Source organism: Fistularia commersonii, chromosome 15 (assembly GCF_037954325.1).
Source record: "Fistularia commersonii isolate RoL2024-O1a breed Wild chromosome 15, RoL_Fcom_v1.0, whole genome shotgun sequence".
NCBI lineage: Eukaryota > Metazoa > Chordata > Actinopteri > Syngnathiformes > Fistulariidae > Fistularia > Fistularia commersonii.
Genome location: NC_141298.1, coordinates 11,585,978 through 11,730,156, shown reverse-complemented (window position 1 = coordinate 11,730,156; position 144,179 = coordinate 11,585,978). Strand labels below are relative to the sequence as shown.

Sequence of the window (144,179 nt, the reverse complement as noted above, 5' to 3'; positions counted from 1 at the left end):
GCACGTAACTATTATAGACAAACAACTACTTATATATATTCATATAGTGACAACCATTCGCTTTTGTGTGAATGTGTCATTTTACTCTAACGAACCTCCTGGGTGTGGAAGTAACCCAGCGTAGACTTGATGAGAACATTGAAAATCCACACAGAAAACCACCTGTAGGAATCCAACCAGGCTCCTTGGTGCTGGAAGGTGGAGGCGCTAACCGCTGCACCACCTTGCCATCCCTCCGCACGTTCCCTCTATGGCCTCAACAAACTCCACAAAAAACAAAATACATCCTCCAGTCCCACATCGTTCATAGCACAACTCCTCCGCCTCGCCAACGAAGCCCTCAATGGCGGTGAATCTTGGAGGGGGGCCAGGTCTACGCCGCCCTCTACCCTCTGGAATTCCACCGCCATACATCAGGAACTTGGACTTTTTTCCAACCTTTAAAGCAGTACCCAAGCCCCGAGTGTTCTCGCAAGCTTCTCCCCTGGCTCTAAAATGTTCTTCCATTTTATTTTATTCTTTTTATCTTTCGTTACACCTGAAAGGAGCAGCCGAAAGGACAAAAAAAATAAATAAGACATTGTAAATCGTCTGAGTGCCCTAAAAAGCGCCATAGAACTCTGACGTGTTATTACTATTATTATTATAAATATAAGGTCGTATCAATCGAAGCATGTAAAAAGCTGCACAAAAAAAAAATTACCCACACCTTCACAAACACCCACACTTTCACTCAAAACACAGGAGAGCAGCACAGTTTTGCACTGAATTTGAATTTTGGCATTGAAAACACCTGACCTGAGTTTAGTAATGATGGCACCAGATAAAAAGGAAAATTAAAATAGAAAATATGAATCTGATGTATTTGTAAAACGTGGATTAATGTAATTTAAATTCTCAAATTGTTGAATGAATGTAATTTCGTCACTTTGTGTTTTCAATGTCAGGATTCAGGACTTCCTGTCCTACCTTCGCATGAGCCGCAGCAGCCTTGGTTGTACTTCCGAGTGATTCTCCAAAGCGGAAACTTGGTCCTTAAACATCGGAGCTGCGCAAAAAAAACGTTAAATAATAAACATGAAAATAAAAATATAAAAATAAAATCAGCCGGTCCGCTGCCAACAGGTGATTGCAAGTTCCACTTTGGCTAACGCTAGCATGGCGGCTAACATAAACTCTTCCGCGACGTTTTCCGGGTCTCTACGCCGCAAGAAATATGACTGTTCCGGTCCGCGTGTCACCGGACACTGGCCGCTGTCCGAGAAAAAAAAGGAAAAATACCCGTGCCGGTACCGGCCAGTTTAACGGTTTTTGGGCTAGCTTCTAACTTGAGCCACCGCTGAAATTCTGACAGCAGCCGCACAGAACGCAGCAGTCTCTCCGCCAATCACAGCGTCGCATTTTTTTTCATCCCGCTAATCACTGTCTATCACTTGATTGGCTGACGAGCGACGGAGAGGCGTTCACGGACATTACGGAATTCTCAGTATCAATAGATAGGATTTGAACTGAGTGATAGATAAGATAAGATAAGATAAGATAAGATAAGATAAGATAAGAACAACTTTATTTATCCCGAAGGAAATTGTTGTGCCAGAGTTTCAAGTAACACATAACAATAATAAATAATAGTAGGAAATTGTATCAACAGTATAAAAAATACAAAAAAAAACTATAAAGTGTCTAAATAATAGATAGATAGATAGATAGATAGATAGATAGATAGATAGATAGATAGATAGATAGATAGATAGATAGATAGATAGAATTAGGTTTTGAACCTCCTGTTTGATAAGAAGTCTTTTAACCTTTGACCTTTGCTTTATAAAAATTAATTAAAAAAATCAAAATTATTATCACCCTCCCCCCAGAGACACACACACACACTCACACACACACACACACACACGCGCACACACACACACACACACACACACACACACACACACACACACACATCATGTATGGCTGTTTAGTGCGGCAGCTAGCCACCGCTGCTCAGTCGTCCCGCAGGTCGAGACACTCGGGGATGCTTTAATTCTTCACCGCTGTGAAATAAATCCATAATTTAATTTGGAGGCCCGGCGCCCGGCGTCGCTTCTATTTATCCCCCGTTCGCCCGCTGATTACCATCCTTCATAAATTCCATTAATCTGCAACGTCTCCAGCACTCCTCAAATCAGCCCCAATATAAATGTTATCATTTACAGGAGAGAAAAAAAGAAAAAGTTGTGTTTTTTTTAATTCTCATTGGTTTTATTCAGCTGTTCTGGGGGAAAAAAAAAACACAAAAATTACTATCTATCCAAGCGGGCGATGCAGAAGGCTCCCCCTACTGGTCTTGGGGGAACTCCAGCCTCGCATTCAAAACCAACTGGCTGTTGGCGTGTCTACACTCTGTTGCTACGGAAACAGCAAACCATTGCTGTGCGAGGTGGCATCAGACATGGTGAAGATCATGGCAGGGGTTGTTGTTGTTTGGGTTTTTTTTTGTTTGGGCCAAACGGCGTCTGTAAAGATCGCCGGCAAAGCTACTGATCTGGGAAGGCTGAATGCAAAATTCATTTCTGAAAACTTGCCTCCTCCTCCTCCTCCTTTTTCTCCTCCTCCTCCTCCCTCCACTGCCGGAATGTGACATTGAAATCAAATCATTTGGAGTTTCTTTTACAAACTTTCTGGCCAGAAAATTCACGGTGAAAAACACCCATTAGCCTGCAGAAATGTTATCTTCACCTGTCATGGCCCTCTGTGTGCGTGTGTGTGTATGTGTGTGAGTGTGTGTGTGTGTGTGTGTGGAGCCGCTGGAACCCAAATGACAGTAAAAAATAAAAAAATATATGAGTAAATCCCCAAACCGGAGGCGAGGAGCATAGACTTGCTAATATGCTAGCGACGCCCGCTGCGATGTAAACAAACGGCGACGTGGACAGGAAGCTGAAGAGTCGGGGTCGGCGAGGAGGAGGAGGGGGAGGAGCCAGAGGTCACGTGCATGCTATCTGTTAGGCATTGCAGCCTTGCATGGTTGAATATTCAAAGAGATTCTTCTTCTGCCTCTTCTCCTTGAAGTCATTCCTTTCAGGAGGCTCCACAGCCAATCATCTGCCCCAATCCAACCCACAACCAATCATCTGCCTCCAGCTGACCAACAGCCAATCATCTGACGCTATTTCACCAACAGTCAATCATCTGACTCTATTTCGCCGACAACCAATCATCTGCCTCCATCCAACCAACAGCCAATCATCTGCCTCCATCCAACCAACACCCAATCATCTGCCTCCAACCAAACAACAGCCAGTCATCTGACTCTATTTAACTAACAGCCAATCATCTGCCTCCATCAAACCAACAGCCAATCATCTGCTTCAATCAACTAACAACCAATCATCTGCCTTCATCTGACCCACAGCCAATCATCTAACTCCATTTAACTCACAGCCTATCACCTGCATCATTCCAATCATCTACCTCCATCCAACCAACGGCCAGTCATCTGACTCTATTTAACCAACAGCCAATCATCTGCCTCCATCCAACCAACAGCCAGTCATCTGACTCTATTTAACTAACAGTCAGTCATCTGCGTCCATCCAACCATCCGCCAATCGTCTGCATCATTCCAATCATCTACCGCCATCCGATCAACATCCAATCATCTGTCTCTATTTAACTATCAGCCAATCATTTGCCTCCATCCAACCAACCGCCAATCATCTGCTTCAATCCAACTAATAACCAATCATCCTTCTCCATCCAACCAACAGCCAATCATCTGCCTCCATTTGATTCACAGATAATCACCTGCATCATTCCAATCATCTACCTCCATCCAACCAACACCCAATCAAATGATTCAAGTTAACCATCAGCCAATCATTTGCCTCCATCCAACCCACTGCCAATCATCTTCCCCCATCCAACCCTCTCCTCTGACACAAACTACCTCCATGTCTTTCCCTCCATCCAAAAAGGTCCTGTCAGGTCTTCCTCCAGGAGTCCAGGTATCTTCAGGACTTGTGGAGCAGTGAGAAGCTCGAAGCTGGAGATGTTCTGGTGACTCAGTGTGGCTTCAGAAGAAGCATCTGCATCGTTCTGTGGTGCAGAAGAAGGATGCGGATCTACAGCTGCTTCTGGATGGGCTACAATATTTTTGGTTTCTCAGAGCCAATCTCTCCTTCAAAACATTTAATTTCCATCTGTGTGTGTGTTTGTGTGTGTGTGTTGTCCTTGACCATCTGATAACGTCTGCATCCAGCGTTTGCTGTGCATTTATTATCTTTTTTTTTCTTTTTTCAGAACCCGAAAGAAACCCATCTGGAGCCGGCGGTTGCTATGGAAACTTACATGAATCCGGATCCGATTGATCGAGTCTTTATCGCTGGCTCCGGATCAATGGCGGGTTTGGTTGCCGTTGACGACCACGTTCAAGAAAACAGCAGCTGTAGAAGCTGTTCGTGTTCTACCAAGGGAGTCGGTTGGACGTTGGTCATCTCCACCAGAGGGCTGCAGCCAATCACAGCTGAGATTAGGGGGAAATGGGCGGGGCTTAGCTTTGACAGGTCAATCATCCAACAGTTCAAACTCTTATTCACACCTTCTTGGTGTCTTCAGTGAACCAATGACAGGGCTTGGAGAACATGGGGAGAACCAACATAGAAGAACTTTGAGAGAACCTGGGGAGGAGAACATCGAGGGAAGCAATGAAGGAGAACGTGGAGATGCCTGGCAGGAAAACATGGAGAGAACCCAGGCAGAAGAACTTTGACACCTGGTACTTCCTGTTCCACAGAAGAAGAACACAAGAATGCGGCACAGCTGCCATATTTGTAGTTTTTGCCCACTGGGACTGTTTGCATCCAGATCCATTATCAGGATCCTGCAGGAACCTGACTGTATGTGTGCGTGTGTGCGTGAGTGTTCGTGTGTGTGTGTGTGTGTGTGTGTGTGTGTGTGTGTGTCTGTCTGTCTGTGTGTGTGGTTCAGTCGTGGGATGCAGTACGTTAAAAAAAATACGACGTGACAAAGGAGGGAAAAAATAAAATAAAAAATAAAACCCGGCAGAACGAGAGTGAAGGTTGCTTTTAACAAGGTACGAGAGAACAAACTGCTGCGTCTCACTCACACACACACACACTCACACACACAGACACGCACACACACACACACACACACACACACACACACACTCAGCCTCCGCTCACACACTCCTCTCCCCAGTGAATACATTTACATGAGGTTTCCGGAAACGGCCCAGACGTTTACAGCAGCTTGTTAGCGTCGGCGCGGCCGCCTGCCGCCATTAGGGGGCGCCGGAGCAAGGGGAGCACCTCAGACTTTCTGGTAGACGTCTAGTGGACCTCTGTTCGCTAGCGGATTAGCACTTAGGAGAAATGTGCGGCGGGAGGCAAGCAGAGGTGGTTCCTGGGCACAAGTTACATGGAGGTACAGCTGGGAGTGAAGAGAATGGGTAGAACGGAGAGAGAGAACCCATGTGGGAGAATCTTGGGGAGAACATTTGAAGAACAATGGGGAGAACATTATTGTTATTGTCATTAACAGTAATAATAATAATAATTCTTCTTCTCCTTCAGCTTTTCCCTTCAGGGTCCCCACAGCCAGTCAACCTACTCCATCTAAGCCTATTCTCTCTCACACCAACTACCTTCATATTGTCTCTCTACATCCAGAAATCTTCTTAGGTCTTCCTCGAGAGCTCCAATTCCAGCATCAGTCTACCAATAGATCACCATCCCTCCTCTGTACATGACCCAACCATCTCGCTCTATGTCCAAAACATCTAACATGTGCTGTTCCTCTGATAGATTCATTCCTGATCTTATCCATCCTGGTCACTCCCAAAGAGAACCTCAACATCTTCATCTCTGCAACCTCTAGTTCTGCCTGCTGTCTTTTGGTCATTGTAACAAGTTCTAGTCCATACAGCATCACTGGTGTCACCACTGTCTTGTACACCTTTCCTTTATTCTGGCTGATATTCTTCTATCACATAGTACCCCTGACACTTTTCTCCACCCATTCCAACCTGCTTGAACCCGTCTCTTCACACTCTCCGTCGCTCTGGACTGTTGACCCCAAGTATCTGAAATCCTCCAACTTCTTGATCTCCACTCTCTGTAGCCTCACTGTTCCACCCGGGCTCCCCTCATTCACAAACATATACTCCGTCTTGCTGTGTGTAACTTTGATTTCTCTCCTTTCCAGAGCATACCTCCACCTCTCTAGATTTTCCTCTACCTGCTCTCTGCTCTCACTGCAGATCACAATGTCATCTGCTAATGTCAAGATCCATGGAGAGTCCTGTCTTCCTGGCGACGTGGCTCAGGGGGTCAACGCTGTCTTCCTCAGACCCTTGGAACCTTCTAACATACTTCTCTGCCATTCCAGACTTCCTCATACAATTCCAGAGTTCCTTTCTTGGCACCTTGTCATATGCCTTGTCTAGGTCTACAAAAACAAAATGCAGCTCCCTCTGGCCTTCTCTGTAGTTCTCTATTAGCACTCTCAATGCAAATACTGCATCTGTAGTACTCTTTCTAGGCATGAAGCCATACTGCTGCTCACAAATGCTGACTTCTGCTCTCAGTCCAGTTTCCACTACTCTTTTCCATAACTTCATTGGATGGCCCATCAACTTTATCACTCTCTAGTTGCCGCAATTCTGCACACACATACACACACATACACACACACACACACACACACACACCATTTTGCCTTTGCTACCTCTATCATTACCTTTCGTTGTATCTCCCAGTACTCCTACACGAGCCACTAATAACATTGAGCATCACACCTTCAATTTCAAGTTTCAGTCTCATAAACTCAAACTCCTCCTTCAAGATAACTCCTACTCCATTTCTCTTCTTGTCAGTACCATGATAGTACAACTTAAAACCTGCTCCCAAGCATTTAGCCGTACTACCTTCCCACCTGGTCTCCTGGAAACACAGCATATCCACTTTCCTTCTCTGCATCACGTCATCTAACTCCACCTTTTCCTGTCGTAGTCCCGATATTCCAAGCCTCTACTCTCAATCCCAGACTCTTGCCCTTCCTCTTCTCCCTCTGCTTCCGAACACGCCTTCCTCCTCTCCTTCTTTTACCTACAGTAGCCCAGTTTCCATTGGTTCCCTGCAGGTCATTGCCACCAATGGCTGTCGTTGTTAACCCAGGCCTCGACTAATCAGGTATGAGATTATTAGGTTGGAATTGCACATTGTTGTTGTTGTGTACATACAAATGTACACAACAACAACAACAACAATAATAATAATAATAATAATAATCATGATTATTATTATTATTATTATTATTATTATTATTATTATTGTTATTATTACTATTGTTGTTATTGCTATGGCTATGGAAAGGATTGCTATTATTATTACTAACATCTTAATTGTATTTTATTGTATCGTTACTGAATATTACTATTATTATTATCATTTTAATGTATTATTATTACCATTGTCACTGTTGGTAGATGATTAATTAACTATTAAGTTCAAAGTTAAAGTTGTTGTTATTGCTACTGTTCAATTATTATTACAATTAATAATATTTATTATCATTGTTTATATTATCACTACTATTATTATCATTTTGATTTTCAAAATTATTATACTGCTATTGTTATAGCTGCTACTTTACTATCAATATTAATAGCACTATTGTTATGATGATAATAATAATAGTGAATATTATGATAAAAATGAAATTAATACTAATTTATAAGTAAAATAATAACTATCACTGTTGTTATTGCTATGGCTATGGAAAAGGTTATTATCATAATTATTACGAATGCTAAAATGATCGTATTCTCGCTGTGCTTCAGTGTTTGTCTTGTTGTTTTCCCAACTTCATCCTTCCTGTTAAATCCTTTCCCGAATGATTGTTCTGACTTCTTCTCGCCGCTAAGCCAGCCATGGTTGTGCTGGCCGCTGGCGGCACCCCGGCCCCGGCGCCGGCCTCTCGCTGCCACACAAGATATCAAATCTGACAAAAAGTGGCTGGAGGTGTAACAATTACCCGGCGTTGAGCAGATAAACCGGCGGTGCTCGGGGCCGGCCGGGGCGCCGCCGAACGGCTGACAGGAAGACGGGAGATAATAAGCGGCGTTTCACGAGGACGTCTGGGGGCGAGTCCATTCCGGCTTAACGAGCCCCTCAGTAATTGGAGGCCCCGGAACGATCCATATAAACAGCAAACAATCGGTTAGCTTGCCCGCCGCGGCCTTGGCCGTTGCCGCCACGCCGCCGGTCGATACCACCCCAGACAGACGGCCAATCTGCAGCGCCGCCGTTCGGATCTCGACTGCCGTGTCCACCAAGTACAACAAAATACTGCGGTATTTAACGACACCCTGCTCCTATTTTGGGCGCTAACGTAGTTTTCAAGGATTCCTCCAGAGAACGCGATTGTCAACATACATGTGCGTCACTTCTTGGAGAAAAACAAGTCAAATAAAATGGATATATTTACCAGTGATTTGAACTGTAAAGGAATTTTTCATTCAACTTCACCAGTTTTAGCTTGGTTTTTTTATTTAAAATGGCTGGATTTTCACATTGACTGTTCAAATACTGGGAAAAGCTGTGCGGTGAGGCTGCCGACTGTTGAGCCTCAATGACAGGTGACTGCTGGCCTGCTTTGCACTAAGACCATGTTGCTATCTCTATCAAAATGTTTAAACACCTTTGCTATATGAACTACATTTCTATTGCACAGTGTTTTTTTTTGTATGTGTGTTACTAGTTTCTTGTGCTGAGTGATCATAAAACACCTTTTCAGAGCCCCTAAGTGAGGCACGCAGTTCTCCTGCCTCATGGTAGTTATGTCTCACCAGCCATGAACCTCACCGCACGTCACTGGTGTACTGTATGCTTCCAGCGAAAATAAAAAGGACACGGATGCTGTTTTCGGGGGTTTGGGTTTGAGTATTTCCTGATATCGGCGGGATTTTTAGACTTGTGACTGCGTTTTAGCATGAACGAGTTAAGTGCTGCTGAAGCCTCGGAGTCCTAAGAGCTTGGTTTACATAACGCTGCCAAAACAACCCCCTCCCCCTGCCCTCTCCGTCAAGGGACGAAGCCATCTGTTGCTTCTGTCCCTGCGTCACCTCCGATGCTCCTCGACGCCCCCTGGTGACCACCGCCCCCCTCACCCCCACCGTCATCGGACGTCCTCGTTTGGTCTTTGCCCTCCATCTGGCGAGAGGCTGCGGGACTTGAGCGCTCTTTGCGAAGACCTCTGTCCCTGTAGTGAATGTAGCATATAGCATTTAGCATCTTGGGTGACCACGATAACGGTCATCTCTGTTTGTTTGTTCATTCATTCACGATCTAGAACCGCGTTCACCCACTCATTCACATCCGGACAATCATGAAGAACAGATAGAGCTGTTATAAAAATAATAATAAATTACAGCAAAATCAAGAAAATGGATGGAAATTTTTCAAAAGAGGTAACAAAAAAATGGAAATACATAAAAATCGCAAGAAATCAATAGGATGTAATGTATTTCTAGACAATTTTCTTCATCATTAACATGATAATTAAAGGATGGAATTTTTTATAATATATTTTATTTTTTTACATTTAATTTCCTGGCTGGTATATCAACCCATTTCTTTTTATTTATATATTCATTTACTCAAAATCTCCAATATTGTTTAATATATCCTAAATAATATATTAATAATATTTTCACTTTATTTTGAAGCCTATGTTTTTTTTTTTTCAGTTCATGACCCTCCGCCTCCTCCTCCTCTTCGTGGATCTGAGCCTCCTCGCCGACGTTCCAGGTCGCCGGATCCTTTTTTCCAAAGACGATGGAGGTGATGAGGGGCCCGGAGTCGCCACGGCGACCGAGCCTTTCAAGTCCCTCTGACGGCGATTTTGGCCCGCCGCTAAAAGAGCGCCGGCTCCTCGGTTCCTCGGCCAGAAGCCACTTTTAGACTCCAGGAGCTTTTCTTTTCTTCTCAGTTCATCTGAAGTGGGTCGGCGGATTCCTGTAGACCTGCAGCTTTGGACAACTGGGAGTTTGTGAGAGGCAACGACTCCACCAGGAGATGCAGCCTCTGACTTATATCGAAACATTGAACAGGCTTCAACGATTGATTATTACATTTTTTTAATCTAATAAAAAATATTTTAAATGTAATTTCCTAGCCACCTTATTTTTGGGGATTTTATAAAAAATATTTTTCAATTATTGTTGCAGAAAATCACTTGATTTTCTTTCACTTTTTTTTTTAAATTTTTTCTCTTTTTGTTTGTTTTTGAATGTCAGTTTTTTGGATAATTAAGATTTTTTTTCGATGATTTTTTTAATTAAAATTATGGCATGTTTACCCTTCCGTATTACGAAGATCATTTCAAAAAGGAGCAGGATCAGTCCTGCTTTAATTTTGTTTTTTGATGTCCTTCAGTTTGATTCTTAAACTCCATTCGATATTTTTTAACGTCTGAATTGATGTTTTTTTATTTTGAACATCAATAGTTGGCGATCCAGTTTGGCGCATTTTACATTTTATTTTCTTCTATTTATTTTTGATTTGTTCAGATGTTCAATTCAAAATTCAGTTGAGTTATTTATTTACTTACTCTTTTTACTTTTTCCACTCCTTCAGATTTTGTTTTAGAGCTTGAGGGTGAGTTGAAGTGGTGATTGATAAATTAATTAGTCGATCAATAAATTAATTAGTTGATCAATTAATCAGTTAAATATTTTAATTAATCATGTTTTAGGGATTTTTTCATAAACCTTGAGAGTGTCCTATTGATTGAATTTAATTTGATCTCATTTAAAATATCCATCCATTTATTCTCTATAATTGAATTTTTCATTTTTTTTTTTCTCTTTCTTTTTAAAGAGTTTAAAAATGTACAGGAAATTCAGGCAGGAAAACTTCTCCCTCAGATAGGTGCAACCTCCCCCCGGTGGATCATAATGCCGGTAGCCGGCAGTCCAAAGCGTGGATCCTCCTCAGATGTTATGAAGTTATGTATACTGGAGAGCCGTCGAACATCTGTTTCTGCGCAACAACAAAGATCCGAAAGGGTCTGAAAGGATGGGTCGGCTGTAAATCATCCAAACGTCCACCCTCCCGTTCACACATATGAAAAATTTGGGGTCTTCAATCCAGACGGAGAACCTGTAGGCTACTTTGGTGGTAGTTGGTTTGGTTACTTTGGTAGTAGTTCTTGTAGTCACCTTGGTGGTTGTTGTAACTACTTTGGTGGTAGTTGGTAAGGTTACTTTGGTAGTAGATGTTATAGTTAAGGTGTGATTATCACGACCTCTGTGGCAGTGGTTGAGGTTGGTGGTAGTTGTCACAACTTTGGCGGTTGTTGTTGAGGCTACTTTGATTGTAGTTGTGGTAACTTTTGTGGTAGTTACTGAATTTGATGTGACTATTTGGGAGGTAGTTGTCACTATCTGTGTTGGTTTTGTAATGGTACTTGGTGTTGCTGATGTGGTTACTTTAGTGGTAGTTGGTTTGCTTACCTTGGCAGTAGTCGTCAGTATTTGGTGGTCGTTGGTGTGATTACTTTGGTGGTAGTTATACTAGTTGTGGTTACATTGGTAGTAGTTGGAACGACTTTTGATGTAGTTGGTGTAGTTACTTGGGTGGTGGTTGTCACTACTGGTGTTATTTTGTGGTTGAGGTTACTTTAGTGATAGTTGTCGCTACTTTTGTTGCTGTAGTTGTGGGTACTTTAATGGTAGTGTTGGGTACTTTAATAGTGTTGTGGTTACCTTGGCAGTAGTAGCTTGAGCTGTTGTTGTGGTTACCTTGGTGATAGCTGGTGTAGTTGTGGCTGCTTCTTGAGTTGCAGTTGTTGTAGTTGTTGCAGTCACTTGTGGTAATTGTCATTGGTGCAGTCTTGTCAAGGACTAACAGGTGGTTGCCATAGTCACAGTAAGGAGACGTGGTCCCTGCACTGGTTGCTATGGTAGTGGCAGTTTTTGCAGTGTAGTTGCGCATGATTTTTGTTTTTGTTGCCGTTTCTGCGGTGCCTCTACAGGCTGCTGATGTCGTCTGTGTTTTGTTGGTTGCAGTTGTAGTTTTTTGGGAGTTGTACTTCTGGCATGCAAAGAGTAGTGCGCATTGTTGACGGAACCGCAAACGTCAACAAACTCATTCGTAGCTCTGACTTTTCTGACCATGTCGGCTAAAGACACAGCAAAAACACCCTTCCCCCCCGTCAGCGGGAAGCATCTGTCTCCAACCCTGGTACCCTCAGTCACTGTGGCGACCTCTGCTCCAAGGGGGTCATGTAGTCGCAGCGAAATCCTAGATTAATGCGGCATTTCATCTTTTTTTTTTTTGTTTGTTAAACAGCCGAGGGCTCGTTTGCCGGGATTATCGGAGGATCACACCACCATCGACCGGGTTGGCAGGGGGGGGGCTAGCAACTTGGCAGGAAGATGGAACTGCCAGGGAGGATTGTGGGTAAACGGCGGAGGCAAACATCTGTCTCCCTGACTGCAATTAGCCTGGGATTAACACTGGACTCGGAGGTTTCCTGAAAAATCTTGATGAGAAAGTCGTGCCCTTTTCTCCCCTCGACAAGGAAAACAGGAAGTGAGCTGGAAACATCCACAACTGGACAGAACACCTTCAAGGACCTGAGGAGAAGTACTCGAACTACTCACCCGGATTTATTACTTTTCATTTAACAACTACTTCCCTTTACATACTCGGATGAGCCCGGTTGGGATGGCGATATGGTGGAACTACATGTCTTGTTTTTGAGATTTCAAGCTGCTCCTTAACTAGTTTCCTGCCTCCTTGGTGTTCTTGGGCAGGTAATCTCTTACTTCTGAAGGATTTGCACCTACACTGGTACGGGCTGGTTCCGAAATGTGGCTCTTAAAACAATATTGTCTGTGAACCCAAACTATTTTTGCAGAAACAACGGAAAAATGGGTTCACCCATCCCTGAACCGCCAAAAATAATCTTTCTCCACTGTTTTTAAAAGTAATTTCTGGGAAACTGCTCTTCTATGCTGACGACTCTGCTTTGCTTTGCAGACAGTTATCGCCTCTTTGTTCCTCGGGAGTCAGGAGTGGACAGACGATCGCAAAATCCCGAACAGGCCTCGCTCTCACGGAGCTTTCTGATTGGCTGATCTAGGACTACCCCTCGCACTCCTGAGGTCCTCGGCCTTACATCTCTTCTTGCTACCGTATGGAAAATCCATTCAGGTCTACCGTCGCTTGGTTGTGGGTGGGGCTTAATTTCCCAAACAGCCATCATTATCGATTTTGCGCTTTATTTTTAGTCTTTGGTATCTTGTTTTTTTTCTTCCACTTCTGCCCTCAAAGCCCTTCCTGGATTTATAGTCTTGATCTGCTGCGCCATCCCTTCCCCACCCAACTTTTATCACGGCTTGCTGAATTACAAAAACAAATAAACAAACAAGGCGTTGTCCTGCAGAATGACCGACCTATCTCAGCTAGCGGTTAGCGCCTTTCTAGCAGCTAGCTCGTCCTTGCAATTCAATGGAGATGACTTTGCTTCGGAAACGCCGTGGCGCCTTTTCCAGGTGATCTTTAAGTAATTCTTTTTGAGAATCAGCAGCTGCTTTTGTACATTTTTTTTTTAAAAAGATGGTAGCTTCCTGCAGCCGGACCGTCCCAAACGGGGAGATGATCTCGGGCGTGTCTTGCAGAATTACGTACAAACACTGGACGCATGGCGACGGGAGTCGCGCTGGCGTTCATGTCCCGCAGAGGGAAGGTTTGTGGCAATCATGAAGCGCTGTGGGACAATGTGCTTATAAAGGCTGCACTGCAGTATGCAGGGGCGAGGGGGGGTGCAGGGGGAGCGATGGAGGTGGCGGGGGGAGTGGGGTTAAAGCTCAGCGTCTGCAGACATTCATCACGGCACAGTGCTCCGCCGCGCTGTCAGGGTCCGGCCAGCTCGCCGCAGTCAAGTGCAGGGACGGCTTATTTACATGGCCGACAAGTGGGGGGGGGGGCGGAGCTTTGTGATTGGCTGGTATCGGACTACCCCTCCCCTCGCACTCCCGACGTCCTCGGCCTCACATCTCTTCTTGCCACGGGGTTTTTTTTTTTTTTTTTTCTTGCACGAACTCCCAGACTGGACAGAAAATCCATTCGGGTCTACTGCTGGGCGATTGTGGGCGGGGCTTAATTTCCCGAACAGTCTGTCACCATTATTGATTTCTCGCTTTTTTATTTTTAGTCTTTTGTTTTTTTATTTTTCTTGTTCACCGTACGATTTTATAGCCGGTCGACCGAAAGGGGGTTCTATCGTTTGTTCATGGACGACATCCCGTAGTTTCCTCCGTTCTCCTTTTCAAATCCTGCTGATATTCATTCATTCATTACCTATATCGGGAGGGGGCGGAGCCTATCCCGGCTGTATCACAGGCCCACACATTCACAGACACGGACATTCACCCTCTCATTCACACCTCATACAGAAAAAACGCCACTCATTCCCTCATATAGAGACATGCAGCCATTCACTCATTCACAAGTCATATAGAGACATACATGAATCCACCCTCTCATTCACATCCCATATAGAGAAATACAATCATACATCATATAGACATACAGCACTTCACCTCATGTAGATATACATTCATTCTTTCATTCATATAGACACACAGCCATTCACAAATTTATAAGTCACAGAGACATACAAAGATTCACCCTCTCATAAAGTTATACATTCTCCCTCTCATTCACATCTCATATAGGGACATACAAAGATTCGCCCTGTCATTCAAACCTCATGTAGATATATATTAAATCTTTCATTCATTCATCATATGTAGACACACAACCATTCACCCTTTCATTCACACCTCATATAGAGAAATACAACCATTCACTCACTCGTACATCGTGAATAGATATACAACACTTCACTCTCTCATTCAAACCTCATGTAGATAAACATTCCCTCTTTCAGTCAAGACACAACCCTTCACACGTCTGGACAATGTAGGGTCTCCAGTGAAGTTCATGCTTGTGTTTGGACTGTGTGAGGAACCCGCAGAACCCTGACGACACCACGCAAACACTTGGAGAACATGGAGACTCCATACAGGAGGTAGGAATCCAACCAGGGACCTTCTGGCTGCAGGGAGGAGGCTCCAACCACCGTGACTTTCCACCTATATGCTCAATAAGTCCAGGCTGGAGCTCTGATGGTTTCCTCTTCATCTTGAAGTTCACGTCAGTCCTCCTTTTAGTGATTTAATGCATATTTCCTGAAACGTCCCTCCTCCTCCTCCTCCTCCTCCTTCCCTCGCCGCCGGCTCCATCTCCTCCTCATCCTCCGTCATCCACGTCCCGTCGCTACCGGACAGCTATTTTTCTTCCTTCTTCTTCTTCTTTTTCCCCCCTCTTTAAAAACATATGCACCAATTACAAAATCCATTAATATCCATCATGTCCTGTCGTAGAGCCTCCAGCTGAGCCGCCGCTCCGAACGCAATTATTGCTGAGCAAGAAGCAGAAATCTGTGATTAGGGCTCGCCGTTATTTCTCTGCGTGATTAATCTCAGCCTTTGAAATAATAAATATGGCGGGGAAGGGGTGGGGGAGGAAAAACAAACAAGATCCCAAAGAGGAACCCCCCCCCCCTTTTTTTTTTTCCTTTCGGTAAACGCTTTTTTCGCATCTCCATCTCCGAGACTGGAGGAGCTGGAGAGGGTCTGAGGCAGCAGCTGCTAGCTTTAGCACTAGCGAAGGGTAGCCAAGATGGTTCAATGCAAAAATAAAATTTAAAATCCCCTGAAAGTGCTCACTTAAGCGGCAAGTGAAGAGTTAGAAACAACGACGTTAGCATCTGACGCTATCTGAAGTACCTCCTAACATCTGGGCTCGCTTCTTTTGATCGACCGGACCCCGTTTGGTGATTTAAGTAGGGATGTAAAGGGGAAGTTGCTGTCTGGGAGGCTGCTCTACAACCTGATTAAGTGACTAGGGGAAAGATGCTCGACTAGCTTAAGCTAGCTGTTGAGCCGAAGCAGCATTTGGTTTGTCATCAGTACTTCACTGGAAACCTTACAGTGTCCAGAGGTGTCAAAGAGGGGTTGTGTGGGTGTACATGTCAGCCTGTAGGTGGTGCTGAAACCCTGCCACAGAAGTGCAATAAAAACATAGACAACAAAAACCATGGTTAGCGTCTTCAGGGCTAAGGGAAAGGCGCAGCTAGGGTGTCCTCAGTTGTAACCCAAAAAAACCCAAAAGCAGCGTTTTAGAATGGCCCCACTGTATGTACCGCGTTTTCAGCAAAAGTCGCGCAGGAGAGGTTTTTGGACTGTCCTGGAGTGTCGGCTACCCCGTCATGGCGTAGAAGGTAAAGTATGGGAGGACGGATTGGGGGTGTGTGGGGACGGGAGGGGTTGTTGACACCATGGTTATATTTCAGGCGTCGCCGACGTGCCTCTGATGAGGCGGGGGAGTCGATATGGCGGGTTCATGCCATAGTAATAACATCATCAAGTGCACGGTAATTATAGCCGCGGGCTCTTCATTGATTCCCCAGACAGAAAGGGTGATTCCCCTTTCAGCCGCTGAATAATGGACAAACCTTTAACCTGCACTTTAATCAATAAAGGACCCCCCCCCCCCCCCAACCACACTCCCACACACCACCTAGCATACCGGTGCTCCGCGAGGATTCATGATTGAAATTCTAGCAGATGAACGTGTAAAATACCGCGACTGTCACCTTGTTCCAGTTCCTGCTGATGGAGAATGGTAGCTTAGTTTCTAAAGTACATTCAAAGTACTTTGCATAGTTTTTCTTGCCCGTTTTACCATGTTGTGTTCTTTTAAGGGGTTAATTCTTAAGGGGATTTCAGGAAAACTTCCTATAAGTTTTGTCTGGATTTCTTGGGAGGTGATGTACCATTGTGGGAACCTCTGGATCCTGTGTCTGCTTTTATGCAGATGATGTGATCCTGCTTGCAACATCGCCAACCGAACTCCAAGGGGCACCAAAGAGTTTCTGCAGTCGAGTACAAGCTGAGGGATCACCTCAAAATCAGAGGAGGTACTACCCCAGGTGAAGGAGTTCAAGTACCTCGGAGTCTTGCAAGAGCCGGATAGGTGGTACATCACTGAAGAGGAGGAACATGAGCCGGAAGGTCAAGCTCTGAGCATACCGTCCATCGATGTCCATACTCTCGCCCACGGCTACAAATTCTAGGGTCGCATGACCCAAAAGAGTTATGTGCTCTTCCAGAATGGTAACCTCAGGATCCTCCCTCTGCTTTTATGCAGATGATGTGATCCAGTTAGGAGCATCACCGAAAGACCTCCGGAGGCATTGGGGACAAATACAGGTCGATGAAGCACCTCAAAGGCCAGGGAAACCTGGGACTGACACCCTTCAGGTTGCAGGAGGTACTACCCCAGGTGAAGGAGTTGAAGTACCTTGGAGTCTTGATGGAGCAAGAGCTGGACAGGTGGACTGGTATGCGTTTTCCGGGGTGGTGGTGCACCTGGGGGTCGTGATGTGAGCCAGAAGGCTCTGAGCATACCGTCCATTGATGTCCATACTCTCACCCACGGCTGTGAACTCCTGGGTCACATGACTTATATGTCTTGCCCAGGGACATTTTTGCAAGCAAGTGGGAGGAGCTGGGAATCAAACCACCTGCACTTCCTATGAAGCTTCAGCTGCTCAAGGAGAACCGACATCCAGAAGCCATGAAAAGACCTGCTTCTCCTTCATGTCCAAAGGAGTCTTCTAAGCTGAGGATAATTATGCCTTCTGGGTTTGATACCCCATTTAGCTTATGGTGGGGTCCCACAGGGCGGGGGGAGCTGGAGACCTCTGCTGAAACTCCTGGTTCCTCTGCCAGGGGTATGGATGGACTTTGGACAATCCTTGCTTACTGCCTCCAGAAGAATGTAGCTCCTCCATCATCTTGTGCCATCTCCTTGATTTTATCCCCATTCTTGGAGTAATTGAGCTGTGTGTCGGGGTGATTTCCTGCAGGCTGATGTGGTTTGAGGTAATTTCATTGTATTTTCTAATTGATTTTTAATTTCAAAAATGAATTCTTGGATTTCCCCGGGCCTGATCCCCCCCAACCAAGCCCTCCGTCGACTCCCGGGAATCCTTACGTTCTGCCGTTGGGATGCGTGAAATGAATCGGCCCCGAGCTGATTGTTCTCCGTGTTAATTATGTCGAGAAAAGACGAAGATTCTGGTTCTGGATGAATAATTCATCCTCTGTTTTTTTTTTTTTTTTTTTTTGAAGCCGCCTGGTGGAGCTGGTGGTAAATAAATAATGGATGCCTGTGTGTCTTTGATAATTGGGTTTGCATTGGAAGTGAACCCTCAAAACCCCCCCATCTCCACCTTCGCCCCCCTGCCCCCAACTCCAATTACGGCATGCTGGTTCTCGACTTGGCTGGTCTTTGTGCAAAAATTGATTTCTTTAAAAAAAAAAAAAAAGTTGGTATCGTGACTCCGGACAAGATCTTCGGACACGTTTCCGACTTCGGGGATTTCCGCTGATTTATCCTCTTTTTGTCAATAACGGCACAGAGTTATAGCTGTTGATCCGTAGTGATAAGGACCTCCGCGGTGCAGCCAGAAGGTCCTCGGTTGGATTACCACAGGGTTCCTTCCTGTGTGGAGTCTCCATGTTCTCCACGTGTCCATGAGGTTCCTCAGGGTTCTCCAGGATCCTCCTACAAGTCCAAACACATGCAGGAGCGTCACTGGAGACTCTAAATGATCTAGACGTGTGAATGAGAGGATGAATGGTTGCTTGTCTCTATATGATGTGTTAATGAATGAGTGAATATCTCTGTGATCTGTGAATGAGAGGATGAATTATATATCTCTGTATGATGTACCAATGAGAGGGTGAATAGTCTGTCTGTATCACATTCAAATGAAAGCATGAATGTTAAACATTTCTATATGAGGTGTGAATGAAAGGGTTAATGGTTGCGCGTCTATTTTACATATGAATGAAAGATTGCATGTTTCTATGTAAATTAATGAATGAATGTGTCTATGTGTTGATTAAATGACAGGATGAATTGTTGCTATAATGTGAATGAACGGGTGAATTGTACGTGTCTATATTACATGTGAATGAGTGAACGGTTGTATGTTGTACCAATGAAAGAGTGTATAATTGTCTGTGTGACCTGTGAATGAAAGGATGAATGTTGATCATCTCTATTTGAAATGTGAAAGAGTGAATGGTTGTGTGTCTCCATGACGTATGAATGACAGAGTGAATGACTGCATGCTTCTCTATATGGAAATGAATGAGTGACTGCATCTATATGATGAGTGAATGAGATCATGAATGGTTACATGTTTCTTAATGATGCACCAATGAGAGGGTGAATGTCTATTTGACATTCCAATGAAAGGATGAATGTTGAACATCTCTATATGATGGGTGAATGAAAAGGTGATTGCACGTTTCTACATGATATGTAAATGAATGTGTGAATGAGAGGATGATGATTGCATGCAACTATAGGATGTATGAATGAGTGAATGGTCGTACATCTCTTTATGATCTGTGAATGAATGATTGAGTAGTTGCATGTCTCTATATGTTGTGTAAATGAATAAATGAATGTCCCTGTATGACGTGTGAATGAGAGGGTGAATGGTTGTATGTCTCTCTAATAACGTGTAATAGAGCGCTCACCACTTCATTCACCCATCCATTCACAAGTCGGGTAAATATTTCTGCTGCAGCTTCAACAATTCCAGTGTTGGCGGTGAAATAAGCGGAGGTCCCTGAACGCACCAAACTCCCAAATCCATAAACTCCGGCGAATCCCTTGCCGACGACTCGGCGCCATCCCGGCGCTCGGCGGAATACGGCAACGTGATCCCGCACCCTCCCGCCGAGGCCGCCCGGCCCCTCATTTGCATTTTAATCAGCAAACGCGAGGCAAATAAATGAAGAAAGGAGCTACGGGACTATTATGGGCTGTCGGGGAGACATAAGACCCGACGCTGGGACTTTAAATAAGAATCAAATGACTTTCCGGAATCTCTGGAAAACAAGAAATCGACTGGATTCGGCCGTTAATTCCACAATTCAACCCCGAGGCGACGAGAACCAATCAGGGCGATGGAATTCATGCGCTCATTGACGGGGAATGAGTGGGATCTGAAGGTGCGAGAGGTAAAATCTTGATATCCTGGAGGTTCCACCGATCCATCAGCAACAAGAGGAGGGAAAAGGAGGGGCATGGCGGGGGCTGGGGAGGAAAATGTAGGTCAAGAAGGGGGGTGTTTGCTCCCGCCCGCCGCGCCCCCGGCCCCGTGTTAATTTTACATCTTAATTCACCGAAGCGCAGATTGAAGTCGGGCTCTTCCATGTGTTTCCGTCTCTAAATAGTTCTTCGTAAAGTGACTCCCACCGATGGCGCGGAGCGAACCATTTTAGAGCAGACGATGAGGCTAAAATAAGGGCAAAATCATTCGCTAACCCCTTTTTAGGCAAAAGCAGGAAATGAACAGTTTTCTAACCCATTCGAACAATAACAAAGAATGAACCATTATCAAGCACCGTCAACAAACGCATGGGCCAAACCATTTTCCAACCTCTTTTAGACAAAAGTAAATAGTGAACCATTTTATTAGAGCCAAAGAGAGGAAAACACGTGCCGAACCACTTTCTAACCCCGTCTTAGGCAATCGCACGGAATGAACCATTTTCAAACCTGTCATAGCAACAACAAGGACTGAACCATTATCAAACCAATGTGGAGAAAAACACAGAACCAACCAGTTTCAGATCCCATTTTAGACAAGACATGGAATGAACCATTTTCCCACCTCTTACAGGCAAACACGGAACGAACCATTTTCAAAGCAGTTAGAACAAAAACACAGACTGAGCCAGTTTCAGACCCCATTTTAGACAAAAAATTATCCGAACCATTTTCAAACCTCTTTTAGACAAACGCACGGATTGAACCATTTTTATAACAGCCGATGAAGAGAAAACACAGTCCATTTTTTAACTCCATTTTAGGCAAAAGCATGGAATGAACCATTCTCTAATCAATTTGAGCAATAAAAATGACTGTACCATTATCAAATCCATGTGGACAAGCACATGGACCGAACCATTTTCCGACCTCTTTGAGACAAAAGCACAGAGCAAACCATATTAAGAGGTGATGAGAAGAAGACACAGGCCGAAACGTTTTATAAACCCGTTTTAGACAAAAACACTGAACGAACCCTTTTAAAAACCATTTGAAGAATAGTAAGGGCACGGTCAGGAACACCGTCAGAGGAACCATTGTGAAAACCTGTGGAGACAAAATCATGGACCGAACCATTCTCTAACCCCACTTTGGACCAAAACACTGAGCAAAGCATTTTCAAAACAGCTGAGACAAAAATATGGACCAAACCATTTTTTGACAAAGCACAGAATGAACCATTTTCATACACATTCAAACAAAAACAAGGACTGTACCATTACCAATCCTGTATAGACAAAATTATGGACCCACCCAATTTCAGGCTCACGCATGTATGTATAGATGGATGGATGGATGGATGGATGGTGGAGAGATCAATGAATGATAAATATATGATGGATGGATGAGTAAGTGATGCATAGAGGGGAGATGGATGAACGACTGATGGATTGATAGTGGGCAGCTGAATGAATGAATGAATGAATTGCACATATATGCACACTATATGTACATACTCACTTGCAAACACACACATGTATATATACATATTTACAGGCAAACTAAATATAAAGTGAACAATGGGTACATATATATCATGTAAATGTATGAAATATGTATATATTTGTATATATTCAATAGATAAATGTGTATATGTATGTATATATTTACACACATTTATATATATATATATATTATACATACATACACAGACATATGAATACAAAAAACTATATATATGCATGAGTGGATAATGCTTTTATATATGTAACATATATATATATATATACACACACACACACACATATACACATTGACATATTGAATATAGTGTATATACACTCTACATATATATACATACGCTTACACACACACACGTTTACAAAAACATATATACACAGTGGATGATAGTATATATATATATATATAAAACTGTATGTATACACATACATGCAATTTTATATCAACATAAATTTGGACAACTGTTTTTTTCGCATCCAAATACACCAATCACAGATATTGATGTGCTTACCAATACATATAAGTGATCGCATACAAATATATCGCACACATGCATATTATACTACATGTACAAGTTTTATATATATATATATATATAAAACTTGAACACGTGTCCGTCCGACTGACGGACACGTGTTCCATTATATATATATATATACACATACATACATATATATATACACATATATATATATACACATACATACAGACATATGTGTCAATACAGTAGCTGTATATACGGGTGTTTTATATATATGCTGATTTTTAGTTGTGTGTGTGTCTTTATAGACATATATATACGTATATATTCGTGTGTTTGTGTGTGTGTTCTGATCAGCGTTCTGAACGAGAGCTCGTTCCTCCCATTCCGCCTCTCTGAGTCATTAACCCCGCTGCTCGACGGCAACCATGACGGCGGCCTCGGCGTGACACAGACGCTCACACACACACACACACACACACATGCACGCACAGACACACACGCATGCTGACTGACGGACACGTGTTCCACTTTCCGCCGTCAGACTAATGGAACATACCTTCTGCTATCCAAACAAACGGGCGCTCGCACCCCCTCGCCGCTTCCTGTCTCGCAGCCCTGTTTCCTTGGCAACCGCGGCGGATGAATCGAGAGGGGCGACGGACGCCCTCCAGAGAGCCAATCCTCTCTCATCCAAACTTTGTCTCACTTTGGGGAGGGGAGTGTGTGTATGATGTGTGTGGGTGTGTGTGTGTGAGGGGCGGGGGGGTCATGTGACACCTGTTCCCATGACAACCAGGTTGTAGGGCAGGCTAGATGGATCTTTGATGGGGGTGCGGGGGGGGGGGGGGGGGGTTGCCGGCGGCGCCCGCCAGCTACCTTGGAATCAAGGAGGAGAGGAATCAGACGTCTGAGTGCATCATGTGCTTAAGAGGGGAGAAATAAATCAACACACACACACACACACACACACTAACACACACACACATTTGTCAGAAAAACTGCATGCACATGCTATAGTATATTATATAGGATATAGTAGCTCGTCCTCATACATAGGGTATGAAAGGGATAAAAAAATATATATTTTCCAAGCATATTAACACACACACACACACACACACACACAGGTATAAATATACATGTAGCGTGTGTGATGTGTGTTTTCAGTGTGTATCAAATGGTACATCTCCAATCCGTGCATGCCTGATGCTGGCAACTGGTGCCACCAGGGATGTGTGCGGCATTATTACTATTGTTATTATTGCCGTTTGTTGTTGTGTTATTATTATTGTTATTATTATTATTGTTATTATCATGATTATTATTATCATTGTGATTATTATTACTGTTGTTATAATAATAATTATCATCATTTGTATTTGTATCACTATTATTATCATTATTAACGTTATTACTATTACCATTTTAGTTATTTTTGGTATCATTATTATTATTATTGTTGTTGTTGTTATCATTATAATGATATGATTTGGCTGTGGAGGGAGTAGCCCGGAGGCGAAGACGGCGGGAACGTATGTCGTCAGGATGCGCCGTCCTCGGCTCCCCGCCCAGCATTAATCAGCGGCGGGTGAGCCGCCGCGCTGGTTTCGCTTTGCCAGCCGGTGGCCTTAAAGCCTTAAAGGTCTCGGGCTCCTCGATAAGCGCTTGGCCTTTCCGAGCCTTTGAGCCGCCGCAAACAAAGAGGCGGCGCCGAACCTCCCGGCCGAGGTAAATGCCTGACTTTTCCGGGCCTTTTAGGCAGCACAAAGCCGCTGGATGGCGTCCATCAGATAAGCGCTTCCCCCTCGGGCGTCCTTTCAATAAAATATGTGACGGCCGACAAATTGGCTTTAGGCGCCTGTCGGGACGCCGAAAGGCCAGTCATTTTTTCTGCCACGTCTCCGGGCGCCGGTATTTTCGGCGTTGAATCACATGCCAGCAGAAACGAGGGGTTGGGGGAAGGGGATTGGTGGCCACTGGGTGGCAGCAGCGAACGGGCATCAGGAGGAATATTTACTGATCTGACCATGTGACTTTACAGGATCACGATACAGCGCTTGTCATGATCCTGAATCTTTTACAATACAGTGGTATTACAATATAAGACTTATCATGATACCGCATATATCATGGTAGTCGCAAAATACAAGGCTTATCGGCATACTTTAAGTGTCACAATAAAGTATTAGCAAAATACAAGACTTATCATGACCCTGTATGTGTCACGATAAGTGACAGCATAAGTACTGCATATATCACGATAGAGTAGTGGCATTTTTTACTTCTTATTATGTCACGATACTTATGAGACTGCGTTTGTCATGATAGAGCATGTACCACAATGCAGTACTTTCCATGATAGAGAATGTTCTATCATGGAGTACTTATCACGATTGGGCGTGTATTGTGATGTGGTACCTTGTACGATACGGTAGTACCAAAATACAGGGCTTATCATGATACTGTAAATATCACGATAGAGTCGTAGCAAAATATAAGACTCATTATTATACTGTACATATCACAAAGTGTACTAGCATATTATACTTCTTATTATGTCACAATACTTATGAGACTGCATTTATCATAATACAGCATGCATCACAATGCAGTACTTTGTTCTATCATGCAGTACTCATCACAATATGGTATGCATTGTGATGGTATATGCATTACAATAAGGTAGTGTCACAATACATACTTATCACGATACTGTATATATAACGATAGAGTAATATCAGAACACAAGACTTATTGCGATACCGTAAAAATCACAATAGAGTAGTAGCAAAATACAAGAGTAATCATGATTCCGTATATATCACAATAGAGTAGTAGCATATTACTAGCATATTAGCATATTATTTCTTATTATGACACAATACTGCGTTTGTCACGATACAGCATGTATGGGCATGCAGTATTTTCCACAATATAGCATATTCCGTAATGAAGTACCTATCACGATAGGGTGTGTATTGCTATACAGTACTTGTATACAGTACTTGTATAAATGTGACATGTCAATACAATATGCCATACAACATTGTATCTATCAAGACTCAGTGCACATCACGATACAGTATGTGCCACAACATAGTTCTTATCATGATAATAGCAGGTATGTATTAAAATACAGTACTTATCGTGAAACAGTATGTATCATGATACAGTATGTATCACAATAAAGTACTTCTCACCATGCGGGATGTGTAAATAGTACGCGCATTGTGTTTCGCGACAAAGTACCAATCGCAGCACAGTAGTGTCACAATATAATACTATTGTAATGACACAATGTTATGTGATAATGCATTGACATGTTAGGGTGGCGTCCATATTGGCAGGCGCGGGTACAAGTACACTTTGGTATTGCTAGTACTGCACGGTAGTACTTGGGATAAAAGTAAATAATGGCGAATCGTGATAATTCTAACCAATATCACGATGCTCTGGGAACATCGGAAAGACGTTCAGTGATGCGGCACAGCTGTGGGATTGGTCCTCGTGCTAACAAACGCCATGAAGAAGAAGAAGAAGAAGAGGAAGAAGATAGCGGACACCATGAAAACCAAGGACGACGAACTGAATCCTCGGGGTTGAATGTCCCGGCGGCGGTGCTCGACCCCCGGCGTGGAGCGGCGGCGCCTCTGGCCGGTTTATCAAGCGGCGCGTCGGAGCCGTCAGATGCCATGACCGCTAATTGCCCGCTGTCTGAATTAGTGATTGCGCGGGCGTTATTAATTCAGCCGCAGCGGAGAATTACATTAAATATTAAACGCTAATTTAATGGCCTTTTCATATCACCTCACATGACCCCGGACATTAATTATACAACGCCGCGGCTGACGGTGTTTGCTTTCCAGGCAGGAGGAAAAAAAAATACAAGTGATAATTTATAAAAATAGATGAGTCGACCAGCTTACTGTAAACATTTAGTCTGGTTATTTTTGGACATTCATGAATATTCCAATCTGTTGACTTTCTATGTTCTACCAAGGCGACAAAACACTGCCTTGTATCTGCATATACAGTATATGTACGCATTGCATTAACACATATATGGATGTATATATGTATATTTATGTGCGTTTGCATGTACCTATCTGTATCTACATATCAATACATATATTTACACATATATATATATGAATGTGTGTATATATTGTACATATATGTGCACGTGAGTATAGCGATATCTATATAGATAGATATAGATATATACACACACATTCATATGTATGTATATATTTGTATTGAAATGTATATGTTGATACATGTATAGATATATATCTATATAGATATATGCAAACGCACATAAATATAGTTCTATACAGATATATGTAAGCATATGTGTATATATATATATTAATGTGGAGAGAAATTATCTATATGTTATATGAATGAATGAGTGAGTGTTGTATGTTAATATGTTTATGAATGGATGAGTGACTGTTGTTTTTTATGTTTATGAATGAATGAGTGAATGTTGTATGTTTATATGTTTATGAATGAATGAGTGGATGTTGTTTTCTATGTTTATGAATGAATGAGTGAATGTTGTATGTTTATATGTTTATGAATGAATGAGTATCGTATGTTTATATGTCATACAAATGTTCGGTCTCAGGCTTATTATTTGGAAAAAAAAACCTCATGTCGTGTTGCAGGGGGCGGAGCCAATGACTGAGGCGAAAGGGGCGGGGCTTAACCTGGGGGGTCAGCTGTCAATCATCTCAACCACATGGACAATTTAGAGCAGGGGTGGGCAAACTACGGCCCGCGGGCCACATCCGGCCCGTTGGTCTTTTTAATCCGGCCCGCCGCAGATTGGTACAGAATTTATACTTGATGTGAATGATTGGATCAATGAATGGTGATTTTTTCCTTTTTGGAGCTCCTTGAGAATTTTCCTGAGCTGAATGACACAGATTGGCTTTGTGATTTAGCCTTGACTGTTTACATACTGACACAAAGAATGAGCTGGAGGTGAAGCTACAAGGGAAAATCGGTTTGTGCATGAAATGCAAGCAAATGTCAGAGCCTTCAAAACCACGCTGGTTTTATTTTCAAAGCAAATGTCAGACAATATTGAGACAAATGTCGGACAAGTCTGATATGTACTTTTAACAAATGCGTTTTTTTTTTAATTTTTTTATATGTATCATATCTTGTGCTGACCCGGCCCGTCTGCCCACCCCTGATTTGGAGCCTTCAATGAACCTGTGACTGTTTTGGACTGTAGGGAAGAAAATGGAGAACACGGAGACAACCAATAAGGAGAACCCAGGCAGGAGAACTTTAAGACAAACACTAAGGAGAACATGGAGCAACGTCGGAGAACATGAAGAGAACCCAAGCAGGTACAGGATCAGAACCTGGGACCATCTCACCGTCATCTCCAAACCCTGAACAGAAGAACTGCATGAATGACACATTCCACGCGGCAGAACAATAAAACCTTCAGAAGCTTCAGAACGTCTGTCAGAACAATCAGAGGAAGGTCTGGCGGTGGAACCCAGACGTGTTCCATCAAACAGGCGGAGAACCAGAAGGTCCCGCCACCTCTGGAGAACGGCATCCACCGCCTCGCCTGGATCTGCATCCCCACGCCGCCACGCTGCCTTTTGATGTCAGAACAAACACAAAGAATCTGTATATGTGTGTGTGTGTGTGTGTGTGTGTGTGTGTGTGTGTTTTCAGACGGGAACAAGGACGTTCCGGTTGTGACGGACGGCGGCGGCGTGCCGCCGTGTGACTAATACAACAAAAATAAATCAAAATAAAAAATAAGACATATGAGAAAGTGCCAGCGGAGGAGGAGGACAGGAAGTGGACGAGATGTTGGCAGGAAGTGGGACAGTCGGGGTCAGCGACAAGGGGCGCCGATATCCTTCTATATGCTTTGAGGAGAAAGGGGGCGGGGCTTAACCAGGGAAGGGGGCGGCTGTCAATCATCCAATCGTTCACCCGCTCATTCACACACACGGGACATTTGGGGTCGTCAATGGAGACAAGATGAGAACATGGAGAACCAGAACAGAATCTATTTTTTAATATAATTTATTCACGCGAATCATATTTCAAAGAGATGGAATGTGTGTGTGTGTGATTATGCATGAGCGTATGAGTGTGTGTTAGTGTATGTTAGTGTGTGAGTGAGTTGGTCAGGGAGTGTGGGTGTGTATGTGTGCACTGTGTTCACGTGTGTGTGTCTAACTATGCATGAACTTAATTATGTGTGTCCGGGATTGGACTCTGTGTGTTTGGTGTGTGTGAGTGTGTTTATGTGTGTATGAGTTGGTGAACATGTGTGTGTGTGTGCACTGTGCATATGCACAGGGTGTACAACTGTGCGACTGTGTGTGTATGTGTGTGTGTATTTATGTGAGTGCGTATACATGCACTGTGTGCATAGTACATGTGTATGTGTTTGTGTGTGTATGCATGTGTATGGCTGTGTGTGTGTGTGTGTGTGTGTGTGTGTGTGTGTGTGTGTGTGTGTGTGTGCTTCTATGTGCACTGTGTGTGTGAGAGAGCAGCATTGTTTCTAAAAACAACTCTCTCTCTCTCTCTCTCTCTCTCTCTCACACACACACACACACACACACACACACACACACACACACACACACACACGGCCACCTTATAAATCACCTGTAATAATCCTTCTGGACGCCCCAGTGATCAAACACACTCCTCTAAAGCTTCTCGTGGAATCGATGAAGCTGCAGGACCATCAGGACGCTCCTGCAGGACCAGAGTCCTGGACCAGCTTCTAGACCTGGTTCTCAGGTCGGGCTCCACAAGTCCACAAAACATCACTCTGGGTTCTTGATTTGGGAAATGTGACCTGTTTGACATTCTCAGAGATCAGGGAGCCAATCACAGCCACCCCCTGGCCTGGAGGCGGGGCTTAACCTGGACAGCTCAGCTGTCAATCATCCAATCGGTCACCGTCTCTCTACGGACAACTTAGAGCCTTCAGAGGACGGTACCATTATTCCATGGAGGACATTAATCCTCAAGTCAGCATGTTCTATTTGTGTGTGTGTGTGTGTGAGTGTGCGTGTGTGTAGCGACTGAAGCCAAAACGGTGAAGCAAAGCTGCTATTGATCCAGTCACAAATCCGATATCCAATTATTATTATAACTTCATTAAATATAAGCACATCCTCATGGGAGCCTCTTCTTCTATCAATAATATTCATTCATTCATTCATTCATTTATCCATTCAGGATAAATTTATTAATTAATTAATATTAATTTATATTTTTTTGCGTGTTTTCAAGGAGTTCTGTGTTGTTTCAGTCTGAATTGGTTAAAAGTTGATGGGTCAATAGTTAAAAGTTCTTGTATTTTACAGTTTTTTTATGGCACTGGAGAGTTAATATTTTTAATTTATTTTTAATTCTTTTATTTTGTTGTTTTGCATTTTTTTCAGGGATTCTGTGTTGTTGTTTGACTTTGAATTTGTTGAGTGTATAAAAAGCTAAAATTGTTTGGTATTTTATAATTTATTTTTTGTAGATCTGTAAATATTTTAATTTATATTTCTTGTGTTTTTCAGGGATCCTGTGTTTCACTTTAAATTTGTTACGTATAAAAAAGCTAAAAGTTTATTTTTGTATTTCATAGTTTATTTGTTGTTGCACTGAAAAGTAAATATTTTTAATTTACATTTTGTTGTGCCATGTGTTTTTCAGGGATTCTGTGTTGCTTGACTTTAAAGTTGCTTAGTACAAAAAAGTTAAAAGTGTAAATTAGTTAAAAGTTCAATGTAGAGTGAAAAAATAAAGGCTATTATAATATAGGAGTTTAATACATTTTTTTATCAATTATTACTTCATTTTGTGCATAATGTTACATTATTATTGCTAATATATCGATTAAAGCAACAAAAAAATCTGAAGAGCCGTTTGGGAGCCGAAAGAGGCGGCTCTTTTAAGAGCCGGAATTCCCATCACTAATATACAAGCATTCATCCTCTCATTCACATTCTATAAAGAAATACATCCATTCACGCTGTCATTCATCATCCGACGTGCAAACATTCACCCTTTCATTCAAAGTTTATCACAACATACAACCATTCACCCTTTCATTCACACGTCACAGAGACATGCAACTATTCACTCTTTCATTCACATCAGAAAAATACAGCCGTTCACTCTCTCATTCACACAATATATAGAGATAAACATTCACCCTCTCATTTGCAGGTTGTATATAGAAATACAAAAATTCACCCTTTCATTCACACGTCACAGGCGTGAAAGGGTGAACCCCGGACTGTGACGGGGATTTGAATTTTAAAGGAGGTTGACTCTGCGGTCCCATGCTCTCGTGGGGTAAGTGAAAACCTCAGCAAGTCTCTCTGAGTTGGCAAATCAGGAATGAATACTGATGAGTGTGCACGTACTCACGTACACACACACACACACACACACACACGGGCCGAGAACTCCCCCGGTTAAAGTAATCACGGCCACGAAGAGTCTGATTGGTCGATAATGGAAACGGTTCGGTTGATCGGCTTTTCCCACACGAGTGGACGTCGTGTTTTACGAAAACCTTGCAGACGACAAACTTCCGATGTTCTTTTCATTGACCTTTAGTCGCCAGAACGAGAAATAAAAATAAAAATGGCATACCGATCGCGATGTTTTTTAATCCGAAGTTTGCTGTTTGCTGCTAGCCTAGCGTTTCTGTGAAGCACGGCCATGTTGGAAAGAGTCTTTTGAAAATGGAACCTGTTCCCACGTCCATTATCCAAAACATAGCATACAGAGGAAGCTAGGTGGCTAACGGGGTGGCTAGAGGCAGCTAGCCACTGATCCCGATGTTTTGGTTTTTCCCGTTGACACATCAGATTAATTGATACCAGCTACTATCCGGGAATAACACGTGTAATACATTGTAACAAAACTGTAAGGCTGCTAGCCTAGCATTTCCGTGAAGCACGGCCATGTTGGACAGTTTCTTTCGAAAATGGAACCTGTTCCTGCTTCCGTTAGCCAAAACATAATGTGCAACAGAAGCCAGGCGGCTAATGGGGTGGCTAGAAGCAGCTAGGGTTAGCGTCACGGTACCGACCACTGATCCCGATGTTTTCCCCGGTTGTTCACGTTGACACGTCAGATTCATTTATTCCAGCTACTACCGTGTAATAATATGTGTAATTACAGTGTAACAACACTCCTAGCCTACGTTTCCATGACGCAGGGCCATGTTGGAAAGTTTCTCTCGAAAATGGAACCTGTTCCAGCAAGTTGCATGCATTCATTGTTTCCAGACTACCGTGTAATAACATGTGTAATTACAGTTATTAGCCCATAAGAGCAGATATCAGGTGCGGGAAGCCGGTAATAAACAGCAGTTCGGTCCAGAAGAAATTGTGAGGGTGTTCTGGGCCTGGAGGGGGGGGGGCAGGCGGCAAGAAACGCTCCGGCGGGGATTAAACGACCTCGGGATTTTGTCCGGCTGCCAATTTGGAGAAGATGGCGAGGCGGCGAGCCGAGACGAGCGCGGCCACAGAGGTGATTGGGCTCGGGGGGGTGGAGGGGGGGGGGGGCTGCGATGAATGGGTGAATTAGCGAAGGTGGACGGCCCGCTGAGGCTTGCAGGAGAAAGAAACAGAAAGAAGGAGGTGGAGGTGCAACCAACGTTCATATCCAGGTTATCTTCTTTGAGATTTGCATTGCGGAGCTAATTTAACGTGCTAATTTGTAACCGTGGCAACCAGGGGTGGAGCCAATCAGCGCGTTCATCGGGGCTTCTCGAGGTCTGAATGGGCTGATGGCTTCCTATCACCGTGGCAACACACACACACACACACACACACACACACACACACACAGACAGTCGCAAGGCTGACCCCCCCCGAACGTCATCATGGAAAGGAAATTAAACCTTTTATTAAACTATGAAAACAAACAAACTGTACTAATTAATTCCTAATTAATGCTTGATTTTCTGCTGGTTAGGAGCTTCCTGATTGGCTGATATTATGAGAGCTCCTCTGGCAGCGCATTTGCTGTAATTGTCGGTAATTGATGCTTAATTACGCCATGATATCTTGGAAATTCGATGAAGACTTGATTTTTCAGGCATTTCAGGGGGGCGAAGCATAACCCAATTGTCATTGGACAAGAGGCAGAGTTCACCCTGGACCAATCACAGGGCACGATATTGAGAGATGCTACCATTCACCCTCTTGCTCAGCTCATTTAAATTTAACCTGCCAGTAAGTGCACCAGGTAATTCAATTTAATTACCGATTATTTTTAAAGATTTCATGAATATATATATATATACATGTTCGCAAAAATGTTGATTATTGAATATATAAATCAATGAAAATAAATTTCAGTTATAAATAAAAATGGGCTGATAAAGAGTGTGTGGGTGAATACATATATAAAATAATATATGTACACATATATACAAATTAATTGAATATATAAATAATAATATTTTTCGTTTTTCATTTTCATAAAAATCATTTAAAATTTTATATGAAAACAGTTGAAGTGAGTGTATGAGGCTGGGATGCATGTGTTTGTGTGGAAATATATACATATTAAAATATATAAAAATATATATTTAATATATATACACATACATATACATATATATATATACAGGCATCCAAACAAAGTCATTAATATACTATTAATATAATTAACATGAATGTATAAATAATTAAAAATGAATATCAGTTTTACATAAAAATAAATCGAGCTTTATATGAAAACGGGCCAAGTGAGTGTCAGCCTGAGGCTGGGATGAATGTGTCTGCTTGTGTGTGTGTCTACATATGTATATATATGAAAGATAAACTAAAAAACAGAAAAAAAAAACTATAACTGTATGTATATATATATATATATATATATATATATATGTGTTTTCCTTGTTTTTCTCTCCTGTCTCTGCAGGGATTTGCAAATGAGCTCGCGATTGTAAAGTGTTTAGCTTTATGTTCTTGCCCTCTGGATGCAGCGGGGGGTGCAGATGGAGGTGGAGGAGCTTCAGAACATCACAACATCACATTCCTGTACCCGCTGGTGCACGCTTGTGTGTGTGTGTGTGTGTGTGTGTCTGCCCCTGAAGTAATGTTAAGTTTGTCTCTTTATCCACCGTCTGACATCTTTGTAAACGTGTCGCACTCACACACACTTTAAGAACACACACATATACACCCGTGTGTGTGCAGACACACACACACACACACACACTGACAAACACACACTTCAAGGTCCATGAGAAGAAGTGAAAAGGACTGTGTGTGTGTTTCTGTGTGCATGTTTGTGTGTGCGTGTGAGTGTGTGTGTGTGCATGTTTGTGTGTGTGTGTGTGTGTGTGCGTCTGTGTGTGTGCGTCTGTGTGTGTGTGTGTGTGTGAGAGACGTCCTGGAACCTTCTGGAAGGACGTTCCTCAGCGTTGGATAAGCTGCTAAGGAGCAGACGCCTTCGGCTACAGAAAACTCCAAGATGTTTGGTCGCCGGCGGCAACGGGATGTACCAACAGAGGGTATGGGAAGGAGGGGGGAGAAGGTCAGGACCATCCTGGACCAGGGTGACCTGTTGACCTCAAGGGTTCTCTCCATGTGCACGCTTTTTCCTGGCTTCTGCATGTTCTCCCCACGTTCTCCAGCCTTCTCCATCATGATTTCTGTTATGTTCTCCTGGCTTCTCTCCATGTTCTCCCTCCCAAGTTCTTCCCACGTTCTCCTGCCTTGGTTCTCTCTATGTTCTCCCGGGTTCTCCGTGTTCTACCTTGGTTCTCCTCAGGTTCCTCTCACAGTTATGGGTCCACTGAAGACCAAGTTGTCTGTAGGTTCTGCAGAAGTTCTGTAATTGACAGGTGACCCACCCAGGTTAAGCTCCGCCTCTTTTCCTTAGCTGTGATAGGCCCCGCCCCCTTCTTGTTTCCCCTAAGCATGCAGCCAATGAAACCGCTGACCCCTGAATGCCATCACCATGGTGACGACACACTTCCTCTTGATTTTCAAAATAAAAGCATGCATTCAGTCCCTCGGCCGGACAGCAAGAAACCACACACACACACACACACACACACACACACACACACACTGATCCTGACTTTCACTGCATTCTCTTCATTAATTTCTTCTTCCTGCACAAAGCTGCCACCGCCGCCCACAGAAATAATTATGAATAATGCTAATTATGAAAAAAAAGGCTCTTAACGCCTCACCGCTGCATTGACAGGCTGCCTGAACCCCACAAACAGCATGAAAGATAGAGAGGAAAGGATGAAAAGGGAATTAGATGCATGAATAACTTAAACAAATCAATAGAATAAAATAAAATAAAAAATAGGATAAAAGAAACAGGTAAAAAAATTAATTGGATAAGATGAAATGAAATAAAACGGTGGAATTAAGTAGAATAGAAAAAAGTAAAAAAAAAGGTTAAGTGGCATGAGGTAAAAGATGAATTCTGATTATGAAATATTAGGAGGTAAAATAAAATAAATCCATTGGATTAAATAAAATGCAAATGACAATAAGATAAAAGCAAGGAAATGAAAAAGTAAAATGAAATAAAATAGTATAAAAAAAATTAGGATAAATTAAAGAGGTAAAAACTTATGAAAAAATATTTAATTAAATAAAATAGAATAAAATTAGGAAAATATTAAGCTGCATGAGATAAAAGATAAATTGAAATAAATCACAAATAAAAAAGGAAAAAAAAAATTGATTGAATGAAATTAAAAATAGAAGAAATTAAAAGCAAGAAAATAAGTAAAATAAAAAAATAGAAAATGAGGATAAAATAAAGAGGTAAAAAATAAAATGGGATATAATGAAATGAAATAATATAGAATACAATTTAAAAAAAGGTTACACTGTGTAAAATAAAATATATATTGAAATAAATTATGATTGAAAAGGGTAAAAAGGTCAAAGAAAGTAAAGTTCATTTGATTGAATTATATGGGAAAAAAAGAATAAGGCCAATGAAATAAAAAGTAAAATAAATGAGAAAAAAAGGGTCCGTATTCCCTGTCCTTGTGGGCGCTGCTCTAACATGTGCAAGCGTTGAGTGTGTTGCCGTGGTTACGCAGCATCCCATCGAACTGGCGGGGGATCGATGCAGTCCACTCGGCCGCCGGTCGTTAAGACAACATGTGCATCAACCGTGGCAGCGGCGGCGGCGGCGGCAGGAATGTCAGCTGCCAGCTGAATGAACACGTGAGGACGACGAGAAAGACGAAGAGGAGAAAACATTTTTTCCGAGGCTGCATGGCATTGAAATTAAAAAAAAATAAAAAAAATGGCTGTATTAAAATGTCTATGATAAAAATTCATTTCAGAAAATAAACATTTGAAATATATTAAAACATTATTTTATGTTAAATTTTAGTACATTACCTTATATTCTATTTCATCATTTTATATTAAATATTATCTTAAAATGCAGCTTATTGTGTGTTATTATATTATGTTATGATGTTGTTATGATGCTGGTGTCATTGTAGCGTAGCAGCAGTGGTTCGTGCAACTCCGCGTTGTTTACATTGTTCATGCTTATGCTCTCCTGTTATAACACTTACTTCAGTAAGCTAGCCCTCATTTTGGCTCCCAAAAGGTTAAACATGTGAGCGATAATGGGGTTGAGAAGAAGTTACAAGTTACAGTCAATCTGAAGATGTTAGCATGGCGTTGGTGTTACGGACGCTACGACGCGACTAAGTCAACCATCTGTACCATCCTGGGGAACAAAGATGTGCTAAAGTCGTCTGATTCGGCTAAATGGGCGGCTACGCTAACGAAGCAAAGTGATTGTTAGTGTGCATGAATAAAAGCGAGCTAGCTAGAGATAGCGTTAGCAGTAGCTCAGACTGATTGCTTTACTTTAGCTGATTTTGCAAAGGAAACGCCGAGTACAAGTGCTGGCAAGAAGAGAAAGAACCCCAGAAATTCTGTTTATTTGCCACAAATAAACCTATGAAAGATTTCTGGAGCATGTTTGCTGGAGAACGGATCGATGGGCTTCACATCGATTACACAATTTCAACGGGAAACACTGATTGGGTTCGCGGACGGAGTCACAGAGAGAATTGAATCGGTGAGCCGAGGTTCTGCTTTCCGCCGTTATTCCCAAATGTTGGAAAGCTCACCGCTGGGAGAAGTTGGAGGCGGATAATCTGTGATGGACCTCCTGGTCTGGACGAGTCTGGAGAGCTTCCTGGTCGTCCTTCGTTCACCGCCGAGTCTAATCCCCATGTTAGCGCGGATTCAAGGCGACGCGGAGGATAAACTTTAGCAGCGGATTAAGACTTTCTTCCTTTTTCAAAATATACGTAATCCTCTGGACACACACACACACACACACACACACACACACACACATTTGTGTGTGCAAGGACCCTGAACGCACCGCAACCGCCGCCCCCGCCCTTGCCCCTGCCGCCGGGCCGACAGAAAGTGATTGATTATTGATCGGCCCTGAAGCCCCCGACACCTCGTCGATCGATGTTTCTTTAATGTAAACATCGCAGAGGAAACATCAGATTGTGGACAGATCGATCGATATGGCGTTCGATCTGTCGCTCCCCGTGTGTCTCCCTTCCTTCTCCTTTTATCTATATCTATATCCATATATACACACACAGATATATGAAAGTCTATAGCAATTATCAGTCCTTTTATATATATATATATATATATATATATATGTCACTGCTTTCACTATCACTTACAATCAGTATATATATCTATATATCTATATATAATTATTGATGTATACCTATCAATTAAATCATTCTTTCAGTCTATATATATATATATATATATATATACACACACACACACACATATGTATATACACAAACATACATATCCATTTGCTTGCGTGCACACAAATACATATAATCAGTTTTAGTATTAGTAAACATACACGCATACTCATACATGTGCATTCGCGAACACACACACATACATGCATATATGTGCACACACACATATGTATACACACGTATAAGAATATGCAAGCACGCTTGCATATACACACACACATATATATCTACACATATGTATATTTGCATGCACATGCACACACACTCATATGTACACACACACATACATACGCATGCAAACACATACATATATACACATACATATATACATATATATACATATGCATTCACACATACAAAAAAACACAAACACACACGTGTACACACATACATATATACATATGCATGCACACACACACACACACACACACACACACACACACACACACACACACACACACACACATATATGTTTTTCCTGATCTTGAGTCTTTCCTTTCATCTGCTTCCAGCAAAGGTGCTGTGGACGTCTCTCCTCCTCCCTGAGAACCTGACAGCCTCCCACGTTCTCGTTCTCCCTCCCACGTTCCCCAGGCCTATCTTTAGATGATTACACTTATTGTTATTATTAATAACCTTCCGCGGGGGCGAGGGAGGTCTCCTGGCAGGAGGTGGGACCCTGAAGATGAAGAAGCTTTTAATGCTTGGGCCTCTGAGGGCTGCCGAGGTAGAATAGAAGACAGTTAAAGAGTTAGCAGGGGGCGGGGCTTAGCAGAGGGGCGGGGCTTGATAGCTGTCAATCAAACGGGGGGGGGGCAATCATCACCCTCTCATTCACACCTATGGACAGTCGACAGTGTGCGATTCTTCTGACTGTTTGGACAGAAGATGGAGAACCTTGGGAGAACCCAGGCAGAAGAACACAAACTCCCAAACTCCACAAAGGTGTCACAATGTTATTCATATGTATGCGTATATAGTATAAATATATATAAATATAGTATAAATATATACACTTATGTAGCCTATATATATGTATATATATATAGGCTACATATGCACGTACGCACACCTATACCTATACCTATATATGCATGCTCACAAACACACACACACACACAAATACATATGTAAGCGCATATTGATATATGTCATATCAGTATACACACATAGATTTACCCACATTCATATGCATGCACAAACAAACACACATATACACACATACATATGCATGTACACATATATACACATACATATGCATGCACACACAAACAAACATACTGTATGCACACATACATATACGTGCACACACACACATATACCAAAACACCTACATATGCAAATGCGCATCCACATTCACACACACACAGATATGTATGTATAAATATATATATAAGTGATTTAATTGATTTGATTGATTATCTAAATAATGAATGGATCACAACTGAGTTTGCTTTGTTCTGAGTGTGTGACCTGTGTGTGTGTGTGTGTGTGTGTGTGTGTGTGTCCGCTTGTGGGAGGGCGCCCACGCTCGCCGCCACGACTCGGCGGAAAACGGCATTGTGACTTAACGAGACGAGGAGAATAAATGAGCTAATTAAATAAAAGTCTGGCGTTATTGACGTCGCTCAGCCGCCTAATCTCCACCTCGGCGCCATGGCGTGAATGCGTACGTGTATGTGTGTGTGTGTGTGTGTGTGTGTGCATCGCGTGTATCAACGGGGATGCTTCATTTATTTGACGATCACGAGCGTTCATGAAAAAATATATAAAAACACGTCAGCTGATGTGAGGCAGTGTGTTTTCAGATGTGTGTGTGTGTGTGTGTGTGTGTGTCACTGGCGTCGGCTGGAAGTGTTTCGACCTCCCAGGGGGTCGCCGTGGGAGGAGAAGCACAGCGTCCTATTAATTTTCAGCCGCACACACCACTTTGCCATACCACTACACGTTAGTAAACGTGTAATAGCGCTGTAATAACTGTTATTACAACCTGTTATCGTTCCTATACCACTTCAACAGGCGCTATTGCCGTAATCTCCTTCTTTTTGCAGATTCTTTTTTTTTAAATCTTTCCGGCGGCGGGGTTGAGCAGACAATAAGAGGTGAGGTATTTTCTGTACCGAATGCTCGCTAAGAATTTTTATTTATTGTTTTTTTTTAGTTTTGACCTCCAAGGCTGATGACTGCAGGGGAGGAAGCACAGCGTGTCCTCGCCGGAGTCCCCTCGGGCGAGCCTTGCACCAAGGCGCAGTTAATAACCATTAGCTAACGTGTAATAAGGTTGTAATAAGCCAGGTCGGATGGGTCAGAGTGTTTTTTTTCTAAATCTTTTCCATGTGAAGAACCTTGTAAGCCGTTAGCCAACTTCATACTTATTTTGGTCAAAATGGAAATGTTCCTCTGCGAGCCCCTCTAGAAACCCCTCTGAGGTGTTGCAGGCCAGAAGAGCTCGGACCTCTCGGTCGCTCCATTTCTCACTGCTTATGTCCATTACGTTAAATAAAACATCTGATCTGTGACCATTGTAGCTCCGCTGTCTACAAGCAGTATCTGCTCATGGGCGTGGCTTAGGAGTCCCACCAATCACCAAGCACCTAGGAGTTCCTGTGGAACCGTAAGACCCTGCCTCGGAGCGGGAGCTAAGATGGTTCTAGGACCTGCAGGTTCTCGGCTGTCCCAGTTCACCCAGAAACGACCTGATTCCTGAAAAGGTTCTTGGAAGGTTCCTACTGTACAGTGCCAAAGCAGCAGGGTCATAAGAGACTCTGAAAAAAGGCCTAACAAGTAGCCTGTTACCTTTCAGCTAGCACGTGGTAACCAGTGAATGTCCCAGTCAACCATCACCCAATCCTTTTTAGTTCCTTTCTAGGACAAGTCTGCTATGATCCGCCATCCACCAGCGAGTAATCCTGGGAGCTGCTTCCTCCACGAGCTCCTTGAGCCTCATCAGAGGAGAACCCCTACGCCGATGGACGGATCCTGCTCTTTTATACCTCCACCCAACCCCGCCTTTTTCCCCCCACGGCTGGTGGGGGCTCCACAGCAGTTGCCCCTTTGAGCGCAGCACTTCTAAAAGCCACTGTGATTTCTTTGCTCGGGTTCCTCGTGCTCCCGCGAGCAGGGCCTCTGACGGTACCCGGCGCTGTTTGTGCTTTAGCCTTGATCCAGTTACAGGCACCGGTTCCCAGATCAGACAGCCGGTTGTCAGCGGTGGGGCCGACCGGCCGTGCTGCCAGCAGGTGGTGCTGCAGCTGCTGATCATTCCGCATCCTTTCATTTCAAGATCTTTCAAGAACAGATGAGAACCTTCCTTTGGCTTATTCTGGTATCTCCTGTTTTCTTGCGCCGAGTTGTTGGGCAAAGTTCGTAGCCTTCAGTCACCGAACCCCTGAGAGCATCATGGGTTCTATGGGTTGATACTGAACTGTCTGACTTCCCGTTCTGCGCAGACCTTGTTGAGAAGAGGCACGGCTGCCAGGTTCAAACAAGGCGGCACTGCGATAGAATCCCACGAGACATACCGGCAGAAAAGGTCAAGTGACCACCTTGTTCCAGAAATCCCCCTCCGGCCAGGGTAGAACCAGCGGGATTGCTTCAGCCGGACCGTCCCGAGACAGAATTTCAGAGTACACCTCCGGACAGCCGTTAGCTCTTCCTGTCGACTGTAGTCTTTTCCACACAAAGAAGAAGAGGCTTGTCTCACTTGACCAGTAGGGGGTTCTTGCAAGCACTGAAGGGCCACGGCTCATGGTGGCCTGTCCGAGAGAGCCTCTCCACAGAGGACACCTTGTTTCTCAGTGAAGGGAAACCTCCTCCTTGACTCCACCAGTCACGGACAAGATCAACCATGAGGGATGTGGGTGACCCAGAGTGCAGGGAATGATGTGCCCCCCCCCCGCCCGTTTTCATTTTTTTTCCCGTCTGAGTTTGACAAAGAGTCATCAGGCTGAGTAATGGACACATCAGCACGGCGCAGCAAGGAAACAGGCGGGAAACTTTCCCCGGCCCTCAGGGGGGGGGGGGGGTCGGCACCGCAGTTTAAATTTAAAATTTAAAGTCCCGGTCGCGGTTCTGATGACATTCCGGATGTTTAATGTCCCCCCTTCCCACATCAAAAACCCTGATCTCATTATAAATTCACATTGGGATGGTTGTCCGGCGAGCGAGTTTCCACGACATTCCCGGTAAACAGAGACTTACCTCACGACGGGGTCTCAAAAGTACCCCCGGAAGGCGTGCGTATCCAAGCAACACCACATCAGGTGGATGAAGGGGAGCAGCCATGTGATGAAGGTTAGGGGTCGGGCGGCGGTCCTGGGTGGGGGGTGACTCCTTTCACTTCCAGCTTCCTTGACAGCTCACATCTGATCTGGGGAGGAAGATGGACAAGCATTGAGCACATTCCGCAGTCGTATGCCAGCAGAAGCTTCCCTCCCAGGGAACTTTTAAAGCACTTCAGGGCAGGGATATACGAATCAACAAACTCAAGTGTTCATATTTACAATAGATTTACACGACTCAACTGCTAGGATAGAGCAAGTGACCCCCCCCCCCCCACACACACACACAAATACTGCAGAACAAACGGTGTGACGGCTCCCTGTATCCAATTACATCCTCGACCGATTCTTCATATTACTCCTGAAGCATCTTGTGCACCTTTTTTCGGTGGAAAATAAACTCAGCATCGACTACTCCCACCCCTGTGAGAATCTTTGCTAATAGCCCTGGTGCTGGGGTGTATTGGTGGGGAAGGAAACAAGGCTGCAATGATGCGGGGTAATCTGTTCTGGGGGGAGACTTGTGAGGTATTTTTGTGATGGACACTGGACAAATTTTGGGAAGATCCAGTGTGCCTCTGGAAGTCTTCTGTTTCTTCAGGCGGTTCCCATCAGGGGTTGCCACAGCTGATCACCTGCCTCCATCTGACCTTCTCCTCTCTTCCCCTCCATCCATTAGCCTCCTCTCCGGTGTTCCTCTAGACCACCTCCCATGGCAGCTCAAACCTCAACATCCCTCTTTCCACATCTCAACCATCTCAAACCATTTCAGTCCAACTTTATCTCCAGAGGTTCATTGGAGACCCTTAATTGTCCAGACATGTGAATGCGAATGGGGGCCAGAGTTGTATGCCTAGATATGTAGCCTTGTGATCGACTGATCCAGGATGAGCCCCACCTCAGCAGGGATAGAATCCAGCCCTCCCATAGGCTGAATGAACGAGAATGAAAAAATGAATGAACGAATGAACGCTACTTCTCCCAATTGGACGAAGTTCAGCTTTCACGAGTCAGACTTCGACATCACTTCACTCGTATCACGACAAAACCGCATCTGATCAACACGAAATCTTGTTTTTGGAGACTTAGCCGGTAGCTTAGCATTACTAGCGACAATTAGCATAATTTGGGACTAGGCGGCCAACGACTCCACAAGGGTAGAGTGCAACTTCACCCTAATCGGGGGGCGCCACGGAGCGGCAAGGCGGGGGCGGAGCTTCACCCGCGGGCCCTTCGCCTGAAATACCACCATCACGGGTGGTTTAATCCATGCCGCCGCTCCGGCGCTTCAGATCTTCTGTCTTATCAAAAATCCAGGTTTTTTTTTTCCTTTTTTTTTAAAGGCGAGCTCCCGGCGGCGGGATAACGCAGTACAACACACACACACAAAAAAAGTCTGGTGCTGCAGAGGAACACACACACACACACACATATATATCTATATCTATATATATAGAGATATATATATATATATTGGGGAGCCCCGGGTCTCCCATCATTAACTCCATGTCTCCCCACAGAGACAAGAGGCGCTGGGCGAGAGGCCCAAATGGCCCGCCGCCGCCGCCACCACAGTCATCAGGGAAAGGAAGAGGAGGGAAAGAGCCTTTCTTTCAAGTCGTCCAAAAAGTGAATATAATCAAAGTTCGACCCCCTGATGAGGCGCCCCCGACCCCCGCAGGGGGGGACCGGCAAAGAGTGGATATTGTTGAAGGGCTTGGGAAGCAGAGAAAAAGCAAAAATAACAAAAAAAATAAAATAAACAAGCCGGCGACGGCGAATGCGAAACCGTCCTGAACTGCAAGGTTGTGTAATTACACATGTGTAATAATAACCTATTCATGTGTTATAACATGCTTATTACATTGTGTTGAAAGGGATTCAGCCCATTAGCTGCAAATTAGCACACGTGAATGAAAAATAAACCTTTTTTGCTTAGAAACACGAAACAATCATTAATAAGGCTCTATTGTCGGGTAATGAACGGGTTATTAGCGAGCGGCTTGCCGTGAAGGGCGGCAGCGGTAGCCATTAGCCCCGCCCACCAGCACCGCCACCTGATGTCATCATCGTCCTTGATGGGATTTTTGTTTTATGGACACAATCAGGTTGATGGGCCATTACCCCGACAAAGTAAAAAAAAAAAAGAAGAAGATGAAGAGGATTGTGCGTTTTTGACGAGCAGCAACGTCCGTCCGTGGGCTGGGAGCGGCGAGGACGGGGGCAGCGGAGGGGGAAAACAAAAGATGGAGGTGGAAGGGGGGGGGCGGCGGTCCCGCCGGGGAACCTGTCAAACAGCTGACCCGGAACGTCTCTGACAAGAAGCACTTCTGTTCCGGAGGAGAACCAGCGTTCCTCCTGCTCCGCCAACACTCCCAGAGGACTTCTACTGAGCAGGAGAGACGCTTCACCATGAATGTTCACATTCATCCGTTCATTAGCTGCAGCCGGGGTTATAGGAGGGGTAAAGTCCACCCTGGTAATTTGCTGCCCCTGGTGGAAAGCGTTCCACAGGGCAACAACGGAGAACATCGTAGAGTTCTACACCCACGCCTGGAGAACCCCCTCGCCGGACAGGCGGTGTCTAAAAGCTTCCGGCATCTTCTCAGATGCTCCTGAAATCCATTGATCCGTCAAAGTTACGCCAGGATGTTTCTGCCTACTGAGTCGTTGCAAACGGCGGCGACATTAAACGGCGCGGCAACAAAGTGCACAACATCTCAGATCTTCCGGAAGGAGCGGGAATAAACGGCGAGCTTTCAGACGGGCCAACGCGTCCTCTGAACTTAATCGGCTTTCACATCTCGAGGCCTGCATCATCCCAGAGCTTTCAGGTGGACCATGTCTGAAAAGGGATAATGGGCAGTGGAGGTGGCTAGTTAGGGTCAGAGGGTGCAGCTAGTTGGGGACACTTGCCATTACTTGCTGGGGACAGTGGAGGTGGCTAGTTGAGGATACTGAGAGTGGCTAGATGAGGGCAGTGGATGTGGCTAGTCGGGGACAATGGGAGTGGCAATTACTGTGGCTGGTCAGGAACAGTGGGAGTGGCTAGTTGGGCATAGTGGTGGCTAGTTGAGGACAATGGGAGTGGCAAGTTTGGGACAGTGGAAATGGCTATTTGAGATAGAGGGCATGGCTAACTGGGAACAGTTGGCGTGGTAATTAGGGGGCAGTGGTCAAATAGCTATGTTGGTGATGTATTTTGGGATGTGACCGTAGCTAGTTGGGGACAGTTTTTGTGGCTAGTTTGGCACAGTGGGTGTGGCTAAGTGAAGACATTAGATCTGGCTAGTTTTGGAGAGTGGGCAAATTGGTGTTGCCAGTTGGGGTCAGTGGACATGGCTAGCTATGGATAGTGGACATGGTTAATTAGACAGTGCGCAAAGGGGGTCTGGCCAGTAGGGGGCATTCGGTGGGTAAGCATGGCTCGTTGTGGCAATTAATTGGCAAGTTGGGGACAGCGGACAAGTGGACATGGCTAGTTTATAAGAGTGGGCGTGGCTAGTTGGTCACATTAGGCATGGTTAGATGAGCACAGACGGTGAGGTGTAGCTTGTTGGGGACAGTGGCTGGGTGGGCATGGCTGACTGTGGACAGTTGACAAATACATGTAGCTGGATGGGGACATCGGACAGTCGGCTAGTTGGCAAGTTGGTAACAGTTGGCGGCGGCGTGCACATCCTTCACGCAAATTTAACCCTTTGCTGTCTGGAGGGCTGTTTTATCTCTCTCTGTGTAATGCCTGCCACGCTGCTAATTAGCGGGTCTCCCAACAGCCTCAACGCTCACTACGAAACCCCCATAGTTTTTTTATATATTTTATTTTTATTTTTATTTCCAGTCCTTCCCATCTGCCGCCTCCGCCTGTCTTTCAGGTGAGTCTTAGACGCTTCAAAGGGAAAGAAACAGTTTGTCGCTCCGGCACTTTTCCGCCTGTCCTCCCAGCGCTGGGCGGCACAGGACACAAATCTAATTGTTGTTTATGAGCAGAAGCGCACACGCACACACACACACACACACACACACACACACACACACAAACACACACACACACACACATTCAGGGGAAAGGATTTCCTGGCAGAGCATAAACATCTAGACTGTTCTTCCTCAGACTGTCATCAGTAACCAACCGCCATTTTCTCGCCAAGAGGGTGAACGGTTATGCGTCTATAGGATGTATCAATGAGCAGGGGAATGGTTGTATGTCTATAAAAACATGTGAATCTTTGTATGTCTCTATATGACTTGTGAAAGAGTGAATGGTTCTATGTCTATATGATGGGCCAATGAAAGGGTGAATAAGTCTATATATAACATGTGAATGAGAGGGTGAATCTTTATATGTCTCTATATGGAAGGTGAATGTATGTCCATATGAGGTGTGATTGAGTTAATGGTTGCATGTTTCTCAATGATGTGTCAATGGTATATCTGGAGTGTGTTCACCCCCCCTCCCTTGGACTGACCCAAACACTCCATTGGGGGTGTCGCTGCCCCCCCCCCCGACTCGCAGCGTCATCATCCCCTTAGCAACCGCAGGAACTCATTTAGGGACCGGGCGTCCGGAAAATAGGCTATTCTGTGTCCAATTGGCCAATACACACACACACACACACACACACACACACACACACACACACACATATATATAATTTCTTTTTTTATCATTATTATTTATACTTTATTTACTTCATTCATACTTTATTTCCAACTCTTCTGGGAGGACCCCAAGGTGTTCCCCGTAGTCTCGTCCCAGGTGGACATACCCGTACTACATCCTCCAAGAAGCGTCCAGGAGACATCCTGACTAGATGCCCGATCCACCTTATCTGACTCCTCTATATGCGGAGGAGCAGCGACTCTACTCTGAGCTCCAACTGGATGGCCAAACTTCTTACACTGGCACTTGTGGACTGGTTGGACGAACTACCGTGCCTCCTCGAGGACCCTGCCAAGGTTATAGAGCTGGTCTACTGTTCCACAGCCAGGACAATCCTCCTGGATTCGAGGTTCAACAACCTGGCGGAGACCTCTTCTCCAGCACCACTGAATAGACCTACCAGGGAGGCTGAGGACCATGATCCCCCTATTGTTGGAGCACACCTTCTGACCCCCCCTTTTTAAAAAGGGGTATCACCACCCCGGTGTGTCAGTCCACCAGTCTGGTGAAGTGGTGTGAGGACAACAACCTCACCTTCAACTCGGACAAGACCAAGGCGATGATAGTGGACGTGAGGAATGAGAGGAGACCTCATCAGCCACTGTTCCTCCAATGTCTTGAGGTTGAGAGGGTGAGCGGCTTCAAATACCTGGGTGTCCACATAAGCAAGGACCTCACCTGGTCCCTCAACACCACGCAGATGGTCAGGAGGGCTCAGCAGCGGCTGTACTTCCTGAGGAGGCTGAGAAGGTTCGGCATGTCGCCTTAGATCCTCAGCAACATCTACAGCTGCGTTGGTGAGAGCATTCTGACCAGCGGCATCATCGTTTGGTATGACAGCACTACCGCTCTGGACGCCTTCAGCGAGTGGCAAAGACTGCAGAGAGGATCACCAGAACCCCTTCTCTGCAGAGCATCTAACACCGCAGAGCTGTCCCCATCGCCAAGGACCACACCCACCCCCAACACACACCGTTCACACTCCTACCCTCCGGCCGGAGGTACAGGAGTGTGAAATGTAGAACAACACGATTAAACAACTGGTTCTACCCGACGGCCATCAGACACTTTAACAGCTGACACTCATTCTTCTCCCTGCACATGTAAAGTCTATTGCCAATTAAATTGCACTCAAATTGCACTCATCCTTGCACCTGCAGTTTGTGAGTTGCACATCAAGCGGCACTCAAACGTCTTATTGCAACACCACTGTTCTATTGCACTGTTCATATTCATACCTATAATCATTTTGATAATAATGTTTACACTCTTCTATCAGCACATATCCAATGAATGCACTCCAGGCACCAAGAATTTCACTCTACATGTTTCTACACTGTACATTTGTCAATAAACACTTTGAATCTTGAATGGTCTCTGCAACCACTGAAGCCGCATGCCGCTTGGCCTGCAGGTACCTGTCAGCCTCCTCCGGAAGCCCTGACGTTACATTTGGGTCTGCCAGGTCGGACCGGCGTCCTCCCCCACCGTCGGAACCAGCTCATGTGGTGATCCGTTGACAGCTCCGACCCTCTTTTCATTTGAGTGTCCAGAACATGCAGCCTCAAGACGATACAACCACAAGGTCATATCCTCCAAAGAATTGTTGCCGAAGGTGTGCTGGTGCCAAGTGCACATTTAGACACCTTTATGCTTGAACAAGGTGTTTGTTATGCGCAATCCGTGATGAGCATGGAAGTCCAAGTCCTCGGGTTCAGATCCGGGGGTGCCGTTCCTCCAAATCGCGCCCTTTCAAGTCGCACTGTCGTTCCCCACGTGATCGTTGAAGTCTCCCAGTAGAACAAGGGAGTCCCCAATAGGAGCGGGATCCCAACTCTAGGGATCCCAGGAGGGGTGGGTCAACTAAACTGTTGTTGGGTGCATAGCAACAAACAAGAGTCAGAACCCGTACCCCCACCTGAAGGCGGAGGTAGGCTACCCTCTGCAGGCGCCTCACAGAAAAAAAAAGAACCCAGTCCCTCTCGTTCCAGACGCCACACCGTGCATCGAGGTGAGTCTGAGCATATCTAGTCGCACACCAGCTCGGGCTCCTTCCCCGCCAGAGAGGTGACTTTCCATGTTCCAAGAGCCAGCTTCTGCAGCCGAGGGACGGGCCGCCCAGATCCCCCTGCTCCGGCTACCGCCCGGCTCGCACTGCACCCAACCCCCTTGGCCCTTCCTGTGAACCCAGGGGTGAACCCAGGGGAAATGGGACCCATGTCGGAATTAGTATTATTATTATTTTTTACAATTGCATTTTAGATAATTCATAATTAATAACCATGCAATGCATTGTAGATAATAGTTATTAATGTGTGTTATTAATGTCTAATAGATAATTATTATTAATTTTTAATGGAAAATTGTTATGAATTCATGAGAGATTATTGTTAATGAGGTATAATTATTCATTATCAATGCATTTTAGAGCATCAATAATTATCTACAAAAATATACAATTATGGATAATGCATTATAGATAATTGTTTTAAGGTATGTTATTAATGCTCAATATATCGCTGGTATTCATTTTTAATGGGAAATTGTTAGGAATACATTATTGATAATTGTTATTGAGGTACGATATGCAATTGCGATTAATATTTTATATTTAATAACATACATCCAGACACGCAGATGAAAAAAAAAAACATTTCAGGGGCGCGAGGGATGGGGACTGTCTGGGAGCCCAGGAAAGTCCCATACCACCATCTCCACCTCCAGACGAGTCAATTACAACCTCCAGAGGTGCAGCACCTCAACAACAACAGGTTTTGAAGAGGAGGCGGGAAGGTTGCGGAGGGATCAGGGAGGGCAACAACATGGCTGTCAGTCAGAACTTTAATAAAACCTGTAGATCATCAGGCCTCGGGGAGTACCAGCAGAGGAAGAGGAGGAGGAGGAGCACTAAAGGCTGGGGATGTCTAAGAGTCCTGGTCTGGTTTTTAGCATGGTAATGAATGCTAGCACCTGAGATGCCTGACTGAGGTATCTTGGCTAGCGGTTAGCATCCTGCTAGCGGTCAACCTGAAGCAGGTCTTCAGAAATGGTGAACTGATTTGTTTGTATAGTTGGCCGCTCCAAAGTTCAGTTTGGGGGCAGTTGGGGGTAATCTGGGATATTCTCAGGGCTGTTTGGGGGCAGTCTGCAAGAAATTTGAAGTAGTACAGGGGTTGTTTGAAGGTGTTTGGAGCAGTTTGATAGTTTTTGGGCATTTATAGAGCAGATTTGGGAGAATTTGGGGGTAGTATGGGGCAGTTTGGCAGTAGTTTGTAGCAGTTCTGGGGTACTGAGGGGAAGTTTGGGGATAAAGTGGGGGTACTCTGGGGGCAGTTTTGGAGTGGTTTGGGGACCGTTTGGGGCAGTTTGTGGGCAGATTGGGGTAGATTCGGGTGTAGTGTAGGGAGGTTATGGGTGCTGGTTTGGGGCAGTTGGGGGGATATTTGGTTTGGGAAAGTGCTTTGAAGAGGCTGGTCTGGTGGTGGTTTTAGGAAGTTGGGGGTAGTTTGCTGACACTTGGAGGTAGTTACAGGGCAGCTTGGGGTAGATTTGGATGTAGTATAGGGAAGGTCTGGGTGTGGTTTGGTGTAGTTCTGGGGCGTTAGATTTGAGACTAGTTTTAGGGAAGTCTGGGGTTGGTTTGGGATGGTTCGGGGACATTTGGGGACAGTTTCAGGGCCACTTGGAGGTGGTTTGGGGACTAGTTTGATGGCAGTTTGGGGGTCAATTGGGAGCAGTTTTGGGGGCAGTTTGGAGTTAGTTTTAGAGGTAGTTATGGGACAGTTTGGGGTAGATTTGGGAGTAGTTTGGGGGAGGTCTGAGGGCTGGTTTGGGATGGTTTGCGGAAGTTAGGGGCCAGTTTGAGAGCCATCTGGAGGTAGTTTGGGATTAGTTTGATGGCAGTTTGGAGGTCATTTACAAGTGGTTTTGGGGGCAGTTTGGAGGTAGTTTTGGAACAAATTAGTGGTCTTTTGTGGACGGTTGTTGGTAGTCTGGGGGCAGTTTAGGGTATTCGGGGCTGGTTTGGTGGTAGTCCAGGGGTTCTTTGGTGGTAGTTATGGGGCAGGTTTGGGGTAATTTGGGAGCAGTTTGGGGCAGTCTCAGTGCAATTGTGGTTCAGTGATTCTTGACAGGACACGAAAATGACTGAGCGGCTTCCAAAGGCGAGATGAAAACACTCCAAGGAGACGCTCCCCAAAGGGACAAACCATTTCTCCTTTAAGAGCCGGTTGGCGTCGGGGAGCAGGGGACAGGAATGGTTTGTTCCGGGTGCAGGATAATACCTGGGTGCCGTTTGATAACCGATCGGAACCCGCACACCGATAATTATGTTTTCCAGCCGGCAGTCGGAGATCAAGGTGTCACATTTCCCGCCGTGTAATCTCAGAGGAACAGACGGCTGTGGATCGCCCGCGGCGACAGAGTCTGCGAACAGGCGAGGCGGCGGCGCTGCCATGGCAACGGCGGTGGCTCGGACCCGTCCATATTCCCGCCGCCGCGGGGCGTCTCCGCCACCCGGCAAGAGCTCCTTATCTTATCGGACGCCCTGAAACTTCATTGTCACGCAGCCACGGGTAGGGGGGTGCTGAGGGCGCTTCCCCCTCCTGGTTTGCTTCCCCTTCTTCCTCCCACCGCCACCTGGCTCCCTCATTTACTTCCACTTAGCATGGCCATTTATGCGCGTTTTTCTTTTTCTTATTTTCAACTTGGCCCACCGCCGTTCGCAAAGCCGGCTCCAGAAAATGTTAATCCAAAGGCGGAGAATTAACCTTGTGCGTGCCAAGGCCGATGCTACACGCCGCCGCCATCAGCGAAGGTCACGCAAACACGGCGGTGGAGCTCTGAGGCGTCTGGGGAACTCGGCAGGAATCTGTGAAGAACGAAAACAAACATTACAACCTTTTCCTTCTGGGGGGGGCGGAGCATCAGACATGGGTTCTAAAGGGCTCTCCAGGTGGGTTCTCTACATGTTCTCCTACCTGGAGTCTCCATATGTGTTCTCTCCAGGTTCTCCATCTTCTTCCCACAGTCCATAAACTGTCTGCAGGTTCATTGAAGACCCTGTGAATGACAGCGTGAACACCTGGATGATTGACAGCTGACCCTTTGATTGACAGTTGGCCAAAAAAAAAAGTGCAGGCCAATCAATTTCTGCCTATTTTTTTCTTTTTTTGTGTAACATACAGCTACATCTTCCAAACCTGCGGGAATGGTATAAAAAGTGTCTCTTTAAAAAAAAAAAAAGCCAATTTGTTTAAATTTCAAGAACTTCCAGCATTTTTATTCATTTAGGGAAAAATGGTGGGAGCCTCATTCTTAGAAAACACCTTTTCAGAATCAAAATAAACTTTATTTGTACCTGAGGGGTAATTGGTATTTTTATTTTACTTTATTTTATTTATTTTATTTATTTATTTTTCAGTACCAGAATACCCATTTTTTGCAATTTTCAACTCTTTTTCTTTCATTAATTCATCTAAATTTTCATATTTTATCAAATTTGTCAATTCTAAGGAATTCCTCAGCCCACAAAGAATTGAAAGCACATTCACAAATGATTTCTGGATCGTCTCGTCCCAACGGACACAAGCAAAGGTGTTTGCTCAGCTCCTCTTTATTTTCTGAAATTTTCTAATTTCTGGCTCAATTATTATTTTTTTGTGTGTGGAATACAGCTAAATTTTCCAAACCTTTGGGAATTGTTTAAAAAAATGTCTTATCAGGACAAATAGGCAATTTCATTTACGTAATTTCAAGGACGTGTTGTATTTTTATCCATTTGGGAAAAAAAGGCGGAAGCCTCATTCTTCGAAAGCATATTTTCAAAATCAGAATCAGAATAAACTTTATTTGCCCCCAAGGTGCAATTGCTTTTTTAATTGAATTCAATTTAATTTTAATTCATTTATTTGTTTAATAATCAAAACAAACTTTATTTGTCCCCAATTGATTTTATTTCATTTGATTTTATTCAGAATCCGAATTACCATTTTTTTGCAATTTTAACTTGTTTTCGGAAAATTCTTGTAAATTCATTTATTCATTTCAATTTACATATTTTATCAAAAATTGTAGATTCAAGGGAATTTCTCTTCAACCCGTCAGGAATTGAAAGCACAATAACGGATGATTCCGGGATTTACTCGTCCCAGCGGACACAAACGGCGGCGTTTGCTCGACTCCTCTTCACAGGAGGGACCTGGTGTTAAATTATGGGATGTAATTTGATTTTCATAACTGTGTAAAAACATGTTTGAAGTCTTCTTCCTCCCAAAGCCCCTCGAAGGCCCGGATAATTCACAGTTAAGATTTTAATCCCAATGTCGGATGTAAAGACTCGGTAATGAGGAATCTGTTGTCGTATCTTATCCTTGGCTCCTTTGGGGGGGCGGAGCCTAATGCGGCTGTCAATCCGGCGGGAGGGGCGGGGCTTAACCCAGGCACCAGATTCCACCGCGGGTGCCACGGTTCTAGCATAGCATTGCGATTAAGTGCTAAAAAATAAAAATAAAAAACAGCCCGCAGACTCAATGGGGATTAGGAGCCTCACCTCCTCGTGCAACACCCCACCCCCGTCTCCATAGCAACCAGCGTTCACCTCGCCAGTTCTCCCTCCAAAATGAGGTCTGATATTAAGTCTGATTAGGTTCTCACCCGGGGGGGGGGGTTGTTCTGTCCGTCGTTTTAATTTTTTTTTTTATGGTTTCCATGGTTACAGCACCGCAGGATTACTTTGACAACGAGGGGAAGCAACCGAAAATAAAATACGACCACGATATCATGCGAAAAAGTCTTCAAGAAACAAATAAATGATCTTAAACATGGACGGGGGGGCAGCAAAAAGTCAAAGGGATGAGCTAAGACGGACTGGAACGTACCAAGAAATACTGGGATATACCATAAATGGACTGGCTTGACAAAATATGAATTGGAACGTACCAAAACTGGTCAAAAATATACCAACAGCGGAATGAATCGAAACATACGAACTGGAATGTTCCAAACCGGAGTAGAATGTGCCACAAATGGACTGGAATGTACCAAAGATGAGCTGAAATGTACAAAAAAAACCGACTTGAACCAAAAATGGACCAGACTGACGACATACGAAGTCATAAAATGGACTGGAACATGGTGAAAAGGGACTGAAAGCATACGAATCAGGACGTACCAAAAACATGCCACAAATTAACTGAAACAAACAGAACTGGATTGATATACCAAAAATGAACTGAAATGTACAATAAAATGGATTGGAACTCACCAAAAACGGACTAATATGTAAAAGGCATGTAGCAAGAATATACCATAAATGGACTGGATTTAAAAGATATGAAGCGGAATGTACCAAAAGTGGAAAAGAATGTGCCAAAAATGGACTTCAACATGCCGCACGCGAACGGAAAACGGACTGGATCGTACCAAAAACGGGCTGAGTTGAATGAACCAAAAATGGACCACATTGACCAAAAATGGGGCGTACCAAAAAAAACAAGATTTTTTTTGTATTGGAAAAATCATTTGATTGTAATCGTAGACGAATAAAGTCCTTTTTTTTATATATTTGAATTAGCAGACGGTTTGCAACTCACCTTCTCACCGATTGGTCGTCCCTCCTCCTCCTTGGTGTTTAAGCTCCGCCTCCATCCGTCCTACTCCTCGTCTTCACCCCCCGCCCCCCCCGGTCTGCAGGGATCGGGAGGTATCAGGGATTATTAGGAGACCTGAGAACAAGGTCAAAGACTCGGAGAAGAACACGGAGCGAGTTAAACTTCACTTCCACTTCATCCCCGCAGGCTGTGGAAGTGCTTAGGAGGTGCGGGAGGCAGGCCGGGTTGAAAGCTCCCCCGCCGGCGTGCAAAGCTTTACTTTTTGATGTTAATTCCTGGAAAGCTGTTTCTTTAGCCGGGGATTAGCGCGCGGAGAGCCGGGCTTACCGCACTCCGGCTAATAAAGATGAAACGCCGGGAACGCAGGTAGCGGAGCGGGCGCCTTCCTGGGAACGCCGCCCGGGACGCTGCCGATATCGGGGCGGGCGTAAGGGCGGCGAAGCCCGACGTCTGGCGCCACGGTCAGGGGATGTCCATCGAGCTCGGCCCCAACAGACGCTAGCGAAAAAAAATATTCAGCTAATTGCTAGTTAGCTTCTTTCTTCTGCTTCAGTCTAATAGGCTAATGGCTAGTTAGCAGCTTTCTTCTGTTTAAGTCTATTTGGCTAATGGCAAGTAGGCTACTGTTGGTCAAGTCACCCTGGCTCATGGCAAGTTAGCGTCTTTCTTCTACTTAAGTCCTCTTGGCTAATGGTGAGTTAGCTTCTTTCTTCTGCTTAAGGCCAATGGTGAGTAGGCTTCTATTAGTTGAAGGCTAGCTAAAGGCTAGTTAGCTTCTATCGTTTTCTTTTTATGAAGTCGACCCGCTTCATTAGCTTTTTATGAAATCCAACTGGCAAATGGCAAGTTAGTTTCTATCTTGTGCTTAAGTCTACTTGTACAATGGTGAGTAGACATCTGTTGATTTAGCCCACCCAGCTCATGGCTAATTAGCTTTTTTCTTCTACTTAAGTCTTCTTTGCCAATGGCTAGTTAGCTTCTTGCTTCTGCTTAGCTCCACTTGGCTAATGGCGAGTAGTCCTCTCTTGGTTTAGTCTTCTTGGCTAATGGCTAGTTCCTTTCCAAAGTCTAACAGCCTCATGGCTTGTTATCTTCTTTCTTTTTAAGTCAGCCTGGCTAGCGGCTATCTAGCGACTAAGCCAATGGCTGCACGTCTACGTGACGACCGACCGGCTCTCGTCCAATCGCAGCTGGGCTTGCCCGGTCCAGTCCAAGCAGTCGAGATAATGAATGAGTGAATGAATGAAAATGAGAGCAGAGTGACGGTAATGAAGTGCGTCCATTACGGCGCCTGATTAGCCTCCATGTCGACTCCGGCGCCAGCGACCGCTGTAGCTAATGATTCGGCGGTGGCGTCTGCGGGAGACCGACACGCCATTCATCTGCCGAGTGCCGAAAGCTCGCTGATTAATAGGCGGCGACGGCAGCGGAGGAGCTCCCCCACCCCCCCAACACACACACACGCACACACACACACACCTAACACACACTTCTTTTAAGAAGCAAATCAATCAGTTCAATCGCATCTCCGTCCAAGCACTGATTATAAGGGCTTCATCCATTCCCTTTTTTTAGTTTTAGCTTCGTTAGCAGCGGACAATGCCTGCTAATTAGCCGCATGATGCGGGGCGCTGCAAGCGCCGACCAGCTAATGAAATTAAAATAAATAAAGAAATAAATAATTCTAATCATTAATGAGAAGAAAATACATTGGAAAACAAAAATATCAATGACATTAAATTAAATAAATTAAGTAAAATTTTGACATATACGTTAATTGGAATAAAATAAAACTAAAATGAAACATGAATAAAATAAAATGATGCAAAATAATATACATGAAATTACAAAAAGAGCAAAATTGAATAAAAACAAGAATAGAATAAAACAAACAAAACGGTGTGAAATAAAATAAGAAATAGAATAAAACTAAATAAAAACAAGAATGGAATGAAATAAAACAAAATGGTGAGAAAAAAAAATGAAATTGAATTAAATTTAATAAAATAAAACAAAATAGAATCAAATAAAAACTATAATAGGATAAAATAAAACATAACATAAAAAAAGCAAACATAATAAAATTGAATAAAATAGAATGAACTTAAAGCTAGAAAGAAATAAAACAAAAACAAGGTTAGAATTGAATAAAATAAAATTAAACTAAGTAAAAAAAAATTAAAATAAAAATTTTTAGAAAAAAAATAAAAATAAAACAAAAACCCAATCACCCAATCAAACAAAAAGGTTAAACTGGTGAGGGTGGCGGGCGGAGCCTCTGGGGATTCCCATGTACTAATCATTTTTTAATATCTAAATTTAGAAGCAGAAAACTGCAAAAATCCCCTGATATAAAAACTACCTCACATATATATTTCAATAGTCTCACCATATTAAGGATTTTCTGTGACATTTTTAATATATTCTGATATATTTGCATATATTCTAACTTTATTTCTTTTGCATTACATTTGAACTCTGCAACAGGTTTTATTATCACATTATCACACCTTTGTTAATATAATACTGCATTATTAGCGTGTTATTACAACTTTCCATCCACCGCCATTTAATTTCCCTGATTTTAATTAATAACGATAAAACAGTAAACTCATTTAAAAAAAAAAAAAATTCAATAAACCAATTTCACCCTGACGTGCTCTCATGTCGTGTTAAATTATCTCTTTTTTTTGGGGGTTGGTGAGTGATGACCATCACTAAACAATGAAAAAAAAACCTACTAAGATTTACCAGTAAAAAATTAAAAAGAGATTCTGCCCCAAAGCCGTCCATTTCCACGCCAACCTTCGCTGGACGTTCCCTACCTGTGGAGGTTTCGGGGCCGGAAACGGCGCTGACGACACGTCCCAGTAAGAGGCGCCGCCGAACTTATCTGTCCTAATGGCGCCTCGCCATGGCAACCCATCTGATGACATCACAGGGTAATGCGATTCGGCGGCGGCGCGGCGTGATGCAACCCTGCAGCAACGGCTTCTTTTTCTTCCGTTTAGAGAAGAAAAAGGGGGAGGAAGGAGTGGAAATCCGGTTGCGGCTTCTCCTTCTTCTTCTTCTTCTTCTTCTTCTCTCGGACATTCATCCGCCGGGTTCTGCACGGATGCTCTCTCAACCACACCTGAGGACCGATCAGAGCCTTCAGTGAACCTGCCGACTCTCTGACTTGGACGATGGGAGGAGGTAGGAGAACCTGGAGAGAACCCAAACAGACCACGGGAGTAGAACCCTCTTCTGGATCTAGATCTGCGTCTGGTTCCTCAAGGAGACCAGGAGAAGGTTCCCGGGTCGCAACGTTCGGATTGGCGAGTTTGGATGTTCTGGTTCCAGCTGCTGACCATCTGCAGCCCAGGGAGTCTCTGGGCTCATACCAGACAGTCAGGTCTGACTGTTCTAGGACCTAAAAATTCAGCAAGACCTGAGCGAAAAATAATTAGCATGATTAGCCAGAGAATTAGCGGGAAGATCATATCAATTAGCAAAGAATTTGCTAAGAAAATGAGAAAGAAACGGCATCAAGATTTTGTGAGTAATTATGCAAACATTAGCAAGACAGAGTAAAAGAATTAGTGAGAAATTACACAAAATTGTGCATGATTTTCACCAAAGACGTGCAAATAGTTCTCAAATTATGAGCAAGCGATGACATCAAAACTCACAAGTTATTATGTAAAAACTAGTAAGAAATTATATTAAAATGAGCGAGAAAATTCTCAAAAAAAATGAGCAAGAAATGACATCAAAATTAGCAAGAAAAAGGAAAAATAAAATAATGATTACAAAACTCCCAACATGATTTAGTTACTACCGAATAACTAGAGTGTATTTACTAAATAATTACCATGTAATTACCATACATGCCAGGCGAATAGTTCTGAAATAATTAGCATGAAATTACATCAAAATGTGCAAATAATTATGTAAAAACGAGCAAGAGATTACATGAAAATTTGTGAGAAATTCTGATACAAACTAGCAAGGAATCACATCAAAATTTGTATTTAACAATGAAAAAAAAATTGAAATATTTACCGAGAAAAAATGAAGGGATTCCAAAAAAGACGGGCAAGAAATTACATGAAAATTAGCAAGAAATTCTAAAAAAAAAAAAAACAAGAACTTACATTAAGATTATCACTAAAACAATGAAAAAAAAAAACTACCAAGATCTACCAGAAAACAATCAAAAAAAGATTCTAAAAAAATCTATGGGAAAAATGACAAGAATATAAGCAAAACATTCTAAAAAAAAAAAAGAAAAAGAATAGCAAGAAATTGCATGAAAATTAGCGACAAATTTCAAAAAAAACTAGCAAGAAAGTTCATCAAGATTACCACTAAACAATAAAAAAAATTAGAAAGAGTTACCAGAAAAAGTAAGAAGTTATTCTGAGAAAAGGAAGAAATTGCACAAAAATAAGCAAGAAATTCTTAAACAAAAAATCGCAAGAAATCACATCAAATTAGTAAGAATTCTAAAAAAAAAAAAAACCAAGAAATTACATCAAAATTAGTGAGAAATTTTAAAAAACAAAACCTTGTGAGAAATTTCATGAAAATTAGCGAGAAACTCTAAAATAAAATAGTAAGAAATTAAATCAAGATTATCACGATATCAAGATTATCACTAAACAATGGGAAAAAAAACTAGCTCGAATTACAAGATTAGCAAAAACTCTAAAAAAAAAAAAAACTGCCAAAAAATGACATGAAAACTTGTGAGAAATTCTAAAAAAAAACTAATCAGAAATTACATCAAAATTAGGCAGAAACAATGAAAAAATACAAGAATAATTAAACACCTCCCTACATTATTCTGTTATTACTGAATAACTACAGTGTAATTACTAAATAATCACCATGTAATTACCAAATAATTTCCAGCCAATGCCCCGATGCCGAGCGGCGAAAAAGCGTCAAACCGGGCAGGAGGAGGAGGAGGAGGCGTGGGATCCCGACGTCCTTCACCTCCCGATCGCTCGCCTCCCTTCCCTTTTTTAATTGGGTTCTCCGGAGGGTTGCCGGTTCTCCGCCTGCTGCTGTTTAGCTAATGAGGAGTTTGGATCGCTAGCGTTGCCGCTTTTTAAAAGGACTAATGTGACTGAAGGAGGAGTGAAATGTAGTTTAATTAATTAGTAATCAATTGATAATAAGATGAAGTTACACTTTAATAAGAATCAACAGTGTACTAACAGTGTATTGTTGCTGTTGTTGCAATTATTGTTGCTGTTAATTTTGAAATTAACAACAAGTAATGATCAATGTGACATACTATTGAAACTGATATTGATAGAAATAAACAAACAAGTGTTCAATACTGTGTTTACTAATTATATTATATATGGATTGTAATTAAATGGTTTGTTGCGATTGGCAGGGGGAGAGGGCTAAAAGGCGCTAACCTTTTAGCATTATTAGCTACGCAGCTTCCAGCCAATCAGAATAAGTGCTCGCTATCGATCCTGTGGCTTTCGAAGCTCTCCGGATCTTCGATTCCGTCCGGCGCCCACACTCGTTCCTCCACTCGCCGCCTTTCTCCTCAAAGAAATCAAATAAATAAAAGCCGTGCGCGAGTGAAGGGCGGATTATAATCTCCTCCGGCGTGAAAAATCCCCCCCCGGCGTCAGTTGACGGCAGGATGACGGACGTGGATTCCAGCCGCCTGTCAAACCGCCGCCGAAGAAAATCGACGGAAAAAAACTTTGCATAAATAAGACTTGCACGTCGGGGCACGTGCGCTTTGATGACCCGTAAAGTGGCACGTTTTTTTTTTTTTTTTTTGGGGGGGTGGCGGGATTTTCACAGAAATAATCCCCCAATCCCCGGCAGCGAGCGCATACATACATGTCAAAGTTTAACGTGAGGAAAGTCAAAATTTTACAGACATGAAGGTCTTTTTTAAGTCCATTTCATGGGAACAATTTATTATAAATGACTGTGTAATAAATGTAGTATAACACACATATAACAACGTAATTAAGTTGTAGTTCATAATCTCCACTAATTTTTTTTTTTAAATCATAGATTTTGAGGGGAGACTATCGGCGATCGACTCCTCCTCCTCCTGACCTCTGACCTCTGACCTCAATAAAGTGTTTCCTTAACATGAGTCCGTCCAGCAGGAGGGGCCAGAACACCAGTCTTATAGAAAGGAGTTTGATTAAAAAACAAAAACTGTGATTTATATATTCATAGATGTATATGTGTTAGCTGTATATATACATTCTGTATATTTAGAATGTTGCTTTTACTTTTTTAATAGTTGAGTTCAGGCGTTTCTGTTTTTTTCAAGATAAAATGGGGATCAACTGTTTTTTTTAAGGTCAAGTAAATTTTCATGCAATTGAACGAATCTCAGTTTTTAAAATTCAGTGTCATCCAGTGTTTTTTTTATCCCATAATTTATTTTGATTTTTTTTGTTCATTTTTAAATATTTTTTTATTGTTTATATAATTTCATTTTGCATTATTTTCGAAAAACCAAAATCAAAAACAATGTAGCCCAGTTCTATAATTTCTATTCGATTACAGGATTTTTAACATCTAATTATTGATATTTTATAATTATTTCAATTCCATTACGTAAATCATCACGTCTTTCAAAAATTGTTTGAGTTCAATCGCTTTGATTTTGGATCATTTTAGTTTTCAAACTATTTATTACTATTTCTCTTTTTTTTTTTTTTTTTTTTTTTTTTACAAAAAAGATGACATCTAAAATGAACAATTAGTAAATAACTGGTCAATTACGAGTGAACGACAGTTTACACGAAGGTGAGCCGCATGTCCCAGTATATTCATGTTTTAATTTTTTTTTTCCCTGCCGCTAAAACAAAAATAAATATTAATCATTTGGGTTTTTTCCACCCGGTAATTTTGATTCTGGATCCTTTGAAGAAAAAAAAAGGCAACCTCCAACCTGGTTAAGCCTGTTTTTTACACTGTAGTAATGCTTTTTGTTGTTATTTTAATTTGCTGATTCAAGGCGCCGATACCCCACAGAGTGCAGGAAATAACAACCTGCCCTAGTTCCTTTTGGCCTGTCTTCAAAAGCTTTGAAATTAAAACAATGAAAATGTACATACATATTTTTTAATGAATGAAATATACACATAAATTTACATATTTAAAAATATTTTTAATATATATATATATATATATCATTTTTATGATATTAATTTTAATAAAATAGCTATAAAATATAAGAGTATATATAACATATATATCACATATTTTTTTTGTCTGCTATGAATACTTAACTTCATTACTTACATCAAAACTATTTTCAGTATTTACTGTAGCAGTACTCACAGATATTTAGTAGTTAGCAATGAAAAGTACCGTCATTTCTGGATTATAAGCCGCTACTTTTTTAAACAACGATGCGATTCAACAAAACAAGAATGTGATTATTTATTATTGTTATTATCATTATTTATTTATGGATTTTTGGGGGGGCTAACAAGCTTCACACCTCCAAAACATTTCGCCTGTCGCACCGGACCGATGAAATGACCGTGAAATTCTGAGGCCGTTCAATTACGACAACAAAGAAGACGATTTTAATGGTTTTAGTGTGCAGGAGGAAGACCAAGATAGCGATCAGCTGGGGTAGGACAAAGCGGGGATAGAAAATGGATGAATGGACTTATAATTATTTTTATTATGATATTATTACTCATCTTTTTCATCGCCTGTGTTACAGGCACTATTCCGCAAAAAAAAAAAACATTTCCAGTTCATATTTAAAATCAAAAAAAATAATTCCGTGTTATATCTCATGTTACAACGTGGACACCTGTGGCTTTCAGACAAATGCGGCCTATGTATGTACACATAGATTCATTTTGTTATTTTTAGCCAGTGCGGCTTATATTCAAGTGCACTCAATAGTCGAGAAATTACAGTAGTCGGTATTGTTGGTCGTATTACCGTGCAACAGTGATTGAAGAATTACAGGTACTGCAGAACTACCGTGCTGCAAGGATGTGTTTATGTCCAAGGGTTTAAAGTACTAAGTACTGCTGTGGTAGAGGATAGTATTAGTACTGTGGTAGTACCCTGTGGGGGTGGTAAACTACTGCAGTACTACCACGGGAGGAAGGTGTTTCTACTCAAGGGCTGTAAATACCGCGTACACGCCGCGGTACTACCCCGCAGCGATGATGTTTAAGTATTTCTACGTGGGTGGAAATACAGAGCGAGTACAAGGCGCCTTCGTCGTCCATTACTGCGTGCTAAGTCTTACCTCAGGCAGGTGCTGCCCCCTGCAGGCAGAGGTCGGAACTGCACCCAGAAGACAGCAGGCTCGGATTACTCATAAAAATATAAATGATTAATAATTGGAATAGTAAGACTGATTTAAATACACCCACATGATATTATTAATAATATAAATTATTAATAATAAGACCTGTATTACTACTATGACCGGTTGTCTATTTTTATCCTCGTTGTTACTCATTTTTTTTAATCTTTTTTATGTTTGTCACTCTTTTCTGTTCCTATCCTTGTTGTTTTATTCATCCTTTTAATTTTTGCTTCTATTTCTATTCATATTTAATTATATCAATATAAAATGATAATAATTTTAATTATTTTATTTTATTATTTAGAATTATTTATTTTAATTTGCTTATTATTATATTCATTTGTTTATTATTAATCATTAATAATAATTATAAATAATTAATATAAACATTTCAATTATATTAATGACTAGAAACGACAGTTTTTTATACAACTACTATAATTTCAACAACTACTATTACTAAAAAAAACAATGACAACAAATTTAATCATTCTTCCCATTATAACAATTGTTAATATTGTTATGATTGTTATTTTGATGACTGCTCTTGTTGTGGTTGTCATATTGGAATGACATAAAATAACATAATACAGAGCAATATGACTACTATGCCCACTCATATGATTATATATTATTATTTATCCATCCATCTTCTTCCACTTATCCTGCACAGGGTCGCGGGGGATCGCAGGGCGGCATATATAGACAAACAACCATTCAGTCACGCAATTTTCCCAAGTTTTTCTAATAAGCCTGCATGTTTTTGGACTGTAAACCCACGCAGACACGGAAAGAACACGCTAACTCCACACAGAATCCAACCAAGGTCCTTCGTACTGTGAGACCGAAGCGCCACTGTGCCGCCCACATATTATTATTTATAATTATAATCAATTATAACAATTATGTTTAAAAGTAATAAATAATAAATTCATCTCTGATGGATGCAAGTGCACACACACACACATACAAACACATGCACAATCGCTAATCACAAATACACCAATGCATGCAAGTTTAGTCGTACAAACGCACACAAAAGCGTGTGCACACACACACACAAGTACTCATACATGCATTCACACTCACATACACACACTAACACTCAATCACACCGACGCAAATACACTTAGGCACACAAACCCCAGCAAAGTTGTGCATAAACGCCTACAAGCATACACACGCACACACACAAGCATAAACACATAAACACATACAACCACTCAAATAAACATGATCACGTGCACACAAACACAATTGATCTCTCTCTCTCTCTTACACACACACACACACACACACACAATCACACGTACACTTACGCACAGAAACACCAGCAAGTTGTGCAAACACAACTACAAGCATATACACATACACAAAAACAGACACACAAAAAAACACTCATATGCACACGCGCACTGTCACACACAATCACATACACACACTCAAACGCAGATACACACATACAATCGCATGCACATAACAACATGATCATACACACAAACAGAAGATCAGACACACACATGATCTCACACACAAAAATTTACCTACGCAAGCTAAAACACACACACAAACACACACACGCACACACACACGCACACACACACACACACACACACACACGCAAGCACTCACGCAACTGGCGCTGATGCCCGCTGATGCCCGGCACCGGTTGCCATGGTGATTGGTTCATATTGAAAAAAAAAACAACTAAAAAAAATGAAACGGCCCGCTGCCTCTTACGCTGAACGTTGACGAACACACACACACACACACACATACACACACACACACACACACACACAAACACACACACACTCACCCACGTGCGCCCCGATCGACCCCCACCGCTGATTCTCCTTTTTTTTTCCTCCTCGGTGAATAATCACGAAAGCTGCCGAGTCGGGACGAACGCCGTTAATAATTGACGATTATTGATCGGCCTCGTTAAAAGGCGGGGCTTGATCTTCAAAGGGCGGCGAGGAGTGAAGGGGGGCGAGCAGATTTGCGTCGACGAACATCGCACAAAAACGAGGGAGGCGGGCCGTTACATCAGGACGGGAGTTTTTAAAAATCGGCAAAAAGTCAAAGGTCAAACCCGAGACCCGAGTCCAGGACATCTGGAGGAAGCTCTCAATCTAGAAAAGTCATTTCGATTGATCTGACAAAATCATTGGTTGACGTTGTCGTCTGGGCCTCCTGTCCACCAGGGGGAGCCCTCGCACTCAACACTATGTGCAATCAGCGGTGATGCTATGTGGCTAAAACCGCTAGCCTGCTTGGCAAAACTTGTAGTTTTTACAGAATCACATTCATAAAGAAACTACAAAACATTGTGTTTTTCTTCTATTGTTTTGTAAATAAATTAATAAATCAAAGTGGCAAATCGACGGCCAACACGTAAGCGCACCACGGGCACGGCCCTCGTACCCCGGACGCCACCGCCGTTTTCCACGGCTGCTTCTGGAGAAGAGAGGGAAAGAAAAAAACAAAAAACAAAGGAGGACGGACATCTGATGCCGCTTCGGAGCCGAGGGACCGACCAATCAGAGCGAGCGAAGAAGCCCTGGGGGGGGCTTCTGGAGACACCTCAATGGCACTGGAAATAAAGACGGAGAAAAGAAGCGCGCGTGTGTGTGTGTGTGTGTGTGTGTGTGTGTGAGTGTGTGTGTGTGTGTGTGGGTGGAAACAAAAAGATGAAAAAAGAAAACTTTGTCATCACAGCAACCTGAGAGTTCAGCTGCTGCCTCCTGCTGGACACTGGTGTGAAAACACACATACACACACACTCACATACACACACACTCACATACACACACACACACACACACACACACACACACTGATGCAAATGTAAGAACATGGAAACAAACACCAATCACATTGACAAGCAGCTCATATGAACACAAACAAACATATCAAATTGACACATATCACATAATAAACACACACACACCAATCACAATGACACGTCATATGACCGTGAACACACATGCACACACACATCTGACTGACATGCATGGCATATGAACACACATTTACATTAAATATTTCACACACACACACTAGCCATAATGCTATGCACAAATGCCTTAACCAACACACACACACACAAGCACACACTTTTCACATGAACACATTTCACATTCAAAGATGTCACACACACACACACACGCGTACACATACATATCAAAGTGGTACATAATTCACACAAATATACACACACGCACACACACACGCATGCACACACCCATTACAATGACACATATGTCATATGACCACAAACACACATGCACACACACACACACACACACACACACACACACACACACACACACACACACATACAGCGCTTCCCAGTGCTACATTACCTAATTGGTACAGCAGGTGGCAGACAAAAACTGGAAGGATGAGGAAAATAACAGAATAGTCAGCTAGAAAGATTTAAATGTTACTCTCATTATTATTATTACTACCACTAATAATAATAAATATAAAAATAATAATAATTTTGTTTAATGCTGTTATTTTCTCATCAAACCAGAGAATTTCAAACTAGAAAAAGGGGGAGAATGCAGATAGACACAGATAGATGACTGATTGTGACAAAGATGAGCAAACGAACATGCATATTGTGTGTGTTTGATACACACAAACACATAAATAAACATTCACACTCACAGAAATCTATGATTCACACACATATACATATAGACACACATGCACACACACACACACACACACACACACACACACACAAACACACATACACACACACACACACACAAACACTTTTGGTACACTTATATATGTTGAAACACATGCTTGATGCGTACGCACACACACACACATATGTGCATACGCACACACAGTTGATACACACATATAGACACATGCACGCACACATTTAATAGATATATACCAATAAAACACATGCACACACACACATATGTTTGATATACATGCACACATATCTCGACACATGCACGCAGAGACACACACATTTGATGCACACATATAGACATGTGCACGCACGCCAACACTCATTGATACACATATACCGAAAAAACACCGAATACCGAAAAAGCATGTGTGTGCACATGCACACACACGCATACATGTTTGATATCAACACAAACACACACATTTGATGCACAAATATAGACAAATGCACGAACACACACAGACCCACATACACGTTTGATATGCACGCATACATATCACACATGCACACACAGACACCTCTTAAGCACACATACAAACACATGCACACACTCTCATTTAATACACGCCAAGAAATCACATGCACACACATACATGTGTTTAACAAACACACACACACATATCTCGAAACATACACGCACAGACACACACATTTCATGCATACTTATTGACATGTGCATCCTCACACACACTCATTTGATACACATATACCAATAAAACACATGCACACATACACACATTTATGCTTGATATACATGCAGAGACACACATTTGATGCACACATACAGACATGTGCACGCAAACACACACACATACATATGTTAATAGGCACGCATGCAGACACGCTGACACACACACATACACACATATATGTTTGATATACAGGCAGAGACACACATTTGATGTACACATATGGATGTGCACGCACACACACACATACACATGTTTGATATGGACGCATACATATCACACATCCACACACAGACACACCTGATGCACACATATAAACGCATACACACACATTATTTGATATACACTTACCAATAAATCACATGCACACACACACACACATACACACATTAATGTTTGATATACATGCAGAGACACACACTTGATGCACACATACAGACATGTGCATGCAAACACACACACACATACATATGTCTGATAGGCACACATGCACACACGCACACAGACACACACATACACACATATATGTTTGATATACCCGCTGACACACATTTGATGCACACATATAAGCGCATGCACACACACACTCATTTGATACACACTTACCAATGAATCACGCGCATGCACAAACACACACATACGTGTTTGACTTCCATACATGTTCATCAAGACACACATGCAAGCAAAGACACACACATTTGATGCACACATATTGAAACGTGCACACACAGACACACACACACCCTTAATATAAATCTACCAATAACACACATGCAAGCACACACACATAGACATATGTGCCCATCAAGACACAAATGCGTGCAGTTGAGAGACGGGCTGATCAATAAATACACACATAAAACCAAAATATGGAGTTAAATAATGCATAAATTGATAAATAAATCATGAGAAAAGTGGATTAAACCGGGAGGCAAACAGTAATTAGCCGGCGTTCTTCTCCAGACAAACAAACAAACAAACAAACAAACAAACAAAGGCCAGCATTGTTTCCGTGGCAATAGAACAAAAGAAAAAAAAAGAAATAAAATTGAATAAAAGCCCGGATTAGAACCTGCAGGATGCGGACTAACCCTCCCGCTAATCCCGCACTTTGAGAGCCGGAGAGCAGTTAAAGACAAAAGCACTGATCTTCTACTGTTGCCCTTGACGGAGGGGAGGCGGGATTGTGTGTGTGTGTGTGTGTGTGTGTGTGTGTGTGTGTGTGTGTGTGAAAGGGAGAAGGAGATAATCTCTTTTGTATTTTGATCCCCTAAATGTGGTGGTGGCGTCCTCTCATCCGGGCCACTTAACTCATGGATGAGAGGAAATATAAATGTAAAAAAAAAAATGAAATAAAAAAATAAAAAAATAGTAAAAAAAAAAAATCCCGTCTGTGCATCACATGGACAGCGTCGGGATTATTTCACACAAAATGTCTTAATTCCTCTGTTGGCTAACGATCCGGGGAGAATGCCCTCTAATCCCCCCTCCATTAATTAAAGAGAACAGGAGCCCCCCGGAAAAAAAAAGGCCTCGCCATCTGTCTGCGGTTTTTGGTTCCCGCAGACAGATTGTGTTTTCACTTTGAAAGAAATAAATAAATTAATTTGCAGAAAAAAAAAAAACGGGGTAAGTGGGGTTTGGGTTGAGGTGGGAGTTGCTCCGGGGACGACGGCGGATGAGGAGATTATCGGTCTTCGGATATTCTGGGACGGCGGTGCCGCTCTAAGCCGTGTCCTCCGGACGGCTCCAGACGGCTCCAGAGGTTTTTCTTTTTTATTTTAATTTTATTTTTTTATTTTTCCAGTCTATTTTTAAGGAAGGCGACTAATTTGGCGTCTAATCGCTTCTTCTGAGGAGGAGCAAGAGCAGCACGTCTGCAGGAGGAGCTCAGAAGAAGCCCTGCAACTGGAATGCCAGGGTCAAATTGGTGGAATTAAATTTGGTTAAATTACTTCAAAATATTCCTTTACTTTTAAATAAAAATGGCCAATGAACGTGGCTAAATTCCTTTCAATATATTTATTTTATTTCAATATACTTGCGCTGCTGTAAGGAAAGAATTTCCCATTATGGGGAACAATAAAGCATATCTTATCTTATCTTATCTTAAGCACATATGCCCAAAAATCAATTAAAATACGTTTTAAAATATGTTTATTACGATTAAGATTATAATGTAAGAATAAAATTGACTTGCTTCAAATTTTTAATGAAATTACCAAAAAAAAAAAAATTACTTTAATCTGACTATCAATTTAATGACTAAAATAGTCAATTAAATCACATTTAAATATCATTAAATTTGAAAAAAAAAAATATCTAAAAAGACAGGTTTTTTTTTTGGGCTGCCAGGGTCTGTGAGAAGGTTTAAAACAAACACAAAGAAGGACGTCAAAAACGGTCCAATTACATTTGTTCAAAAATATGTTCAACTAGTTAAAAATATTCATTAAATTGGTTTGAAGTAGAACTGATCAACAATTACCACTAAATTAGTTTCGATATATCTATATGTCTTCCGAAAATCTATTCAATTATTTTCCAAAACATGTCATGTTTAAAATTAAATTTAGAATTCAAAAATAAAATTGCCAAAAATTGAAAATTGAAAATTTTTGAATGAATTCATGAAAAATGTACATCAAAATGACCTAAAATATAGTCATTTATAATCAAATTAAAAATGAATATCAATTTAATGATGAAAACCTTCAATTTAATTAATTTACAAAATCATTAAATTCGAAAAAAAAAATTATATTTGTTGGTGGCAGGAGTTAGTGGAAAGGTTAAAAAACAAAGAAGACCTCAAAATTGATGGAATTGGTGAAAAATATCTTTTAAATTTGTTTAAACAATGTTGAATTAATTAAAAATATTCATTACATTAGTTGAAAAGTCAGAGTATGTTAGTGGATAAAATTACGAATAAATAGCACTTTATTAGTTTAAATATATCTACATATCCCCACAAAATTGATTAGATTGTTTTCCAAAACAAAGTTTTAAAAATAAAACGGACTTGCTTCCAATGACCAAAAAATTCCAATAAATGACCTAACAATATTTCAATAAATGACCTGCAAAATCCATTTTTAGTTAAAAAGATTCATGAAAAAAAACAATAAATATCCTTTAAACTCGAGACATAAAACAAATTAACAATGAATATCAATTTAATGGCTAAAATATCCGATGAAACTACATTCAAAAACAAAAACTCATCAAATTGGAAAAAGAAATCAATCAAAAAAGTGTATTTATTTTGGCTGTGAGGGTCTACAAGGTTTTAAAAACACAACTAAATGCCCCAAAAGTGTCCACTGAATTTGTGAAAAATATATTTTTGAAAATACGTTCAAAGGGTCTAAAAATCCTCAATAGGCTCATCTTTAAAAAAAAACATGAAATAACCAATAAATATCATAAAATGACTTTCAAAATATCCAATTCCACCACCTGAAGTAAATTATTTTCCAAAATATGATAAATTAGGAAGAAAAATGTTTGAGAGGCAGCATATATTGAATATCCAAGTAATGTAAGATTTACATGCCTGAATTGACCAAAATATGAGGTGTTTCCAATAAAAGTATCCCAAATTAATTCAGTGAGTTAAAAAGCAATATCCCTTTAAAAAGATTTGAGAACTGGCATCCCAAAAACCATCAGAATAGAAAAGAAATAAACTTAAAATGTCCATGAAAGGAGCTGGAATGATCATTTAGAAGAGCTAAAAGAGGAGCCTCTCACGGCAGGATGGTGGACTTGGATGTTGGACCGGAAGGAGTGACCCGCGGCTTCCGGGCGCCAATCCGCGGGATTACCGGGCAGATGTCGTGCGTGAGGCCAATGATGGACGCACGCTAATCTGAGAAGCCCCCCCTTCTCTTTCTCTCCCTCTCTCTCTCTTTCTCTCTCTCTGCTTTGTGAGTCGCACCCGCGGACGCGTCCTTCACTTCCTCTGTAGGAGCGCGAAGGGAAAAGAACTACAAATATGGAGGCGGGCCGGCGCGCGTCTCGCCTGCTCGCCTTGCTCACCTGCGCGGTGGCGCGCGCCCAGCTCCGCTACGCCGTGCCGGAGGAGCTCGAGCGCGGCTCGGTGGTGGCCGACCTGGCCGCGGACCTCGGGCTGGACGCGGCCGCGCTCGCGGCGCGCCGCTTCCGGGTGGCGGGCGGCCCGGGCGCGCGTCTCGGCGCCGACCCGGCCAGCGGCGCGCTGGTGGTGCGCGAGCGCATCGACCGTGAGGAGACGTGCGAGGGGAGCTCCGCGTGCGTGGTGCACGCGCAGGTGGTGCTCGAGAACCCGCTGGAGCTGTACCGCGTGGACGTGGAGGTGCTGGACGTGAACGACCACGCGCCGGGTTTCGCGCGGCCGCGCCTCGACGTGGAGATCTCCGAGGCGGCGGCGCCCGGCGCGCGCTTCCCGCTGGAGTGCGCGCACGACGCGGACGCGGGCGCCAACGGGCTGCGCACGTACCTGCTCGGCGTGAACGAGCACTTCGCGCTGGACGTGCAGACGCGCGGCGACGGCGGCAAGTTCGCGGAGCTCGTGCTGCGGCGGCCGCTGGACCGCGAGCGCCGGCGCGCGCACGAGCTGCTGCTGACGGCGGTGGACGGCGGCACGCCCGCGCGCACCGGCACGGCGCAGGTGCGCGTGACGGTGCTGGACGCCAACGACAACGCGCCGGCCTTCGAGCGCCCCTTTTACCGCGTGCGCGTCGCCGAGGACGCGCCGCGCGGCGCCGTGCTCGTCCGGCTCAACGCCAGCGACGCGGACGAGGGCGCCAACGCCGACGTCACCTACTCGTTCAGCGGCCACGCGCCGGCCGGGGCGCGCCGCTTGTTCGTCGTGGACGCGCGCAGCGGAGAGGTGCGCCTGGCGGGCGCGCTGGACTACGAGCGCGCACGGCTACACGAGATCTACGTGCAGGCGCGCGACAGCGGCCCCGCCGCCGTCGCCGTGCACTGCAAGGTGCTGGTGCACGTGCTGGACGTGAACGACAACGAGCCGGAGGTCACGCTGACGTCCGTGTCCGCGCCCGTGCCCGAGGACGCGCCGCCCGGCACCGTGGTCGCCGTGGTGAGCGTGACGGACCTGGACTCGGGCGACAACGGCGCCGTGCACTGCGAGATCCCGCGCCACGTCCCGTTCCGCCTCCACTCGTCCTTCGCCAACTACTACACGCTGGTCACGTCCGCGCGACTCGACCGCGAGCACGCGGACGCCTACAACGTGACGCTGACGGCGCGCGACTCCGGCTCGCCGCCGCTGCTCACGCGCCGCTCCGTGGCCGTGCGCGTGGCGGACGTCAACGACAACGCGCCGCGCTTCCGCCGCCCGTCGTACGCCGCCTACGTGGCGGAGAACAACGCGCCGGGCGCATCCGTGTGCGCGGTGGTCGCGCTCGACGCGGACGCCGGCGACAACGCGCGCGTCACCTACGCGCTGCTGGACGGCGACGTCGGCGGTGACGCGCCGGCCTCCGCGTACGTGTCGGTGAACGCGGACAGCGGCGATGTGTACGCGCGGCGCTCCTTCGACCGCGAGCGCCTCGCGAGCTTCCGCGTGACCGTGGAGGCGCGCGACGCCGGCACGCCGCCGCTGCGCACCAACACGACGGTCACCATCCACGTGCTGGACGTCAACGACAACGCGCCGCTGGTGGCGGCGGCGGAGGCGCGCGACGGCGACGTGGCGGTGCCGCGCACGGCCGACGCCGGACACCTGGCGACCACGATCCGCGCCACGGACGCGGACGCGGCACGGAACGCGCGCCTCTCGTTCGAGCTCCTGCGCGCCTCCGCGCCGGACCTGTTCGCCGTGGGGCTCTATACCGGAGAAGTGCGCACGGCGCGCGCAGTGGCGCGCGGGGATGCCGCGCGCCACCGGCTGCTCGTGCTCGTGAAGGACGGCGGCCAGCCGCCGCTGTCCTCCACCGCGTCCGTGGCGATCGCGCTGGTGGAACCGGACATCCGGCGGGAACCGGAAGTCCCGCTCCCGCGCGGGCCGGACCTCACCGTCTGCCTCGCCGCGGCTCTCGGCGCCGTCTCGCTCGCGTGCCTCGTGGTCATCGTCGTCCTGGTGAGCGTGCGGCGCGCGGCGGAAGGTCGCCGCTGCTGGGCGGACGCGCCCGGCAGCCCGGAAGTGGTCAAAAAGTCCCGCCCGGACGTCCGGCGGTCCTCGGACCCGGACGCCGCCGGGCTCTGCTACCGGATATGTCTGACGCCGGAAGTGTCCAAAAGTGACTTCACCTTCCTCAAGCCGCGCAGCCCAACGCTTCCGGTGCCGCGCAACAACGCCAGGGACGCCGACTACCGGACTTCCGGCTGGAACACGGCGGCCCAGAAGGAGCTGGCCGCCAACAGAGGCGCCGCCCCGCAGGAGGTAAACGCAACTTGGGCTGGAGCAGGACACCGAACCGCCTTACTACACTCTTATTACACCGTTATTACACTCTTATTACATTATTATAACCGTGTTATTATGCTTTTACTATGGTGTCAGTGTGTGTGTGGATCAGACTTGAAAAAGCCAACTGATATCAACTTGAGGAATACAAAGTGTAAATTAAAACAAAAAAATAAGCTTAAACGAACGAATAAAGTATAATTAAAGTATAATTATAACGTTTGTCGGAAATGAAACAGAAAAACAGCCAGAAAAGAGAAGGGATCCTTTTTTTTTTTAATGTGTCCATGTTTTCCTGTCAAGGTGTTTTTACAAATAAAAAAAATCTGATTAGGTATGGTTTGTTATTGTTTAATGAATCAATCGCAAATATTCTGTCCTTTCTTGCGTGCGTTCTAACACAGCAGTTCCAACAAAGGCAGCAGTTTTTCTGTGTAATAACAGCATGAAGGAATTAGCTGGATTTACATCCACCGCTCTAAAAAAAACAAAAACAAAAAAAAACACCGCTGGTTTTAACGTCCTCTCTGGTAGCCAGCGCCGTCTGCTGATCACTTTACTGCCCCTTTTAAATCTTTTTAAACCTTCGCCGGCGCCAGCAGCTCGTTTATAACCGTGTAATAGAGCGTGTCTTTCTAGGGAGGGGTCTATTAAAGCTGTAACACATCGGCGTTTCTTTTCCTAGCCGTTGAAGGACCTCATGTCGCCGTGGACACTGAAAAATAGTCAAAATAGTTGGAAAACTAAAGGCGTATGTGTCAAACTCAAGGCCCGCGGGCCAAATGTGGCCCGTCATGTCATTTTCTGCGGCCCACAAAATGTCTTAAAATAAAAATCAAAGGTCGCACTGGGCCTAAACTACATTTCCAACAACTCACGCCGATCACGTGACCCGCAAAGTGACGCCATCCCGCCATTTTCAACAAGTGGAATTGAGAAATACAAACGATCCCCAAATGTCCAGGAAGAGAAAAGCTAATGCAGATGGAAGGCTGATTCGGTTGTCAAAAAGTACAATCTATGTTGACATTTTGACACCAAACGCGGAGCCAAATTTGCCAAAGTTAGCCTTCCAGAAAAACAAATTGTCCAAGAATTAAAAGCCAAACTGCTATGTCTGCAGAAAGCGGCATTCAAAATCACTGCAGCGGTGAAAGCTAGCTTTCTATCAGAGCACCTAGTAAACATATTATTTTTCACATCTGTGCAAATTCATATGTAACATTTTGGATTTGAATGAGTAATAAATTCAGATTTATTCATCATGAAGGAGTAGTTACATTTATTTTACATTACATTTGGTTGCATTTATAATGCTACTGTTTCAAGTGGCCCTTTGAGGGCAAGCATTATGCTGATGTCCCTGACATACGGGAACACTCTGGGAAGCACAGCTACACCAAGCTAGCGATGCATTGAGTTGAAGTGGTTCTGTGACACTTATTCAAATCGAATTTCCCCGTTAAAATGAAGTCAAATCTTGTTGTTGTGGCAACAGAACTTGAATTACTTTCCAGGATGTTTCCGGCCTGCGGGCGGGTCTGGGGTATTCAAACGCTCTCCAGACCTCCGGTTTTGTTCTGCGTTTTTCAATAAGAGAAATGGATTTCATGAATAAATAGTATAAAAAAAATACGAATATATCATAACAGAAATGCTGTTTTATTTGCACTTAAAATCTTAAAAATTTTCTCAAAAATCGTCCGTGCGCCTTGTAATCCAGTGCTTCATGTATGAATTTTTGTTGTGCTTACTGACCTCCAACCAATTTAATGTGGTATACTGTGCTCAAAAAAAATCTGCCAAAAGGTTTTTGTGCGACTTTGGTCGAATTATTGGACCGTTCCCTCCTGACACAGGGACGTTGTACTAAAGTCCGTCCTTGGTTGAATATGGGTTGCAACGTAAGATAACTTATATTTGTATTGTCCAGTAATACAGATGGAAATTAGCTATGAGCTACAATCTGGTACAAACATCTCTGCCTCTGTGCTTAATGTAATTGTACACTGTCCTAATAAACTTCTAAACAAACAAACAAACAAACAATTATGTAGTGCTGTAATACAACGTTGTTCTAACCTCATACCCCTTGTGTTGTCATGCGGGTCAAAACTGAACCACTACCATGTTCAGCTGTAGAAAAAAACCCTTAATCTATTTTTTTCCAACTTGAAATTTTATGACTTTTCCAAAAGAGACCCCATAATTAGAAAAAGTTATACTTCTTTTTTGTTTATGTTTCCATGTGGGCTGTACACCACGAGGGTACAAAGATTGCCTTATGGGTCATTTTTGTCCCGTAGGACAAGGGGAGTAAACACAATGTAAAGATCGCACGAGGGATACTAACATCAGGTGTCTGCGATCGCTGGTAACAATAAACCAATCAGAGAACAGTACGTAGTACGCTCAGCTCCGCCACTTTTTGTAATACTGGTGTGCACTGTGTTTCAACATAATATTACTGTACATTTGTGTGTATAAGGACCCCCAAAAATGGCCCCTGTTAAGAGACATGCTTACGAAGAGGAATTCAAACTCAAGGCTGTCGGTCACGCCGTCGATGAATTCAATATTATCAATGGAATCAATGGAATGGAAGCAGATGAACTGTGCCAAGTAAGGAAGACCAAACTGAGTTTCTGACGGAACAAAGCAAGATGGCCAGTTTCTTCTTTCCCTTTGGGCTTTTCCCTTCAGGGGTCGCCACAGCGAATCAACCTTCATCTAACCCTATTCTCTGTATCCAACTTCATATCCTCTCTCACTACATCCATAAATCTTATCTTTGGTCTTCCTCTAGACTTCCAATTGCAGCATCTGTGTGCCAAAATATTCACCATCCCTCCTCTTGATCTCCAAAACATGTGCCGTCCCTCTGATGGACTCATTCCTGATCCTTTCCATCCTGGTCACTCCCAAAGAGAACCTCAGCATCTTCATCTCTGCGACTTCCAGCTCCACCTCCTGTTTTTTTGGTCACTGTCACTGTCTAGACCATACAGCATCACTGGTCTCACCACTGTCTTGTCCACCTTTCATTTCATTGGTCCGATGTGACGAGGCTAAATGTTTTGGCGGAATGAAGCTCGTTCGCCCAAAAAATATCCATAAATTAGCTGCATGGTTGTTTAAGCCCCAGTGTTCAAAGCGTGGGAAAAAAGTATTGGCTTACAGTCTGAAAATTACAGTAATCCTAATTCCCAACAAGCTCAAAGCTCTCAGGCCACTCCCTCCTTACAATATCAACTCCGATTACTGCTCCTGATCGATTATCGGCTGATCGATTGATGAGATCAGGACTGGAGCAAGAGACCGACGTCTTGTCTGATGTGTCTTACAGCTCAAGTGTCTGAACAACGACTGGAATTGGACCAAGAACCAGCAAAACGCAAGCTACAAGAGGTGAGCTTCGGCCCCAACACACACACACCACACACACACACACCTTACCTGATGCCCTGTGCCTGTCGTTGTTGCAGGTACAGCTCGGGGAATATGGACGGGTCGTTGACGCGTTCGCTAAAGTGCGACGCCGATGGACTGCTGAGCTCGGTGGCGCCCCAGTACTGGACCTTGGGGAGCCGCATGAACGGTGAGCTGAAGAAAGAGGAAATAATTCAGAAGAAATGGAAATAAATACTCAGGTCAACCAACAAAATCAATTGCAGAAAACCATTAAAATACATAAGTGTAAGTTGCCTTGAGGCAACAAAAGCTTGGCTAGAAGGTCCCCCCGGAAGAGTAAGACCCAAAGAGAAGGTCACGAACGATCAGCCAAAGTGTAACGCAAGATACTGGCTTGCGGTTACCATGGAAACCACCAAATCCGCATATGATTGGACAAATCACAACCAGGTTGGAGTCTGGAATGAACAATGACATGTTCTTGGTGGAGAAGGGTCGGGAAGGGTGGAGCAGGGGTTAGCGCCTCTGCTTCACAGCATGACGGTTCCTGGTTGGATTCCCACCAGGTGGTCTTTCTGTATGGAGTCTCAATGTTCTGCGTGGGGTTCTCCAGCGTTCTCCAGGTTCCTCACACAGTCCAGGAGGTTCACTGGAGACCCTGAGTGGTCCAGACATGTGAGGTCTAAGGGAACTGCTGCCTCTACGGTAGACAACCAATCCAAGAACAGAGGTCTCCTCAGGAGGCCTTGTGATGTTCCAGGAAGGTGGGAGCAATGTCATGTAGAACCTTGGGTGCTCGAGGAGAAGCATCAGAAGAGCCCGTGGGAGCAATGCTGAGCCTTCTCCTCAAAGAGTCTTCCTGGAGATAAGAAATTGCATTGCGACCCGTCAGTCGGGGCTACAAGTTTCGCTGATACTTCCTGGTTTCGCTTGACAGAACAACGTCCACTGGAGCTCTGGAGGTCCGATCCCCATGATCGTTGATTTGCACACGGGTAGTGGCATCACAAAAATCCAAGCGCCGGGACTACAATAATGGAGGACAGCGTGGAGAGCTGTGCTGTCGACAGCCATGTTTGTTTCCCATTAAAGAGATCCCCGGTCACAAGACATTACTGTCCACTTTAACCAATATCTGTAGCAGCTACATAAAATCCATAACAAAATCTCTCAACATGTCTTAGTTTCACTCAAAGGCCGCCATTGTTGTTTACGTTGTAACGCGGTCTGGGTGGTGACGTCACAAGGTCAGCCTTGGGCTCGATCCCATTCTTTTTACTGTACAAAGAAGGAGAGCGCTGGAGACAGAAGACAACTTGAGTTTCAGAATGAAGACCAACAGGAAGAGCTGGCAAAAGTCGTCAGTATGCGTGCGGCAACTGCATTGCTATGCTGAGGAGAGCGTCTGTTGAAAGGAACTCACTTTTTGTCATCGGCTGTTCGCTGTGGACTCGCAGCCCGCTGTGCTGACCAACCATTAGCTTCCTCTGTGATGGTCTTTGGTCACTACCAAAGTACTACTTCTGCAGTAGCGGCTTGTTGACGTCCACGCAGGAGAAAATCTAGCTTCTCCAGCATGTGGCGTCTCTTCCAGCGGGCTTCACTCATTTCCTGGGGACCCTTTAGTATGCTTGTCAAAGAAAACTGTAGGCACAGCGTTTGACTTTAGCGTCTGTTTAAAATTAGCGGAGCCTGTGAGCTCCTTCAACAGCTTAGCTCGGCTAAATGCATCCGGAGAGAAGTGGCAAGAACGCTACTCCTTTCTCCTCTTCTTGTCCCTTGGAGATCTGTGTAGCCTAATGTGAGTCCCTTTGCTTCCCTTTGACTGGAAATCGTACCCAAAAACAGCACAATGTGGCATTATTAGCGTATTTATGGTACCATATTGAGCCAAAGCTAACGCTAGCGGAAAGCCAAAGTTATCATGAGCAACCTCCATATCATCAACCTAGCATGCCCTGCGCTAGTAAAACAATAGCGGCAACCCTGTGTTCAAATCAGTGTTACTACAAATTGCCATTTTTAAAGAAGTTGGTCTTGGTGCTTTTCTTTCACATGACACAAGTCTTTCTGCCTCCGTAAGCGGCAACGGTTGCCAAGGTGACTGCTGTGTGTGTGTGTGGCGTACAACTAATCCAGATTATTGCCCCCACCCAGGCCGTAAACTGCCCCTCCAGGACGAGCCGCCGGCCGACTTCTCCTGGACTCCCCGGCTGGACCAGCCTCGCGCCGAAGCGTCCGACTACGACTACCAGCGCAACGTCTACATCCCCGGCGCCCGGCCGGCGCCGCGCAGCGACCTGGACGTCCACAACACCTTCTCCACCTTCGGCAAGAAGAAGAAGTTCGCGTCGGCCGTTGAGACGCCGTACGACGCGGCCGGCAGCAGCTTCAACTGACAGAACTCCTCCGATGTCCGCGCAACCGCCCCTCAGCGTGGAAGGGTCTACTGTCAATCGCAGAGACGTCCAACCCTTCAGTGAACCTGCTGACTGGTTTTGAGGACGGAGAACCCGGAGAACATGATGACTGAACCCTCTTGCTGCGCGGTCAGAGTTCTGACCCGACACGAAACGTAGTATTTATGAAACTAGTTTATCAAGTAGAGTCGATACCATCGACGCCGAAGATCAATAAACATGTTTTCAAGTTCTGAAAGTGTGAGTCTGTCTGCCCACGATTTACCAGGGATGGAGACCACGGAGGGGTTTCCACAGGAGGATCTACGCGGACTTAATACACTCCTCCATCCCTCTTTTCTCATCCTCCACCACTCCTTCATTCTCCTTCTCCTCCTCCATCGCTCCGTCATCCTCTCATGATCCTCCATCACTCCTCCATACTCCTTTTCCATCACGCCGTCTGTCTACTCCATCATCCTTTACCACTCAAGTCCTCATCCAACACAATCCTCGATCAAGGCTTCATTCTCCTTCTCCTCCTCCATCACTCCTTCATGCTCCTTCTCCTCCATCACTCCATTCATCATGGTCCTGCATCACTCCATCCTCCTCCAGCAGAGGGCACCCCTCCCTCATGCAGTTCTCTTTAAAACATGATTTTGTCCAGAACCACTGCATGACCCCCCCCCATCCCCCCCCCCCACACACACACACGCACACACACACACGCACACACACACACACACACACACACACACACACACACACACACACGCACACACACACAAGCGCCAGCTGTGCACGTTTCCTGCTCGGCAGATTGTTTGACTCTGTGCACAAAAATTTAACTAAATCAATTTCAGCCTGCAGGATTAAACAAGTTGGAATTCATTTGAATTAATTAGCAAGAGTAAGGAAAAAAAGGGAAACTTCAGGGACAAAGAAATATAAGATAATAATAATGAAACCAAACTTCAAAGGTAAACAGGATTATGTTTATTTACTTTCATTCCTGATTACAACATAATTAATAAACCGCCATTAGCATCCATTAGCATGTTACTGTAATGTAGTAGCAACAGGATCCGTTTCCCTGCTAAGAAACCTCACATTTAAATGGACGCAGCTTTAAAAACTTTACAAACTAATAATTATTATTTTCTTATTCAACAAATTCTGCTTTTCCACAGAAATATGCAAATTATTTTCCTACGTCTGACCTGGTGCCATTTGTTCAAGGTACGACTACTCACCCTGAAAATATATAAATACATATAAAATGTCATAACTATGATGATTATTACATAATTATTTTTTTCTATTGAATAATAATCACTAATAATGATAATTCTAATATAACATAATGATAATGGCAACTAATTATAATGATAGGGAGAAAATGAATGAATTAACACAATTTGTTCATGGAAAAGTACACTACTCTATGGCTATATTAAAATATAGTATGTGTTGTGTGTGTGTGTGTGTGTGTGTGTGTGTGTGTGTGTGTGTGTGTGTGTGTGTGTGTGTTCTCCCTGTAATGCTCAGAAAGGCCACAGCCTGCCGCTGCAGGAGCGGCCAGGAAACCTGCAGACCTTCTTTCTCCTCTGGCAGGAGCTTGAGGATTGGGATTGTTATGAATGAATGAATGAATGAATGAATGAATGAATGAATTTTCAAAGGTTTGACCGGTGAAGAATTTAATTTAAGAGAACGATTTGGACGGGAATTTATTATTTCAAATAGATTGGGGAGTTTTTGATTGATATGAAAAAAAATCATTATTCATTCATTCATTCATTCATTTATTCATTAACACTCGTTTCAGAATTGTTTTCCTTGTTTTTCCTCAACAGAAGAAGAGTATTTGTGTTAAGCGCTGTTTCTTAAGGCTAATGCAGCCTCAGGGCGGCACTGACCTGTGTCCCTCCAAGCCTGCCTTGGGAGGGCACGGAGCAGTGTCTCCCTGTGCCGGTCCCAAGCCCGGATAAATGCAGAGGGTTGCGTCAGGAAGGGCATCCGGCGTAAAACTTTTGCCAAAACCAAACATGCGAGTCAACCAAAACTATACCATACCGGATCGGTCGGGGACCGGGTTAACAACGACCGCCATTGGCACTGATGACCTACAGGGTACTAATGGAAATTGGGCTACTGTGGGTCGAAGAACAAGAAAGGTGGTTGGTGTGAGAGAGGAGGATACGGAGAATAGGGTTAGATGGAGAAAGTTGACTCGCTGTGGCGACCCCTGACGGGAAAAGCCGAAAGAAGAAGTTGTTTCTTAAGGCTGTGGGTCCAGTCTTAGGGAGTCTCGGAAAAGAGCCGAGTGGAATATCGTGATGAACATGAACACACCACAAACATCAAAATAAATACTTTCAACGTGCGTGCATGTGTGCCATATGCATCACACACATATGTGTGTCTATATGTACGTGTGTATCAAATATGTATGTGTGTGTATGTCATATGAATATGCATCCCTCACGTAGTGTGTGTGTGTTTGTGTACGTGTGTCTATATGTGTGTGTATCAAACATGTCTGCATGTGTCCACATATAAACGTGTGTGTACATCAAACAGTGTATGTGCGTGTGTGTCATATGCACATTTATCACATACCTAAGTGCGCGTGCATGTGTGTCTAAATGTATATGTGTGTATCAAACATGTATGTGCGTCTGTTTATATTTTTAAGTATGAGTATATGTGTATCAACTAATGTACATGCGTGCATGTCATTTGTGTTGCTCACTTCTTTGTGTGTGTGCATGTGGTACCATATGCATGCGCGTGTATTCAAAAAAATTTGCATTGTTGGTGCATTTACACTGTGAGAGACAGAAACTAAAAAAAAAACAAACAAAAAAAAAAAAAACGGAAATCAAATTGTATGATTTTTGAACAACTTCTTTGTAAATTACAGGGTCCAATAAGTATTTGATCCCTTTAGTCAAACCATTTTAATACTTGGCACAGAAGCCATTGCTAACAAGTACAGAGGTCAAGCAGTTCCCAGGTGTTCACCAGGTTTGCACACACACTGCAGCAGGGATTTTGTCCCACTCCTCCAAATAGATCTACTCTTGAGACCAAAAAGTTCTATTTTGGTCTCATCTGACCACAAAACGTTCTCCCACGGGCCTGGACATGGGCTGACGTAAGCGGGGGGACCCTCCGTCCGACGCATGATTTTAAACCAGTACGTCTCAGTGTATTTCTGATAGTAGCCTTGGAAACGGTGGTCCCGGCTGTCTTCGGATCGTCGACCAACTCCTCCCGTGTAGTTCTGGGCAGATTCTTCACCTTTCTTAGCGTGATTGATACCCCACCAGGAGAGATCTCATCCTCTCTCATCCAGGAGAGAGTCATCTTTAGCCTCTTCCATTTTCTGACAACGGCTCTAACTGTTGTTCTTATTTCACCAAGCTGCTTGGCAATTGCTCTGTAGCCCTTTCCAGCTTTGTGAAGGTCAACAATTTTTTCTCTTGTGTCTTTTGACAGCTCTTTGGTTTTTCTCATGTTGGCTGCCACACTTTTGACAGATTTTGGGGTTCAGAGGTGTCTTTACGAAAGCTAACAACCTCAAATAGGTGCGACTCAATGAGAATGATGAGAAGAGTGTCGAAAAGGTCTTTGAGGGTCAAAAATCTGGATAAGCATGGGATCAAATACTTATTTGCCCTGTATTTAACAAATAAATGGTTAAAAAAACATACAATGTGATTTCCTTTTTTTTTTTTTTTTAGATTCTGTCTCACACAGTGGAAATGCACCAACAACCCTCCACGATTTCTAAATGGGAGAACTTGCAAAATCAAATACTTATTGACCTGACGTGTGTGTGTGTGTGTGTGTGTGTGTGTGTGTGTGTGTGTGTGTGTGTGTGTGTGTCAAACATGTAGGTGCCTCATTTATATGTATGTGTGTGCATGCATGTGTCCACATGTGTCATATGTATCACATATGTATATATGTACATGTATCACTCACAAGTGTGTGTGTGTGTGTGTGTGTGTGTGTCAAACATGTAGGTGCCTCGTTTATAGGTATGTGTGTGCATGCATGTGTCCACATGTGTCATATGTATCACATATGTATATATGTACATGTATCACTCACAAGTGTGTCTGTGTGTGTGTGTGTGTGTGTGTTTCAAACATGTATGTGTCATATGTATATGTGTGTGTGTCTATATGTATGAGTGTGTATTCAGACGTGTCTGTGGGTCTAGGTATATATGTGTGTGTGTGTGTGTGTGTGTGTATGTGTGTCACCTACTGTACATGCGTGCATGGGTCATATGTATCACTCACCTATGTGTATGTGAGCATGTGAGTCTATATGCATGTGTGAGTATCCAACATGTATGTGCGTCACAGGTGTGTGTGTGCATGTGTGTCATATGTATCACATATGTGTATATGTACATGTATCACTCACATGTGTGTCTGTGTGTGTGTGTTTCAAACATGTATGTGTCATATGTATATGTGTGTGTGTGTCTATATGTATGAGTGTGTATTCACACGTGTCTGTGGTGTGCATGTGTGTCTATGGATATGTGTGTGTGTCTGTATCACCTAATGTACATGCGTGCATGGGTCATATGTATCACTCACCTATGTATATGTGTGCATGCGAGTCTATATGCATGTGTGTGTATCAAACATGTATGTGCGTCACATATATGTGTGTGTGTGCACGCGTCTATAAGTGCGTGTGTATCAACGTGCGTGCATGCGCGTTCCTACGTATCACTCAAATACGTGTGTGTGCATGTGTGTCATATGGATAGGTGCGTGTATCCAACATATACGTGCGCGTGCACGCGTCTGCAACGTGTGTGTATGTTGCACCAAAATGTAAAAAAAAAAAAAAAACGGAACTGCTCTTTGATCTTTCTAGTGACGTAAAGGGTTAAACCGCCTCTCTTGCCCCCCCCCCGCGCCCCTCCCCCCGCCCCAGATCTCCCCCCCACGCACGCTGCAGCCGCCCCTGCGCACCATTGTGTTTCCGCGCACGGCCGCCGCCGCCGCTTGTGCACCGCGCGGATGCTGGAATGACACCGTCGACCGCCGCCTGACCGCCACCCGCGTCTCCCCCCCCGCCTCCGCCCCCACCCGCGTCCCCCTCCGCCCGCCGCAGCGATGGCGCGCTCCGCCGAGCGCCCCCGGCCGTCCGCCGCGGCTCTCCTGCTCGCCGCGGCGCTGGCCGCGCTGGCCGTCCCCGCCGGCTCCGTGAGCCGCTACTCGGTGCCGGAGGAGATGGAGGCGGGCTCCTTCGTAGCCAACCTGGCCGCCGATCTGGGCCTGGACGTGCGCGGGCTGGTGGAGCGCCGCGCCAAGCTCGACGCCGTGCACGGCCGCGGCTACCTGGACATCAACACCGACACCGGCGAGCTGGTGATCCGCGAGAGGATCGACCGGGAGACGGTGTGCGCCGCCAAGGCGGCGTCGTGCTTCCTGAAGACGGACGTGATCCTGGAGGACCCGGTGCGCATCTTCAACGTGGAGCTGGAGGTGATGGACATCAACGACAACGCGCCCGTCTTCCGGCGGAAGACCATGAGGCTGGACGTCACCGAGGCGACGGCGCCGGGCGAGCGCTTCTCCCTGACCAACGCCGTGGACGCCGACGTGGGCGCCAACTCCATCGAGACGTACCGCCTGAGCGAGAGCGCCTTCTTCAGCATCGACATCCAGACCGGGAGCGACGGCTCCAAGTACGTGGACCTGGTCCTGGAGGGCGAGCTGGACCGCGAGGAGCGTCCCGTCCACAACCTGATCCTGACGGCGGTGGACGGCGGTGTCCCCCCGCGCTCCGGCACCGCCAGCATCGTCATCAGCGTGCTGGACATCAACGACAACGCGCCGCGCTTCGCCCGGCCGGTGTACGAGGTCACCGTGCAGGAGAACGCCGCCGTCGGGACCGTGGTGGCGACCCTGAACGCCACGGATCTGGACGAGGGTTCCAACTCGCGCCTGACGTACTCCTACACGCTGTACACGTCGGAGAAAACCCAGGAGGTCTTCTCGCTGGACGCCGACACGGGCGAGATCCGGGTCAAGGGCGTCATCGACTACGAGGAAAGCCCCGCCTTCGAGATGCACGTGCAGGCGCAGGACGGCGGCGCCGCTCCGCTGTCGGGCCACTGCCGCATCGCGGTGAACGTCGCCGACCTCAACGACAACCACCCCGAGGTGACCATCAAGAGCCTGAAGAGCTCGGTGGCCGAGGACGCGGCGGTGGGGACGCTGATCGCCGTGATCAGCGTCGGCGACCGAGACTCGGGCGCCAACGGCGAGGTGGACCTCGCTCTGAGCCGGCAAAGATGGCTGCCGTTCACCCTCAACCGCTCGTCCGAGGGCTACTTCGAGCTGCTGGTGTCGCAGCCGCTGGACCGCGAGGTTCGCGGCAGGTACGACATCACGCTGCGCGCCACCGACGGGGGCTCGCCCGCCCTGTCCGAGAACGAGACGGTCGCCGTGGAGATCCTGGACGTCAACGACAACGCGCCGGCGTTCCCGCGGTCCTTCTACACTATCCACGTGGTGGAGAACAACCCCCCTGGGGCGCTGCTCACCTCCCTGAGCGCCCACGACCCCGACCTCAACGAGAACCAGTACCTGGTCTACTTCATCATGGAGAAGGAGGTGGCCAACACCTCCATGTCCATGCTGTTCTCCATCAACCCGGAGAACGGCGACCTCTACGCCATGAAGACCTTCGACTACGAGCGGGAGAGGGACTTCCTGTTCCACATCGAGGCCCGGGACTCGGGCGTCCCGCCGCTGAGCAGCAACGTCACCGTCCGCATCGTGATCCTGGACCAGAACGACAACGCGCCGATGATCGTGGCGCCGTGGCGCGCGCAGGGCTCCGTCGTGGAGGAGGTCATCCCCCGCTCCACCGAGAAGGGACACCTGGTCGCCAAGGTGATCGCCATCGACGCCGACTCGGAGCAGAACGCCAGGGTCACCTACCAGCTCCTGCAGATCAGCGACGCCAGCCTCTTCAGCCTGGACCAGTACAATGGCGAGATCCGCACCGCGCGCATGTTCAGCTACCGGGACCCACGGCAGCAGCGGCTGGTGGTCATTGCCAAGGACAACGGCAGCCCCGCACGCTCCGCCACCGTCACCATCAAGATCTCCACGGTGGAGCACGTCCTGTCCGTCTCGGAGACCACGGAGATGCCCCTGGACTACGACGTGTTCACCGATCTGAACCTCTACCTGGTGATCGGTCTCGGCGCCGTGTCCTTCCTGCTGCTCATCACCATCCTGGTCATCATCGTGCTGCGGTGCCAGAAGCCCAAGCCCAAGGCGCTGAAGATGCCGCCGGCCAGTAGGAACAGCGTCGTCAGCAGAAACAGCGTCATCAGCCAACGGAGCTCCACCATCGCCGACTCCACGCTGATCTCCAGCGACGCCTACTGGTACAGCCTCTTCCTGGCCGAGACCAGGAAGGGCAAGGTGGTGGTGCGACAGCCCATAATACCCAAGGGTGCCGGGTACTTCGTGTCAAGCATACCGCGGAGCATCGGCCCGAGCGAGACCACGGGCTCCAGGGCGTCCACGCTGGAGGTATGTAAACGCTATGCTAACGCTAAATCCCCCTCCAAGCTGCAAATGGGCACAAGCTAGCAGGCAACAGGCGATTGAGACTCCGGACCGGCTTGTCGGGGCTTGCTCGAACGCAGTGCAATGGCGCCTTTATTTTCGAGGAACCCCCGGAATCCTCGAAAAACAAACGTGCGAAGCGCTCCAAATTTCACAATTTAGTCACAAAATGATAGAACGTAACAAGAATGGACAATGAGTGCCACAGGAGGGTACGCTCCCCTGGAGTCCGGCAGAAAGAGATCTCGACCATCTTCTCGAGGCGGTTGAACTTGTTAGATTTCGCGGCACAGTCGTTGTATAATTAGGTCAAAGCGGTCGCGCGCATGCTGGTAGCATTCCACTGCTCGATGCCTAATGTAGGTCGTTTATTACAGATGCGTAACACGTTAGCAGAGCAGCGCAAGCGGGAGGGTGATGAGCAATGGTGGTGTCGGGGGGCTTCAAAGGGGCCGGTCAACGGGGGGGCAAGATGGCGCGGCAAGTCAGGATGTTCACCAAGGAAAGGGTGGCCAGAGGTTCGACCCAACCCCTGGGGTCCACTCGGTCAGCAGTATCGGTTCTGACGACAAAGTTGCAGCGAAAGGGTGGGAGGAGATACAACTGGACTCTGTACGTCCGCTCGGTCAGCAGCATCGGTTCCGACAAGGCTGCTGTGAAAGGGTGGACAGAGGTACAACCCGGGTCCAGGCGGTCAGCAGCATCGGAGGCATCCGATGGCTAGGCTGCGCTATGACGGCGGCAAATTTTAAGATCAACATCAAGGTCGGCGTGACCTTCAGCGTCCGTGGATGGATTTTTTTACTTACGGAAATAAAATTGGATGAAATGACATAATTCTTTGACCGTCTATGTATTCTAAGTATGTCTGAACTGGACTCTTGTCTTCTGCTCCAAAGTATTCAAAGTGAGAGGACGTCCGTCCGTCCCCCGCCTGGAGGTGAGCTACTCCGTCACAAGTCTCAGGCATCAATAATTCATGCGTCCTTGGGAGATGTTCATTACTCGTTCATTACCTCGGAGTCGTGGCGCTGCCGGGGCCTATCTAGGGTTCTTTGGGTGGTACGTCGGGTTCGACCGATCACCGATCACCCTCTCATTCTCAGGTCACATAGAGACATGCAGCCATTCATCCTCTCATTTCCATGAAGCTTACAGGAATCCAACAGGCAATTTAGTGAGAAAATAAAACTAGAAAAGTTGGAATAAACCAAGTAAAATTAACTCAGGGGATAGGCAAAAATGTGTTGTTTTATTTTTACTTACTTTATTTTATTTATGTTTTTATATTTTATATGACATTATGTCATATAATGTTAATATATTCATTTATAATCATAATATTGGCAGAAATTTTCAAAATAAATAAAAATATCTTTTTTTTTTGTTTTTAATTTTCCAGGCACTTTTTTCATGGTGACTTTCAATGTTGTGTCCGCTTCCTCTGACCTTCTGCTCTCTCTGTTATCAGGGAGGAGAGTCGCCATGACAACCATCGCCAGGGAAACAATACTCCAACCCTCACCCACCCACCCCAACACCCTGAAGAACAACCCCCCCCCCCAGACTTGTACCTCCATATCCCCTCCTTCTCCAGGGAAAGGGTTCGGATGCAGGACGCCGTTCTATGGGAGCCATGGCCTAGCCTAGCCTAGCCTAGCTTAACCTAGCCTAGCCTAGCCTAGGGACCGGCCGTTGCTCCCTCCGTCCACATGGTACGAAAAACACCCCTGTATTTAAGAAAAAAAAAGGGAAAAAGGAGAAAAGAATCAGGGTGAGAAGTACCCCAGACCCTACTGGGAAGTACTTGCACTGTGTTGACCTTCTGCTGTAAGACTTTGTAAAAAAAAAAAAAAAAGAAAAAGGAAGGAAGGAAAAGTGCTCTTTCCCCTCCTTCCACTTCAAAATGAGGGAACCAACGAACCAGGGAAGAGAAAATCAAAAGTGCATAAGTGGCGGCGGATTTGGATCCAAATCTGACTGTTAGAGAAAATAAAAGCATCGATTTCTTGTTATTATTATATTATTATTATTATTATTATTATTAGACGTAGTTTCCAAACAGAATCTCAGTGTGAGATTAAAGAAAAAGCGTTTATATGTTAATATTCTGGAAAATCAGCTGACTTTTAATTGAAAGTATATTTATTTCTTTTTTCTTATTATTTCAGAAATTTGAAATCCAACCTCAAGGCAGCTTTCTGTGCGCAAAAAAAAGGCATTGGTTTGATAATTTAAAAATAATATTTCTCAATAGAGCAATATCTTCCAGAATAAGAGATTATTATCATTATTATTATTATTGTTATTATCAACTGATGCATTTAATAGACATTAAAACAAGAATATGATAATCATATAACATAAAAAATGACATTAGAAATATAACAGTCATAATAATAATAATGATAATAAAAATCAGAAAGTTTAAGTGAAAAGCTAAATAGTTCAAATCCACTCGTTTCCGGAGTCGACTCCATACCGTTTGGTGCTTTCAAGGAAAATTGTAAAAAAGAAAAAGCTTTACGATTTACACTTTTTTTTTCTTTTTTTTTTGGTACAATTTACAATTTACAACTTGTCCAATCATCTTTGGCCGTTTGAGGTCCTCACTCTTATCCTCCTCTCAGGGTTTTGCTACGATGGATTTCAACCCCTAACCCGGCGTCAGAACCCGTTTGCTTGCTAATAATTAAAGGAAATAAAAAAATACAAATCAATGGATAGATATATTGATTTTTTTTTTTTTTTTACAAGATCAATATCCCAGTGTGGTCTTTAACAGCTTTTTAATTATTACTATATAATAAATCAATCAGAATTAAAATTTCTGTTTGTTGGTTGGAATATTAACAATAAGTTTCATTTACATGCAGAAGATGGAGAATGTGTCGCCATGACGACTGCGGAATAATTTCAAACTGTTTTTTTTTTTCACTTTTAGTGGCAGTTGCCCTTGTGTTTGTGCTTTGGAAGTTTTGCATTTATTGATTTATTCATTTATATATTCATTTATTTCTCCTGCTGCTTTCCAGGAAACGCTATGAGGGTATGTATGTGTGTGTGTGTGTGTGTGTGTGTGTGTGTGCGGGCAGGGTCACATCTGATTGGTTCAAAAGAAGGAATGGAACTGAAAGATAAAGAGAATGTGAAGAATAAATATAAAATATATTAATATGGAGAAAATATTAAAAAAAGCTTTAAAAACTAAAATAGGAGGGTCTCGTAGGTCAGACGACCCAAACGGACCGAGAGGAATTCTTTTTTTGTGAAAATCCAGTCAGAATTATTAAAAATGAACCACGGGGAATAAAAAATTTGGAATAAATTCAGGTTCTAAGTTTGTGAAACAAGTTAAAATGTGAAAATGTGGCTGGAGGGGTCAGACGTGATGGAGACACCTCCAGTCTGCGTAGAAGACCACCAAAAAGTCAGAATTATCATTTTATATATCATATGATCCTATTTTAGGAAAGCTAAGAAGTGGTAAAAACATTGAAAACAGGGAGTATTGTGTCAAAGAGCACTGTCTTGAGTACCGCTAATCCCCCCCTGCCCTCACCATGCCAGTTGCCATGACTACATCAGGCGGTGCCTTCAGGGACGCTGCGTTTCGTTGTATTTTTTCGTAAAAAAATTGAAGAGAAAATAAAAAAGGGGGGAAAAAATGGCAGTCGTTTTCAAATTGGCCGGACATGAAAGGTTAGCTGGTTAGCTAGTTAGCAATTTTTTGTTAGCCTGTGTGTGTGTGTGTGTGTGTGTGTGTGTGTGTGTGTTGGGGGTGTGGGGGTAAGAGGGACTACGAATGCATTTATTGTACATTTAATCGCTTTATACTTTGTGTTTTTTATACCGTCTTTTTGATATCCTGTGTGTCCACTGTGATGGTGGGGTGGGGGAGTTGTCATTTTTCGGGGTGGTGGGGTTCTCCGCTGATTTCCAGGGTTCGTTCGTTCGTTTGTTTTTTCGCTTTAATTTTTCCAGGACGGCGGGAAATCCTCCCCGCGCTTTTAGTTTTTTTCCGACAGTCCGTCCGCTTGTTTGGAGTTCAATGTTCTGCCTGATCATGCTAGTTTGAATAAAGCTTTTTGAAACCTGCCTCCCGTCTGACGTGACTCATTTGAAAACCAAAAATGAATAACGACGAATAAAAGCCTTATTTTGTGGATTAACACCTTGTTACCGTGTTTAACTGCTTTAGTACAGTGTTTTTACACCTAAATACAGCGAATTAATGCTCAATTGTAGTATATAACTGCTTTATTACAGTGTATTAACACTTTTTACAGTGTATTTACACCTTATTGCAGTGTATAACTCTACTACAGAGTATTAATGCCTTATAATAGTGTATTAATGCCTTGTTAGAGCATATAGCTGCTTTACTACAGTGTATTAATGCCTTTTTGCACTGTATTAACACCTTCTTCAGTGTATATCTGCTTTATAAATGTTCCTGACAATATTACTTTATTGAGTAAATAATGTCATGTGAGTTCAGATATATAATGCTTTACTATAGCATATAAACAGAGCAGGTTGCAAAACAACCCCTCAGCCATTGATAATCTGCAATAGGGGCGATGCAGTGGCACCGGGCGGATTCCTATGCGGACAGGAAAAAAAAAAAAAAAAAACGAACACGAAGTTCCGGACTGAAGTAGAATCTTGGCTGAAAATCAGTTGTGTGTGTCTGATTCTTCCTGCAGGGTTTGTTCCCTTTGCTGTGTGTATATATGTGTGTGTGTGTGTTCGCACAGTGTGTGTGTCTGTGTGCGTGTGTGTGTTGGAGCAGCACTTCGTTAAACTCCCGAAGGCTGGACTTCCTGCGGTGACTCGGTGCTTTCAAAGAGTTTGAAGTAGGTCAGTGGAAACAGTCACCCGTGGCCGCGGCGGCCGAGGCCACCGGCGCTGTAATGGACGGTTTATTACACGACGGGTGGGGAGGACGGAGGACGAGGATCCGCTCGGCTGTCACTCAGAAGACGTCCAGAAATCGGGAGAATTACGTTGATTTTACGTTTCTGTTCTGTTTTAAAGCGTGGCGGGGAGAAGAGGGATCTTTGGTGTTTTGGAGAAGGTCAGAAATGAGATGGAAAACCGGGACAGAGCGACGGGAGAAACAGTTGAAATCGATGAAAACCCTGTCGATCTGCTCTCAAGCAAACCTTCTGCACTCTTTGGAAGCTTTCATGTGTTTATTTGTTGCAAAAATAACAAAAAGGGTTAAAGATAAGCTAAATTATTGCTGTTTCTGGCGTTCTCTCTCTTCTTTCCGGTACTTGTGCAAAGCGGTTCCTTTGCCAAATCAGCAAAAGTAAAGCTTTCTTGCATATGAAACCTTCGCTAATGCTAACACTACCTCCAGCTAGCTGTCTGTCCATCATTCATCCAAGCTAACAATCACTTTTCTTCTTCAAATACTTGGGACCTTTGCTTCATTAATGTAGCCGCCCCTTTAGCCACATGAGCCGCCTTTGGACATCTTTGTTCTCCAGGATGGTACAGATTGTTGACGTGGTCGTAGCACTCAGTGAGATCAGTAACACCAACGTCACGCTAACATTTAGCTATAATTTCCAGCCTCAGATCGGCTGTAACTCTTAACTACCAACAGCACTAGCACTTTTAACCTTATTGGGGGCTATAATGAGGGCTGGCGTACTGGAAAAAACATTATAGCAGGACAACACAACGATGAACAATGGAAACGATGCGCAGTAGCACTGCCGCGATGCTAAAACGCCACAACGCAGAAAGCCTATGAGTTTGTTTGTGCGTCCGTGCACTGAAGCTCGTTCGAAGCTCGATGGAAAACATTGTTCGGACAATTTGTTGTGAAGCCCAGGGTCGCTGCATGTCTCTGTGACAGGGGCGAGACTTGTATGCACATGAAATGTGAACGGCAGCATGAATGCTTGCTCTATATGTAGTAATCTGATTGACCCGTCTCTCATCCAATGACAGCCAGGATTGGCTCCGCCCCCTATAACCCTGACTGCAGGAGGATGAAAGGATAAATAAATAAATTTTTAAAAATCCCCAAATAAAACAGGCTCTCAATTTGAAGTCTCAAAGGTGCACATTTCAATCAAAACGATGCCTTATCGCACTAACGAAGATAGCTTCATGCTAACATCACTAGCCTAAAACATATGTGCTGCTTGAGCCCAAATCACTTTACCCGTCAAAATAAAAGCCTGTAACACCCAAGCCTGATGAATATGATATTTTTGCTCATCCAAAAACTTTTTTTTTTTTCCCTGAATCCTATATCCGATCTTCTCCTGGCGCACAAACGTTGACGGCTGAAGACAAAGAACCTCGTCCGGCATCCTCCTCGCCGGATGGAGAACGCCGGAACGCCTTGAAATATAAATAAGCAGCGTTTTGTGCATCAAATTTGGGACGGCGATCGAAGCTGGCACCGCGACGTGCATCCACCGCTAGTTGCCATGGAAACGCAATTCTTACAACCCCCCCGATTACCCAAAAGTCTTATGCAACAAAAACCCGGAGCAGGTGAAGAAGAAGAGCGGGACGAGGAAGAGGTGGCTTATCTTCTTCTGTCCTTCTCAAAACAAGAGGACGTGATTCCTGCACTGTGTGTGTGTGTGTGTGTGTGTGTGTGTGTGTGTGTTTGTGTGTGTCACATTCAAGGCCATAATTGAACTTTTGCCTTAAAATCTAAAGGGAAATACTCGTATGGACAAGAAAAAACTACTACTACTACTAATACTACTACTACCATAAGCACTACCACTACTACTATATGCACTACTACAATAGCTACTCCTATAAGTACTACGACAACTACTACTGTAAGCACTTCAACTGCTACTACAAGAACTACCACTCCTGCTACTGTAAGCACTACTACTACTACTACTTACAGGAAAAACAACAAAAATCCAAATATGGTTAAATGTCCCCCAAGAAGCACTGGGGCTGAAAGTGATGGAAGAGTGAAGTGATGAAGAACTACATTGGAACTCCTGAAGAAAATGAGGAGGAGGAGAGAAGAGGGGGAGGAGAAGGAAGAGGAAGAAGAAGAAGAAGAAAAGGAGGGGGAAACAGAGAAGGACGAGGGGAAAGGGAGAAGAGAAAGGAGGCTGTACAGAAGATAAGGAGGAGGGGATAGAGCAAGAAGAAGAGAAAGAAAGAGATGAAGAAAAAGAGGAAAAGAAGGAGGTAGAGGAGGAGGAACCTGAAGGTGAGGTTCATCATTCATTCATGATATCAGAGCCTCTTCCTCTTCCTGTGTCACTCTGCTTGTGCCCAGGACACCTCTGAGCAGAGACCAGGGTAGTGTTTAAAAATGGCACTCTGCAGTCCACAAGAAGTGTCTGCCAGTTGCCGTGGCTTCGGAGTCCCACCGATCACCTACGAGATCCTGTGGAACTATCAAGACCCCGCCTCGGCGCAGGAGCAGAGATGGTTCTAGGTGCTCCTCTGGTTTCTGAGAAGATTCCCTGCCCCTTCAACACGGGTCCCGTGGGTACCGTGTTCTTCCCGCCCCCTCTGGCCTCTGTTGAGAGGGTTTCCGGACCGCCCCTCCCCGCCGGCACACACTTAAGCCTCCGACCCAGAACGCCGAGGTCTGACCCGGCCGCAGTCGATTACGCCGCCTGTCCCACATTCGCCGTCCGAGGAAGTAATTCTCCAGCGTCCGAGGCCGACCCCAGGTTTGGCTCGCTGAGCTCCCAATCCGGGGTTTATCGCCCCCGGCGGCCTGTTCTCATCGGGATTATCGCAACACACCAGGGGATTTCACTTTAATAAAGCACACAAAAAAAACAACACCTGGTTCCAAACGAGGCCACGGCGGGGCTGGAGATCTAGGAGAGTGTTTTGGGCATACCCTGAAATCTGTGGTCAGACTCTGAAAAGACCTGGGACAGTTCCGGGAATAATCTGCAGGAAGTGAACCAGGAATAAAGAAAGAAAGAAAGAATGGCTTACAATAATGCTAATGCTAACCGCTGAGCTTCAAGTAGCTGACGGGCTCCCGGCTGCAGAAGCTGTCCGCGGTGCTGAAGATCTCCGACTCAGGAGAGCGGAGCTGAAACGTGTGAGGACTCCCTGACAGAAGCAGGAAGTACACAACAACAACACGGGCCGCCGGACGGCCTGATGGATGAAGTCGGACGGGATCCTCCGCGGACTGGGATGTTTCGCAGATGACACCGTGATGTGGAGTGACAGCAGGGAGCAGGTGGAGGAACATCTGGAGAGGTTGAGGTATGCTCAGGTATGCTGAGGAGGAGTGAAGGTTCGCTGCCGCGAGACAGAATACACGAGTGTGACTGAGAGGAACCAAAGTGGAACGGTGAGGCTACAAGGGGCTGGAGATGAAGAAGGTGGAGGGTTTGAAGTACCGAGGATCAACGGTCGACGGAGAGCGTGGAGATGGGGTGGAGGAATGTTTGCGAGAAGGAAAGGTGGGAGCGGCCGTGGAGAAAAGATGGAAATGTGGAGGTTCCTCTTTGGGAAGCACCTCTCAGAGGGTCCACATGTGGGGGCGATCCAGTGGGGCAAGTGCAGGGCAGTGTAGACCCGCCGTCCCCAAAGGAGGACATCCACCTCCTGAGGACACGGAGCCGTGAACGTTGGGAGTTGAGGAGTTGACCTGCCGAGGGGGAAAGCGGTGGAAAGAAGACGAAGAAGAAGAAGAGGAAGTCGTCCTCGGACGAGGACATCTTCGTTCCGCTCACGTCCGACTCGTGGGACAAAAGGGAAAACATACCGATCCGGCAGTGCTAACCAGGAGGTACCCGTTTGAGGACATCTGGACCTCATCAGACCCCCTTTGGACCTCAGGCAGAGGTCCACTGGAGGGCTGGGCCAGATTATGGGGTCCAACACTATGTGACTGGAAGCAGTGAGAAGCAGCTGTTGTCCTCCTGGGAGGAGCGACATCTGAAGCTCTCCATGGCCCACATGTGGTCCTTCTCGAGGCTCGCGCGCGCTCCTTCACGGGCTAATTCCCGGAAGTCGTTTCCGGGAACGGAACGTTCGAGCTTGGTACACGCGCACCGAAGGGGGCGCGCGACCGTCCGCCGCTCGTGACCGCGCACCATCCGTGCAGCGGGTATATCGTCGCGTGCCTTCCCCCCGAGGGACACGCGCCGCGGAGAGGAGGGAAGTGACCGTCTGCGCGAGATCCTCCACGCGACACATCTCGCGCCTCCGCCGCACGCCACGCGGTGTGCGCGGGAGGAAGAAGCGGGGTGGGCGTCCTCGCGACACCCCACTGGAGACAATGGGCTTGGGGAAGTGGGGACGGGCGCGCGCCTCGATCGCCTCATTAACGCGGCCGATTCTCGTTGCGTTTATGCTTGCGCGCGCGCCCCCGTGGACTCCGGGTTTTCGAACGTGTTGCTGCGCAGAGGAGAGGGGCGCGCGTGTGCGTGCGCGTTCACAAGCGGCCGCGTTGGCGTTTTCTATAGGAAGCATTAATGTCTGCCGCCCCCCCCCACACCCACTCACCACACAGCGACATGGAGGGGGGGGGGGCGTGGGTGTGTGTGTGGGGAGGGGGGTCTGAGTGCGCGCTAGGGTGGGATCCTGCCCTTTGCAAGTCAAGCTGCATGTGTGCACAGCACCACTTCCGGTAGCGCACTTTCAAAATAAAACCTCAGGTTGAGCCATTCAGCGTTTTGTCTGTTATTTGTTTCGAAGATGATTACATTACATTACAGTCATTTAGCAGACGCTTTTATCCAAAGCGACTTACAGAAATTGCAATTCAATAACCGAAAATCCAAAGTAGTCACCACTCTGCCAGATAACCATCTCAAAACCATATAGACACATACATTCATTATGAGGTACGTTTTCGGATCACGGCAGCAGATGGGCTGTTCTGACCTTTTCCCGGGAGTTTGTTCCACCGCCGAGGAGCCGAGACCGGGAATGATCTGCGGAATTTTATAAAGAGCGATGTAACAATAAGAAGTTGCAAGGGAATCTGCCACATATTTATTTTTTACAAATATATGTCTTCATTGTACTTGTCGTTTTTTCCCTATAAAGCAGGGGCGGGCAAACTTTTTGGCTCAGGGGCCGCTTTGACTTTTAAAAACTGATAGACGGGACGGGTCAGCACAAGATATGATACATATAAAAAAAAAAAAAAAAGTAGCTCCAAAAATGACATGATCTCCTGTTTGACCTCCCATATTCATTGATCCAATCATTCAAATCAAGTATGAATTCTGTAGCAATCTTTAGCGGGTCGGATCAAAAAGACCTAAAAATGCTTCCTTTATATTTGGCTATTTTCCCTTAAAAGTACCGTCCGGAGGAACTAGCCCGCCGGCTTCTTCACATCTTCAGTTTCTCATTGATCTAAAGCCGCGGGGAAATCTTTAAAAGTATGTGTTTATCCCTCATTATTGCTTTTTCCCCCCCTTTCATGCAACTTTTATACATATTGATATATATAAATCCAGTGCGACATTGCGGATCACATGTGGCATTGAGGGGAAGGAAAAGCATACATAATAATAATAATAATAATACAATTCATTTGATGCACCTTACTCAAAACAAAATGCAAATGTTAAAAGAATATAACAAATTTGTCAGTCACCTGTATTCCCTAATTTCCGTACTATAGGCTGAACACTGCGGGTAAAACAACAATGTTGCTAATTTGTGGATTTTTTTGGGCTGACGAGCTTCACGCCACCAAATATTTTGGCTCAGCGAAACGATCATGAAATTCTGAGGCCATTCGATTCCAATATGGTAGAAGACGATTTTAACGGTTTCAGTGCGCAGGAGGAGGATAGCGATCAGCCGAAGTCGGACAAGGCGGGGATAGAAAATGGATGGATGGACTTTTTATTATTATTATTATTATCATAATTCATCATTTTCATCAGTCGTGTTACAGGCACTGTTTGGGAGAAATAAAGCATTTTCAGTGCGCATATGTGAATTTTACCAATATGTGTTTAATAAGAAGTTTAGAAAAAGGCCTGCGTAAATATCTCATGTTACAACGTGGACACATGCGGCTTCTTGACAAGTGCGGCTTATTTATGAGCATGTACATTTTTTCTTAGTTATTTTTGGTCGCTACGCTACAGTACATTTGACGTCGTACTCCATGTCGGACTGTTAACGTATTTATTAGATCTGCACCGGCTGCTCTTTCGCACTTCTGGCTAGACGCTAACCCGCATTCGCGGCACCGGACTTGTACGCCTGTAAAGCCAAAGGGGACTGAGTTGAGAGTCGTGGGCTCAGCGGCGTTTTATTCTGAAAGGCCACCGGAGGCGGGCTGCCGCCGGACGCCTGGTGCGCGGCGGACTCTTGACGGACCCGACGGCTCCGGCGGCGGGGAAACACACCCGTCAGCGGCGCGCGTTGGAGACGCGGGGAGCGGAGAAGGAAGCAGAGGAGGAAGAGGAAGAGGAAGAGGAGGAGGTGGAGGACAAAGGAAAAGATGGGCGCGCTGGAGCCGCTTCACCTGCGCCGGGCCGAACACGGGACGCGCCGCCGGGCGCGGGATTGATGCGGCGCGGGGACGCGGGGCTGTGCGTGGCGACGGGGCGGAGGGCTGCCTTTCCATCCGCCTGCGGATCCCGTGCGTTTGCGATGGCCGCGGCGGGGAGACGCGCACGCACGGCGGCCGACGTGCCTTTGTGCTGCCTGGTGATGCTCGCCGCGCTGTGCGGCCTTACGCGGGCGCAGCTGCGCTACACCGTCAGCGAGGAGCAAGAGAGCGGCGCCCTGGTGGGCGACCTGGCGCACGACCTGGGGCTGGACGTGCGGCGGCTGGCCGCCCGCGGCGTCAAGGTGGCGTCCAGCGGCAAGCGCTACGTGGTGGTCAACCCCAAGAACGGCAAGCTGCTGGTGAACGAACGCATGGACCGGGAGGCGCTGTGCGACGCCTCGGGCAGCTGCCTGCTCAGCCTGGAGGTGCAGCTGGAGAACCCGGCCGAGGAGCACCACGTGGAGGTGGAGGTGGCCGACGTCAACGACAACGCTCCGGAGTTCCCGCAGGAGGAGTACCAGCTGGAGATTAGCGAGTCCGCGCTGCCGGGGTCGCGGTACCCCGTGGAGAACGCGCAGGACCCGGACGCCGGCTCCAACTCGGTGCGGGTCTACCAGCTGAGCCCCAACGACCACTTTGCGCTGGTGTCCAACAAGCCGTCCGTCAACGCCAAGCACATCGAGCTGGTGCTGAAGAAGCCTCTGGACCGCGAGCAGACGGCGTACCACCGGCTGGTGCTCAGCGCCGTGGACGGCGGCACGCCGGAGCGGACGGGCACGGCCCGGGTCAACGTGCGCGTGCTGGACTCCAACGACAACGTGCCGCTGTTCGACAGCTCGGTGTACAAGGTGAAGCTGCTGGAGAACTCGCCCAAGGACGCGCTGGTGATCAAGCTCAACGCCACCGACCTGGACGAGGGCGCCAACGGCGAGGTCTACTACTCGTTCAGCAGCTACACCCCGGAGAGGGTGCGGCAGATGTTCGGCATGGACACCGACACCGGCGAGATCAGGGTGAGGAGCAACGTGGACTACGAGGAGACCAACTCCTACGAGATGTACATCCAGGCCATGGACAAAGGGCCCGGCGCGGTGGCCGCCCACTGCAAGGTGGTGGTGGAGGTGGTGGACGTCAACGACAACGTGCCGCAGATCGTGCTGTCCTCGCTGTCCAGCCCGGTGCGCGAGGACGCCCGCGCCGACACGGTGGTCGCGCTCATCAGCGTCACCGACCGGGACTCCGGCGCCAACAAGCAGGTGAGCCTGGAGATCCCGGCCGGCCTGCCCTTCAAGATCAAGTCCTTCAGGAACTACTACACCCTGGTCACCTCCGCCTTCCTGGACCGCGAGACCACCGACGCCTACAACGTCACGCTGAGCGCCACCGACGGCGGCGTCCCGCCCCTGTCCTCGCAGAAGACCATCCAGGTGGACGTGGCGGACGTCAACGACAACCCGCCGCGCTTCGAGCAGACCTCCTACACCGTGTACGTGCCGGAGAACAACGCCCCGGGGGCGTCGCTGTGCACCGTCAAGGCCCAGGACGCCGACATCAAGGAGAACGCGCGCATCACCTACACGGTGCTCAACGACAACAACCACGGCATCCCCGTCACCTCCTACGTGTCGGTGAAGGCCGACACCGGCGAGGCCTACGCCCTCAGGGCCTTCGACTACGAGTCCCTCCGGGAGTTCCACTTCCAGGTGAAGGCCCAGGACGGCGGGATCCCGCCGCTCAGCCGCGTCGCCACCGTCTACATCTACGTCATGGACCAGAACGACCACGCGCCGCTCATCGTCAACCCGCCCGGCAACGGCACGCGCTCCCTGGAGACGGTGCAGAAGAACGCCGACCCCGGCGCGCTGGTGACCAAGGTGGTGGCGTACGACGCCGACGCCGGCCCCAACGCGTGGCTGGTCTACGTCCTGGAGACCGCCACCGACCTGGACCTGTTCAAGGTGCACGAGCACACGGGCGAGATCAGGACCACCCGCCGCATCCTGGAAGACAACTCCACCTCCTTCGCGCTCACCGTGCTGGTGAAGGACCACGGCCAGCCCACGCTCTCCTCCACCGCCACCATCAACGTGGCGGTCATGGAGGTCCCCCCCAAGGTGGCGCCCGACCCCAAGCGGATCATCCGGCCCCACAGCACCCTGCTCTTCTCCAACGTGACCCTCTACCTGATCGTAGCGCTGAGCGCCACCACCTTCGTGTTCCTGGTGACGGTGGTGGTGCTCGCCATCGTGCGCTGCCACGCCTACTGCACGCAGCCCGGCTCCTGCTCGCCGTGCTGCGTGTCCCAGAAGCCCCCGCCGGACGGCGGCAGCGCCAGCGTGAGCGCGGGCGGCGCCGGCGCCGGCGGGCCCGGCGCGCAGCCCAACAACAACGTGGTGCTCCGCCGAGACCTCAAGGTAGAGCCGCACTACATCGAGGTGCGGGGGAACGGATCCCTGACTAAGACCTACTGCTACAAGACGTGTCTGACCGCCACGTCCGGAAGCGACACCTTCATGTTCTACAACACCGGACGGCCCATCAGCGGCACCTGGGGCAGCGGCGCCGACCGCTTCTTCACCAGCGGCAGTGGATTTGTCCGCAGACTGAGCATGCCCGACGCCTCGCTGCAGATCTGCCCCGAGGTGCGTCCAGTCTTTATCCGTATCTCCGCTCGGAACGCCGACGGCTCTTGATATTGACAAAAAAAAAAAAAAAAAGAAAAACGCTACTCTCGTGAATATCCGTCGCGTATTGTGTGATTGTGTGAAAAATGAGAAATCGCTATTTGGTCACCGCCAACTGAGGCAGGTTGAAACGCAATTGAAATTCCGGCGAATTATAGGGCTAAAATTAAAAAAAACAAAAAAACAATTAAAGACAAATCCTGAAAAGCGCCGGAAAAAACGTGAGACGGTAATTGAATTAAACAACCTGAAAGTCTACAAAAATCTTTTAAAGAAATGGAATTAAACAAAAATAAATCCCGAAAATCTACAAAATGTAACGAAATTGATTAAATTTCAAATAAATCTGAAAAATCTAAAAAAAATGTCAAATGTTAAAAATGTATGAGACAGTCCAAAAGCCTGCAAATTTTGGAGACCATAATTGAATTAAAAACAATCAATGTCTACTAGAATGTTTTAAAAAATGTAACAGAGTTAAAAATAAACACTCTAAGATAAAATACAAAATGTAAATTTTGAAAAAATCCTGAAAATCTACAATGTACTATAAAAAGTGAAATTAAAATTAAAAAAAGCTACACAGTTTTACGAAATTCAATTAAATTTCAAATGAATTCCAAAACTCTAGGAAAATATTGAAATTAAATTTGCAATTTAAAATAAGTTTAAAAAAATGTAAAAAAAAATTAGGAGACATAAAATATATCCTGAAAATTCACAAAAAAATTCAAATTCAAATACCATAAAATTAAATTCGAAATAAATTCGGGAAATCAATGATATTGGAAAACAATTACATTGGAATATCTATAAAAAAAAGATATTAACTTTCATTAAGAGTGAATCATGAAAATTGATAAAGTACTAAAAACAATGACATCATAAATAAATCCTGAAAATCTAAAAAAAAAGTCAAATTAAAAATACAAACTCAAAATCTACAAAACAACAAAATCATTTTTGATTAATCGAGAAATGAACCTGTCATTTGCAAAAAAAAAACCACCAGAAAATGTGTCTGAAGATAAAAAAACAAAAAAACAAAAAGGACTATGTCTAATGCTATGCCACCAGCCACATGGTGAGTAACTAGCAGGGAGAGACAAATCGTCCTCACACGGGGACCGATCGTCAGAGAAAAAGACAAAAGAAAAACTAATTTGCTAATCGGATAAGGCCCTGCCAGTAGAGTCTCGTTTCCCGTGTCTGGCTTCAAATCCTGAGCCGGGTTCACATTCACCCCGTCATGCCCGCCACTCCTGCGGCGCGGCGCGGCGCTCACCCTGCGTTAGCGTCAGGGAGGCGGCGGCTCGGCTCTACTCTTTCTGATGATTCAGAGGTTCGTGTTTCAGTTTCAGGTTGTCATCACATCCCAGGAGCTCGGAGCCGCTCGACCGGCTATGACCGAGTGACTGTGAGTGTGTGTGTGTGTGTGTGTGTGTGTGTGTGAGACGCGCTTGAGCAGTCGGGGTTAATAGACTCGATCAAAGCGGCGGCGAGGCTAGATGTCAGAGGGGATTTGAAGCGCGCTCCCCTGGCGTGCCGAAGCATCGACCGAGGCTGGTTGATAAGCGTCGGCTCCAGAGGATGTGGAGGAAAGATCTGGAGGTTCAAGGCGGGAAAACATCTGAAAATGGGTGATGAGCGCGCTTGACGTCCGCAAGGCGTTTCCTGGAAATGCAAATATGGAGGCCCGGCAGGAGGCTGGCGTGCAGCCTGCTGCTCGGAGTTGAGGAAGGAGCGGGGTTTGCCAGATAGGACGGGTAAAATAAGGAGGGCGGCGCGGCGGAAAGCGCCTCCGCCTCGCGGCCAGAAGGTCCCCGGTCGGATTCCCACAGGGTTCCTTCTCGTGTGGAGGCTCCACGTTCTCCACGTGTCCGATTAAATACCTCTATGACGAGTAAATGACAGGGGGAGCGGTTGTATGTCCCGATATGACGGGTGAATAATTGCGTGTCTAAATGGCGTGTGAATGAGTGAGTGAATTATTGTCTCAATATACAAGTGAATGACAGGGTGAAGGGTTGTATGTCTCGAGTTGACACGCGAATAATATATCTATGTGACGTGTGAATGAGAGGGGGAACGCTGATACGCCCCTATATGAGGTATGAATGAGAATGGTTGAATATTTAAAGTGTGAATGTCTCCATGATGAGTGAATGAGAGGGTGAATGGCTGCGAGTCTCTAAATGAGTTGTAAACAGTTTATGTGTCTATATGACATGAATGACAGGGTGAATGGTTGCATGTCTTTGTATAAAGTGTGAATGTCTTCATGATGATTGAATGAGAGGGTGAATGTTTTTATGCCTCGATATGACGTGCAAATGAAAGGGTGAACGTCCAAATTTGAGGGTTTGACCTCAGGCTCCAAAGAGCAGGATCGGCTTGTAGATGATGAATGAATGAACGTCACGCTTTAAAGTTAATATTAAAGTTATTCATCCCAAAACAAATCATTAAAAAAACAACCTAAAAAAATCCTCGACGAAAGGAAAGTTATTTTTAGATTTTTTTCTCGGTGAATATTTCCCTGAAGCACACATTCTCGCTAAATAAGGGGGTCGCCTGCAGGTCGCGCTCGGGTTCACGTCTCCAAAGTTACATGAGCGCCACCTCCGGATTAGATGGAAGTACGAAAAATAGTCCCCTCCGGTCCGGAACCGGCGGAGGGACACGCTGTCCCGTCTTTATCTGGGACGATCCCGCCTCCGCTCGCCTCCCCCGGAGCAGGTTTCCATTAGCGAACACTCTCCTCTTCCTTCTTCTTCAGTAGGTTTTCAGCAAATGAAAAAAAATAAAATAAAATAATTGAGAAAAAAAAACCCATCAAAAAACGAACGTCCCTGAAACTGTTGCAAAATTTGATCAGAATATGAGAAGAAAAAAAAAATGCTCAGAATATTGAGTCGATCTCTAATAAATCTGATTAATTGACCCTGTGATTGGTAAGAATCTGGTTATGGATCAAAAAGAAATGGAAGATAAATTCAAAAAATCTGATAGAAAAATTAAGTCACTTAATTGAATTTTACAACAAACAAAAAAATGTATAAATAAATGTAAAATAAAAATAAATCCTTACACACACATTAAAATTTCCCCATCATGGGGCAATTAAAGGCACATTCTATTATATTCTATTCATCTACAAACCTTTACAAATGAATTAAATTAATATGAAATTCTGAACAACTAAAAAGATAACATTAAAAATAGATCCTGAAAAATTAACAAAAAAATTAAAAATAAAGCTGAAATAAATGATAAAAATCTCCAAAAAGAAATTTTCCCATGATGGAGGAATTAAAGGTATATTGTATTCGATTCTATTCATCTACAAACATTCAAAATCAAATTAAATTAATATTAAATTCTGAAAAAAATTAAAATAATTCCTGAAAAATCTACAAATAAATAAATAAATAAATAAATCCTGGAAAAACCTACAAAAAGAAAATATAAACCTCCAATAAATGTTAAAAATCGCAAATAAGAAGAAAAAAAAATACTAATCCTGACAATGACTTCAAAACAGGCAAACGAGCAGCATTTGAAGAAATCAGAACTTTTCACATGTAGTCGACAGGAAGCCGACGAGATAAAAAGATCGTAAAGGAATTCGACAAAAGAATCCAAAGGACACGAACGCTTTCGTTCGTGACAAAGGAGCGTGTCCTCCTCCTACTCCTCGCTGGTGAGGCTGCGGCTGTTTGACGATAACAGACTGTAACACCGAGGGGGGGGAAGCTGCCGGGCGACAGCTCCTGAGGAAGATGGTTCTAGAAGGGAGGGTCGGAGGTGAAAACGGGTCTCGTTAAAAATTCCTACGGTAGTTCGGGTAAACCGGCGTGCCGGGGAGAAACGGGAGAACAGGTTCAGCTGAGGGTCTCCAGAGCTTCCCGTCCAGGATGCAGGCCGGCCGGTTGTTAGCGAGCCTAGCGCCGTTTGGTACCGGCTCAGTATTCATTCATTCATTCATTCATTCATTCATCATCTATCCCTGCTGTGATTGGGCAAAAGGCAGGGGTCAACCTGGAGACGGACAACCATTCACCAAGAAAGGCACCCTCAAATTAAATGCATTATTATTCTTGTTAGTATTATATGGTCATACAACCATTCATCAAGAAAGTCGCCTTCAAATAAAATTCATTATTATTATTATTATTGCTAAATACATACAACCATTCACCAAGAAAGGCGCCTTCAAATAAAATGCATTATTATCATTTTATAAATGTAACCATTCACAAAGGCGCCTTCAAATATTATGCATTATTATTATTATTGTTATTATTGTTATTATATACATATAACCATTCACCAAGAAAGGCGCCTTCAAATAAAATGCATTATCATTTGTATTATTTGTATTATTATTACTATTATATAGTCATACGACCTATAGAATAAGAATAAGAACAACTTTATTTATCCCGAAGGAAATTGTTGTGCCAGAGTTTCAAGTAAAATATAACAATAATAAATAATAGTAGGAAATTGTATAAACAGTATAAAAAAGGGGGAATATTAAAGAAATACAAATAAAACTATAAAGTGTCAAAGTAACAAGTCAAGGCTATAAAGTGTTTTATGGTCTGAAGTACAAAGTTTTTGAGATTCCCTGCGGCTGAAGGGCTGAATTATTATTATATAGTCATACAACCACTCACCAAGAAAGGAATCTTCAAATAAAATGCATTATTATTTGTATTATTATTATTATTATTATTATTATAGTCATACAACCATTCAAGATAGGTGCCGTCAAATAAAATGTATTATCATTATTATTATAGAGTTATACAACCATTCACCAAGAAAGGCATCTTCAAATAAAATGCATTATTAATTGTATTGATATTATTGTTATTATAGTCATAAAAACATTCACCAAGAAAGGCACCTTCCTTCAAATAGAATGCATATAGTCGTACAACCATTCAAGATAGTTGCCATCAGATAAAATGCATTGCTATTATTACTATATAGTCATAAAACCATTCACCAAGAAAGGCATCTTCAAATAAAATGCAATATAATATGTATTAATATTATTATTGTTATTATTATTATATAGCCATTCACCAAGAAAAGCCCCTTGAAGTAAAATCCATGATTATTGTTATTTTTTACCATTATTATTATTATTATTATTATACAGAGGCATGCAACCATTCACCAAGAAAGGCATCTATAAAATTCCTTCGAACCCTGAGAAACCCCTCACATTCCCGTGGAGAACACGGAGCTTCCACCCAGGAAGGCGTCCTGAGGGAATCCACCTGAGCAAAGCCTTCCTGATGCGGCCGAGCATCTTTCCGTCAGAACATGGAGAACATCCGGGTCCGGCACCTTCTGACAGAAACCACACTTCCTCCACGTTGCAACGCCGCATTGCGTTCCCGTAACCCGATCGTCCCCGCTCGAGCCCCATCGCTCAACGGCGGTACCCGGCAGACGATTAGGATGCGGTTGCCGTGGCGATGTTGCCTCTTCTACGAAGGCGGTAATTTACCCTTGAGAAGGGGGTGGGGGGATGGGGGGATGGAGAACTCCCTTTGCAGACAGCGGGGTAAAGGGGTACCCGATGTTCTGTTCACCCTTTCAGCCGGGAAAATCAATGAACTTATCAATAATCAGAAGGGATTCCAACTTCATTCGCATGATTTATATATATTTTATGAATAAACGTGCCGGTTCTGTCGGTGAGTCCCGATTGCCAGCCACTAAGAGCTGATCTCATGTGAAATGGTCATATTTAATATTTTGAAAGTTGATTGTTGGTTTATTCCTCATTTTTTTAGCCTTTTTTTTTCTGAAAATCAGGTCAATTACTGCAAGTTTATTACGAAATTCACTGATGAGTTAATGGAAATTTTTGGCTCATGGGAGCATGTAATTGGTCATTTTGAAGCACTTCATTTCTGAATTTTAGGCAATTTTCTATTAGTTTTAGGTCATTTACTGTGGCTTTATCAAATGATTCATAGCTGATATTTAAGGCAATTTATTAGTTTATTTCAGATTTTTTGGTCATTAATTACTTAGTTCAAGGGGAATCTAATAATAAGTTTTAGGCATGTTCATATTAAAGTGATTTAATTGTCATAATTATTTGACCTTCTCAGATCATTTATACCTGATTATTTATTAATGTTTCATTTTAGGGTAATTTTTTTATTTATTTTCAAGTCATTTATCATTTATCTTACGGTCATTAACTATTAATGATTAAGGTATTTTTACCAGATTTGAAGTGCCATTCATTTTTTATATAATTTTCCTGATTTTAAGACCATTTATTATTCAATTTTGTGGGGTAACCTATAAAGCTATTAGCTTTTTATGTTAAGGCCATTTTTCCCAGATTTGAAGGTCAATCATTTATTGATTTTTAGGTATTTATCTCAGTTTTAAGACCATTTTGTTTTTTATGTATTTTTTTCATGTTTTTAAGGCCCCTTTTGTAGGTAAATTATTCCTTATTTTTAGTTTTATTTGATCACAGATTTTAAGGCCATTCCATACTTATTTTGTACATACTTTATCCCTGACTTTAAGATTATTTGCGATTTATTTTAAGGTAATTTACCCCTGATTTATGCCCATTGATTACTCATTTTGTTGGTAATTTATTCCTGATTTTAAGACTATACGCTACGAGTTTTAAGTTAATTTATCTCGGATGAGCAGCCCATTTATTACTTATTTTGCATGTGATTTATCCCTGAATGTAAGGAAACTGCTGATTTCCGCCAGCGTCCTTCAGACGGAGGCTTCCTGTCGAATCTCCGTTTCTGTAAATGGACGACGCGGAGCTGATATCGCAGCGAGGGCTCGCTTATCAGCCGCAATTCATTATATCGCTGACAAAAAAAACAACACAACTCTTGTTTTGACCTCCCCCCTCTGCGCAGATACAACCCAGCCACGTCTGGGGAACATTATGGTGCGAATTTCCTGTGTGTGTGTGTGTGTGTGTGTGTTGTTTCCGTGGAACCCTGGCTCCCCTTCCACTCGTCACAGTGGGAGGTGGGATGGAGGGGATTCTTGCTAATTCACGGCTAAAACGCTCCAAATGTGCTTGACCCGACGGCCGCAGAGAACCAAAAGGGTTGGAGAGGTTGCGTGTGTGTGTGTGTGTGTGTGTGTGTGTGTGTGTGTGTGTGTGTGTGTGCATGCACTCCTATGACATCCAGAGCTCTGGATGTGTGTCATGATTAATTGATGAGAACCAGGCTCTGCACTGGATGACATCAAACTCAACCCTCTCTCTCTCTCTCTCTTTCAATGTCCCTCCATCCATCCTTCCATCCATCCATCCTTCCATCCCTCCATCCTTCTATCCCTCCATCCTTCCATCCCTCCATCCTTCCATCCATCCCCCCGACTTCCTTTCATCTTCCCCACCTCTCGCTGGAATCAGCCGAAAGCCCCGAACGCTGACTGGCGATATTCTGCGTCGCTGAGGGCGGGGGTGCAGAGGTAAGCACTTTTACCCTCTTTAAACTTTACTAATGTGAAGAGCTGCGGCTCCTACGCGCACGCATTTATGGATAATACGGCTAGAACGCCGTTGTTCTAACTGGAAGTGATGGAAAATGCAACGTTCAACAACGATTCATCTCGTGGAGTGTGTTTTTGCAATGTAAATATGAAATTCCTAGATCAGGGGTGTCACCAAGAAAATCATAGCGTAATTACACAGAAGTAACACTAAGTCCAATTTTTTCATTTGTTTTAGTGTTAAGGAGTTCAGGTAAATGATAAAATCTGTCTATTTAATGAACTGTTCCTTTAAAAAAATACATGACGAACAACCTGAGGTTCACGAAGAAGTGCAATTTCAACAACATTACGCCTCAGTTCCGTCTTCTCAGTTCTCGGTGCATTTTTTTGTACTTTCTCATAGTGGCACTGAAACTTGCTGCATCCACACCGAGCAAACAGGTTTCTTATTAACCTCAAGGAACAAATAAGAATTGGTCCATTTTTCTTGGAAAACCCTACACTCCATGTCCACTTATCTCTTTTTTGAGAGATGAGAACAACTTTATTTATCCCGTAGGAAATTGTTGTGCCAGAGTTTCAAGTAAAAACATAACAGTAATAGATAATAGTACGAAGGAGGAAGAATAAGAAATACAATGAAATATAAATTGTCTTAACTGTTAACTGTTAACTACAAAGATTTGAACATTCCCTGCGGCTGAGGGAAGATGTTTGACAACAACATCTTGCTGCCGAGGGTGTCGGGGCCGACGGAAAAGCATGTATATTTCTAACGATAAGTAAATATGCTATTTACAGACCCAGAAGCCGCATTGCCACCATCTGTTGTAAGTTCTGAGTCACATAGTGTTGTGCCATGTTGCGAACACTGACTAAAATTGCAGCGCAGAAATATAGGAACTGCATTTTTATTCTAAAACAAGTAGTTCATTGTGTATTTTTTCATATTGTAGATTTATTCCATGGATTGGATGGGACCCATAACCATACGTTTATGGCTTCTAAATGGAAAAATTACATTTGAATTAAATAAAAAAAATTTTTTTTTTTAAAATTGTATTTTTTTTTTGTTGATTTAAATATATTAAAAATTCAATTTAATAAGAGTTAGCCTTCATTATAAGCAAAATGTATCATCTAACAAAACAAGCTGAATGACCCTGAGCGCTGGTCTGAATCCCTGGGTTGCGTGTAAACATGATGTGTGTGTGAGTGTGTGTGTACATGTGTCTGCCCACCGCCTCTGCAGTCAGACATGATGTAGGCCACACACACACACACACACACACACTTCTTCAGGCAGGAGGCATGAAGGACAAATGAGCCGACTTTGACCTTTCTCAGACGAACTGATGTCGGCGCGCGTCACGCCAGCCGCCATTAATACACCGTCTGGAGAGGAAGTGAGAAGGTGCCAACAGGCGGCCGAGGGCGGGCGGGGGGGGGGGGGGTCTGCTCAGAAAAGCCCCGCCCCCAACGCCTCCTCAGGAGATATGTGATTGGACGACGCGTGAGCCGCAGGATGTTATTTAGGTTTCCAGATCAGCAGTGAAACCCCTCTAGAAATATAAAAATAAGATAATTCCATCGGCGTGGCGACCAGATAGGAAGCGCAGAACGCCGTTCTACCCGATTTAGAATATCTATCAACGGCGAATCTCCGTTTTTAAGCTAAGACTCAGGAGGGGATCGTTGCGTTCCTCGGGCGTTCACCTGACACCCAGGCAGATTCCACTTCCTCGCAACGGGACACCGTCTTTTTTTTTTTTTTCCCACCCACAGCGTCAGGCACAGACGTGCTGCATTGCAGAGGACGCATTAGCGGCTCTGTGGTTCCTCTGAACGGCGCCGTGCATGGAGGGAACATCCTCCGTCACAGCTCGTCTTATTCCTAAACTCAGTTCCAACTCAGGCAATGTGGGAAACAGCGCCCCCTACTTGCAACAGTGGTATTCTCAGTAGCAGGAAGCGCTTAGCCGCGCATTGTTTCAAGCTGTCCGCGCACAGGAAGCTAATTCAGCGGACATTAGCGGGCGATGATAATGCCAGTCTGACTGTACGTCTCAAGACGGGGATGTTCTCCAGGAAAGCTCTCATCTGGACCGATCGGCCGCTGAGAACCTTCAGCTCTGGCGCTAAAGTCGGGAAAACATGTTAGCGATCTGAGATGGCCGCCTGGCGTCTCTGAGACGCATTAAGGAACCACCTCGGGCCTGAACATCCTCCTCCACGGCGTCTCTTAGCATGTTTCAGGTGATCTGGAGGGAGTGAAGAGAGAGGAAGATCCTCTTCTCCTGAGAGAGATGCATTGGAGCGACGGAAAAGAGAATTTTTAAAAAAGAACACGAGGACTAAAAAAAAAAAAGGGGGGGGTTGTTTATGACACAGTTACACACTTGTAAGAATAATTCATAAAAAAATAACTATTTTTGATGATCCTTTTAAAACTAGTTTATGCTGGATGTATCTTAAAATTCACACAAAAATGGCCGCTCATTCCTTTAGCTTTCATGCTAAACGATGTTAGCACGAGGATATTATCCCAGGCAGAGAGGAGGAGGATTCTGACAGAAGGTGTGTGTATGTGTGTGTGTGTGTGTGTCCATCCCTTTCCAGCTCGGTCCACATGGAGGAGTCGTCCGTCATGCAGGGGGCTCAAGGCATGCTGGTCCAGAACTGGCCCACCGTGTCCAGCGCCGCAGGTCAGTCACCACGGTGACCGGGGATTCACCGGGGGGGGGGGGGGGGGGGTCATGACCTTTGACCCAGACCGGGGGGGGGATCAATAAGACAGTAAATGTAGAATTGATCCAGAAGATCTGGTGACGAATCAATCAGGACAGGAAAGGGGGGTCCCAGGTAGGTTTCTTCACTTTCAGAGTCAATGTGAATGTCGCAAAGTGACCTTTGACCTCTTTGCCAAGGGGGCAAAAGGTTAAAAGACAGGACTTCAATCTTATTTTTTCTAATGAGGAAACAGCGGCGAAATAAATCAACTGCAGTTCCTAAATATGAGCGTTTCAATTGTGCTGGAATCAATCCTGGCGCGGGGCTCTTCATCCATCCGCCGCGACGCGCCCTAGACCCCGGCGAGCGTCGCCACGGCAACAGTCAGACCATGAGGCGGCAAAAGCAGCCCCCTGACTCCAGGTGGTGTTAGCAGAGCAGCGGAAGGAAATCTGATTTCTTTTTTGTTTTTTTTTTCGGTTCTGCCCCCCCACCTCCCCTCCTCCTTCCCCTCATTGATCCGCTGTCGCTTGGCAAGATTTAGCCGGCGGTGGGTGGGGGAGTCCATCAGGAGACGCCTTGCTTTCTGTCAGCGCCGCGTTAATTTGTCGTGAGCGTGCGCGCAAGAAATCATCGGGGGGGGATGAGCCTTCGACTTGTCTTAATGACGGGAAGGATGGGATGGAGGAGGCGGGGGAGGGCTTTCAAAATAAAGCAGCGGAGAGGCACAAAATAAAAGCCGGGGCGAAACACAGAAATGAGAAAGCTGGTGGGGTTTCCTCCTTGCCGGCCGGCTGGAAGCTGCGCAGGCGTTTGTTTGTTTTCTGAGATCGCGTCGTCTGCGCTCGGCCGTCGCGCATCCCAATAACTGCAGCGCCAGGTTTATGTAAGTGACCCCCCCCCCCACACACACACACACACACACTCTCCAAATCACCACCCCCCCATGGCGCAGAGGAGGAGACATTTGTCTAACGCCAGAGGCTCAGAGGAGAGAGAAAAAGAGGGAGAGAGAGACTATTATCTGTATTATCAGGGTGGAACATTTAAAAAAAAAAAAAAAAAAAAAGCTATTTTGGTCTTAATGGGGGGGTGAGGGAGGTGAAGGAGGGGTGGGATGGGGTGAAAAAAAAAAAAGGGAGGTAAGGTGCGGCGGAGGGGGAGGGGAGGGGTTGCGATGGAGAAAGAGAAAGGTTAAGAGGATTGGCAAGTTCCTGCGGTAGTGTTGTTGCTAGGGAACGCCATGTGACCTGTTGCCTGGCAACACTAACGGAGCGAGGGAGGGAGAGAGGGAAGGAAGGAGGGAGGGAGGGAGAGAGAGATTGCTGCAGCGGCGGCCGCGCCCTCCGTCAGCGGGGAGTGGGCGAAGGCAGTTTCCATGGCAACCGGCCGTATCAGTGAATGGAAGATTTGGAGGGTGGCAGGGGATGGAGATGGCGACGGAGGGGCGACAAGGGCAGGTAGGATGGAGGGAGGAGAGGGAAAAGAAGGGAGTGTTAAAATATGTGGGGGGGGTAGGAGGGAGGAAACAAAAGCCCGGCTTTTTTTTTTTTTTTCTGAATGTAGGACATCGGGTTACAAATCGGAGGCTCCCCGAACACCCACGCGTCTCCGCGGTCAGGTGCCATGGCAACCTGCTAGGCAACGGAGAGAAGGAACCCCCCCCCCCCTTCTTCCACCCAGACACGGTTACCACGGGAATAAAATACCAAAAAAAAAGAAAACGCAGCATTCGTATCTTAATTAGCCATGTTAGAAGTTCAGGCGTGAGGCAGGAATTAACGGAACCCCGAGACAGAAAGACAAAATAGTCCGTCGACCGCCAGAACGTTCGTCCACTCCCTCTAAATGAATCGCCTGAGCAGAGCACGCATCCACGTCTACGAAGGGTAAACCCATTGACCTCCAGCGAAAGGGACGTTCTCCGTTAATATGTAGATGATTCCTCAATGTACCTGAGCGGATTATTGTTCTTATATGGGAGGGAAGTGGATTAGATTAGGATGGAATAGAACAGAATGAGCCTTTAATCGTCCCACAATGGGGACATTTCAGTTGGCAGTGAAGTCGAGGTGGTTAGGTAAAGTTACACCCAGAGGCATACAAGTATCTGGAAGTATGCTAGAGAAAGCATGACCAATAGAAACATTTGTGAAAAAAAAAATCTCGCAGCAGACAATAGCTGCTTACAGTAAGAAGACGAGTGAGTGTCAAAAACTGAGCTATGCTTGATTAGCAACGCGGGCTAGCAACTCACGAGGTTCCCTATGGGAACAAGTTTCCCTTTCGAAAAAGTTTGCTAAGAGTGGTCCTTGTGTGTGTTCACGAGAGGACTTGAGGTTCTCCGTCCATACGCAGATGATACCCTGCTGTACCCGACCGGCTTATAAGCGAGGAGACAGATTAGCGACGCCGGCTAGCGACACCTACAACTCCCTCCTGTGGAAATGTTTTCTCTTTTGGAAAAGTCTGTTGTCTGTGTGGTCCTTGTCTGTACTCATTTGAGGACGTCCTCAGGGAGAAAAGAACCGGACCCCTTAGCAACGGGGGTCAAGGGTTCCGTCTGGAAAGGCGGGGGGCCTGAACGGACCATGAGCGGGCCTCAGGCTCGCAGCTGGTGAGCGGCCGTCTTGCTGCCCTAACACTAGAAATAAATCTCTCAATAGCTGGCTTATTAATACATAATAACCCCATTATCGTATAAAACATGCTCGGTAGCGTGCGTTTCCTGCACGTTCTCCTCCGGCTCTGCAGACGGTGGCAGCAGGTAAACAGGAAATGGCGCGCCGGCGTTCCAAGATGGTGCGGATTAGCGTTGCTCGTCGCGCCACCTCATTACAACACCGGCTTTTAACATCTGGCTCGTTTGATGAAACGCAGGCCTTGTTTTCGGTTGCATCGGGACTTTGAATTTTATTCAACAATTTACCCCCCCCCCCCCCCCCCCCCCCCCGCCGCCCCGCCCCGCCTCCCCGGATTAAAGGGCCAGATTAAACGCAGACAGATCAGACCATCGGATGTCGTAATCCTCAAAAACAGACAGGCGTTACGGGACTAACTGGCCTAATGGAGGGATGAATTATGGGGATTAATTAGCTGCTGCTCGGAATAAAATTTTAATTTCTTTTTTTTTTTTTTTTTTTTTTAAAAAGCTAACAGCTTCTCCCCGGGTGTGTTGTTTTTTCTCCCCCCGGTGTGTTGACACGTGTAAGCAGTTTTTAATTCACTGCCCCGCTCCTGAACCTGCTAATTATTTCATGTAGCTAAAAAATGAATACATTTCTATTTCGGCGGGAGGCGGGAAAAGAAATTATTCATGTGCGTGCGTTGCTATGGTCACACCCAACCCGATTAGCGTTTAGCGCCCGAGCTACTGTACGATCGGTGGTCGCCCTACTCCGGAATAACCGCCGTCCGCGTCACGCATGGCCATATTATGATCTGCGCGTGGAAATTCACGGCGGTGCCGGCGACAGATGGGATGGCGAGCTTCTCCAGAACGGCGCCCATCCCGGCGGGGGGAAGCGGAGACAGGAGAGCAGGGCTGGGCGCTCAGGCCGCGGCAGAAATAGCCCACAAAGGAGAATCAAACTCCATCTTTTTTTTTTTTTTTTTTTTCCCCGTTTGATCTAAATAAAAATCCAGACTGAAAGTAGGTCAGTGCAGAGGGAGCTGGTGTGTCTGCCACACACACACACACACACACACACACACACGGACACGCACACAGCCTTCTTAGCGCCTCTCCACCCTCCCTATCTCCTTTTCTCTCTCTCTCTCTCTCTCTCAGCCAACAATCCCTCTCTCGCTCTCGCTTTTCATCTGACCTTTTGACCTTGGGGTCTCGCGCTACGAACGCAGGCTATTAATAAACCCGTTTGCGAGTGTCACCTGGACGGGGCGGGGTCGATGGGCACGCGGAGAATTAATTAGTCATTTAAAGAAACGATGTTTAGTTCAACAAACCAGTCGTATTAATGAAACACAAAGTGGTATTTCCCCGTTTCTGGGATTGCTATGCAATACCACCCCGTGCCGTTAGGGGGTGTCAAGTGCCCGGAGTTGACCCATATTGGTTTTTTTTTACGGTGCAGATGGAGAGGGCGGTGGTGAGCTGTCGCCACCGGTGGGCGCCGGCGTCAACAGCAACAGCTGGCACTTCCGCTACGGCGCGGCACAGGGCTACTGCCCCCCCCAGCCGCTGAAGCCCGGAGAGATCCCCCCCGAGGCCTTCATCATCCCCGGGTCGCCGGCCATCATATCCATCCGCCACGACCCGGGCCCCGTGGACGACAAAGGCGACTTCATCAGCTTCGGCAAGAAGGAAGAGGCCAAGAAGAAGAAGAAGAAGAAGAAGGACAAGAAGGAGAAGAAGGAAAAGGGCAAGGATGACGGAGGGGAGGAGTAGCAGCAGAGGCGTGAGCCGCCGTCGACCCACGAAATTACGGAGCCAGAAAATTTGCAGGGACAACATTAGCCCGGATCTGGCTCCCCCCACCAAAATAAAAGCTTTGCCCCCTCCCCGTAACCTTCCCCGACTCAGAAATAAAAGCTCCCGGGAAACACAAACGGTACCTTCACCCAAAGACTGGACCAAATTAGAGTACTGGATTAGATTAGCCTTCTATGACACCCCCCGCCCCGCGCCCAATCCGACAGCTAGCAACACGGCTAGCTTGTACCACGTAGGGAAGCGACACCGCCAAATAAAGTGTGCTATTTGTATCTGACCGCCACCCCCCCCCCCCGCCCCGCGATCACCCGCAAAGAAACAAAAACGCAGCGGGAGGCGGAGTAAGAGCGTGAAAACATGACGGAGGCCTTGAGAGAATTGTGGTCTTTTGTAAAAAATTGAAAACAAATACGTATTAAAAAAAAAAAAAAAAAAAAAAAAAAAAAAACGGGAAAAGAAAGCACCGACGCACAGCGACGGGCCGTGCCGTGGCCTTGAGCTAGCACATAGGCCAGGCCGGGTGGACCTGGGCTGGGTTGCACCAACTATGCGCTAGCTTGTTCCCGGATTAGGATATTCAAGTAGTGGCTTCATAACTTATATATAAACACATATATAAATACATATAGAAATACATGTAGTCGATCCGTAGGCTGTAAAGTGAGGTTGCACGCCAGGGGAAGAAAAGAAGGAGCTCCAGCCAGCTTTTTTTTTTTTTTTGTATGTTTCCGCCCCGTTTCCCGTAAATCTGTGTCTTTCGACCTCTTTGGGGAATCCTGCTCCAAATTGTACGCTTCTCGCGTCGGGAGACGGGAGCGCACGAGCATGCCGATCTACTTTGAGAAAACAGGCGGGAACGTCCAAAAACCCCTCGTGGTGGTCGTCGGAGCTCCGAACCGGCGTGGAACCGTTAGAGAACATACCTGACATCGACCGGGGAGGGAGAGGATCCTGCTTTGCCGTCAGTGAGTGCAGTCGCGTGACTTCCTTGCACCCGCTTCGTGTCGCTTGCTTAACTATTTAGTTGTTACTTCTGACTTTTCGTGGTGCCGCCCGCTGCCCGCCGCTTGTGCTTTAGCGATGCTACGCGACATGGGAACCTACGCGTAGCTGATGCAACCACACCCCTCCACCCTGCCGACCTTGGGAGTGACGGCATGGGCCTCCGTGCACAAAAACCAGTCCGGCGCACAAACACTCTTGTTGTACACAGCGACACCCATCCCCTCCCCACACACACACACACACACACACGCAAACACACACACATAGACCTTGATTTGAAGTGGTGCGCGTTGCCAATCGTGAGGCAGCTTCGCTGTTTTTTTTCTAACGCTAACTCCAGCGTTATGTTGATAACCGGTACAACATCGAAAACGCACACCCAAGCACAAAGACAGACACACAGATGCAGACACACACCTTCCTACTGTAGCTTCATGCAGAGCGACGTCCAGGTTTTAAGCTAGCAACGGCGAAATTACAACCTCTTCGCAAATTGCTTTGCATTCAAGTCGGGTCCTCTTCCGATTGGCTCACCCAAAATCAAACAGGAACTGGCTGCGCCGAGCGCCATGGCGCTGTACCGTCCCCACGGGGCACCCCAACTCCCCCGACTCCCTACAAATATACTAAAAACAATATGCACCCCGTCCCCCGCTATTTCCTTTCCTGGAGAGACTGAACGCCATGGTGTGATGAGGGAGGAGACGCCGCTCGTGGCTCCGCCTCCGCCCAGCTCCGACCCTATCCCGTCCATCCTTGTCTTTGAATGTTAGCAAGTTATTCTTCAGAGATGTCTTATCACCCCAAAACCCCCGCTCGTCAGCTTTCCCGCCCTCTGCGCCTTCAAGTCGACATGATTGGACGACAACTGCTTTCTTTTTTTAAACCTCTCTTTCGCTGAAATGTGCTGCGGCGACACCGTCATACATTTACATTTGTAACAACTTGTTTTTCGTCCCGAACGAGCCAGGTTTGGGGCACCTTTGGTATCAGTTACATTTTCACCCGATTATTAATTGATCGATTAATCACAGTGCAAGCGAGAAAGGGTTAACTTGCTGCAACCGAGAAAGAAAAGAGACGTCACCCAGGATTCAGAGAAGAAGCGAGGAACATTTGAGCAGCTCCTTCATTAGTTACACTTTAACCTGATTATTAATCAACCGATTAATCGCACCGCAAGGGAGAAGGGGTTAACTTGCTGAAATCAATAAAGAAGACAGACGTTGCGGTAGATTCAGAAAAGACGCAAGGAACATTTGGGCATCTTTGGCATCAATTACACTTTAACCCGATTATTAATCGACCGATTAATCGCACCGCAAGGGAGAAAGGGTTAACTCGCTTCAACCAATAAAGACGACAGACATTGCCGTAGATTCAGAAAAGATGCAAGGAACATTTGGGCATCTTTGGCATCAATTACACTTTAACCCGATTATTAATTGACCGATTAATCGCACCGCAAGGGAGAAGGGGTTAACTTGCTTAAACCAATACAGAAGACAGATGTTGCGGTAGATTCAGAAAAGACGCAAGGAACATTTGGGCATCTTTGGCATCAATTACACTTTAACCCGATTATTAATCGACCGATTAATCGCGGTGCAAGAGAGAAGGGGTTAATTCGCTGTGACCGAGAGAGAAGAGAGACGTCGGCGTGGATTCATAGAAGCTGCAAGGAACCAGGCAAAGCCTGGGGGGGGGGCACTGAGCCACCACTCGGGCCCCACGGGAACTACGTGCTGACTCGGAGAAGATGAAGCTGCCGGAGAAGCTGCACAGGGTGACCTTGTGTGAAAAGAACCTTTAAGATCTCAACGAGCAGAACGCTGCAAGGACATCCGGACAAAAATCCTTTTTTAACGACGGTAGTGAAAGCCCACCCTGAGCGGACGTCAAAATCGCGAGATCCACCCACAAAACCCTTGTGAGTGGATTACATTTCATAAAAAAAAAAATTAAAAAAATATTAAAAATTTAAATCCCTCCCCTGCAGAGTAGCACAAATTTTAAAAACTGATGCTTTTATTTTGTTCAATAATTCAACTTCACACCGCGAACTACAAACCGCTGATTTTCCTTTACCCCCTCCCACCACCACCACTACATCTTAGCATTTCCGCGGTTTAGACTTCTGGTGTCGCTGTCTCGTGCACGTTCCCGCCACCGGAGAACATTGTTTTTTGGGGGTTGGGGGGCTTAACCTTTTTACAGTGTAGAAACACAGCATCCAACAGTCTCAAATCAATGTTACTTCTTTGAAATGGCCATCATGCTATACATATATATATATACCTCTATATATATGTAAATATATATATATATATTTACATATATACATAGGTGCTGCTACCACGCTAACCCCCTGCCCCTCCCCCCACCCAGGTTGTGTGCTGTCAGATCACCAAGTGGCTGTTTGCATGTTACAAAAGCAAGAAAAAAAAAGAAAACAGATAACTATATAAAATACTATATATATACATAGATATGTTTTTTTTACTCCCCCCCCCCCCTCCACGCCGGGGGAGTTGATAATATCGGACGGAAAAGCCAATTTAAAAAAAAATAAAAAATTCCTCTGCCGTACGGCACAAAGTGTGTGATTGGTGGAGAGAATCCCCTTTTCTAAATAAGATGATGCTACTGTGTTAACGCTTTTTTTATAATTTTTTTTTTCTAAAGGCTTCTTTCCTTTCCTTCGTTTGTTTACCTTTAACGCCTTTGTGCCCCTGACGGCCTCGCGTCCAGACGAGAGACACTCTCGTGAATTCATTTTTTACACACACACACACACACACACACACACACACACAGATACATACACACGCCGTGTCCTCCCTCCTGCTTATATAGAGACAAAATAAATAAAACATGGTCAAAAAAAAATTTAAAATAGGGAAAAAAATGTAAAAAAAAAAAAAAAAAAAAAAGTAAAAAAATTTAGAATCGATGTATTCTCTGCTTGTGTATAGTGAATGTTCATCAGTCGCCGGCGGTGGGCGGTAGGGCGGAGCTCGCGTGCAGGGGCGACTGTGACAGTGCAGATCTGTTAATAGGATTTCTTTTTGTACACCCGCCTATCATTGTCCAGGTGATAATAGTGGTTCTTTTGAGTTCTTCAATCTGGTAATGTGTTTTGTTAATAAGTCACGAATAAAGTTTTTCTTAAATATACCCCCTTCCGAACCCGTGTGTATGTTTGTGTGTTTGAGATTATTGTTGAATGGACTCTGAGGCGGGGAAGAGAAGGCGGAGGAAATGCTCGGAAAACAGGACGCTGTTTTCCCCAGAATGTTCTGGCTGAGGACCATGACCTCTCCTCTGCTGATTCCAAGTAAACACACCGCTTGCCAAAAAATCCGGGGCTTGTTTTGGGTTCCGTTTCTGATTTTTTTGCCTCCATCCTGAACCTCCCACCCTTTTAAAGTTTCATGGTTCGGGGAGCGAGTGCCGACGCATTAATATTGAAAAAACAGAACTCGGTCAAGATCCACAAAAACAACCCAGGGGTTCCTCTGATAACAGAGGTGAACCGTGAACATGAGTCGGATGTTTCTGATTTGACGCCGCCCATTTCTCCGTACAAACTACTGCTATACGAATAAGTGCACATGTTCTGTTCTGGACACTGTGGATGTTATTCGACATCCAGAGCGTGGGTCGGCACTCGGAAGGCTCATTCGTACTCCACGTAAGACCAGCTCTTCGTACACTTCCTGCGTGATCCCGCACATTCTCGGTGAGCTCACTGATGCATAGCACAATGCAGCAAACAGCAATACCACCGGAAGTCGTGGGGAAGCACTGTTGCGCGGTATGCTCAACTGCAGCCAGCTAAAGGAACGGTGTTGTGGCGCAGTGTTGCGCGGTATGCTCAAGCGCAACCAGCTAAAGGAACGGTGTTGTTGCGCGGTATGCTCAAGCGCAACGAGCTAAAGGAACGAAAGACAACATGGTGTCTGTATGACCAGGGGATGACCACATAGATCACCTCTGCCACCTCTTCTTGTCTGAAACAGAATGTGGAACTTGGCACTGAACTCCAAACTCTACATTGCCCTCTCGTGGATGTGTTGATGGAAACAAAGCATCGCTACAAAGAGAACGTCAGCACTGCTTCTTCCTCATGGTACCACGGGACCCAGTAGTTGACACCATAGTCGTAGTCCCAAGGCACGTCAACTGGGAAAATTTGGGGGATTCTGAAGTCATCTTGCGCCTCGTAGTCCACAGAAGGTAGAAGAGCCTCAAGGAGGAGACGCAGTGCGTTCGACTCGGCGCTAAACCCGGCAATGGGCACGACACAAGGACACACACATCCAAACACCCGATGCTGATTCGCGCCACGTCCGATGTGTCTGTCCCCTCAGGACCAGGACCTCCGCCTGGCGGACAAACCCCCGCACCATCTTCAACTATGTCTTGAAAGGAGGCAACCTCCACCTCCTCCTCCTCTGGGGAAAAGCCCACCCGACCCAGACCAGACAGACGGGACCATTATTGCAAAACAAGATGAAGCTGGTGAAGACAGAGAGAAAGGGTGAATTGTACTCGCGGCCGCGCAGCTGGAATGTGAAACTCCAAATTCCTCGTATTTGTACATCCTGTGTGTGTGAATGAGTGTGTTTTTGGCAAGGAGCGGCAGCGTAAACACACACGCACTCACACTGGGTTGAAATTTGGCGAATGGGACACGATGTGAGTAAACGACGGGGAACGGATCCAGATCGCCCACACGTGAAGAGGGAACGTCCGTCCTGGCAGTGTGTAGACACACACACACACACACACACACACACACACAGAAACACACGGATGCTAAAGGTGTGTAAACACCAAAAGGCTAAGGGAAACCTTTGCTGAGAGCGAACAGCGACACGCTTATCGTAAAATGTGCAGGAACGCGCCGGAAAAAGACAAAATATTAGACGGCGGGTAAACACAAAGGGATGGTCCCTCCTCTTCTTCCTCGCCGCACCAACAATGAGATCATTTTAATGTTGTCAATGAACCCTCTGTGTGTGTGTGTGTGTGTGTGTGTGTGTGTGTGTGTGTGTGATGAGCTCCATCTGTCTGCAGATGGGAGAAGCTGCTAGTGTCGTCGTCCTCCAATTCCGGGGTCATAGCGCCCCCTGCTGGAGGACAGAGGGAAACGCAAAGGGGTGAGAAAGTAGTCAGGTGACCTTTATTTTAGTATTATAGCACATGATTATTACCGTAATTTACAGACAATAAGTCACTACTTTTTTCACACGATTTGAACACTGCGATTTAATAAAACAATGCGGTACATCTATGGATTTTTTCAGGCTAACAAGCTTCACGCCACCAAAACATTTAGCCTCCTCACATCGGGCCAATAAAATGACCGTGAAATTCTGTCGCCGTTCGATTCCGACACCGAAGACGACGTCATGGTTTTAGAGTGCAGGAGGAAGGCCGAGATAGCGATCAGCTGGAGAGGGACAAAGCGGGGATGGAAAATGGATGGATGGATGGATGGATGGACTCTTGCTTGTGTTATTTATTATTCATATTTTTCATCGGCTGTGTTATAGGCACTGTTTGGGTAAAAAGCATTTCCAGTATTTGTGGATGTTACTGGTCTATATATTATTCAAAGTTTTCTGTGTAAATATCTCATGCTACAACACGGACACCTGCAGCTTATAGACAAATACAGCCTATATACGTACACATAGATTTATTTAGTTATATTTTAGCCGGTGCGGCTTATATTCAGGTGCGCTCAATAGTCCGGAAATTATGATAGATATCTTAGAAGTATTTTTGTAAGACAAGGTAATTAGGAAATTGTATGTCTTCGATTGCAAGAAGGAAAAAAAAAACAAAAATAATAAGTATTTGTGAGATTGGGGCAAAAAAGTCTAGTTTAAAGTGAAATGCTGTGAGTAGTATCGGGAATATACAGAAGTACTGCATTAACAATGTTGGTACGTTTCAAGTAACAATGAGGCTGAAACATGAATAGTTTATACAAAAGTAAGAGGACAGAATTCATGAATAAACAACATTGTCGAAATCTTCATCTTCTCCTTTGGGCTTTTCTGTTCAGGCGTCGCCACAGCAAATCAACCTTCTCCATCTAACCCTATTCTCTGTATCCTCCTCTCTCACTACGTCCATAAATCGTCTCTTCGGTCTTCCTCTAGCGCTCAAATTCCAGCATCCGTCTGCGAATATATTCACCATCCCTGCTCTGTACATGACCCAACCATCTCACTCTATCTCCAAAACATCTAACATGTGCCGTCCCTCTGATGGACTCGTTCCTGATCCTGTCCATCCTCGTCACTCCCAAAGAGAACCTCAACATCTTCATCTCTGTGACCTCCAGCTCTGCCTCCTGTCTTTTGCTTATTGTCACTGTTTCTAGCGCGTAGAGCATCGCTGGTCTCACCAATGTGTCCTCCACCTTTCCTTTCATTCTGGCCGATAGCCTTCTGGCTCATCGTACCCCGGACTTCCTCAGAACTGAAGAAGCCTCTCGGACGACGGGTGAAAGGACTTGAAGAAATTCAAGTCCGGTTGCCAGAACAAGCCTTCACCATGACCTGGATGACTGAGAACCTCCGCAGACAAGTACCCTCGAGACATTTACACCTACTTTTGGTGGAAGGAAGTTTTCAGGTTCATCTGTTCACCCCCAAGGAAACCAACAGGTAAAAACATCCAGGACTACATGAATCATTCATCCACTCCCCTTCCTCGTATCCAGGTGAGACCAGGGAGAGGGAAGCGACTTGTAGATCTTTTCCTCCTTTAATTCACATAACACGTTGAAATAAAGATGACGTTCCTCGCCTCGACCTTGCCGCGTGGAACATCTGGGGGTTCCTCCACTTTTCTCTGGAGCCGGCGGCTTTTTAGGAAAATCAAACTTTAATGAGGGTAAAAACATTCTCGGAGCAAAACCCTCCCGACAAGATCGCTGAAATCTCCTCCCGTGAGTTCCTTTGTTTTCAAAACGGCAGAAAAGAGAAACCTTTACAATTAAACTTTCATGGGCAATCTGTCCGTGGCACACCTCCGAGCCGCCTCCCTCTGGCTAATCGGCGCCCTGGTGGACGCGTACGGGACTGCAGTCTGTTTCTCCTCGGAGTTCACGTTCAAAGCACTTGGACTGTTCACAGAGGCGGGGTTCAACTTGGACGGGCCACCTGTCAATCACATGGGGATCTATCAATCACAAGGGCACAGATAGATGGCCTCCAAACATTCAACCTCCCATTGACACCTCCAGAGAGGTCAGTCGTCAATGAACCGGTGACTGTTTTCAGTCTGGACCAAGCTGGAGAAAACTCAGGTCAGAGAACATGGAGAGAGATCCCGGGCAGGAATGGCATGTGACCCGTGACGCTCTCTGATTGGCTAACCAGCCGACGATGATGACAATCACTAAAATAATAACTGACAGTACTTAGATGTCCCAGACGCCACAAAGGCAGCAGACATCACGGCACACCTAGTCCCGCACCTGGTTGTGTTCGGTTAGATCTCGGCTCAGGCCTTGAACGCAACACGTCAGCTGCATCGCAGCCAGTTGTCGGCTTGAGAACGGCATCTGAAAAAAGAATGACGCGGTGATGGGACCCAACACCATCTCCGTGGAGACGGGGGAGAACGCCAACACTGGAATGCGCGATAAGGTTGTGGTCAGTTGTCATACACAGGTGGGTATCCCAAAACAGTGGCAGCCTCCAGAGTACCCTAGAGTGCTCCAGAGGTCTCTAGAGTACAACAGAGTACTACAGAGTGCTCCAGAGTACTCGAGTACCACAGAGTACTACAGAGTACTTCATAGTACTACAGAGTACTCCAGAGTACTCCAGAGTACTACAAGCTTGGACTTGACCCTCGTTGTGGTTCAGGGTTTCTCCAAGTGGTAAGTCTACCTCAAGGTCAGTCCGCACAAACACTCCACTGCCGGCCATTGTTGATGTTTACACTCTCAGTTCCCATGTTTTTCTAATTATTAGGAAGTGTCTCTATGCCTGTTTTAGTCCGTCACAAAGTCACAGAGCGTTTGTACTACAGCATCTCTGGTGTGGACGGGGGTTGTTTTTTGTCTCTGTTTGTGGACGCGGCTCTACATCCATGGCCGGATTTGAATGAAATCCAGACTCCAGCATGACTCGTTAAATTAAGCCGTCCTCTCCTGTCCTCCACCTCCCTGTCCACCTCTTCGTCCTCCGTCCATTCCTTTCTTCCGGCGTTTTCCCTGCTTTATAAAATGCAGGGTAATTTCGACACAGTCCCTACCTCACTGATGCAAGTCACCCCCTCCTCCTCCTCCTCCTCCTCTTCCTCCCTCCCTCTCTCTCTCGCTCTCTCTCTCTCTTTCTCTCCCTTCTCCCTTACTGTCTTTTTCAATCTCCGCCCCGGAGCTGCAGATCAGGATGCATGGATGCTAGGAGGAGGAGGAGGAGGAGGAAGAGGAGGAGGAGGAAGAGGAGGAGGTTGACGGAAATCAAAAGGGAGCGTGAGAGGTTGGGGACACAGAGAGGAGGGGAATTTTTGGTTTTTTTTTTGTTTTTTGTTTTTGTTTTTTTTTTTTAAAGGCAAAGACAGAACAGGAGGGGACGGTGGAGGTACAACCTCCCCCCCCCCGCCCCCCAAAAAAAGAAGAGGTGGACGGGACGCCGGGAGGACGAGTGCAAATTTGTTTCAAGTCACGAGGACGGCGATTGCTGACCGCTTCGTGGGGGGGCGGGTTGGAGCGTGAGGAAAAAAAGAGTAAAGAGGAGGAGAAAGTGATTCCGGGAGGAAGAGGGAAAGTGGAAACTCTAAAGAGGGGAGGACGAGGTCAGACGGAAAGTCAGGTATGACACCTGGGGAGCGAAGGCTGCCTTCCCCCCGGGTCTTTAAGACCTTCATGAACGTGGCAATGCGGGGTTTATTATTATTTTTAGTTTGGGGGCGCAGGGGGGGGGGGTGGGGGGGGGTTAACGGCATCATTTTAATGGCGGAGAACGGCTGTCATTTTGAGTTAACGAGGAAAAAAAAAAAAAAAAAAACGAGCACTCCCGCTGACTTGGCTGGAAGGAAATAGTCACCGGCGGGACGGCGAACACCGGAACGTCCCCTCCGGTGATCTCCACCTTGCCGGACGCGTCGCAGAGAAGAAGGGGGAGGAGGAGGAGGAGGAAGGGGACTTCTTTCTTTTCTTTTTTTTTCCTCTTTGCCCCCCCCCGGTGTTGAATTACTGCAGCGTCGAAGCCCGGCGACCGTGCGAACGACCTCGGGAGTACAGGCGCGTGAAGGAGCGACGCGGGCGCGTGGTAGTCCCGCTGCAAGGTGAGCCGATCGCCGAGGACGGACGGAGAGACGGGGTCATCGGTGAATAAGAGGATTTTCCAGCTGTCCGTCTGAGGTGGAGTTATTTATTGGGCGGATGAATTATTCCATTTGTCTGAGACTTCAAGAGGATGGAGCTGCTGTGAGTCAAATTTGGCAACGGAGGGGGGAGGTGAGGGTTTCCGGAACATCACTCAGAACGGGTTCCTCACAGCTCCAGGAAAATGATATTTAACGCCATTGACAAATGGCAGCGGAAGTTAAACTTTAAGAATTCGGAACAAAGTGAGCCAAAGTTTTGGGGAAGAACAGGAGAATCGGAAATCGGCTCCGAATTTTTGTATGTAAACACAGCGGGAACTGGCACCCGATCGGACGGAGACCTTCTGAATCGTTCTCTGTCTCACATGGGTTTGTCACCCGACCCGTGGCCGGTTATTCTTTTTCATTGTCCAATCCTTTCATTCATTCATTCATTCATTCATTCATTATCTACACCGCTTAATCCTCACTGAGGGTCATGGCTTGGGCGGCTGTGATTGGCCGAGAGGCGGGGTTCACCATCACAACACATATCGAGACATACGACCATAAACTCTGATTCATTTGTCATACGACCACATCACCTCTTCGTACTGGAGTCATACGGACATATAACCATTAGCACACCCGGACAATGTAGGGCCTCCACATTGTCCTGCATGTTTGTGGACTGTGGGAGGGAAGGGATGAAGCAATGTGGAGACTCCAAACAGAAAGGCCCCTCCGTGGGAATCCAACCGGGGACCCTCTCGCCGTGAGGCAGCCCGCCGTCCAATTTTCTCCGGCCGAGCGCGAGGAAGTCCGGAGGAGCCGAGGTGGAAGCGAGTCTCTGCCTTCTCAATTATTTCTTTCACATCACCCCATTGTCTCCTCTCCTTGCTTTTTTAGACGGATTAAATGGTGCGGAAACGCTCTCCGAGCTGACGGACGTCTGAGCGCAGCCAGCGAGGTGGGAGGAGCGAGATGGGGAGACGGGCGGCCGACCTGACCGCTCCGGTTCCGGTCCTGGGGATATCCGCCCTGGTGGCGGGGGTCCGCGGCTGGAAGACGACGGGAGGTGAGCGGCCCGGGAGCCTCCTGCTGCAGACGTTGGGTCTTCAGTGCAGCACCGGGAGCCAGACGTCACCCGGGATGGGCATACCCGCCGCACCGCAGAGCGGCAGGCCGACCGACCTGTCGGGGAGCGACGGCAAAACCAGCGACTGCTTCGGAGGAACCGAGCACAGGGAGGTTTTGCCGCTGATGAGGAGCGACAGGGAGGGGAGGGCCGTTTACAAGCAGAGGAGCTCGGAATCCAAGAGCAAAAAGGAAGTGACTTTTAAGGCGGTTGACGGCGAGGCATCCCGGGATGGGAGCGCGATGAGCTCCTGCACCCGGGCCATCAAAACCGACTTGCGTTTTGTTGGGACTATCACCAACGTAAGGCCGAAACCGAGGTCAATCGCCCGCTACACCAACGGCAGCGTGGTGGATTCAGAGGCGATGGGCGGGATTAGCGTCGACAATGATGAACTGATGCCTGGAAAACGCGTAACGACCCAAACCAGGGCGCAGCGTCATCACCAGGAGAATTTGGGGACGGCGCGGCAGATTTCTGCCCCGCGACCTTTTGGCCCGGCGCAACAAATATGCAACCACTGCGGCGGAAGGCAAAGAGCTACGGCCGGTGTCGGGACTTTGGGCAGGAAAGACTTCAGAAACAGAGTTCCTCGGGCAGAGAAAGCGCACCGCTCACCCACAGTTAGTGTCCGGGCGTCACACCTACAGGTTACCTTTAACCCAAGTGATAACCAATCGCCAGCGGGCACCAGCAGCGCAGACAAGACGGGGGAACAACCACAACTATTCATCAACGATGACTTTGGATACAGAAAAAAGGTCCAACCCCCGTGTCCGGTGCATTCAGCCTCCAAGCGCTTATCGCTAACCCATCCTGCCCACCCCATCCCATCCCAAAAAGCAAAGAGCATCCAAGACGCTAAAGCTGTCGCGAACGTGGCAAAAGGCGGCGATACAACAAAGAAAGCGGCAGAACCAACTCAGGAGGTTAAAATTGCCAGGCCGACAAGCCTGATGTTGACTCCGCTCATGGCAACGGCGACCAAACCGAACAACCCCCAACCACACACCTACCCCGTGTTGACCCCACGCAACGCGACGCGCCGCCTCCCGCAAAATGTTCCTGTTTCCGTGCACCCCGCGCCAGGTAACGCGGCGACTTCTTTTTTGTACACGACAGCGGCCGGCCGCCAAAACACAAGTGCTGAGGGTCCGGCCTCAAAAGACACACACTATGACAACGCAGCGGTATGTCCTGCGAAAGTTAGCGGCGACGAAAACAGAATACAAGTGACGCCTGGCCTTCCAGCCTCAGATGAACAAACTGAAACTTCAGCAGATTTAACTCAGCAGCTGTGGGGGGTATCCCCAAAAGTAGACAGACGCTCGCCAGCATCCTTTTATCAGCCATTAATGAGCTCAACTTCCGTTGCAAAAACCCAACAAACAACGATACAGGCTCCAATTTGTAGCGCTGCTTTTCCCAAAAGGCCTTTGGACCGAGCTGCTAAGGCAACCGCGCGACACGTCGGGGCTACGGACACACCAGCCCGGTCCAAGTTGTGTGTCAAAACGGCATCGCTAGACACACTAGCCGCTGCACCTGCGGAGTCAGACGCCGTCTTGCAGCCGACCGGAGATAAAAAGGAAGCCCTCAGGTACTCGTCACCCAGTCTGAGGAACGCGCCTTCCCCGTCCGCGCGGCCGGGGAGCCAGGACGGCGTCGGCACATGCAAAACATCACATCGGACGGCAGCACATCAACACGGAAAATCGTGCGGTCGTAATGAAGCGCAGCCCTCCGGGGCCTCCGGCGCCGCAGACAGCAGCTCTAATGAGTCTGCTTTCCACTGTCAGGGAATCACTTCCAACAGCACCTACGCGCCACCCCCGCGGCTAAATGTTAGCGGGGTTGGTGCGCTAGATGGGGTTACAAAAGGGCACCGGCAGCCAGCGGCGGATAATAACCTCGCAACCAGCCGCGACCCCGATGACAACACATCCGATGTGAAGCTAATCAACGGGTTCCTTTCAGAGACGAGATGCGGTGATAATTCGAGGCGATCGCAGGTCAGCAAACTTCAGGGCGGCTCTCGTCGGCAAGGCCGCCCGGATTACGACCGCAAAGCCGGTAACGCAGAAGCGCGCACGGGTGCGACGCTTGGGGAGACGCGTCCGGCAAGCGGTACCCAAATCCGTCGGCCAGGCGTCGCTCCGGAGCGACTCCGCGCGCAAACACGGCAAGGTTACGACCCCTTGTCGGGTAAGGGCACGGATCCCCCCGGCTCCGGCAGCGGCCCCCCGGCCCACTCCCACCCGGCCCCGCCTCGGCCCCCCGCCGCCTCCCCCCGCTGCTGCCGATCGGCCGCCCTCCAGCGAAGGCTGGAGACGGTGGAGGCCAACCTGGCTGCCAACAAGGACAGGATCACCACACTGCTCAACATTATCCATGACCTGGAGGCCTGCCATCCCCCCAGCCCCGGGTAGGAGTGTGTGTTTGTGTTATTAGTTTGCAGACGGTGCAATCCGCGATGATAAACTGAGTCCTTTCGGCTGCACTCTAGTGTTTGGAGACCAAACGTCGATTAGACTAGACCGAGCATTCCATCGATAATCAATTGAGACGGATGCAGACGTCGGATCTGGCCAATTGTTCTCACTCGCCAAAATGTGAGAGGCAGATTGCCGGGCCGAATTAAATACCGCCATCAATCTTTATCCCTTTAACGACTTTGATTAATGTTCGGTGACAGCGGCCGCTCCAATCACAATGGGGAAAAGTCTGGAACACCTTTGATTCTTCTTTTTTTTTTTTTTTTTTTTTTTTCTCTTTGATGCGGTAACCAAAGTTACACTCAAGTCCCGGTAATTCTCAAAGTAAATTTCCTCGGCTGATTTGCTGATTAATGCCATGCAATCGGGGGTAATTAGGTACGGGTCTTTGTATTATTCTGAGGACTTTGCTTTGATTTTGGAATCCCACATTGGGTATTCCGTGTCATGGCGTAATAGATAGCCAATTTCTGACTCAGAAATTTAAAGCTTAAATTTGGTTCCAGGAAGTAGCCTCCTCCAGGGGAACCTTTTAGCTCTACGTTCCCACAGGCAGTAAGGGACCAGGGTAGGGACCTTAAGCTCCACACTCAAAAAGAAACCACGAACGAAGAAGACGACAACGTGGACGGCACGGTGGTGGAAACTGCCACGGCGTTCATGGAATAATAACTATTGCCTATTAGAAGGGTTGGAGTGTTCTTATGTTCTTCCTGCACTGCCTGGCCTTGTGAAGAACCCTATTAGCCGTTAGCTAACTCCACATTTATTTTGGCCCAAAATGCTGATATTCCTCTGTAAGTTCTGGACCTATCCGTCGCTCCATTCCCTGCCGCTTCAGTCCATTTTGTCCCAAGAAAACATCTGACCAGCGGTCGGGGTAGTTTCTAAAAATGGTGCACCGCAGTACGCCACAAGTACGGCTTATGAGTGCGACCGATCACCTGAGTTCCTATGGAACCGTAAAAAGGCCCTGCTGCTTTGAAACAGGACCAAAGGTGGCTCTATGATTGAGTTCCTACTTCCTGGTTCCTCTGCTGTCTAAACGCACCAAAACAAGGTCTATTTCCTGACAGTTCTTGAGGTTCCGGGCATTGCAAAAGACTCCTTTCGTTGGAAACCACCTAATGCGAGCTGACCTCAATGCCACCTCTTTCAAATTCTGACTTTTTCCCAAATAAACCCTAAATTCATGTCCACTCATAGCCTGGGGCGATTAGCGGTTAGCGTAGCTTCCTGGCTCCATCGGCAGAATAATTCATGGCCGGCGTAGGTTTGAGTAAGCATTTAGTGGGCTTGTAATGCACACGGGGGAGGGAGTGGATTAATCGTCTCACTCGGGTTTTGTTGCCCAGACCTTGGGCGGGAGATCTTTGAACCGGAATGAGTCACGGCTCAGATTCGCCGGAGCGGCCGGATGCCTTCGTAGGCTCGTGGGGAAACGGTGGACGGATTTTGAATCTTTGAAAATCAAACGTCTCGGTCTGCCCGCTGGACAAACGGCACGAAAATATAACGAAGAGATAAAGGTTGGGGCGATAAAGGTCCACCGCCAGTTGGAAGCGTTCAGTATTCAGATGTTGATCTCGAAGGGGAACCTGCGCGGCTTCCTGGGCGCTGCCGCCCGCTGCCGCGGCCGGACGAAGGTGGACGCGGTGCCGCGGAAACCCTTTCCGGGGAAAAGCATGAGGAATTAAAAAGCGGCCTGGCGGCAAAGTGTCTCCGTCAATCACCGTCGTCCGGCGTGACATGCTAATCGGCGGTGACAGTCTCCGAGGTCAGAGCCGCTCTAACAACCTTCCACAACCGGCGGCGGGTGAGGGTGGACGCCATACCGGGGGGTTTCATCTAATTAAGTCCTCTCTTTATTCCAGTCGGTGCTGCCGTGAAACGGGGCAGGATCTGAAGAACTGCTCCACCTGCCAGAGGACGGCCTGTGTGGTCTACAGGTGAGATGATGAGACCAGAAGCCACTAGAGATCTGGGAGGTACCGAGAGCTGATCTCGCAGGGGAAAAAAAAAGAGATAAGGGACTGGTGTAGAAGGTGCAGCCATGGCGTCCGGTTTGGAAACACTGAGGAGCAGAAGATGAAGACGTGGACTGCTTTTTTTGGGAGTGAGAAGGGTGGAAAGGATCAGAAGGACAGCACATGGTAGATGTTCTGGAGATAGAAGTCAGACTGAGATGGCTTGGACATGGAAAGAGGAGGAGGGGTGAAGATCTGGGTAGAAGGATGGTGGGGGAGGTTGGAACTGGAGGAGGTTTATTGATGGAGAGAAAGAAGATGGATAGAGGCAGATGATTGGCCCTTGCAGAGGTGGAGGCGGGCGATTGGCCGCGGTGCCCCAAGAAGGAAGCAGCCAGAAGGGTGGAAAAAATGGGAGGATAGGATGGAGAAACTGCCTCATGATCTCCAAAAAATGACAATCATGAGAAATCATGACGCTTCCCAAGAAGCTTAAGGTAAATGAAGATCAGACCACGGAGGAACATTGTTCTCTCGAGCTACAACAAACACAACTAACCTTAAAGAGTCTCCTCTTTGCTTGTTTTTCAAATACTTTTACACGAGGTGTGTGTGTGTGTGTGTGTGTTTTGGGAAGAGGTGCAGAGGTCCCACAGTATGGTTGTAGTTCTATCTAATTATTCACATACTTGGAAGGGGAGAAAAAATAGATTTTTCTGACCAACCGTCTACAGATGCAGACGATTCATTCATTAATTCATTTATTCTCCACATCTGCACCCGGGGATGTGGGGTTGCTGGAGCCTCGCCCAGCTGTCATTGGGTGAGAGGCGGGATCGTCTATGGAGACATTCAACCATTCACCCTCTCATTCACATGTCCTATAGGGACATTCAACCATTCACCCTCTCCTTCACATGTCCTATAGGGACATACAACTATTCACCCTGTCATTCTTGGTCATAGACATGCAACATTTAACCCTCTCATTTGTGGATCATCCAGAGACATAAAACCATTCACTCATTCATTCATACGTCATATGGACACACACAATAAGTCACTCTCATTCACAGGTTATTGAGACATACAGCCATTCACTCTCCTATTCATTCATGCATCTGGACAGCTGAGGATCTCCAATGAACCTCCTGGTGTTCACAAAGGGCATTTCAGGAGAAAATAGCAACTGAACCCCCTGCCTGTGTGTCCGTCTAATCCAGCGTGGAGTACGACTTCCGGCAGCAGGAGAGACGTTTCCTGGAGGTCCTCAATCAGGCGGCAGACGGCGGCGGCCATGCTCTCTCCACCCTGCTACCCGACTCCCTCAATTTCGGCCTGCTCAGGAACCTCGTCAGAAACTTCTCCAGGTCCAAGGTGAAGAGGAAGAAGCTGTGCAAGACCGTCTTCGGGTGGCTGCCGCGCAAAACCCAGCGGGTGTAGGACTTGGCTGTTGACCCTTGCAACGGTGGTTGTCATGGAAGCCACTATTTTGAAGTAATACTACACACGCAAATAAGCATGAATTTTTTTTATAAAGCCAAAAATGACCCTTTATGAACATTTTCCAATTTATTTCCTTTGTATTTCAGGACCGTTTGGTTTTACTTCCATTTTGGTGACTTAAAAGCACTCAGAATCCGTGCAAAACGTCTTTACCGATGAACATACATTCGAGACTTTTGTTTTTCTCATAAATGTTCAGGAAAGGCTACATTCATTCATGCTCTCCTGTATAAAACTGGACGATTAAAAATCGAGCTGCGGAGATGCTCTTGGAGACGATGGGTAAGGGGTTAATGGCAAGCAAGAAGGACTTTGTGCTGATTTAAATTCCTGCTGCCTGGAATTACAGTTGGATCTGTGACCTTCACAGGGAAGCCTCCTCCTCCTCCTCAGGCCCTAACCTCCTGAAAGAGTCCGACGACCAGCGGTCTCCCTACTTTTATACCGCCCCCGCCTCCGCAGGCTTGGTTTTTTTGTTCTCGTTCCCTCTTGAGCCTCCTCGTCCTCGCTGCCGCCGCCGCTCTCGTGTGTGAAACCGCTTCTTCCGATCACGTTTTTGAGATGCAAAAATAAACATTTAGTTTTCCCTTTTCTCCTGTTTGTGTGATTCCGCTAATCCTACGGGGTCTCCCGTCTTTGTCCATGGGGTCTCCAAATCCCCGAACAATCTCGCCTTCACAAAGGGGTGTGCGAGTAAATCAAATGGCGCTGCGGGGAGGTCGCACTGAAGCGTGAGTGGCGGGAGTTAAAAGGGAGGAAAAAAAAAAAAAAAATGGCGGCGTGCTCAAAGCTGTGCACACGTGCTGCTAATTGTAACTACTGAACTGCATCCTGCTCATTAGGACCTACAGAGTGGCAGGAGCTTCCAAAGGACGGTTGCTGTCACAAGGGCACTTCCTGGAACGCTCAAGTTGGAGACAGAAGATCTCCCAGAGGGTCAAAGTGTTGAAAATAACACACACACACACACATACACACACCGTATTAAAACATTTGACGGGTGGGGGGTAAAGTGAGGGAGACATTTTTGCTAAATAAGGCAAAAAAACACAAATGCTACAAGCACCACTGCTAGCGCTATCACTTTGACAGCAGACGCCATGAGGAGGTCTGAAGGCAGGAAGAAGAAGATACTTGATGGACTTTTTTGGACAGAACAGTTCCAAGATCTGTTCCAAGAACCTTTTAGTTTTGCATTTCCACAATCGGCAACGGACGACGGTAGGGTGATGTGTACCTTAAGCTCCAACTCGACAAACCACCAAAGAAGAACAAGGGTGCGACGTGGACAACATGGAGGTGGAAGCTACCACAGCGTTCTTGTTCTGCATGGCGGGAATTATGACCACGGGCTATCAGATCGGTTGAAATATCTTCATCTGATCAGCTGATCAATCCTTCTGTTGCGTGGCACTCTGGCGCTCCATTTCTCGCCGTTTCCGTTCATTTTATCCCGAGAAAACATCCGACCTCTGACCAGGATCGTTTCTAAAAATGGCGCCAAACGGTTGGCTCGAAGCACCTGGTAAAGACCCTGCAGTAGGAGCTAACATGGTTCTAGGAGCTGAGATGCATGATCCCTGGTTCCTTTGCTGCCCCAATGCACCGAGACATGGTTCTACGGTAAGAAAGCGGCTAAAGTCCCGCCTTCTTCACTCGGATTGGCTGTTTCACATGTACCGAGGGCCTTTAAATTTCTAGGGCGGATCGATTCTTGGACTTGGCGAAGCTGTCATCTATCGCCAGTCAAGGGCCACCTGACCTCAGAACCTCTGCTGTATTTACGGATATTAAATCCCATATTTTCTCTGGCAGCCCCCCTCGGGGAAGTTGCGGCGTCCTGAGGCGTGATCCCTTCCGAGCTGCACGCCACACAAATACCGTCCGGCCCCCACTGGGGTTTCTTCAGGCCCCCCCGAGGCCTGTGGACCGTACAGCCAGAGTTAATCATGAGCCGCTCCGGCGGATCAATATTTGCTCAGCTGCTGCTGTCAATTTCACAACCGACCGGTGCCGGCCGGTCGGCCCGAGCCAAAGAACACGTCTTTGAATGGCGCTGTGCTTTATGGGTCATTCCGGGCAGCGGGAGATGGTTTGAGCAGAGGACAGTTCCGTGGTCTCAGTTGAGTATCCCGGCTTCCGACAAACACACAAGTAAATAAATCACTAACAACATTGTCCGAAAACTCCCGTTGGAAGACGCTGAGGGGTGGATTTGGAGGAATCGCTCTGCGGCCCAAGTCCACCGCAGGGTATTCTTAATTCGATCACGCACAGTGGCACAGCCGTTAGCGCTTACGGCTCGCAGCCCGAAGGTCCCTGGTTGGATTCCCACAAGGTAGCCTTTCTGCGTGGAGTCTCCATGTTCTTCCCCCGGTCTGCCCAGGGTTCCTCCCACCGTCCAAAAACATGCAGGAGGTCCACCGGAGACCCAAATTGCTCAGAGCGAGTGAAGAGTGAAGTGTAAAATTACTCTCTTTATAGAGGAACCATGAGAACAAAAGCACCCATACATTTTATATCTCATCGAGTTTGTGCCAGGGACATTACTGTGACATTGACTAACCGTGATGGGATAATGTTGAACTATTTAAATAACTGACTATTGAAAAGTGGTGGTGCAGAACAATATGGCGGAGGCGTTGCCATGGCACCGACTCAGGCGGGACGAGACAAATGGGTCCATCAGGCTAAATATATAAAATGGGTCGGACGTCTCACTCCGCCGTGTCCATCTGCATCAGAGGATGTTGTGACGGGACGGAGCTGCTCGTCATGTGTTGGGAGATTCTGGAAGAGCTGGGACGTAGATTTATCGAACACGTGCGGAGGAGCAATGACTTCACGTGTTACGTCGCCGCCAGACCGATGAAGCTAAGTTGTTTTCTGGTTACGTCCCCCTCCTGCATACTCTGAAATGATCTCCAGCAACGTAAATCTGTGCCGGTCGCATCGTTTCATCCCGCCGGCGTGCCTGTTTACATAGCGCACCTGAGCGCCGGCGCCTTCTCATGACTTAGTGTTTTTAATAACCTCTGCTGATATACTGCTCAAAGAGCTCGCTGTCAGGTTAATAATGCGCACCGACCGAGTCGCTCCACCTCAGGCTGCGGCAGGTCCTCCTCAGAGGGGACGTTTCATTTTGTGTTCTTCACACCTTATGCTTCATTCCCTTCAGCTCAGGATTCTTTTCCTTTTCTTATACAATATTAAATATATAGACAGGTGCGCCTGCTAGGGGAAGCTGAGGCAAATGGCGTCAGTGTTTCGGATCCTGACACTGAAGTCGACCAGGTGAATGAATGAATGAATGAATGTCGTCGCTTTTTGCCATTTCAACAACCGGTCAACCGGTGACCACAGGCCGCATTACACTCTGTTTACTAGCTTGTAATACAGCCCTTGCATTCCTGTCAGCAGAGGGTGTGTGACACACACGCACTTGCATTTCTTTTTGCGCAGTATCTTGTGGCTGCATGCCGGCGTCAGTGATTCGTTCCCGCTTTTAATCCTTCAAAACGTACGCCGGATGTTTGACAACTCTGTGCTGCATTAAGAAATATAAAAAAAAAAAAAAAAAAGAATGAAATGGGGGGGCATTAAGGCCACAGAGACGGGGGTGTTGTTCTGTTTATATGTAATCAATGGACAGTTATTTTGACATGACGCCCCCTCAGTGTTTATGTCCTCGCGGTTGCGGTTGAAGCATTAATTAGCCGGGTGTCAGCCTCCCCTCCCTGGATTGCTTGTGACAGCGTCACCGCCATCATGTTTCACACTCCGAAACGCTCTTTCAACTCATCTTTTTTTCCCCCCTCAGTGGCACCTACTGTGTAAATGAGCTCTCGCTTTTTCCTCCGCGAGAAACACGGGGTTTCTCGTCAGCCCGGACCGATCGGTATTTTGATGCAAATGATTCTTAATCCAAAAATCTTAAGTGCTACTTTTCAGTCTGTCAGACACCAACAAAGTGCTAATTAAGAGGTCGGTGAGGTCAACAGCCAATCGAAAGTCGTTTTCCCCTTGGTTTGGATGGTAGAATATCCCATCGGCCGAAAGAGACACTGGCAAACGGCTGCATAGGCATTGATAAATAGTCAGAAATAAGAAACAATTATCTTACTGAGGGACCAAAGGAGCCAGCTATACCGGGTTGTCGGATGCCGCAAGGGACCTAAGGGGGCAACAGAGGGGGCATAGAAGGCTACGGAGATACCTGACGAGGCAGCTGAGTAGGCTTGGGATACTGCAGCGGTACCTTAGGAGGATCCTGAGGGGGAGAACGATGCTATAGAGGGACCTAAAGAGGTATGTGAGGGGATGTTGGATGCTCTGGAGGTACCAAAAGCAGCAGCTGAGGTGGCATGGGATGCTGCAGAGGTACCTGAGGAGGCAGCTGAGGGGGCATGGGATACTGCGGAGGTACCTAAGGAGGATGCAGTATGTTTCAGAGGGACCTGAGGAGGCGGCTGAGGGGGCATGGGATACCGCGGAGGTACCTAAGGAGGATGCAGTATGTTTCAGAGGGACCTAAAGAGGTATCTGAGGGGATATATGATGCTCTAAAGGTACTTAAGGCAGCAGCTGAGGGGGAATAGGATACTGCAGAGGTACCTGAGGAGGCAGCTGAGGGGGCGTAGGATGTTTCAGAGGGGATGTCGGATGCTCTAGATCAGGGGTGTCAAACTCATTTCGCAGGCCACCTACAGCCTAGGTAGATGTCAAGTGGGCCGGACCATTAAGATAATAGCATACTCAGCAATAAATAACCAAATTATCATGTCTTTCCTCTGTTTTGGTGTAAAGAAGTACAAGGACATTAGGAAAATCTTGGAATTTAATGGACAATCCTTTTATAAAACATTCCACGAATCACTTCATATTTCCTTAGAAAAATGTGTAATTTACTTTTATCATTCACATGGATGCATTGCAACTGATCCCACTGATGGTACAAAGTAATTGGTATTGAAAAATATAGTAATGCACTTTAAGATTAAATGAGACTTATAAAGAAAGGGATTTTTAAACCATTTCCACATGTGCATATAAAATCCTAATTGAATCCCTGCCGACACCCTAGAAACTAAAAAGAGTGCTATTAAAAGTGTAAGGACGAGAGTATTCACCTGGCCTGTAAATGTGTAAACTACATTCATGAAACATGCATACACATTCAATACATACTGAAAATGTATGGAGTTGCATGAACAGTAGAATTCCAACATACTCTTTAGTAGTGAAGCTGCTGACTAACATTAAATTGCACATTTTCGCTTGCAATTAGCTAGCTGGCTTTTACCGCTGCTTCACTAATTTCTCGGCTATCAGTGAAAGTGGACCGCTGTTTCCTCAGACCCGCCAGCAATTCGTTGATCTTATCTCTTCTCAGTTGTCCTTGCAAGCTGTCATTTTTTTCACTGTGATGAGTCTCGTAGTGGCGCCGTATATTATATTCCTTAAATACTGAAACTTGTTGCAAACACGCCAAGCACAAAGGTTACCCGTATGTCTCTGTAAATAAATAGGACGTAGTCAATTTTCCTTTGAAAATTCTACACTCTCTATCTTTAACTTTATCACTCTCTGTTTTGCTTACGACATTTTGGCTAATGAGGGAGGTAGAGAACAGGGTAGAAACAACATCGTAACAAGCAGCAGATGGCGCATTGATAACGTCTGCTGATTGGTCTGTCTCTGTGATGCGGCTTGTCTTCTACTCTGACCAAAATACTGCGCCCTCTGGCGGAAAGTCCTTGAATTGCATTTAATTGAAAAATTAGAGCCTTGTCTTTTATGCATTTTTTCACTTTCAAACCTGCGGACCTGATCGAACCTCCTTGCCGTATATTTGACACCCCTGCTCTAGAGGTACCTGAGGAGGCAGCTGAGCCAAAGTAGGATGCTGTAAAAGTAATATTACAGTAATAACTGTAGGAGTTATAATAATATTATAGCTCTGTAATAGTAGGAGTTGTCCTTCAGGTAAACATAATAGTATGGTTATATTAGGAAGCAACGAAAGCCAACAAAAGTGGGGCCACAGGTGTCTCATGGTTCTTCTGTGATTCCCTCCACTACCCCAGGCACTTTTTCCATTCCCCCCCAAGTGTGTCCTACATTCTCCTAAGGTGTATCCTATCCTTTTTTACATGTGCAATCATGTGCCACTCCAGCGGTCTCCGCACACGGCGAAAAAAGCAACACAAACACAAAAATCGAGGGATCTAAAAAGGCAGCTGGGGGGTTGTAGGATACACCTTAGAAGAATGTAGGACACACTTGGGGGAATGGAAAAAGTGCCTGGGGTAGTGGAGGGAATTGCAGAAGAACCATGAGACACCTGGGGTCCCACTTTTGTTGCCTTTAGTTGCTCCCCTAATATAACCACACTATTATGTTCACCTGAAGGACGACATCTACTATTACAGAGCTATAATATTGTTATTACTACTACAGTTATCACTCAAATATTACTTTTATTATTTTTCATCATATTACTTTTATTGCATTTATTACAAATATTTTGAAAGTTACCACCTCGGCGGACGTATGACCCTATAAACGTGTATGAATAAATATATGGAGGTGGGTGAAGATATGTGGAGGGGAGCGGCGTGATCCTGTTGGAGGTGCAAGTGGCCAACGCTCACGGTGCAGGTGATAATGGGGTCACGTGACGAGCCATGGCTAACCGCAGACGGCGGTGATTTATCCACGGCAGCTTGGGCACGTTGTAATCCCAGGGATGGGGTTGTAAATCAAAGCAATCGTCAGCGTCCGGCTCCCAAAGCCCTCGGAGGCCCTCTCCCATCAGATCACTCTGTTCCCTGCCTCCTCTGCTCGTCACAACCGGATTTACTGTCAAGCGGTCACCAGGGGCGACCGGCTAGATTAACAAATTAGCATTTAGCCGTTAACGATGACGCCGCATGTTTGCAGTAAACACGACAGCACGCACAGCAGCAACTCATTACGGCAACCACTGCTGTGATTACTATACATTCTTTCATTCACTGCCTACTCTGGATAGGGTACCCTGGGTACCCCATGGAGGTATCCTGCTGACAGCTGAAAGGGGTAGGGTTTTACCTGTCACCTATCAATCACAGGGGCCACTTATGGAGGCGTCCAATCATTCACGCTCTCAACCAAATCCGGTGGTTAATTAACCCTTTCACACACACACCCCTTTATTTCTTTGGAGTGTGTCAGAGAAGCCCAGTGACTCACTGGGCTTCTCTGACACACTCCATCCAGGACAACCGAGAGTAAAGAAGACTTGGGGGAGGGGCTTGTCATGCAAGCTCCTCCTCTTCCTCGAATCAAGTGTCTTGAAACCCAATCACCAACCCCGGCCTGCCGTGGAAATGTGAAATGACAGGACACAATAGACAAGTGGATGCAAGAAAATGGCTTTCCACAGGGATTTGGGGGCTGATCTGGTTCTTAATCCTGCTTTTAAGATCCCCGTCAAACCAGCGTGACAAAAGCGCAGAAGGGCGACATAATCTCCAGAGATTATGTTGTCGCCCCCAGCCCCCCCCATCCACTCCTTCTCCCGCATCCCGCTGGGTTCCTCTGGAAATAAAACAAGAACGTGATTTATGCAAACGTCCGGTATGTTAAACCCACTTCCTTTATCGGCCCCGTGAGACCCCATAACTCGAGGGCCAATGACCCGCTGAGCTACGGGAGCCAGCGAGGGTCGCAACCCGGCGATAACACACCCGCGCCCAAGACAGGAGTGATTAATGCGCATCAGCAACATAAAGAATGTGACTCCCTGATGAAGTTCATACATAAATACATACTGCCTGAATTTATTTCCCTCTGCTGAAAACACAAAAATAAGTGCCACTTGAACTGCATTTCCTCCTTGCAGATAACAAACCTGACAGGAAGCTGGGAATCATGTGGAAGGGGGAAAAAATACTGAGAAATCCACTGAATGAGGTGATCGTGAAGTGGACTACCGTCAAGACCTGGTCGCGTTTTTCCCGATGTGGGACTATCGGAGGCGTCCGCGTTGCCGCTCACTTCCAATCACAGTCACTCCAGGACTGTAAACAGCCAGGAAGGTGCACCGCTCCGCCAGCACTTCAATCCCTCATCTTATCAGATTCGTCAGACGGCGATGGCAACGGACGCCTGGAGACGGCCAGCGGGGCGGTTCGTTACTCTGGCGAGGAGCGGAATGATTGACAGCCTGACGCAGCCGGGAGGACTTTTTAATTCCTCTTATTGGCGGAGGACAAACTGTGCACGGCAAGAATAACCCAAACAGCAACAACAACCCCCTTCGGTTAAGCACAGCGAATACACACACACACACACACACACACATACATACAGACGTGCATGCTAATGCTGCTGGCTGGACTTCTAACAAATCTTTGAATTACAATAGATGACACCCTGCTTCCAGATACAGGACCAAGTGTAGCATTTCTGGCTTCTGCAATGACCTCACAAGCCACTCTCCATCAAGAGCTCCATCAAGTACAATCCACTGCATCAAACACAGAGTTTATTATTATATTAAATAACAGCACTTTTTTTTTACAATGACAGATTAGGAATATCTTGGAGATGCAAAATGTTACACAGCAGTTAAGGGAAAGTAGTTAAGTACGGTTTAATGTGTGTATAGATAAGTACGGGTATAGTGCCCCCTGGTGAATCAGGATACCATACATTAAAATGTACTCAAACCAGCAACAGGAACCTGTGTAAAAACAAGTTTTTACACACGTGTCAAACTACTTTTTAATGGTATTTGGGGAAAAAGGAAAATAAACTGCAAGAAAAAAAAAAGTACCACGAAACATTACCTCTTAGAAAGTGAGTGAAAAGAATAAATGTACCAAGGGGGAACAAAGGACATCAAGGAGGATTTAAATGGAAAATAAAAAGCAATGTGAAATGTAGCACAGTGGTACAGTGGTTAGTTATATTCAAGGATTCAGTTTATTGTTGTTGGACCAAATTTAGAGATAGCAATGCTCAGATTCAGCGTAATCAAGACCAGACACGAACCAACCTTAAAAGGCAGGACACAACACAACAATACAACAATAGCAGCATCTCTGGGTAAGAGATGAAAAAAAGACAAAAAATATAATATAACCACTGGAAGAATAAATGCATAAATATGTTGAAAGAAAGAAAGTTAAAAAAAAGTAGAAATGTGCAAAAAAAGGAATTTGTCGGATGAGCGCTCCTAGGGTAAAAACTGTTTTTCAAGCTGTTTGTTTTTGCACTGATCGTTCTAAACCGCCTCCTTGATGGCAACAATTGGAGTAGGCGGTGGACGGTATGGGATGGATCTCTGTGGGCTCTCCTGAGGCAGCCTGTGTTATAGAAGTCCTCAAGTGATGGGACGGGATGGCCCGTCATTTTTTGGGGGGTGTTTATGGTCCTCTGCAGCGCCTTCCTTTCTGCTACTGTGCAACTGGTGAACCACAGTGAGATTCCACGGCTTAGGACAGACTCCGCAGTGCAGCCATAAAAGGACATCAGCAACTTCTTGGTGAGGTTTGCAAGAGTTGTAATAGCTGCGATTGACCTGAACGAATGAATGCGTGGAAATATAGTTTTAAAGTGTTGAATTTAAAGAAAATTCAGTGTCTGTAAGAAGGCGGGAGCTTCTGAGAGACAGTTCTCAGCCTCAACGAGGATTAAAACCTAGTCTTAGGGTCTCCACACCAGAGTTTGGACCAATCAGAGCCCAGCGTCAGGACCTTAGAAAGTTAGCGACCACGATTTCCCTGTAAATGACACCCTGGACTTTCATTTTCAGATCTGCATCTCGCAACTGAACCGGCCTGCAGTTGGGTTTCCTGGCCAGCAGAGGTCGGGGATGAGTCAGGATTCCTGATCGCTCCTCCTCACATCGTCTCTGCTGTGTAAACTAAAGATGTGTTGATCTTTCTCCGCTGCCCAGGCTGATCAGCACTGCCAGCTGCCCCCGACCTCTGGAAGGTGGAGATACGGTGGAGGACTGCAGGCACCTCGGAGCTTCTCAGGCTCTCTGTTTACAGCCTCCTCACTGTTAGCATTCCGACAAATGGCCTCGACAGACCACTTGAGGAGTTTCATCAAACTTTTCATGCTTTATTTGGGAAAAAAAAGAAGAACACTGGAGGTGGATGTTTATCTGCACCAGGGTGGTACACATGATGGCTTCTAATCCCTGGTCTTTTTGTTTGACTTCCATCGATGCCACTTCTCGTTACTTTTGACACATTCCCGCTGATCTTCAGGTCCTTCATTGGTATTTTTTGTTGATTCTGGGTCATTTCTTGCCCAAATTCATGCTAAATATGGATAAAAGGATAGCTTTTTGCTAGTTCTAGCATTGAGGCAGAGAGAGGACGAATGTTTCTCCGTCTATCCAACATGGAAATGAAAGACTGAATGGTTGCACGTCTATATAACTTGTAAATGAGAAGGTGACTGGTTGTATGTGATAGTAATAATAATAATAATAATAATAAATGACTGAATGAAATCCGAGACTGCTTCTTGTCCGCTTTGGGGTAAAGTCTTCTGAGTCTTTTTAGTCCTCTCTCACTTCTGGGCGACACAAGGATGATTGTTTATGAATTCGACAGACTCGATGGCATTCTGCGTATCGCCATGGCAACGTCACACCTCTACGCCTTTCGTTCCAACCTGAGCGGAACTTCCATGCCTGGAATTCCAAAGGGGCATAGGAGGGTTGGCGGTGGGGTGGGGGGGTCATGTCTCTTCCTCAAAATCAGATGCCCGGTAGCAGTTACTGCTGTTATTGTTTAATCGAACTTTAATTGTTAACCGGTTTTCATTTACCGGCAGTCGGTAGAGCGGGGTGGGGGGGGGGCATGAGTCACTTTAAGACCTTCAGAAATGCACAAAAGGGCTTTTAAAATGGGTAAAAAAAAAACATAAACCTGCGTAGTATTATCTGGAACGACGGGAAAATCAGATTTCAGTGTCACGCTGGCGTCAAGAAGGAAAGGAAAGAAACGACAAGTGGGATTTGATTGACGACCAAAGCGAACCGCCTACAGGTTGTGGGCGGAGCTTGTCTGCCTCGGACGGCGAGAGAGAGAGCGAGGGGAAGAGAGAAGGCAAGGGAGGACGAGAGGGAACGTGAGAGACGGGAAGAAAAAGAAAGGGAGAAAGAGGCGAAACAGGGAAATAGTGGGAGCGAGGACGGGATGTAAGAGAAAGGGCACAAAGGGATGGCGACAAGGAGGATGAGGGAGATAAGCCGAGTTTCCGGCAGGAAGCAGAGGCAGATGTGATCTCCGGGATGTGACGGACGGTTTGGACGTTCCCCACCAACCATGTCAGGTGAGTCTGGTTCTACGGTTCTTCTACCTGGAGGTTCAACCGGTGCATCTGGGGTTTGAGCTTCACCGCCGCGGGTTAAACAACAACCCAGAAGACACCCGGGCCCGGGCCGTCCCATCACGCCAAGTTAAATTACAACAGGGGACGACGCAAGAACGTTTCCCCCCGCGGGCTCTGCCGCTTTCTCACGGGCGGAGATGGATTTTAAACCCTTTTACTCATTCACTCCGGCCGATCCTGCATGACATTCATTCATTCATTCATTCTTGAGTGCCGCGGTCGGGTCT

At 45.9% G+C, this 144,179-nt stretch overlaps 3 protein-coding genes and 1 pseudogene across 5 annotated transcripts; all 4 read left to right on the top strand.

The window, feature by feature from the left end:
* Positions 1 to 70,352: 70,352 nt before the first annotated feature.
* On the top strand, positions 70,353 to 78,740 carry LOC147226527 (protocadherin gamma-C5-like). The gene is made up of 4 exons (XM_086160393.1): positions 70,353 to 72,743; positions 76,114 to 76,175; positions 76,253 to 76,365; positions 78,336 to 78,740. Exons 1-4 carry the CDS (start codon positions 70,353 to 70,355, stop codon positions 78,575 to 78,577), a joined length of 2,808 nt encoding a protein of 935 aa, XP_086016519.1. The 3' UTR covers positions 78,578 to 78,740.
* Positions 78,741 to 83,730: 4,990 nt separating this feature from the next.
* Positions 83,731 to 90,302, top strand: LOC147226526 (protocadherin alpha-C2 pseudogene; annotated as a pseudogene). The gene is made up of 2 exons (XR_015107190.1): positions 83,731 to 86,169; positions 87,677 to 90,302. The product of XR_015107190.1 is annotated as a protocadherin alpha-C2 pseudogene (transcript).
* Positions 90,303 to 97,594: 7,292 nt separating this feature from the next.
* LOC147226525 (protocadherin alpha-C2-like) lies at positions 97,595 to 119,281 on the top strand. Its single transcript, XM_086160298.1, has 4 exons — positions 97,595 to 100,353; positions 107,834 to 107,892; positions 110,536 to 110,621; positions 114,741 to 119,281. The coding sequence occupies exons 1-4, from the start codon at positions 97,729 to 97,731 to the stop codon at positions 115,052 to 115,054; spliced, it is 3,084 nt and encodes a 1,027-aa protein (XP_086016424.1). The 5' UTR covers positions 97,595 to 97,728; the 3' UTR covers positions 115,055 to 119,281.
* A 5,299-nt stretch (positions 119,282 to 124,580) lies between these two features.
* LOC147226524 (uncharacterized) lies at positions 124,581 to 133,145 on the top strand. Of its 2 annotated transcripts, none has more exons than XM_086160296.1 (4): positions 124,581 to 124,950; positions 126,356 to 129,009; positions 130,954 to 131,028; positions 132,270 to 133,145. In XM_086160296.1, the coding sequence occupies exons 2-4, from the start codon at positions 126,431 to 126,433 to the stop codon at positions 132,487 to 132,489; spliced, it is 2,874 nt and encodes a 957-aa protein (XP_086016422.1). In that variant the 5' UTR covers positions 124,581 to 124,950; positions 126,356 to 126,430; the 3' UTR covers positions 132,490 to 133,145. The 2 variants fall into 2 exon arrangements, with proteins under 2 accessions (XP_086016422.1, XP_086016423.1); XM_086160297.1 differs by lacking the exon at positions 124,581 to 124,950 and adding an exon at positions 125,394 to 125,425.
* The last annotated feature ends 11,034 nt before the right edge of the window (positions 133,146 to 144,179 follow it).

Coding starts and splice junctions, on each gene's coding strand:
- LOC147226527 (XM_086160393.1), top strand. CDS start 70,353: ATGGAGGCGGGCCGGCGCGCGTCTCGCCTGCTCGCCTTGCTCACCTGC. Junction 72,744..76,113: donor GAGGCGCCGCCCCGCAGGAG/GTAAACGCAACT, acceptor TGTGTCTTACAG/CTCAAGTGTCTGAACAACGA. Junction 76,366..78,335: donor CTTGGGGAGCCGCATGAACG/GTGAGCTGAAGA, acceptor GCCCCCACCCAG/GCCGTAAACTGCCCCTCCAG.
- LOC147226525 (XM_086160298.1), top strand. CDS start 97,729: ATGCGGCGCGGGGACGCGGGGCTGTGCGTGGCGACGGGGCGGAGGGCT. Junction 107,893..110,535: donor CTGAGGGCGGGGGTGCAGAG/GTAAGCACTTTT, acceptor ATCCCTTTCCAG/CTCGGTCCACATGGAGGAGT. Junction 110,622..114,740: donor CACCGTGTCCAGCGCCGCAG/GTCAGTCACCAC, acceptor TTTACGGTGCAG/ATGGAGAGGGCGGTGGTGAG.
- LOC147226524 (XM_086160296.1), top strand. CDS start 126,431: ATGGGGAGACGGGCGGCCGACCTGACCGCTCCGGTTCCGGTCCTGGGG. Junction 129,010..130,953: donor TGCCATCCCCCCAGCCCCGG/GTAGGAGTGTGT, acceptor TCTTTATTCCAG/TCGGTGCTGCCGTGAAACGG. Junction 131,029..132,269: donor ACGGCCTGTGTGGTCTACAG/GTGAGATGATGA, acceptor CGTCTAATCCAG/CGTGGAGTACGACTTCCGGC.